Source organism: Vombatus ursinus, unplaced genomic scaffold, assembly GCF_900497805.2.
Source record: "Vombatus ursinus unplaced genomic scaffold, bare-nosed wombat genome assembly UNPS02014179.1, whole genome shotgun sequence".
Classification (NCBI taxonomy): Eukaryota; Metazoa; Chordata; class Mammalia; order Diprotodontia; family Vombatidae; genus Vombatus; species Vombatus ursinus.
The window spans coordinates 788,081-932,259 of NW_020953957.1; the positions used below are offsets into that span (position 1 = coordinate 788,081).

Here is a 144,179-nt window from a genome sequence, read left to right on the forward strand (position 1 = left end):
CCCATTCCGCCAGCCAGCCCAAGCCCAGCCCCGGCCCAGCCCCGCCAGGCCGGAACTACTCGCTGAGAGCCCGCCCCTCGCCGCCATGACACCTACAGAGGCGGAAGTGCCCGCCGGCGTCGGCGCCGCCATGATGCAGCCGTCTGTGTCTGTGGGCATCCTGCGATGGCGATCGTGTGGGCCTCCGTGGGGAGCCAGCGTGGATCGAGTTAGGTGTCTAGGGCGTGGGGCCGGCCTGCCTGCGCCTTCTCACCGCAGAGCCCGCGGTGGTCACTCTGACGGGACTCGCCTTCTGAAGGGGGGAGGGGGCCGATCCGGAAACTGCCCGAGCTGTGTGACGTCACGTCACCGAGGCTCAGTGTGACATCATCGGGCCTGACTAGGCCCACTCCCGCCACCACGCCCGTCACCAGGGAAGCCGGCCGGCTTGGGCTATTAAGCGCCGGGGTGTGATATCACGTCGGACCGGTGTGACGTCACTGATGTCTTAGAAAGGTGTCCAGGCGTTATTGAAGGCCATTGACCCCTCTGCGCCTTGTCCACCCCCTCCCCCTGGACACTTTCTCCTCCCGTGTCTTTTGACCGCCAGCTCCTATCCCACTGCTTCCCAGGTCTCCTGTGTAGGCTATCGTCCGTGTCCCATCTTCCTATTTTCGCTCGGGCTCCTGGGTGTTGGCTGTGGATTCTCCAAGAACAACCAACCCCTTGTTGTCCATGTCCACTGGCATCACTTGGACCGTGGCCATAGCTTCAGGTTGTTCTCCCAGCCTCAAGTGTCTCCCCAACTCAGCTGCCAAAGTGATCTTTCTAAAGGGCAGGTCTGACCCCACGCCCTCCATGCTTACTAACAGTGGCACCCCACGATCAAATATAAAATCCTGTTTGGCTTTTTAAGCCCTTCACAAAAGAGGGATTCAAGTCAAAAACATTTTAAGAACCAGCTATGTACCAGGCACAAAGACAAAGACTAGCAAAAGGCCATCCCCTGTCCTCAAAAACTTTACGTTCTAATGGCCGAAGGGAGCCCGGAAGTGGGAGCTGAGGAGAAGGGAGGGTAGAGACAAAGGCATGGAGGGAATCAAGAGTTCAGGCTGGAAAGGAATGAAGAAATAGTTGTCTTGGGCCACCTCTGTAAAATGGAAGCTCTGGGAGAAGCCACTGGGAATGAGAGTGTTTGCAACGCCAGAAGTAATCCAGGGGTGAAGTAAGCTTTCAGAATGAAGAGCTTCCATAGCATGCTAGACAAACTCCTCTGGACCTGAGTCAAGAGTGCACCCTGGAAAAGTTTTATCACTTTAAGAGTTTATACTCTGTTAGAAGGAAATAACATTTTAAAGTAAGTGCATACTTGAGGAAAAATTGAGAAAGGAAAGAATATGAACAACTGAGGGGATGCTTCGCAGAGGAAGGGGTACCCAAGATGAGACTAGAAAAGAAGGATTCTGAGAGGTAGAAATAAGAAGAGTGCAAACCAGGCATGGGATTATGGGGATGACTTTTGAATACAGGACCGAGATGGAGCAAGGGAGTTCAAGGAATATATAATTTGGCTAGAAGGCAGCACAAAATCAGTTGTGTGTAGGGAGGAGAGAGAAGGCCTTAAATGCCAGGCAAAGGAATTTGTATTTTAACCTGTGGGCAACAGGGAGCCACAGATTTTTAAGAAGGTTATCTTAGCAATTAGGTGGAGGATCAGTTGGGAGATGGGAGAACCTGGGAACACAGACATAAATTAGAAGGCTGGAATTGTAGTCCAGGCTAGAAGTGATGAAGATTTGTACTAGGATAGTGACTGTTAAAAATATTACTGGACAGTTTTTGACTTGAGGAAAAACATTTGGGAGAAGCAGTTGGGGAGCGGCAGCAGAGATGACAGTTGAGGGTGAGTAGTGGCAAAGACGCACAGAAGACACTCAAGATAGAAGAGATTGTCCAGCCTTCTTACTTCTGGTCTCAGCTGGCCCCAAACCCCACTCCTTCACCCTCCCTTTGGGGCCCACCTCCTCCAGTCTTCCTTTAGGTGCCTGCTGGAAGATGATGTTGTGGTAGCTGCATATTGACTTAGAAAGACATATTAACATTATTTCTGTTTTTACTATGTTTTTATCTTGTTAAGTTGCATGTTAATCTGTTTAATCTGTTGGCGTGTGCCCAAGGGCAGTGTATTAGATACCTCTACTCTTAAACCACCAGAGGAAAATGTATGCCCCTCCTGGATGTCAGTTCCTAGGGCCAAAATCCCAGCTGTCCCATCCTAGTTATAACTCATTGCTAAGTAAGTGCAGAGAAGGGTACTTATTCAAGAGACATAAAGACAGAATCAGCAAATCAGTGTAACTAAATGAATGAGGGATGAGGAAGAGGGAAGAGTCAAGGATGACTTTTTTCCATCACAGAAACTATGGAAACATAAAGAAAAGCATTTGACAGTAACAACAACATTGTGCGATGACTAACGTTGATAGACTTAGCCCTTCTCAGCAATGCAAGGATCTAAGACATCTCCAAAGGTCTCATGATGGAAGATACTATCCACATCCATAGAAAGAACTATGGAATTTAAATGCAAATTGAAGCATACTATTTGCTCTTTTTTTTCTTCTGTTTTGTTTCCTCTTTCTTGTGGTTCCTTCTATTGGTTCTAATTCTTCCTTACAATGTGACTAATGTGAAAATATGTTTAATAGGAATGTATATGTGTAGCCTATATCAGATTTCATGCTGTCTTAGGGAGGAAGGGGGAGAGGGAGGGGGAGAAAAATTTAAAACTCAAATGCTTATGTAAGTGATTGTTGATAAATCAAAATAAATTAATAAAAAATGTCAAAAAAAAAAAAAGCATTTGAGGTGATTCAGAAGAAGGAAATTGAAAAAATGATTCAGAGGACTTTGGACTTGCCAGAAAGGCCAGAGATTGAATTTAGAAGGGAGAAATTTGGAGGAACTTGAGAAAAGGTTGAAGGAGAATGAGTCGAGCTAAAAGAGAGAAAGTCACAGATTTAGAGTTAGAAGGGACCTCAAAGGAAATCCAATCCAATGGCCTCATTTTATAGATGAGGAACTGAGGCCCAGAGAAGCTGTGTGACTTGTCTGCCATCAGACAGCTAGTTGGTAGACTGGACCCCAGATAACCTGACTCTGATGCTTGTGTTCTTTCTATATATTTTTACATATATATATATATATATATATATATATATGTATATGTATATATATATGTATGTATGCATGTATGTATGTATTCTATAACTTTGTTTTTGTTTTTATTTTTTTTTACTATTAAAAACTCTCCAAAAAGCAACCTGGTCCAGAGGAAAGAGCATTGACCTGGAATAAGGAGGAACTGGAAGTTGAGCTTTGGCTCTGACACTTAGAACCAAAGTGTGAAACTAACAGTTCTCACCACAGAGAAACATGCTTGAGGTGAAGATAAATTCTTCTGGGGGAAGGAACCTTGGAACAAAAGACCCCATAGGAGGAGAGACCCTGAACGTTGCCTTATGGGGGGAAGAACACAGTGAAGCTGCTTCCAGGGCAGAGAGGAGCTCATCTGGGTCGTGGCCATTTAATTTTTTTTGGGCCGGCCCCACAATTTCAACAGTCTAGGAACTTTCAGTGAGGAAACTTCTCTAGCAATGCAAATCAGCACCTGCACTACAGATTAACAGTCTTAGAGAGAGCTGCCTGAGGGGGGGGGACCTTGAGGTAAGTGACCTGACCAAGGTCACACACAGCCAACTTGGGTCAGAGGTCAGACTATTCTGCAGCTATTTCTTTTGCTAAATAGATGCCGAACTTTGTTTTTACCAGATGAAGAGTATGGGCGCTGTCGCCATCTTTTCATTTTAACACACTGAGGTGAAGTCCCTGTTCGCCTAGCCTAGTCACAGCGCCGCTGACACTCATTGTATGACCCTAAGAAGTTACTTGGTCCCCCTGAGCCTCACTTTCCTCAGCTGTGAAATAGGTATGCACATATATATTACCTATTTCACAAAATTATTGAGTCAAATGCTTTATAGATTATAAAGCACCATGAGTTATATTACCTCCTTTTATATTTTAATCCCCTTAGAAAGCAGACAAGCTATCTGTGAAGATACTTTGAAATGGTTCCATTGCCTTTTGCAGGAAAAAATCTTTTGCCTTGCACTGTACAGGGAACAGGGAAGTGCATTCCCCTAGAGGACCGGGATTAGCCAGAATACCCAGTCCCATGAGGCATTTGTGTTTATTGATTTTTGCAAGAACTTCCTCCTTTCTGTTTGAGAAACAACACAGGAAAGAACACAGTGCACCAGCCTTGATCACTGAGGTGACAGGCCAGAGGAAGGGGGGAAGGAGAGAGGAAGTGAGAAATCGGAGATGTCCCCATATTTCCCCATGTTCCACTGTCCTAAGAAATTACAAGACATCTGAGAATAAGTCTAAGTATTACAGCTTGGTAACCCACAGGAAAAGGGCAGAAAAGCTAGTCCTGGCCTTTAGCAGTTGAAATATACTTCAGACGATGTACTCTGTTTGCCATAATTATAGGGACCATATTTTCTGAGCATCAGACTGGCAGACGTGGTCTGAGCAAAGGATATTCCTTTTACAAAACCTTCTTTTCTTGTTATCGGGATCATTCTGAAAAATCCAAGGCACCTTTGCCACATCCCTCCCAGCTAATGTGATGTTTTTGTGTGCTTTTGACCCTCCCCCATCTCCCCCACCCTAGCAATTTATGTCCTTTCCTTCCTCTCTAAACTTATTTCCAAGAAGTCTTCTCTAACCACCCTATTCAAGCCTTTCAGTTCTTCATCACTCTCTCCCACTCTTTCAGAATATACCATACCCCTGTGCACCACTTTTACATGTGTCCATAGATTGTTTTATAAATGACCTTAAATTCTTTTGTAAACCTTCTTCATTAAACTGGTAGCTTCTAAAGTACAGGAGCAATGTCCCTCCTCCTGTCCATCCCCAGACAGCCTGTCCAAGACTATGTGCACAGGGTGATCAATACTGTACATGGGATTCATGCATCAAGGGAACTGGGGGACATTGTGTGGTCTGACTACAGAAAAAAGACAAAACCAAACCAGTTGAGTTCTCTAAGGCTGGCAAAGCATTTTATTTACCTTATTCCATTAGATCCCCTTGTAGGTCCAACAAATAAGATAATTGTAAAGCACTTAGCACGGGTCCTGGCACATATGATTATTATCTTCCTGCTTCAGTGTCTAGTACTTTACTACATCATGCTGCCTCTCAAGAGATTGGTGGAATCACAGACCTGGAGCTAGAAGGTAGTTAAGTTCACAGGTCATCTAGCCACAGGTTGAGGAAATAGGCCTATCTAGGTTGAATGACTTTTTCAGTCACACAAGCTAATAAGAAGCAGAGCCAGGATTTGAACCAAGGTCATCTGAAGACAGGGATCTTTTCACTGCCACCACCACATTACATTCACTGCACTGAGGAATTATTGTGGGCCTTATTAAATCAATTGGAAAAATGACAAGGAGAGGAAAAGAAAACTTCTGAACTGTCTGCCATATGGATTTTTCCCAGGTTCTTGCATGGGAGATCCAGACAAGTAAGCAGGAAAAAAAATTACAAAGGACAACTCACCACAGCGGTTTTTCCAAATCTTTTCATCCCTCCTCAAATCTGTGACACTCCCCACCCCTCACCCTCTCAGCTGAGAACCTTGCCTCATGTTTTATTGAAAAAAAATAAAGGCTGTGTGCCTATGGCTTCCTCTTCTCAACCTCTTCAACTAAAATCTCCCTGACCCCCTCTGCCACTATCTCCGTCTTCATCCCTACCTCATATAATGAAGTGCCTCACCAAAGCAAAGGTTCCCTATTACTGTTGAGAGCATCACCATCCTCCCTGTTACTCAGGCTCCAAACCAAGATGTCATTCCTCCTCATTCTCACCCCCATTTTTAATCTGTTGCCAAAGTCTATTAGCTTTACCTTTCTAACCTCCCTCAAACAAGTCCCTCCTCCACCCCTATGTTGCTACCACCCTAGTGCAAGCCTTCATCACCTTACCCTTGAATTATTGAATAGTCTGCTGGTTGGTTTGTTTACCACATCTCTCTACTCCTTCCTAAAAGATAGTTCTGACCATGTCACCCTTCTCCCTGCCTCTCCCCCATCCCCTTCCCCAATAAACTCCAATGGCTCTTTATCACTTTCAGCTTCAAATGCTAATAGCCTCTGGCATTCAAAGCCCTTTATAACCTGCCTCCCTCCACCTTACCTTTCTGATCTAACATCTCCCTTCTCTCCACCTACTCTAAGATCCAGTGACATTGGCCTCCTTGCTGTTCCGCAAACAAAATACTCTGCGCATTTTTGCTGGCTGTCCCCTATGTCTGGAATTCTCTTCCTCATCTCTGCCTCTCGAGTTCCCCTGATTCCTTTAAATCCCAGCTAAAATTCTGTCTCCTACAGGAAAACTTGCCTGATACCACTTAAATCTAGGGCCCTCTGTTGATTATTTCCAATTAATCCTACGCATAGCTTGTTTGTACATAGTTTGCATGCTGTCTCTGCCTTTAAACCATGAAGTCTTTGAAAACAGATATAGTCTTTTACCTTTCACATCCTCGATGTTTAGTATAGTTCCTGGAATGTAGCAGGGCTTAATAAATGTTTACTGACTACCCTGGCCCTTCATGCTCCTAGAAATCTAGCACAAGAGTGCCACAGATTTTAGGCAATAAGGGACTGGCATAGGATGGTGGCTGTGAAATTGGAAACAATGAGTCAGTCCAAGTTAAGTGCTATAGAAGCACAGAACAGCAGAGCTAGAAGAGAGTTGAGCATCCAGTCCAATCCTGTGTTTGTTGGATTGAAGCCCATCCCTTGACAGATGAGGACAGCAGTGCCCAGAGAGGTCAAACAATTTTCCCTGAATCATGAAGCAAGTCAGTGGTAGGGCCCAAACTAGAATCCAAGTCTCTACTCCCAGACCAATGTTCTTTCCACCGTACTACCTGACCTTCAGCTAAGATGGGGCACCCAAGAGTTGATGGACTAGAATCCATATGGCATGGTGGATCAGGTATTGGACTTGTAATCAAAAAGACATGGAAACAAATCACATCTCAGATACTTATTAATTTTGTGAACTGTCACTTAATCCATCTGGGCCCCAGTTTCCTCATCTGTACAATGAGAGACTTGGATTCTGTGATCTCTAATATCCTTTCCATGTCTAAATCTAAGATCCTGTGATAACAGATTGGATACAAGAGGAAAGTATTTTAAAGAGGTAGGAAATTTTGCCCCTCTCCAAGGTTAACACATCTATTCTGCTTGCTGGTCATTGTTTAACAATGGACTGAGGGAAGGAGATATGTACTCACCATGCACTTTTACATCTAATCTGTATTATTACCATTTCCTCCATCACTTAAGTCTAGAAAGTCAACCATGCATCAAGCCCTGATTTGTTGCTAGTGGTTTGCCCATTTCCAAGTCATAAATGCTCACATTGAAAATTTAACAATGGCCAAGCCAATTCAATAGGGCAGCTAGGTGGTACAGTGGACGGGGACTGGGCTTGGAATCAGGAAGAGTCATCTTCATAGTGAAAATCCAGCCTCAGACACTGGCTGTGTGACCCTGAGCAAATCACTTAACCCTGTTTGCCTCAGTTTCTTCATCTGTAAAATGAACTGGAAAAAGAAATGGCAAACAGTCACTCCAGTATCTTTGCCAAGAAAATCCCAAATGGGGTCATGGAGAGTTGGACACAATTGAAAACCAACTGAACTGGAACTGAAGACAGTTCAAGCTGAAGCCACCACACCCCTGTCTGGATGTATTCTATTTTTGTTTTTGTTTTTTTGTATCTAGTATCTCCTCTATTAGAATGTAAGCTTCTTGAGGCAGGGACTATTTTTGCTTTTTTCCCCAGGGCTTAGCATAGCACCTGACACATGATAACCACTTAATAAATGTGCACTGAGATTGTTAGTCATGTGACCCAGTGCCTGAGCAATAATGGTTTTCTCTTCTTCCCTGTTAGGACTATCAGGACCAGAGAGGAAAGTTTCTCCAGATGAACCAAACCTAGAGAGATCGCTAAACTTCTGACCCTTTGGGATGTGGGGACAAGTCTTAGACTGTGGTTCAGTTCTTTACTGTCCTTTGGACTCCTGTTTGAAAAGTTTTTCTGGGAATAGAAAGGAGGGAGGGAAGGTGTATGAGGAAAAGGAATAGCCCAGGGGTGGGGAACATGCGGCCTCAAGGCCACATGTAGCCCTCTAGATCCTTAAGTGCAGTCCTTTGACAAAAGGGCCATAAGTGGCCTTGAGGCTGCAGGTTCCCCACCCCTGGAATAGCCACTTTCCTTTTCTACTGCATTGGGCACTACTGATCACCCCCCATCATTGTGAAAACTCTTTCTTCCCTGGGTTTTCCTAATACTGTACTGTCATTGCTCTCCTCCTAAAGTGCAGGTCTTTTCAATTTCTTTAACATGATCATCCTGTCCCCTCTGGGTAAGTGTTCTCCTGGTATATGTCCTGCACCCTCTTCTCTTGGTGAGTTCATCAGTTCCCAAGGTTTTAACACAGATTAACAGATAACTCCCCAAATCTATGTGTTCAGCTCTCCTCTCTCTTCCTTTATCACCAGCTGCCAATGGACATCTCCACCCAGATGTCTCTAGACATCTCAAATTCAATATATCCAAAATGAATATTTTTATATTTCCCCTCTAAACATACCATCTTAACTTCCCTATTTCTGTTTGGTTTAACAGTATCCTTCCAGTTACCAAGTCTCACAACCTTATAGTCATCCTCAACTCTTCTTTCTCCCTCAACCCACATATCCAAACAGTTGCAAAGTCTTGTTAATTCTATTAGAATATTATTAGAATAATTATATTTAGAATATTGACTACTAAATGCAAGTTAGAATGCTGCATAGAAACAACTGAGTTAAGCAATAAATAGTTCAAATGGGAGGCTACTAGATGATCATATTTCTTCTCCATCCATTCTCATTCCACACCTGAATTGAGGATTTTTCCTTGTTCTCAAGGATGTAAGGACATTAACTGGGTTATTCCACACAAAATGCAGATCCCAACCCATTCACTCCTCATTCTCCTATGGCCCTGTCCTCCCATAAATCCCTCCTCCCCGACAGAGGATCTAATCAACATGTTGAGGGGTGGGTGGACTAGAGCTTTTAATGTCATGAGGGCACCAACACAGCCCTCAATTAGTTCACCTGTTATCCTTTGCTCTTGTCATGATAGATAATCCAACTCCTTTTCTTGTCATACATCAAGGAATTCATGAAATTTGTGTGTTACTTTGTCTTGTATTTGTTTTTCAGTGTGTGATAGTTTATTTTTCTCATTAGATTGTAAGCTCTCTCAATGTAGGGACCATACTTTCTATCTACTCCTCAACCCCTATGACCTAATGCAGGAGATTAAACAGGAGTTGTGTGCAATAAATGGTGCTGATTAACTGTCTATTTGTTCTGAATAATAACGATAATAATTACTATTATAGCTAGCATTTATATAATACTTTAAGGTTTGCAAAGCACTTTACAAATATTATCTCATTTGATCCTCGTAAATGAGATAATATTTGTAAAGCACATAGCACTGTGCCTGACACACAGTAGGTGCTTAGTAAATGCTTATTCTCCTCCCCTTCTCCCATTTACAACAACCCTGGGAAATACTATTCCTGTTTTACAGATGAGGAAACTGAGGCAAATAGGGGTTAAGTGACTTGCCCAGAGTCACATAGTAAGTATCTAAGGCTGGATTTGAATTCAGGTCTTCCTGGCTCCAGGTCCAGTGTTCCATACACTGAACCAACTAGCATTCTTGAAGTCTAGGAATAATCAGAACTCATTTCACCTAATTCCATGCACTTCCCCTCACATTGCGCATCCCACAGTCCCAAAAAAGAATTTTCACTCATCTTAGGACTCTAACTTGGGGGGAGAGGAGAAGAATGCTTGCATCCAATAAGGGAAGTATCTTCCTTAATAAAGGAAAGGGGAAAGATTTTTCATTAGACCAGCATTTTCCAAATTGGCTTAACCATGGGATGCCTTAAGCCTTATAACATACTAACAGACTCCATAAATTCTAGTCCCAGTGTATGGTGTATGGAACATGTCTAGGAATAAAGTGAAGCTGGAAAATTTGAAAGAAATTATGGTATATGAATGTTACTATCAATCAATTAACATTTATTAAGTGCCTACTATTGCCAGGCACTGTGCTAAGCACTAGGGAAACCAAAAAGAAGCAAAAGGCAATCCCTGCCCTCAAGCAGTTAAATCTAACAATATTATTGTATAGAAAGAAACAGAGACTGAGAATTTCAGAGAAACTTGGTAAGACTTGTACAAGCTCATATAGAGTGAATAAAGCAAGACTGAGAACAATTTCTGATGACAACTATAACAAAAAGGAAAATCCTAAAAGTCATCAGAATTCATATTTCTACAATAACTGATCTTGTATTCCAAAGGATTGACCCTCCTCTCAGTAGAGGAGGTGGGCTATTGGTGTGGAATACTGCCACACATGATAATGTGTCAGTTAGGTTTTTACAGCTGTTTTTCTTTGTTACAAAGGATGGTTCTATGAAGTGCTTATTGGGGAAAGACAATGTAAAATAACAAAAAGCTTTTTAAAGTTTAGTGCATAATTGAGGGAATTGAATCTATATTATATTGAAATATTGCCACATGAAGTATTTTAGAAAAAGAATTTAACACTGTAGAAGGGAAATATTGCCAACATTTACATTTTCTCATTTAACCCCTATTCATATTGCATGGACCATCAGAGCTCCATAGCACATAGCTGGGAAATTGCTGCCTTAGACCCCTTAGTGGAAAGCAGATGGAAAGCAGACGACAACAACCTAGGAGCAGAGATTGGATGAGATCCTTTCTAGTTCTCAAATTCTGATTCTGTGAGTTGGATGTGAATATGTTAGTACTGACTGATTCAAAGACTCCCTCCTGTCCCCACAGAAGGTCTAACCCAAACCTGCTATCTCTATGATTCACTTAGCAGTGGGAGTCTGGCTTCACCTTCATGCTGTTGTCCCTGCAAAGCCTGAAGTTCCATCCCAAGCAATTTGGAAAAGAGATCTTTCACTGCCCACCCAAATTTTTATAATTATCCTAATGACCTCATTGATTGGCAGAAATACTAGCCAGCTGGTAACAGTCTCCTATGTGCCTAATAGCATATCATCCTACAAATATTAACATGTATTTGGTACATAGCACCACATAAATGCTTTTTCATTCATTCATTTATTCATTCAGTCAGTAAGCTTTTATGAAATCTTCCAGATTATATGGCAAGAGGATGTCATCCTCTAGGAGTTTAAAGATGCCTCCATTATCCATCTCTGTAAAGGAAAAGGAAACAGGCTATCCTATGACAATCACAGGGGGATCTCTCTCCTAGTCACTGCTGGCAAGATCCTTGCCAGAGTTCTCCTTAATTGGCTGATCCTTCATCTGGAAGGTCAGTATTCAGAAAGGGCTTCAGAAAGGGCTAAAGAACAGTTGACACAAAATGTTTGCTGTCCAACAACTCCAGGAGAAATGCCAGAAGTCTGTATATCACGTTCATCTACCTGACCAAGGCCTTTGATACTGTTATGTCAAAAGGGCCTGCAGAAGATTATGGTGAAATTTGGTTGCCCAGAGAAATTCATCAGCATTATATACCATTTTCATGATGACATGCTCATATAGGTTCTGGATGAAGGACCATGCTCTCTCATGCTTTCCCAGTCATCAACAGAGTGAATTAGGGTTGGGTACTTGTTCTCATGCTTTTCAGCCTGATGTTTTCTGAGATGTTGTCAGATGCCTTCAATGAGGAGGAAAATGGCATTAAGATCAGTTTCCACAATGATGGTAAACTATTTAACCTGAAGAGGCTACAAGCCAAGACTAAAGTGAAGGGAGAGTTGGTACACAAGATTTTGTTCAGATGATTGTGCCCTCAGTCCAGCCTCTGAGGCCATGATGTAACAGAGTATGGATCATTTCTCTGCTGCCTGTGCTAATTTTGGCTTGACAATCAACATGAAGAGAAAAAGAGATCATCCACCAACTAGCACATCATCCATAAAACGTGGTACCATTGGTCACAGTAAATGGAGAAATTTTGAATGATGTGGATAAGTTCATTTACCATGGCAGTATACTTCACAGGGCTATCCACATAGATGGATGACGTTGCTATATGTATTACCAGAACCAGCTTAGTGTTTGGGAGCCTCCAAAAGTGTGGGAGAGAAGAGATATTAGGCAACATACAAAACTGAAGGTGTATAGAGCTGTTGTGCTAACCTCATCGTTGTATGCTTGTGAAACCTGGACAGTCTTACCAGCACCATGCCAGGAAACTGAATTGTTTTCATTTGAATCGTCTCAGAAAGATTCTTAAGATTGCATGACAAGATAAGGTACCAGACACTGAGGTCCTCTCTAGAACTGAAATGCCAACTACTCAAACTTTATTGAAGAGAGCACAACTTGATGGCCATGTAGCCCAAATGCCAAATACATGCTTACCCAAAAGACTTTTTACAGCATTCATATGGTGGTCAGAAGAAGTGGTATAAAGATACTCTCAAGGTGTCTCTAAAGAACTTTAGTATTGACTTCGAGATGTGGGAAACACTGGCACAGGAACACCTGGCATGGAGTACCCATATCAAAAAAAGTAGGTGCTCTACTCTATGAGCAAAGCAGAATTATAGAAGTAGAAAGGAAACGTGAGCTGTGCCAATCCATAGTCCCCACTACCCTAAATGTTCTAATGGACCACTTGTGCCCAATTTGTAGTAGTGCCTTCTAGACTTGTATTGGACTAATCAGCAATAGCTGAATATGTGGTACCTTGACTCCAACATAATGATGTCATTGGTCTTCTTCAAAAAAAAAAATCATAAAGGACAAACAAACAACAAGCTTTCCTGAAGTGTTTACAACTTGGGGCCAAGCACTAGGAATAACAAGAAAGGCAAAAAAAAATTTTAAATCCCTGCCTTCAGAGAGCTTATGTTCTGATGGGAGAGCCCACATTGAAACTATTATGTACATAAAAGCTATAAAGTATAAAGGGAAGGTAATCCCTGAGGAAAGGTACTAGCGGTGAGTGTGACCAGGGAAGGCTTCTTGTAGAAGGTGGGATTTTACCTGAGATAAGGATCTAGGAGGCAGAGATAAGGAGAGAGAGCATTCCAGGAGTGGGGAGATAGAGGGCTTTGGAGGCCAGTGTGCTTAGAACCTAGAGTACGTGAGGAGAACAAGAATGGAAAGGGTGGGAAAGGACCAGGTTGTGAAGGACTTTAAAAGCCAAACAGAGGATTTTTTATTTGACCCTGGAGGTAAGAGGGAGCCACTGGATTTGATTAGGGGGGAGAGATGTGCAACATTCATTCATTCAAGGAAACAGATGAGGATTGAACTTGTAGTCGACCCTAAAAGTAATTGTGTGAATATAAATGAGAAGACGTTAGACTGATAAAACAGTTATGATAAAAATACTTTTTTTTAAAATAGCGAGATTCTAAAAAGTAATGAACAATCGTAAGACAACCAGTCTAGCTCGTCACCTCTTACTCAGTATGAGTCAACAGTGTGATTTGGCAGCCAAAAAAGCAGCAGAGGCAAAATATTCTGAATGAGGAAGGTCATTGGATCTTAGATAAGAGCATAGATTTGGGGACCTTAAAGTCATTCCCTCATTTTATATATGAGGAAATTGAGGCACAGAGTTAGATCTGGTCAGATCATACCTGGAATTTTGTGTTCAGCTCTGGGCATTCCATTTTAGGAAGGATGTTTCATTGAATGGAGTTTTATGTTATGTGCCTGAGAAGTGAGCTAAGGGATAGAGTGAACCAGGCTGGGAAGTGGAAGATTGTTAAAGAAACTAAAAGTACTGGGCAAGTCCCAATTAATCCCAATTACTTTTAAAAAAAAAAACTAAAAGTAAAAAAAAAATAAATCAACATATTAAAAAAAAAACACTGTAAACTAGATGCTTTCAGAGAAGAGAATAAGAGGAAAGAAATAGGACCAACCCAAGAATGGACTGATCAGTATGGAAGTTCAGCTCATCCCCATACAGATGTGCTAGCTGGGTCTCGGTCTTTGACATGATGGACCAGGCTAACTTTGAGGGCCTCTCTCCATGACTACTCCAGAGCTTATGCCTCAATCCAGATTGAATATCAGAATTTGGCTCATGTCTTTCTAAGAGCTCTTAGATTCCCTTCATACAGACCAACTAGATATCAGGTACAAGATAGAATATATTTAATAATCTATTAGGAATACTAGATAATTACAAAAAGCTCAGAACAGGCTTGTACCAAAGTTGCTGGACAGTTAGAAAAACTCTCCTCCTCTTCCCCAGAAGAAATCAAGCAACCCTCCGGGTCTGGCAGGTCCCGCTTTTCCTCTCAACATATAAATCCATATGACTTACCCCACAAGTAACTCATGTCCGACATCTTTTTGTGTGTTCTTGTATCTTCTGTTTGTTTTAGCCAGCAGAAACTTTGGAAGCTTCTGACATTCTCTCTCTTAGGAAGAACTTTCCTCTTTCTTTGATCCTCTCCTTGTCTTTCCATCTCCCTTCTGTATCTATCTTTCTCCACCACTCCCTTTTAAAGTAGAGTCAGCTCAAATGTGTGAACTCTCTCATTGGAGGAGCAAACTCAATCAATGATCTTGCTATTAAGATGCTATAAACTTATGTCAGTAATAGATCAATCAGCTTCATCAATGAGCAAGGGACATTTAACCTTGCCTACGGAATTCACTTCCTATTCAGGAGATATATAAGGTAAGGGTATAAAGGTATAAGGTAAGGTATAAATAGACCTCTGCAAAAAGACTTTGATGTGTTTAGCTGTGAGTAGAAATTATAATCTGAACCTATAGGAGCTAATAAGATCACTAAGAGGGTGTAGAGAAGATAAAAGGGCTTAGGCTAGAACACGAGGTCCACCCACAAACAAAGGAGGTGGAGCTTGATTGATGATACAGCAAAGGAGACTGAAAAGAAACAGCCTTTTGAGGTCCACAAGTACAATACATTGCACATATTGGCAGATTTTGTCAGTGTATTAATCAGCTTTGCTGATTTCCTCTTCCCCCTTTTTTTCTCCTTTTTTTGTCTTTAAAAATATTATTTGTTATATGGGATGGTTCTCCAAGAGGGGGAGTGACAAAGAAGGAAGTTATGGTGATGTAAAAAAAGATACCCAAAAAGTCATGTCACAGGCAATGCTCAAGTCCAAGTTGCATAACCATTTGGAAACAATTAGGATATCTAAATACAACATCAATTTTAAAAGGTAAAAAAGAGATGGGACTTGAGTTGGGCTTTAGAATAGGGCTAGGAATTCAACTGGCAGAGCAGGTAAGAAGGTAATTTCAAGAACTGGGAACAAACAAAGCAACCACCTCAGGCCTTCTAAACCCTCAAGTTACAGTACACTAGGCTTCTTGCCACCGACACCAGGGCCAAGCAGGAACTTCAAGTGTAGAGTTGTCATTAGGGAAGGCAGGGCAAGAAATTTAAAATCCTATTGAGAGCTATTGTCTTTAGTGGTTGTGCAAAGGTGGGGAAGAATAGGGAAGCCAGTGACAGAATGAGTCAACTGGAAGTTAAGGTGGAAGCCCACTTAGGGAATATTAGGCAGTGGTTTGGAGGACCCAAGTTCTTTCCTGGTCTAGGGTTTGGCAGAGAGGTCCTGCTTTCATACAGCGAGCCAGAAGCCTTCAGGGGCAACATAACACAACTAGATGAAATGAATGGGGACTGGGCCTGGAGTCAGGAAGCCTTGAGTTTAAATATGGCCTCAGACACATTTGCTGTGTGTTGTTGGTGGTGTTCAGTCATGTCTTTGTGACCCCATTTCGGAGTGGTTTGCCATTTCCTTCCCCAGCTCATTGTATAGATGAGGAAACTGAGGCAAACAGGGTTAAGCGACTTGCCCAGGATCACAAGCTAGTACATACCTGAGGCCAGATTTGAACTCAGGAAGATGATTCTTTCTGACTTCAGGCCTAATAGCACTCTATTGCACCACCTAGCTGCCCTAGCTAGCTGTGCGGCCTTGGGTAAATCACTTAACTTCTGTTTACCTCAGTTTCCTCATCTCTCAAATAAGGATAATTATAGTACCTACTTCCCAGGGTTGTTGTGAGGATCAAATGAGAAAACATACATAAAGTGCTCTGAAAACCTTAACGTGCTAAATAAGAGCTATTACTACTTAGTACAACTGCTACAACTGCTGCTGCTGCTGCTAATACTACTACTACTATTACTACTAGTATTACTATCTTAATGCCTAGAGAGAAGAGGCCATCCAGGTATTGGTGTCAGTCCAGGAAATGTCCCAGCTCCCTTGTCTATGATCTACCTCCAGAGAAGTAAGGGAGGATGTTGGGAGGATATGTTGGAAGGTGGTTTTACGGATATCGTATCTTTCTCTTGAAGTCTTGCTTTTCCCAGTTCCTCAATATTCTCCAGACCTAGAGCTCCAGGGCTTGGACGGGAGGACCAGGTGGATTGTTCTAGGAGAGCAGCTGTGGGGGTTGGGGGTGGCCAGCGAGCACCCAATAAGCTTTGAACCAGAGTGCCCTTCCAGGGACTGAGGAATCCCCTCCCTGCTTAGCTGTTTGCCCTGAGTCATGGCACCAGGGGCCACGGCTCTGCAAGACCCAGTGGGAAAATAAACACAGATGACCTTAACAACTAGCTCCTGACAATTCTCCTGACTGGTGATTTCACTGATGTAGGGAACTCCTGGCAAGGAAATGCCATCTCTCACGCAGATTAGCAAATGGTTTTACAGCTTGGTCTTGAGAGTTGCCTAAAGCATGGTGGCCTCCCTATTTAGAGGAAACCCTTCTTTGAGGAAAGAGACTGGGTTTTTTGTTTTTGTTTTTTGTTTTTGCATTTTTCTTTGTTTCCCCGGGGCTCATCACAGTACTTAGTACAAAGACACCACTTAAAAAAACGCTTATTGATGAATTGATTACCCACTAATTCTGCTGGCATTTTTTACTTCTCATCCTATTTAATCTCTGACCTTTTGACAATGTTGATTATTCATTCCCTCCTGAATATTCTTCTCCCATGACTTCTATGATGTGGGTTCTCTCCTGCTTCTCCTATATTCCTGGCTATTCCTTTTTTTTTTTTTTAAGTATATAGTTTTTGGGGGGATTTTTTTTTTTGGTCTACTACCATTATACCTTCCCTGTAAAAAAGTAAAAGTTTAACAAAACTAACTCAACTGACCAACCAATTACATCTTTGAATACTTCCAGCTTTCCCTATCTATTATCCCCCACATCTCTACTGAGAGGAGAGTTATGTGCTTTGTTTATTCTCTGGAACCAAGATTTTCAGCGCAATTAATCTGAGTTCAGTGGCTTTTCAGTGTTGTTTTAATGCACATTATTTTAATTGTGTACATTATTTTTTTCATTCTTTTTTATTCTGCATCCCTTCAAATGATTCTTTCCATATTCTTCTGAATTCCTCATATTCACCACTTCCTACAGTTCAATAATATTCATATACCACAATTTGTTCAGACACTCCCCCAATCAACAAGCACCTCGTCTTGTTGCCACTTTGTTGCTACTATAGAAGGCTGTTGTATTTTGTTATAGATAAGAACTTTCTTTCTGTCACTGACCTTCTCAGTGACATCTGCCCAAAATTTAGGATCCCAGGGTCAAAGGATACAAACAATTGAGTTCTTCTTTTTGTAACGGGGATGGACTTTCCTTGGGAGAACCTAGTCCCCTTCACCAGTCCTTAAAATATATGCAGCTATTTCATGCCTAGTTCCAGTCCAAAGGACCATGTGAAAACTAGGAGAGCTGGCCATGATTGAATGACTGAATAGCTAGGTGGTTCACTGGGTAGAGTACTAGGCCCGGAGTCATGATCACTCAAGTTCAAATACCGCCTCAGACATTTAACTAGCTCTGTGACTCTGGGAAAGCAACTTTAACCTGTTTGCCTTGGTTTCCTTGACCATAAAATGAGGATAGTAACAGTGCTGTTGTGAGGATCAAATGAGATACTTGCAAAGACCTTAGTACAGTATCTGGCATACAGTATGCACTTAATAAATGCTTGCTCCCCTCCCTTCCCCGAGACAAAGCTTTCTAATTGGCTGTGGAAAACAAAGAGCTGATGACTCAGGAATTGCTCAGTTGGTCCTTAGCATGCTTACATAAGGGACCCTCCCTCTGGCCATCTCTCTTTGCCTCCTAAATGTGAAGTGGTAGGGCTACTTTGAGCTGCCTCCCTGAGAGCCAGGCTGAGGACCTACAGCTCCATGTCTCCTGGCCGTCCTGAATGTCTTTTTGGTGTTTATTTCCCCTAAACATCAATCATGAAGAAGCTCTGCCCAGACATGGATCTTGGGAGTCTGGGAGATCCAGAAGTGGCCATTGCCAGATGCAGTAGCAGCCACAGAGATCAAGTCACTGGAGGATGGGAGGCTTTGGGGGGAATGACTTCTCACCAGGGAAAGGTGTTGCCTTTGGATCCCGGGAGCCTAGCTGAGATCATTCCTCCCTTCTCACTTCCCAGAACCTTCATGAGGATTCCACAAAAGCAGAAAAGGATTTCTCAGTCAAGGAGATGCAAAGTACCCCTTTCTCTTCATATGTGCACCACCATTATTGCACTTATTTAAGCACTCTCTACATTAACTCTGCGTATTTGTCAGAAAATGTGACCCCATGGTTTATTTGGGTTTTTTTTTTTTACCTTTTTTGTACCTTTTGTTCCACCTTAGTAAATACCTTTTCTAAAAACCGAGTGTGTGCTAGTCAAAACTGATCATGGGGAAGCACGCCAGTGAGGGCCAGTACTAGACGTCTAGCCCTCAAGGCTTGTGTTCCTAATACATTTGATAGTGAATGGTTTTTTTGTTTTTTATTTTTTTGGGGGGGGGGAGACTAGGTAATACGGTTAAGTGACTTGCCCAGGGTCACACAGCTAGTAAGTATTATGTGTCTAAGACCAGATTTAAACTCAGGTCCTCCTGACGCCAAAGCCACTGCACCACCTAGCTGCCCCTCCTAATACATCTGAGGAATAAGTAGCAACTAGTCTTCTATGAACCTCCAACCAAGACTGCAAGTTTCATTCCTCTCCAGGCTGCACTAAGGGTTTCCTCTACCATTCCCCCGAATCCTTTTCATCCAGGAAGCTCACTCTATTTTTATTTATTTATTTATTTATTTGGCTAGTCAATGGGGTTAAGCGACTTGCCCAGGGTCACACAACTAGTAAGTGTTATGTGTCTGAGATTGGATTTGAACTCAGGTCTTCCTGAATCCAGGGCCAGTGCTCTATCCACTGTGCCACCCAGCTGCCCCTTGGAAGCGCACTCTAGTTCTGGAATTCACACATCAGAAGGACCCTCTGCTGGTGCCATCTCAACCTTTGCTTCTTCCCAGAACCTCCATTTAAGGGCTTTTGGGTCAGCCATGTTTCATCCCTCTCCAAGCTGTACTTCAGACTTTTTCTACCATATCCTTTCCCCGCACTGGGAGAATTCACGGGAAACCAGTCCTTGAAACATATGCAGATGTTTCCTGCCTTAGTTCAGTCCCCTCCCCTTTCAGCATCATACGCATTTAACAGTTCTTAATTGTGGTACGTTTATATACCTAAATGTGTTTGGCCCAGTCAAGGAGCATCCTGACCTTTTTAGAATGGTTAGACAAATTCACAGGTCCATCACAAATCTATTAGTGGGTGTATTGCCTTCCAGCCCCTTCAGTGGATTATTTCCATCTTTTATCATCTTTGCCTCTTAGCTGGTCAAGGTAAAACCATGGTGGTGTTTTCATTTTCTTCCTGTAGTGATTTAGAACCATTTTTTCTTATGGTTCTTGGTCACTTAGCAAATCCCACTTCTTCCAGGAGTCATGCTTGCTTCCCCTCAGGTCTCAAAGAAATTTGCTTTGCACATAACGCACTTATGTACATCTGAATATGGAGATGTGTTCTTGTTGTATTCTCCTGATAGTTTTAAAACTAGGAGAGGGTAGACAGTCTCATCCAAAGTGCTTATACAGTAGGTGCTTAATAAATTCTCCCAGGCTTATGCAGTAGGTGCTTAATAAATGCTTACTGAATCAAATCAGGTAGTTCTATTTTCCTGGGCGCCTCCTGGAGTGTCTTACACAGTGAGGGAACACAGTAAATACAGCACTGTGCTTGTAGTCAGCAAGACCCGAGTTCAAATTGTTTCTGACACTTACTAATTTTATGACCCCACACAAGTCACTTAACCTATCTCAACCTCAGTTCCTCATCTATAAAATGGTACCTTTCTCACAGTTACTGAGCTATGCAAAGTACTTGGTAAATCCTAAAGTTCTATATAAATGTTAGCTATTATTACACATAGCAAGCATTTAATAAGCATTATTTATCAAATTTAACTTTGCATGATAGCGCATTTCCAATTATCTCAAGCAGTTAAAGTCTAACAATGAAATCTTAACTCACTTTAGACAAAGGATTCTTAACCTAGTGTCTCTGAGTTTGATTTTTATTAACATTTTGATAACTATTCCAGCATCATTGGTTTCCTTTGTAATCTTATGTATTTAATTTTATACATTTAAAAACACTTTTCTGAGAAAGGTACATCTATAGGCTTCAACAGACTCCCAAAGGAGTGAATTAAGGTTAGGAATTCTGGCTAGAGGGGGGCAGCTACGGGGGGTAGTGGATTGAGCTCAGGCCTTGGAGTCCGGAGGACGTGAGTTCAAATCTGACCTCAGATACTTGACATTTACTAGCTGTGTGACCACAGGCAAGTCACTTAACCCCCGACTGCCTCACCAAAAAAAAAAAAAAAGAAAGAAAAAAAGAATCCTGGCTAGAGGCATATGTGATAATAGAACTTTGGGAAGAATAGAGAAGCATCTGTGCTGTGATTCTGGTGGGGGAAGAGAGTGTGGGGTGGAGATGTTCTGTAAGCCAACTAAATGAAGTATCACAATGGGAATCATTTTTTAATGGTTTGGGCAGACTTACTCAAAGCCTGGAGAAGACTCAGGTGGGACGTGATGGCTGCATTTGTTTTTGAAGGGCCATACCACAGAAAGGAGATTAACTTGTCCTGTTTGGCTCCAAGAACCAAGAGCAAGGGTTGGGAGTTCAAAATGCCAAATTTAGATATGAGGTCAGGATAAACCTGAAAACCATTAAAGCTATCCAGAGCTTTAATGGGATCTCTCCATAGATGACAGGTACCCACTCCTTGGAAATTTTCAAGACCACACTGGAAATGACAACTTGCTAGGTGTGGTATAGGGCAGAACTTTTTTTTTGGGGGGGGAGGTACATTAGATGGCTGATTAATTACCCTCCAACACTATGATTCTGTGGAGTCATACTGTGGCATTTGCACCATCATTGCAAAAGAACAATGAAACAATCCCCTAAACCTTCTGGAATCATCATTTTTAATCTTTCTTTCTTCCTGGGGATCCTTCTAGAGGGAATATGGTGTGACATCACATGAATCAGCACTACAAGGTACTGGTATCAACTGACGCCATTTTAAGTAAGTGAAATCAGAACAATCAACACAGAGGCAAAGGAGAAGAGAAAAGAAAAGAACATTAAAATGAAACCAAATGCTGAGTAACAGTAAGAACCAATACTCATCTGAAAGAAAAGATGTGATACTATTTGCTTCTTTTCAGAGAAAGATAGGAAAATGACGGTCCACAATTTTGTATACCCACCAGATAGGGCTACTGTGTTAGTGTCTTTTAACTCTTTTTTTTTTTCTTTATTGAAAAAGAAGACTTGTGAGCTGGGAGAATACCCAGAAATGATTGAGGTAAAAATAAAATGCACCAATGACATTTACATGTATGTTTTTAGATTACCAAATACTGAAGAGAAAAAAAAACCACCCAACCACAACACTGCAGTCCATGAGGCCCTTCTTAGTGCCAGGAGATAAGCTTCCTTGCCTGAGCCCTACGTAGAAGGGACATCCTTATCATCCCAGCCACCTTGAATCCCACAGTGCAGCAACTTAGGGTGCCTAGAGAAGTCACACAAGACTCTGTCCACATGGGCCTTCCATGGACAGTTATTTATTTCATCTATCCCTCCCTTTGGTGTTTATACAATTATTCTCATTATATACATTTGCACTTGTTGCTCTCTTGTTATTTTTCGGTGTCTAATCTTCACAATTAGATTGGGAACTTCAGAATAAGGACCACCTTTGTAGCCCTCAGTTTAAGAAGGCTCTGTACAATGAAGAAATGTAATAAATATCATAAAAGCTACATATGTCTTTCAGAGGCAAATTACTATTTCAAATTCTAAACTCATTACATCTTCCTCTAGGGAAGTGGGAAAGTTTCTTCTGTCCTCTATGCAGCAGGAGCTATGACTCCGCCCAGCCCCCACCCGTACCCCCATGGCAGTTTCCATGTACTCTGTAGCACTATCCTGCACTGTTTGGTCTATTCTGCCCATCAAGCTGGTTGGTCTGGCATTCAGTCAAGGTGTTAGCAGAAGGCCAGGGTAGAACCGCACACCCCCCTCACATCCAGCCAGCTGGCTCCATGGTTTCTTCCTTGGAAACTAAAACAAACAGGCTGTGTGCTTGGCCTCCTTGCTCAACCCAAGAGGCTGGGGGGGGGGGGGGCAGCAAACATCCCAGCTATGCAAACTGGAGGAACATCTGGCAGGACATTTGGTCTCTTGCAACTCTGTGCCTGCCAAATGGCCAGGGGCTTCAGCAGCATGGGGCAGCCCCCAAAGGCAGGCAAATTTCTACACCGCACCCCCAATCCCAATAGTTAGCTGACTGCAAGTGCTAATTATGGTATAGGACTACAGCCTTAGAGTTGACTGAGCTCCAAGATATAGGTCAGCAATAAGCTGATGAAATCCCAGGAGGAGGAGGAGGAAAGAGTGGAATTCCCATCAAGTTGGTTCCTGGACTCTCCCTTATTTCCTGCTCTCTCCCAGAGGTCCCAAGATGGGAAGCTGGCTGAAGTCACAGCATGGAAGTGATTGTCAGTGTTACTATTTGTGCCACACCTCCCCCCCCATCACACTGATCCTTTGGGGATATGGTTGCTGATGCTCATGGCACAAAAACAAAATAAGGGGAATGAGGAGAGGGGAGCAGTGGAGGGAGACAAGCAGGAAGGAGATGGCATCTCTTGACTCAGATCAATCCTGTGGGTACCCTGGTGAGCCAGACCACTGCAGACCTACAGCAGTCTGGGGAAAGGCAGAGCAGGTAGATATGCCCCAGAATCAGGCCTCTTCACTCCATCAGCCATCAGACACTCTGAGATGCCACAAAAACCAAAGGAAACACACAATGTCTATTTTCATTTCTCATTTATACTATGAGAAAAGCTCCAAATGGGTACCCCTACCCATACTCCTCAGATATTTTTCCACTTGGTGATCAAAGTTCCTTGAGGAATATCCCATCTGAAGGAAGCTCAGAGGTGTTAGGAGGTATTCTAGTGCCAGGATCCAGGGCTCAGTTGCCTGCACCCTCAAGGCTTTGCTGGTGCTGGTTGTGGGCCCACTCTCTCCTCTCCAACAAACATGCCGAGGTCCTGAATTTCTCTGCTCCCCCAGTCCTTTAGGGCTGTCTCCTTCCCTGGCAGGCCTCAGGTTCCCTGTGAATTCTGTGAGGGCAGCCTTCACCGTCTGCATTGCCTTGTCTGATGAGAACGGTACCGGCCAATCCCCTCCATCCTCACTGTTAGAGTCTGCTAGATGGACAGACAGCTGTTCCTCAGCACATGAAACAAGCAGGCTGGGCTGTTTCTGACTGTCCCTCCGCTGGGGGAAAAGGTTCTCCCTCTTAGGTCTCTTGAGATTCCTCAGAGTTTGAGGTGGATCAGATTCTCTCTCAGGTGACTCAAAGACAACACCCTGGGTCTTTGGCCTCTTGGGTCCTCTTTCTAGTAGCCAGACATGGCCCCATTCTTTTGGGGGATTCCAAGAGGTCCCCATGTATTGCTGCACAGAAAAAGGCACCTGGGGCTCAATGAGTAGCTGGGGACTCAGGCTTTCCTGAAAATAATCCTGACAAGATCCTCCCTGGACAATGGGCACTATCCGGCAGGGCCTCAGTGCAGCCACAAAGTCACACAACTCAGAGAAGGAGGAGTGGTCAGAATAAGGAATCACATGAATCCCAGGGTGGGAGACACGGATTCTCCGGCTCGTGGGCAGGATGGCAATAGTGGGATTAGCGCGATTCCACTGCAGCATGGCACTACAGCAAACCTCAGCACAACTCACAGCATGGATGCGGCCAGCCCCCTCCTCCACAGTGAACACCTCTGCTAGCTCCATTAGCCGGACCACCTCCATCCGCCGAGGACTCAGCACTACCCAGGTCTGGAACTCCAGGGCCAGCTGTTCCAGAAGGGACTCTTTGCCCAAGCTGTAGAGACCTAAGACAAAGATAAAATGGGAAAGAGAGGGAGGGAATGAAGCCTCAGAGGTCACTAAGACAAAAAGAAATTGTAACAATATCAGAAGAACCTGAGGATGAGAGAACAGCTAGGCTTACCAGCTAAAGGCCCAGTTTTCTCTGTTATCTCTGTTTCCACCTTCAAAACCCATCCCTCCTAGCAAGACTTCCTTGACAACCCTACCCCGCTTAGAACCCTTCTCTACTCCTGTGAGGACTGCTATACTATGTTCTCTCTGGGTTCATCTATGTTTACATTCACCTACCCATTTAAAGTTCTATCCTGCGCTAGGTTTTACAAGAGATCAAGAGAAGAGCACATCCTCGTCCCCTCTGAGAACTTACAGTTTAGCAGATGAGATGGCATGTGGACAAATAAATGGCAAAAACTGCCACTTGTGACATGGGATTAAGTACAAACAAAGGCGGCAGGAGTGGAGAAGGGTGACAGCTCTTCCAGGTGGGAAGTTCAAGGAAGAATTCAAGGAAGAGGTGGCACTTGAGCAAGGCCTTTGACCAGTATTGATAGGATTTCAACAGCACATTTAGGACTGAGGAGAAGCAATTCAGGTGACAGGAAGAGTATGAAAGCCTAAGTCATATCTGGGGAACAGTTGAAGGTTTTGTGTAAAGGAATATAAGAGGAGAGGGAGGGCTTGGGGCAAAGAAAATGTTACATTTTGTACATGCTGAGTTTGAATTGCCCACAGGACACGCATATTTGAGATATCCAAAGGCCAGATGGTGATGTGGGACTCGAGCATAGGAGAGAGATTAGAACTAAGTGTATAGACCTTGAAATCATCTATATAGTGATAATAATTGAACCTGTGGGAGCTAATGAAATCACCAGGTTAGGTAGGATAGAGCCAGAAAAGAAGAAGGCTCAAGATACAGTCTCTGGGGGAAACCTAGAGTTGATGGGTATAACTTAAACAATAATAATAGCTAGCATTTATACAGTGCTTTAAGGGTTATAAAGCACTGAACAAATTTATCTCATTTGCTCCTTACAACACCTGTAAGGTAGGTGCTATTATTATCTTCATTTTATAGATGAGGAAATTGAGGCTAAGAGAGGTTGAGAGACTTGTCCAGGGTCACACAACTGGTATCTGAGGCAGGATTTAAGCCCACAACTTCCTGACTCCAAGTCCAGCAGTCTATCTGCTTTGCTTTCTAACTGTATGGATGAAGATCCAAGCCAAGGAGACTTAGGAGGAGAGGTCAGACAGATTGGAAGAGAACCAGGAGAGAGTGGGGTCATGAAAACCCACAGAGGAAAGAGTATGGGGGGGGACGTAGAATAACACTGTCAAATGCTGATGAGTGGTCAAGAAGGGTGGTGAGAGAGTGTGAAAAGTGCATTGGTAACACCTGAGAGAGAGCAGCTTCAGTTGAATGAATAGGTCAGAAGCAAGATGGCACAGGGTTTAGAACTGAGTGATAGGAAGAAGTGAAGGCACCCAGCGTAGGTGGCTTTCTCCAAGACTTTTGTCTTTGAAGATGAAAAGAAGTGGAAGATGATAACTAGCAGGATTGGTAGGACCAAGTGAGGTATTTTTAAGGATGGGGGACATGGACACACTTGCAGGCAGCTGGGAAGAAGCCAGCACTTAAGGAGAGATTGCAAGTAAGAAAGAGGAGGGGGAGAGAGGGGACACTCTGCTGGAGAAGGCAGGTTGCAAGGGGATCAACGTTTCTGTAGAGGGGTTAGCTTTGACAAAGAGAAGGACAAGAGTGAAGGAAGACATGGCGGGAAAAGGTGTCTGAGTGATGTGAGATAAGTGGGAGGAGGGGAAAAAGGAGCTCATGGCAAAAGGTCTCTCCCTTTTTTTTTTGTTGGTCAAGTATAAATCAAGGTCCACAACTGTGAGGGTGAAAAGAGCTGATGCCTTGGGAGGTCCAGGAGGAAGGAGGTTTAGAACAGCCTCAGTGGAGAGTGGGATATCAAACTGATTAGAGAGGAGTAGGATGACTACCTAGTTACAGGGAGGGTCCAGATGAGATTAGATAGCAAATTTGTAGTGGATCCAGTCAGCACAGTTTCATCACTTACTCCAGCTCCACTTAGCAGCATATGAATAGGAACAAAGGAGGTGGGTGTTGGGAATGGTCTAGGATTGGGGGATTTGAGATTTGAGAGTAGAGGATAGTGTAGAGTTGAGCTGGCTCACAAGAGGTCAATATATGGAATAATAATAGTAATAATAACTAGCATTTACACAGTGCATCAAGATCTGCCCAGGGTTTTACATGTGTCATCTCATTTGATTCTCACAACAACCCTAGGAGTTAGGTGCCAGGTTATTATTCCCATTTTAAAGATGAGGAAACCAAGGCTTACAGAAGTTAAATGACTTGTCCAGGATCACACAATTAGTAAGCATCTGAGGCAGGATTTGAACTCAGATCTTTCTGGCTCCAAGTACTACACTCCATCCCTTATAACACTTTGTTGCCTCTAAAAGAAGGCAGGAGAGTACATCTAGTGTAGGGGCAATGGGAAAGAGATGAGGGGTGGAGATGATGGAAAGGACAAAGAACAGGGGTAGGGGTCTCAAGGCATGAGGAAAAAATGGAATGATAAAAGCTCATGACCCAATATCAGATAAAGGATTGTCAGAGTCTGTGAATATGGAAGTGGAATATTCTGGGTGATGGTAGGATCAAGGGTATGACCATCTGAGGTGTAGCTGAGGGAGAGGTGATGGAAATTGAGTTGACTGAGAAACTAAGAAGTTAGGGTATCTGAGTGAGTTTCACTATGTCAGTCAATAAACGTGCTCAGCACCTACTGTGTGCCGAGCACTGCACTGAGGATACAAAGAAAGGCAAAAGACAGTCCCTACTCTCACACGGCTTACAATCTACCAGGGGAAGACAACACATAAAGAAGCTGAAAGGGCAAGGAGGGATGGGGGTCGTCCCAATTGTGTTCTTTCCACTATGCACATACCATTATAGTATCTTATCTACTCTATCTATGCTGGAATCATGAGGGGATGGGAGACTGGACCAAACCAGAATTGTTTTGAACCAGGGATACTTAGCTTGAAGAAGAGGCATGGGGGCCATGACTCAAAGCTGTCTTTAGACACTTTGAAGAGCTATCATGGACAAGAGGGTTTAAACCTGCTCTGCCTGGCATCTGAGGGCAGAAGGAGAAGCGGTGGGTGGAAGCAGCAGAGGGAGATTTTGTGCCTTTGTCCCTAGGTGGAATGGGCTATGTCGGGAGGCAGTGGAGTCTCCCTGGGGAGAAGTCTTGCGGAAGATTCAGGGTCAGACTAAGGACTGACTCAGGGGCCCCTGAGGTCCTTCTGACATTTCCCAGACTCCTGAGTTCTACTTCCCATCTGCCTGTGTATCCCAGGTGGGCCCCTCACCACACCAGAGACAGGCCCTGAGGGGAGTGAACTTTGAAAAGCGCAAGACTCTCCTCCTTGATCTCCAGGGGTCTCCAGCCTAGCCCTCTCAGGGGCATGGAGAGTGAGTTCTGGCCCATTTTTCTTGACGCTTTCTTTTCCCTCTTCCATGTATTCTGCTGGAGAATCAAACGAAGGGGCAGCTAGGTGGTACAGTGGATAAAGTACCCACCCTGGAGTCAGGAGGACCTGAGTGCAAATCTGGCATCAGACACTAGCTCCACGACCCTGGAAAACTCACTTAACCCCAACTGCCTCCAAAATCAAACCAAAACAAAAAGAATCAAATAAGGTGTTACTGAGAGAGAAGTCCCACTGCATGAAGCACACATCAAAGAAGAGAGCTATTAAGGTCAGCTATGCCAGGCATTCACCATTCGGTCAGGCTATGGTGGGATGGGGGAAGAAACCAGGTAACAGAACAGGCAGCAATCCCAAAACCATGCATTTTACTCCGAAGATACTCCCGAGGCTTGCCAGCTATTCTTCCCACCCCATGAGTCCAGTTTGGGTAAACAAGGGTCAGCTTCTACTGTGGCACTCCCCGTCACTGAAGACCAAAGACTGGCTCCCAAGAAGCTCAGATACTCAAACCGATCTGTGATCTTATTAGCTCAGGAGGCCACTCCAGCGATGAAGACCACAGCCCATCCAGGCCTGCCCCTTCTACGTGACAGATATCCAGGTCCTCAAAGTTTCTAACAGGGGCCTGCCTTGCTTTCTTTCCAATGTTGGGAGTTCCAGTGAAGTCCTCTGGCCTCATACCTCCCCCGCCCCCCAAACTCCTGCCACATGCCTCGCCCATCTTCTGTTTCCGTCACACAGGTCCTTGATGGCCTCCTTCATCCCTGTTTCTCTTTCCAATTCCTCACTGGCTGTCTGCTGCAGCCTCTTAGCCCCTATCAAGAGAGCTCCCACTGCTCATCTTTGAGTTCTTCAGCAGCAATGGTGTTCCAGGTGGTGTTGCCACACAGCAACACTGGTATCATGTTTATATTGAAAAGATGGGCCTTTGTTAGTATGGGGAGCTCAGGGTCCATAAAAGTGCTTTCTAATTTCCTGTAAGTGGTACAACCCACCCTTCTCTTTTTCAGTTCCAGACCTAGGTCACTGTTTACCTGTACCCTGTGTCAGATATGTATACTGTTAGACGAGCTTCATAAGACGCATGTTGAAATCTAGGCAATAGATGTGCATTATCCATTTGGTCTTTCCTCTGTGAATGGACAAGTGAAATGCCTCTGGGTGGTTACAGAGTCTCTTCCAGGAGGTTCTGCTTGGTACTGGATGCAATCATTACAATGTCATCCATAAACAGGAGGATCTGGAAGACCTCATCGTCCACTAGGAATACTTTTGTTGAGCATACCTCTCCCTGGTTTCCGCCTCGCTTGATGGTTACTTCAGAGGGTCACTGAATAAGGATTTATTTTGGTTTTTTTTGGAGACTGGTCTCCCTACCTCATCTAAGCTGGAAGTGCATTGGCCACTCCTGGACACAACCCCACGGCTGACTGATAGAGAACCTCTGACCTCATCCATTTCTGATGTGAGTTGTTTCACCCTGTGGAAGCAGCTGGGAGTCCCTCTACCTGAGGGTTCACCATAGTGGTGCTAGACTTGGTTTGATCATTCAATCAGTCTTAGTCCTGCTATAGCATCTGATAGACATCAGCCCCAATGTAGCTCAGTACTCATGAGCTCAAGCAATTCATTAGTCTATGCTTCTCCAGCATTGAAGCTTGTACTGCCATGCCTGGCCACCAGGATTATTTCCATTGTCCCATCTTCAAAGGAATTCTAAATTATCTTCATATATATGTATGAGATACCTGGGAACAGAGCCTGTACAGCAGCCATTTGTTTGGAATCAATAAACAATAAGCACAATGGGATCTTATAGTGTCTACATCTTTGAGTGAACTGTGAGTGAGGAAAGAAGTATTTTTAAAATCTAGCTCTGCCTTGGTGATCTTTCCTAAAAGTACTGAATTAAGCAAAGTTAAGATCAAGACCCTCCCCTCAAAACATGGGTTGTTGGGCTCACCATTCATAGTATCTTGCTTCCTTAAAGGGGAGTCCTCAGGAGGAAAACTGTCCCCATATGGTACCTGAGAGTTGGTTTCACCAAAAACTGGAGAACTAAGACTGGGATGGTCTGGTGGGTTGTGCAACTGGTACCATTATTGTTGCTGCATTGGTCAATGAGGATTAATCTGTCAGTGGTGAATCAGAGCTGGGAGAGGCTAGAGACAAAGGACTAGGAGGCTTAGCTAGGATGGTGATCACAGGTGATGGAAAAGAAGTGAGGAAGATTTGAGAGATAATTCAGAATAGAATGATGGAACTTGGTAACTACTGATTTGGCATTTGATGTAAGGAAGAAAGGATGGATCAAGGATGACTGAACCTTTTTAGAATGCCTGTGCTAATGCCCTTAAAGAGGGGGAGGAGGAAGGGCTGGTGTGAGGTAATGGGGGTTGAAACAGATGATGAGTTTGGTTTTGGACATGCTGGTTTGAAGGACCAGAAAGCTATCCAGCAGACAGAAAATGGAGAAGAGGTGCTCAAGAGAAGAGGTCAAAGCTAGATATTTTTGTCTTTGTTTCTCTACTACCCAGAGATTTTTTTTTTCTTTTTGGGATGGATCTGTGATTTCATTGATATGGAAAGTTTCCATTGAGGAAATTCCCTCTATCAATGCTGATCTCTGCACTGCAGCAATGGTCCTGCAACTTAAAGTCTTAGAGAGTTGTCTGGAGCACAGAAAGGTTCAATAACTTGCTTACTGTGTGTCACAGGCAGGACTTGAACCCAAGACTTCCTCCCCCTTTAGAAGAGACTTCCTTTAGGACAGGGTCTATCTCACTTTTGTATTTGTAGCCCCAGGGCTTAGCACAGTAAGGGCTTAATTATAAATGTTCTTCAGTCATTCATTTCTGCCTTTGAGGCCAGCTCACTGTCTACTACGCCACGCTGCCTCACATATACTGAGCCTAATAAAATACTTGCTGGGAGTTTACAGAATTGATGGTTGGAAGAGTGCAGATGAGACTCCTACAAGAGAGCATGTAGAGAAAAAAAGAGGGCCTACAACAGAACTTTGGGAAACGTCTCCATTAGGGAAATAGGAGAGAGGAGAGGAGCATTATACAGGGAGGAAAAGCACCAGAAGCCAAGAGAAGGGAGCAAGTGGCCAAGAATGCTGAAAACTCCGGAGGTCAAGTGGAGTGTGACTGAGAAGAGGCCCTTAGATCAGGAGGGCTCGGTGGAGAAAGCAGTTTCGGGAGAGTAGGTGTGGAAGCCAAGGCTAAGAAGGAAGGACATCCGGACATCAGAGATAAAGGCTTTAATAGGGTGGAGGGGGGCAAAGAGAACAGGGAGGAGTCCATTAAGAGGTGGGCTTTAAAAGATGGGTTTTTTGATTACTGTTCCCAGAGAGATAGGTAGAAAACTGTATGGCATATGGAGAGCCTGAGTGCCTCCCACTTTGCCTGAAAAAGGACTAGTCAATCAACTTCCCTATGACTTTCCAGACCAAAGCAAGCCTCTTCAGAGGCAGCTGATGGCTCAGTGCACAGAACGCTGGGCCTGGAGTCAAGGAGACCTGAGTTCAAATCTGACTTCAGATTATTTCCTCGCTGTGTGACTCTGAGTAAATCACTGAACTGCCGTCTGCCTCAGTTTCCTCATCTGTAAAACGGGGGAAATTAATAGCACCTACCTCTCAGAGTTGTTGTGGGGAGTAAATAAGAGAGTAATAGTAAAGTACTTAGCCTGGTATGTAGGAGGCATGCTATAAATGTTTATTTCCTTCCTTCCTCCCAGATCACTACTATATATAATCTACCCCAATTAGAATTTAAATTTCTTGAGGGAAAGCCTATTGCTTTTTGTATTTGTATATTCAATGCTCGGCACAGTGCCTGGCCCTTACATGCCATACCCTTACATGTGGGTGCTCAGCCCAAATGAATACTAATTTTGATTGCTGAAACCTCGTAAGGTATCTTGGGGAGGAATGACACGACTGTTTAAGAAAGACATTTGGAGGGGCAGCTAGGTGGCACAGTGGATAGAGCTCCAGCCTTGGAGTGAGGAGGACCTGAGTTCAAAACCGGGTTCAAACACCTGATACTTACTAGCTGTGTGACCCTGAGCAAGTCATTTAACCCCAACTGCCTCACCAAAAAGCAAAAACAAAACAAGAAAGACACTTGGACACAACAATGAAGGGGGAAGGCATGTTGGAGGCTCTTGCAACAAGCTTTGCAACAATAGAAATTTATGCCCATGTATGTGGTGACCGTGGAACCAGAGAGAACAGAAGGGAGGGATGTTTCCAGGTTAGAAACAACAGGACTTAGTAACAGATGAGATATTAGAGGAGCACCAAAGAAGAACAGGAGTGAAGAACATGGTTGAAGAATTGTGTGACAGGAAGAGAAGATGGGCGGGTCAAGTGGCAGAAGCAAAGGAGGACAGATGGATAGCCAGAGGGTTCCACTGCTAACTAAGCACTGCCCAGAGAAACAAGGAAGACCTCCAGCATGTTCCATGGACCACCAGGGCAAACGTTCGGGAAGGACATGGACAAGAGTCTCATGTGATGGGCAAGCAAAGATGGTGTACAATCTGAATCAATGGAGGTAATGCCTAAATTGATAAGATCATAGATCCATTTTCATTGGTGAGAGTGTAAATGTACTTCTGTACTATAACATATTGTATCCATTATAAAAGTAAACAAATAGAAATTATAAAAGGATGAGCTGAGTGAAAAACAGTATTTCTAATATGATGCAGAAAACCTTTTTGCTCACCAAAAATATTGCTAATAATTTTTAGTAAGAGCAGTGCTTCATTACTTTAAAAAAAAAAGTCTGTCTTGGGGAATATAATAAATAAGTTTGTTAGTAATTGCTTATTCAGTTAATTTGAGCAATGTAGCTAGCCAAGCAGGTGAACTTTTTCAATGGAAAACTACACAAAACCACAATCAAATTATAGGTCACAACATCTTTTTAGCATGAAATGTTTCCATATGTAAATACTCACCATACACAATGTAGTCAGTAAATCAATAAACACTAAGTACTTGCTAAGCACCAGGCACTAAGTACTAAGCCCTAGGATTATAAAGAAAAATAAAAGAGTCCCTGTTCTCTCTCTTTTTTTTTAATTTTTAGGCAATTGGGGTTAAGTGACTTGCCCAGGATCACAAAGCTAGTAAGTGTCAAGTGTTTGGTCTGAGGGCGGATTTGAACTCAGGTCCTCCTGACTTCAGGGCTGGTGCTCTATCCATTGCACCAGCTAGCCACCCCTAAAGACTCCCTGTTCTCAAGGAGCTCACAGTCTAATGGAGGAACAACATGCAAACTACTACGTATGAACATGACACAGGATTAATTGGAAATAATCAACAGGGGGAAGGCATTAACATTAAGGAGGACTAGGAAAGGATTCCAGTAGAAGGTGGGATTTTAGCTGGGACTTAAAGGCAGCAAAGAGGCAGTAGATGAGGTAGTGAAAATGCCCAGTCAGAAGATGGAGTGTTTAAAAGAGCAACAGCAAGGGAACTGGGGGTAACCAGATCAAAGAGTACATACATGGTGGCGTGTTAAGATTAGAAAGTTTGGGGCGAGAAGCAGGTTATGAAAGGCCGTGAAGGCCAAACAGGATTTTATATTTCATCCTGGAGGTGTTAGGGGGTCTATAGGGTTTACCGAGTAGAGGAAGTGACATGGCCAGATCTGTGCTTTTGGATCGTCACATTGATAGCTTAGTGGAGAACAGACTAGAATAGGGAGAGAGACTTTAGGCAGGGAAGCCAGTGCAATAGGCCAAGCTTGAGGTGATGAGGGCCTACACCAGGGTAGAGGAAAGCAAGAAGCATGCACGTACAAGAGATGCTTCAAAGTTAAGACCAACTGGCTTTGAAAACAGATGGGATACCGGGTATGAGAGAGTGAGGAATCAAAGATGGTACCACACAGGTTGTGAACTTGAGTGACTGAGGGGATGGTGGTACCCTCAACAGTAACTGGGAAATTTGGAAGAGGGGAAAAGATAATGAACTCAGTTTTGATCACATTGAGTAACAATAAGTAAAAGTGAATTGTCTGTTTTCAATAGAACGTTTTCAATATAGATACACTCCTTTCTTTATGTGGTTTTGCTTAATGGATGACATCATTCCTTAATTCCCTGTTTGGACATTCTAGTTGTGTTTTTGTAAAAGTGTGAGGAACAGCAAGAAAGCCAATTTGGCTGAACCACTGAGAGCAGGAAGGGGGAGTACTCTGTTCCAAGGCTGGTAAAATTGGACGGGCCAGGTTGTGAAGAGCATTAAATGTCATACAAAGGAGTTTATGTTTGATGTTGGGGTCATGTGGGAGCCATCAGACTCTGAGTAGGAGGGTAACATGGTCAGACCTGCCCTTTGGGATATTACACTGGTCCAAGCAAGAGGTAATGAGGGTGTGAACTAGGAGAAGAGAAGGGCAAAGAGGAGAGATGCTGTGGAGACAGAAATAAGATCTGGCCACTGTGTAAATCTATGAGGTAAGTGAATATGTTGAGAAGAGTGTAGCACTAAGCAGAGGATGACCCTGGGAGACTAGAATCCTTGACAGAAATATAAGAGTTTGGCATAGAGGTGGATTTGGTGGGAAGGATAATGTAATGACATCTGCAATGCTAACCAGGCTCCATTTATGCCTTCTCAACAGATGTAGCTTACTTTGTCCTACTCAAGATGATCAATGGGAGTTAGGTGGGGGAAGGAGAACTCTTGCTCACTAATCACTACCCTGCTAAAGCTATAAAAATGCAAGGGGAAAAGGGTAGGTATTCTGGGAGGATTCCTTCTCCTGTCCAGCTGCTGACGTTAGTGCCTGGGTCCAAATCAGGTTATAACTACCCTCACAGGTCAGTGATAGTGCAGAAACGGGTAGGTTTGGAGTTTGCCCAATCCCGGTGGGCTGGTGTAAGTGGAGGAATATATGACGATAATGGGAGACAGGAAAAATGTGGTTGTGGTAGAGACAAGCCCCAACTTGGCTACTATAGAGAGGCTGGTATCTGACCCATTTTCCTAACCCCTCCTCCCCACTGGCTCATTACACACCTCTTCTCGGAGTTTTGCCATGACCCCTGAGGAGGCCCAGTCCCACTTTCAAGACAGTCGGTCTTGGTGAAAAGAGCAGTGGGAGGAGAGTAACAAGGAGGGGTCAGATTTAAGAGGGATCACTGAGGCAGAACAACAAAAATTATTAACTGAGTGGCTATGCAGGGTAAGTGAGAAGGCTAAATCAAGAACGATTCCAAGGTTATGTGTCTTGGTGACTGGAAAGGCAGTGGTCTCGCTGGATCAAGAAAACAGGTTATTCTTGTCCAGAAAGAAAGACATACCTCTTAAAGACACAGAGAAGTTTTGGGGTGAAGAAGAAAAGAAAAGAAAAGAAAATGAATGTTAGACGGTGCAGGTCTTTTCAGTTCATTGTTGGTCATCTGCTGAGCCTGAGAAAGATAGCATTAGGGCAGAAATTTTGAAGCAGGTGAAAAAGGAAACCACCACAGGGAATGTGATAGAAGTCTTTGCTCAGAATACGCCTTGCTCTCCATCCCCACAGTGCCTCTTCTAGATCCTCCATCTAGCACCACCACTCTACAACCTCTCCTTCCTCTAAGGATCATATCATCCAGTCCTGCCTTACCAAGCTCCAATCCTGGACCCTTCCCAACACCCACCTTTTTTGTTTCTATTCATGTGCTACCTCATGGAGCTGGAGGAAATGATGAAATTGTGCTGACTGGATCCACTGCAAATTTGTCATCTAATCTCATCTGGACCCTCCCTGTAATAAGGCAATCACTCTACCCCTCTCTAATCAGTTTGATATCCCACTCTCCACAGAGGCTGTTCTAAACCTCCTCCTGGACCTCCCAAGGCATCAGCTCAGTTGTGGACCTTGATTCACATGAGAGAGAGAGAAAGTGAGCCAGAGCGAGAGCACCAGCGAGTTTTTGCCATGAGCTCCTCTCCTCCCACTTCTATCACATCACTCAGACACCTGCCCCCACCATCTCTTCCTTCACTCTTGTCCTTCTCCTCAACAAGGCCAACTCCTCTACAGATACGTTGATCCCCTTGCAACCTGCCTTCTCCAGCAGAGTGTCCCCTCTCTCCCCCTCCTCTTTCTTACTTGCACTCTCTCCTTAAGTGCTGGCTTCTTTCCAGCTGCCTGCGAATGTGTCCATGTCCCCCATCCTTAAAAATCCCTCACTGGGTCCTATCAATCCTGCTAGTTATCATCCTCCACTTCTCTTCACCTTCAAAGACAAAAGTCTTGGAGAAAGCCACCTACGCTGGGTGCCTTCACTTCTTCCTATCACTCAGTTCTAAACCCTATGCCATATTGCTTCTGACCTCATCGTTCAAGTAAAGCTGCTCTTTCCAACACTTACCAACACTTAATTGCCAAATCCAATGGCTTTTTCTCTTTTAAAATTTAAAATCATTTTTTATTTTAATTCAATTTTGCTTTATTTTCAGTTCTATTCATTTCCATCCGCTGAGAAGGCAAGAAAAACAAAACCCATTACAAATTAGTATAGTCATGTAATGTATTGTATGTAAACATACAACAAATTTCCACATTAGCCATGTCCAACACAAACAGAATAGAAAGAGAAAACAATAGGCTTCAACGTGCACTCTGAGTGCACTCTGGGAGGAGGGCAGCATGTTTCATCATGAGTCCTTTGGAATTGTGGTTGGTCATTGTGTTGATCAGTTACTAAATATTTCAAAGCTGATTATCTTTACAATATTGCAGTTACTATACCGATTGTTCATCTGGTTCTGCTCACATCACTGCATCAGCTGATACAATTCTTCCCAGGTTTCTCTGAAACCATCTCCCTCACCATTTCTTATAACACAAGAATATTCCATTGCATTCATACAGCTAACTTGTTGAGCCATTCTGTAACTAATGGGCACCCTAATGGGCAGTTTCTAATAGATACGAATGGTCTTTTCTCAATCCTCTCATTCTTTTTTGATCTCTCTGAAGGCTTTGACATTGTGGATCTCCTCATCCCCCTTGACACTCTTTCCTCTCTGGGTTTTCATGACCCCAATCTCTCCTAGTTCTCCTATCAGACCGCTCCTTCTCAGTTTCCTTTACTGGATCTTCATCCATATCATGCCCACTAAGTGTAGGTATCCCCCAGATGCTCTGTCCTGGGTCTGTTTTTCCTTTGGCTTTATCCTACCTTCCCTGATAATCTCCTCAGCTCCCAAGGGTTCAATGATCATCTTTATGAAGATGATTCTAAGAACTATATATGTATCTAGTTCTAACCTCTCTCCTATGCTCCAGTCCCACATCACCAACTGCCCTTTTGATATCGTACGCAACTCAAGCTCAACATGTCAAAATAAAACACATTCCCTTTACCCCAAGCCTTCCCCTCCTTCAATCTTCCCTCTCACTGTCAAAGGCACCATCCTCCTCCCAGTCGCCCAGGCTTACAAGATCCACATCATTTTCAGCTCCCCACAAATCCAGCTTGTTGCTATGCAGATCTTGCCCTTTCTAGGTGTATAACATCTCCCATATATACATACATATACATATATATATATATATATCCCCTCTTCTTCACTCAAACAGGGAACACCCTAGTAGGGGCCCTCATCATTCCTCACTTGGGCTTCTGTCTCTCCCCATTCTAAACCCTCGTCCACTCAGTTGTCCAAGTGACTTTTCCAAATTGGAGACACTAACCTACCCCTACTGACTAAACTCTGGTGGTTTCTCATCATTTCCAGGATGAAATGTAAACTCTTATTTTTAGCATCTAAAGATCTTCATAATCTGACTCCCTCCTACCTTTCCATTCTTCTTGCATGTTCATGTTCTCTACTCACTCAATTACACAGGATACTCCGCATCTCCCTGTTCCACATCTTTGCCCTGGGTGAGCCCCCTGCCTGCTATGCCCGTCCTCTCTCTTCACCTCTGCCTCTCAGTTTCCCTGGCTTCCTTCAAAACTCAGCTCAAATCCTACCCTCTGCACAAGGTCTTTCTGGTCTCCCCAGCTTCCAGTGCCTTCCACACTGGGATCACCTTCTGTCTACTCTGCATATATCTTATATACCCCTGGTGATTTTTATATTGTCTCCATGCTAAAGAGTGAGCTCCTTGAAGACAAGGGCTGTTTTATCTTTTCCTGACTCCCTACTTCTTAGTATGATGCCTGGTACATGAGAAGAACCCAATAAATTATTCTTCACTTGCAGATCAGTGGCAGAGATAACTTTAAAGCAACTGAAAGTCAAAGGCCATGGATACTTGGCTTAGGAACGTTTTGTGGGGATGATACATATACTGCCTTTCATATAAGAAAGATGCTCAATATAGTGAATGTCTAGTAAGGGCTTACCATGTGTAAAGTACAACAAAAAGACAAAACAAGAAATGGTTCCTGCCCCGAAGGAGCTGACATTCTTCTAGAAAAGATGGCACAAACAGATAAATAAATGCAAGATAATTTGAGGGGAAAACAAACACTAACAACCAGGGGTGGGAATCTGGAAAGGTATCACAAAGAACACCATTGAATGAATCTTAAAGAAGCCAGGGATTCAAATATTCACATATGAGGAAAGCAATACATTCCAGGCCTGAGGCACAGCCTGTGGGAAGGCTTGGAGATGGCAGACCATAGGATTACAGACCTAGAAGTAGTATGGAACTCAGAGGGCATAGAGGCCAACCTCCTTATTTTACAGATGAAGAAACTGAGGCCCAGGGACCATAAGTGCCTTGCCCAAGGTCACACAGGTAGTAATAAGATCTGAGATTTGGATTAAGCCTCCTGCCTGAGAAGCCGGCGCTCTTTTGGCTACCAAGTTGAAGGAGCAGCTTCCAGTGTGCGTGTGAGGGGAGCAGTATGAAATGTGTCTGGAGAGGTAGGTGGCAGCCAGGGTAACGAAACAAGAGTTGATATTTTATTCTAGAGGCAACAGATGAAGACTTTGCTTGAGATGTTGTTTGACTCACCATCAGTGTTGCTGTTGCTCGTGTTGATACATTCACATTCTCTCACTGAGTCCCCAACAACACACGTGCCAAACCCGCTCGTCAGAGTTTGGGTCACAAATGAGAACAAAGTCCAGCAGGCTCCTGAGGAACTGCTCCTCGGCCTACCTTGTCATGCTAGAACAGCACGCCCGACAGTCTGAGATTGCAAGTTCATACTTATGTTTTGCTAAGAGGGCATGTGAGATGCTGCATAATGGAACCAAGCCACACACTGGACACTTGGCTCAGGAGGGGTCAGAAATCTATCCGATTTTCCCACCCTACTTCCAGCTGAACTTCTTTCTGTACTCCACTAAGAAGAATTCTCTAAATTTGAGGTCTCAAAGCAGCATCGGGAAAAGACAATGTCAAGAATTAAAGAAGTTAAGTGCTTTTGTTTAAAAGACTTTGAGTAGTAGCTGAGCTGAATTCGGGAAAGAAATCTCAAACCTCCTTCTCTGCCAGTTCTCGATACTCTAGAGGCTGTTTTGGGAAAAAGAATAAACAAAAGATGACACCCACTAAAAAGCTGAGTAAGCAAGGGAAGTAAGACTCTCAGAAAGAAACTAAAACAAAAATTTATTCCAGTGTGGAATACGGATGATCAAGATGACTGTACCCTTGTGGTAGGATCAACATGTAGCTGAGTTAAATCAAAACTTTAAAGAATCTCAGCGATTTGGCCAAAGGTAGAAATAAGAAGGAGAATCACTCACCAATTTTGACATCATGCTGTGGGTGCTGGCGGATAAGCTCAGCAATCTGATGGGTGGCCTCCTGGCGGGAGGGGAGGACCAGGGCAGGGTCACAGTTGGTATTGTCCAGGTAAAGGGTATGGATCTGCTTCCCAAGCCTTAGGGCAGGCTCCTGCAGCATGGATGGTGTATAACGGAAGTCCCCTTGAAGGACAGTATGTGGGAGTGAGAACACTGAGACAAGGAAAATAGGACCAGCATCCTTCTCCATCCGCAGCCTGAGCTCAAATTCCCTCAGAGGAAAATGGATATTTATTTGTTCAGGTGTTTTAGAGGAAACTCAAACTTTCTAAAGTTCGCTAGTGGGAGAGGGATCCTTAATGGTTCATTTCTCCTTGGAAATCATGGCTAGTGGCCTGACACTGGAGAAATCTGTTGAGCCTTCCTTGTGAAGCTTTTTCCTATCACTACCTTTAATGTTGCTACGTACTGGGACCTCTAAAGAGAAGGAAATAAAGGTCAAGGCAGGCCTTGGCCTGGCTGGGTGACAAAGCAAAACAGTCTGGGGGCTTGGAGGATCCTGTTGGTTATTCTACCTGTCCAAACCCTGCTGTCAGGGAAAGAGAAAGAGTCCTTATGGGAGACCTACCTGTGTACAGGATTGTCCCAAAATATCCTTCAAAAAGGAACATGACAGAGCCTGGGCAGTGGTTGGCATCAATCAGGGTCACAGTCATGGTCTCTTGTCCAATCTCATCTAAAGGCAGCATGTGACTCTCACCAACCTCCAGGGCCCGGATCCATTTCTTGGACACCTGAGTACGGAGAGGAAAAGCAGTTCATTGAGAAATCAGGAATCACTCTCCTTCAGCAACACTCCTCCAGGTAATGAAGCACAGAAAAGCCAATTTCTGAGTAGTATTCAATTGGAACTTCTTTGCAAATTCCCAATCTGCCCTTCCCTTAAGCCTTAGTCACTAAGATACAGAGTAACTTGGGTTATTTAAAATGCATTTTAGTTAAAGACTCAGGACACTGGAAAAGTTCCAAAATTCCCTGCAGTTAGCCCTCAACCTCCCTGTTGAGGGTCTCTGGTCCTAAAATCATAGCTCATATTTATGTGCAATTTTACAAAGTACTTTCCTCAAAGTTACCACATTCGGTACATCACATTATTTAGACAGAGCAGCCAGGCCAATAAAGTAAGGAAGCTGTGGGTTCAAGTCTCCCGGACTCTGACATATACTGACTCTTCCTCCCCTGGTCAAGTTATTTAACCTCACCCAACTCTAAGACTGAGAATATACAGATCTGCACAAAGGAGGATGTAGATGCGATTAACAGGTGAAACTGGGAAGCGACTCCCCTTCTCATTCCAATCTTGGCCAGAGGAGATTCCTAATTGTTCTCCCTATTCATCTGACCCTCCTGGCTTCCTTTCAAGTCTAAGCTAAAATCCCACCTGCTGCAAAAAGCCTTTCCCAATCCTAATCAACGCCAGCGCCTTGGATTTGGGATTACCTCCAACTTATCCCATCTACACACAGATATATATTATGTGTATACACATATGTGTAGGAATAGCTACAGCTCCATTTATCAATAAGTGTTACATAGTTATCTGCATGTTTTCTTCCCCATTGGACTGTGAGCTCCTTACGGGAAGGGGCTGTTTTTCCCTTTTTCTGTATCGCCAGCGTTTAACACAGCGCCTGGCACATAGCTGGTGCTTAACAAATGCTTGTTGCGTTCTGATTGGATCTTTGGACTCTAAAGAGCTGCCGCCACACAAGATGACAGCTAGGTGGCGCAGTGGGGCACTTGGCCTCTTCTTGCAACCCCAGCACTTAGCCCAGGGACAGCACACAGTAGGTGCTACATAAACGTTTGATGATGATGACGAGGACGAGGACGGTCTCCCCTAAGGAGGGTAAGCCCCTCGAGGGCAGGGGCTGTCTTTCGCGTCTTTCCTAGTTCGCAGAAGGCAGGCCGGAGCGGGGCCTGACCCTCCCCCTGCCCCGCCTCAGTTTCCCCTGGCGCCCTGGGGCTCCGCCCGCCCCTACCTGCAGGCGGCAGTGCACGAGGCGCGCCGTGAGCGGGGAGCAGTAGAGGGGCCGCGCCCAGGTGCTGGTCAGGCCCTCCGTGTGGTCCGCGTGCAGGTGGGTCAGGAAGAAGAGGCGCGCGGGGCCCGCCCGGCGCAGGTTCCACAAGTCCACGGCGATGGGCGTGTGCGGGATCACGGTCCCATTCATCGTGGGCAGAGTCACGCGCGGAGCGAGAGCGCGGGACTGGACCCCGTTACTTGGGGGAGGGTTGGCCGCGCGTCACGGACGGGGGGGGGCGGGAGCGGAAAATCCGGGAGGGCATCCCACGCCCCTCCCCCACCACGCCCGCGGCACGGCGCGACAGGGCGGGGCCCGGCGGGAACATAGACTGTACTAGTCGATCTCGGATCGCCAAGATCCGCCTCTGCCGGATCTGGCGGCTGGGAGAGCCTGAGGGTTCCCGCGGCTTCGGCTGCGCAGTGGGCGGTGATAGGGACGGTTCTAGTAGGACTGGAGGGGGCTGGGCTCCGATGAGTGGCAGGGGCAGCGGCGCCTCCATGGTCTCGAGAAGGAAAAGAGGCGGGACTTCCGGAGGGCGGGCGGAAACATCCGGACGCGGGGCGCGAGGGGCTTCAGGCCGGAGAGGGCGGGGACTCCTGGTGACTGGGAGGTCGTGGGCCAAGGTGGGGGCCAACTATGGGGGAGGGGGCCTGTGTAGGGAAGACCTTGGGGGGAGGTCTGGCCCTGCAGCCCGTACCAGACCGAGTGACCCTACGCAAGCCATGCCTCTCCTCCGGGCCTCAGTTTCTTCATGTGTAAGATGAGATTGGCACTTTTTCGTTGGAGGATGAGACTTTGGCCAAGTCATAGGGTCACAGAACGTAGATTTAGCGCCGAAAGGACCTTGAAGGCCTTCAGGGGTCAACTCAAGCGCCACCTGATAGCCCCAGATGCAAATTATTTTGTCTCTATTTTACATTTAGTTACACACGTACATGTTTTCTTCTTTAGAATGTAAGCTCCTTGAGGGCAGGGACTGTTTCATTTCTGTCTTTAATCTCCAGCACCTGGCACAGAGTAGGCATTTAGTAAATACTTGTTGAATGAATGAACTGCTTATTTTACAGATGAGGAAACTGAGGCTCACTCCACAAAAGTAACTTGTCATTTCCGTGATCACATGAATAGTAAGTGGCAGAGCCAGGATTTAAATCCCAGTCTTCAACTCCAACTTGTTGTTTTTAACAATACTATGCTGCGGTTTTTCACATCTGTAAAATGAGTTCATTCAACAAAAATTTAAGTGCTTACTCTGCCAGGTGAGGAAGTTGGTCTAGATTATTTCCAAGACCTCTTGTAGCTCTGACATTTATGATTCAATAATTGATATTAGCATTAGCAGTCTGATAACCAGGGTGCCCCAGTCCTTGGGGAAAGCAAGGGCCTGAGTCTCCCAGCTTATTTACGTCCTGTCACCTAAAGACATTTCTTTTCTACTGCAGGTTTGTCCCTCAGCACAGCCTAGGTAAAGGATTGTAGGAACTGCCTCAGAGATAGCCTGGAGAAATGCCGTACCTAGGCTCAGAGGACATAGTAAAGGAGCTGAAGAAAGCTCTGTGTAACCCCCATATTCAAGCTGATAGACCTCGTTACCGGAATGTCATCCAGAGGGTTATTAGGTACCAGTCTAATTTCTTGTGCTTTTCTACCTGCCTGCTCTTGCCCACTCCTCTCACACCCCCCACCCCCCCCCCCCCCCCCCCCCCCCCCCCCCCCCCGCCCCATACCTATCTCCATTTGAGTAGTCCTGCCTAATCCTGAAGAAATTCACTTCCTGATCTGGCCCTTAAGTAAGTAAAGGTTATGGAGCCCACTCAGTTGGGATAACAAAAAACGCTGAAAACCCAGTCAATACCTTTTAAGAATATAATTGGGGCAGCTAGGTGGCACAGTGGATAGTGCACCAGCACAGAAGTCAGGAGGACCTGAGTTCAAATCTAGTCTCAGACCAAACATTTGACACTTACTAGCTGTGTGACCCTGGGCAAGTCACTTAACCTCAATTGCCTTAAAAAAAAAAATCTAATTGGGAAAATAATACATACATACACTCATGAAAACAAACCTTAAAATCCCTATTGTTGGAACTTTGGGAATGTTGTTTTTGATATCTTGATTTTAGGCATATGACTCAGGGTGTGGATGTGTCCAGTGTCTTCATGGATATGGTGAAAGCCAGTGCTACTGTGGACATTGTACAGAAGAAGCTAGTGTATCTGTACATGTGCACATATGCCCCACTAAAACCAGACCTTGCTCTCCTGGCCATCAATACACTATGCAAGGACTGCTCAGACCCCAACCCCATGGTCCGAGGATTGGCACTCAGGAGCATGTGCAGCCTTAGGTAAGTAAGTGTTCTCCCTGTCTTCTCCCCAACTACTCAAGTCATTCTCCCAGCTCTAGTTTTCTGCTAGTATAATTAGGGAATCAAGGAGTGTGAGGATCAACTTATTTGTAATCTTATAGCACTGGGGAAAATCTTGTGGTCCCTCAAATCTGCCAATGGTTTGATTTAGAAAACTCATATTATTTCAATGTGAAATTTTCTTCTTTCATCCTTGAAATCTGATTCTTTTGTTTTTGTTGACTTCTAAGCATTTGTAAATAGGACCTTTTTTATGCTTCTCCCATAGAATTCCATGCAAAAATCAGATAATGATGGCATTCAGAGTTAGAAAGAGATCTTCTTTATTTCCTGATTAGATGCACATTACCAGGTTTTGCTGTGGAAAGCATTCCCTCAGGCTGCTGTGACCCAAGTGTTGTAGGTACTAAATCAAGTCAGAATTGGCTCTTCAAAGCCTGGCTGACTCCAGAGTGTTTTGCATAGGATGCCTGGAGTACAAGAATATATCCAGCAACCTATTTTGAATGGCCTTCGGGATAAAGCTTCCTATGTCAGGAGGGTGGCAGTTCTTGGCTGTGCAAAAATGTATAATCTCCACGGAGACTCTGAAGTGGGTAAGTGGCAGTCCTTCTTATCATCGTGAGTATTTACTGAGTATCCATAGTGTTTAGGACAGTAAGTAGTTGTGTTTTCACTAGAAAGAAATATTGAAAACTTTCCTTATGAAATACCATGAATTGTTGAATGAGATTTGCTTCTGTGCACTGAGGTCTTCAAGTAGATTACAGTTCTTGGTGTTTTATGAGGTTAGAACCATCATGTGTTTGAAGCCCAAGTGAGATCCTTAGCATTATCTACTTAGACTGACCTGGAGGTCAGGATTTGTTGCTTTAGATTCTGTGGTTGCCACTTTCATTTTTGTAATAGAGATTTTTCTGCTGGGTACCTATTTTCATTCCTGTGACTGAAGATTTTCTTCTTTGCTGGAAATTTTTGCTCTTCTGTGTTTCATTGTAGATGGCACCCTGGTGAATGAATTGTACAGTCTCCTTCGAGACCAGGATCCCATTGTAGTGGTGAATTGCCTAAGAGCTCTGGAGGAGATCTTGAAGCATGAGGGAGGCGTTGTTATCAATAAACCCATTGCCCACCACCTCTTAAATCGGTTTGTATGTTGAGCTGGGAGATTCCTTTTGGTGGTTGTGCTGTATTAAGGAGAGTTCTTGAACAGTTTTCCCTAGGGGGGTGAAAAGGACCACAGTTATCAACTTCTCCACAATTCACTGAACAAAAAACAATTCTTTTCTTTGAGTTTTTCTGTCCACATACAGAGTATTAAGCAGGAGTGTACCCTGTGAGATTAGATCCCATCTTGTTTTAAAGCCATTGTACTGCTGAGGGCCCCTTTCCCGCACATACTGCTCAGTTACATTCGTTGTGCTACCTTAAGATGTGGAGAATCTGAATCCAAGGCCAAAGATTAAGCCCTTGATCTTAGATTAGTAAGCATTATGCAGTTGCTTGTGATTTTAAAGGCAATTTTGCACAAACGTTAAGGTTTATGCAGGATAGCATCTCTTTTGAAGAAGAGCCTGTGACCTTGTTTAAGAGGGATGCTATACTGTATAAACTTGTTTAAAGCTCTTTGTTCTTCCATCAGAACTTACTTTAAATGTTCTTCCCCGTTTTAAGCAGCTGATAAGACGTGATTGGAAAGAAGGAATTGTGTTTTGCTGTCAAAACAGTAACTTCCTTTTCTCTCTGGGGCAGAATGCCAGACCTGGACCACTGGGGCCAGGCTGAGGTGCTGGGCTTCCTGTTACGCTACCAACCCCGAAGTGAGGAGGAACTCTTTGCCATCCTCAATTTGTTGGACAGTTCTCTTCAGAGCAGCAGCCCAGCTGTGGTGATGGCAGCCACCAAACTCTTTCTTGTTTTGGCAAAAGAATTCCCCCACGTGCAGACAGATGTTCTCGTTAGAGTCAAGGGTCCCTTGTTGACCGCCTGTTCCTCAGAGAGCCGGGAGCTCTGTTTTGCTGCTCTCTGCCATGTGCGACGGATCCTACGTAGTCTGCCTGGCCACTTCAGTAGCCACTACAAAAAATTCTTCTGCTCTTACTCAGAACCACACTACATCAAACTGCAGAAAGTGGAAGTTCTGTGTGAGCTGGTGAATGATGAGAATGTCCAGCAGGTGCTAGACGAGCTCCGGGATTACTGCACTGATGTATCAGCTGACCTAGCACAGGCTGCCATCTTTGCCATAGGTAAAGTGTCTGCTGCTTCTCCCTCCTCTGGGGCCAGATGGGCAAGCTGGAAAGCTATGCCCAGAGGAACATCAGAGACTCAAGGGCAAACTTCAGAGGTAAAAGGCTTTCAATCAAGAACTGGGCAAATGACTCACAATCGCAGATAATCACATTAGCAAAGTAGGGCCTGTTCAGGACCAAACTCACCATCTCTCTAAGGATAGGGATTTTAGATCGTCCTTATTTTAAATGAACTCAAGATAAAGCATTTAGAGTTTATAACATCTTGCATTTGAATAAAGTTGTATACTTTTCAAATTACTATACTCATATTATTCTCAAAAATCCTTAAAAGGCAGGTAGAATAGGTATTATAATTCCCATTTTCTAGATGGAGAACCTGAGGAACAGAAAGTTTAGGGATTTGCCTAAATAAACAAGCTGGTACTAGATATAAGTTCTCCTGACCCCTATCTTATCTTGTTTCCAAACTCCCTAGAATTTTAAGGCAGTAGTATCTTCCAATAAATGGTGGCACCTTTTGACAAGGCCTAGAACTACAGTTCTAGTTGAAGTCTTGCAAATATCTGGACAGAAAGGAGAGGAGCTAAATTTTTAAAGCTTTAGGCATAGCATTAGGGGAATCCTCTGACAGGAAAAGAAAATCTCTTGGTTTTTTGTAGGGCAAAGGAGAGATTGGTAATGGTGGAGAGTAGGACCTGGAGCTAGGAAATTGCTACAGAGCACTATTAACAGGTACATTTCTAAGCTCTGCTGATCTGTGACGTCCAGAATGCCTCCAAGCTGCCACCTTAAAATGCTTTTTTTGGGGGGCTAAAGTTTGCAACTCATTTTTATTGAGATTTTTGCCCCTAAGAATCCCCAAGGTTATAGTGGGAATCAATGAAAAAATAGGATTTTTTTTAACCAAAGTTCACTTTACAGTCAACTTTGCTGGAATGCATCTGTAAGTCTATCGCTCTAGCCCACTTGGTCTTTGGTCCGGTGTTCAGATTCTCAGTCACTTAGTTGTATTTGGTAATCATTTCTTATTTTACAACTGCTTTTGCCTTCCCTTCCTTGATAGGTGGCATTGCCAGGACCTACACAGATCAGTGTGTTCAAATCCTAACAGAGCTGCTGGTGCTCAGGCAGGAGCACATCACTTCAGGTAATTGCTGTCTAGCTACATTCTTTGCCAACAGTGTGGTTTTAGCTTTTCTAAAGAAAGGTGTGCCTGGGTGGAGATTCTGCTGTCCAGAACCTGCAGATTGCAGGCCTTTTGCTCCAGATTGATGTAGGGAAAGCTTCAGGCCGTTCCCTTCCTTCCTCTGCCCTCTATTCCATTCACAGAGGCTTCTTTCACTCTTCCAGGCATCTTTCAACAAGTATTTCATAAACACTTCATCCAGCCACTGCACAGACTCATTGAGGTGTGTCTGTGAATCCAGGAGCCCAGCTCAACAGCTGTAGCAACTGTAGCAGATAAGGGAGGAGCCAAGCCCAGAATCTTAGTGTTTCTCAAATGGAGGCCACACTGTGCAGCCTTTTTTTCTTGGCTGTTATTCACCTTTAGATGAGGGTATTGCTCTCCTGTTTATTTTTTTTACTCATCTCCTTAATTTAAATCATGATTTTTAGACCAGTGATGTTCCATAAAATTGCTCAGAGATTCTCTAATTTGCTCTCTGTGTTTCCCTTGGGCACTGTATCAGAGGTGCATGGAGCTCTGTGTCTCTTTTGAGTTCTTTATATCTCTTAAAGTATCAAAGAAGTCTTAGCACAGGTTCCTAGTGTGAATTTGCCATAGATGGCCCTGCTTGATCCTGTGCTAATGTTTGGATTTCATACCAGCCATCTTCTTGAAATGAGATAATATATGTAAATGAAATCAAATGAAGTAATATATAAAGCATTTTGCAAACATCAAAGCGCTATATAAATGGTAGCTATTAGCTATCATTACTTCTTGGAACTGTGACCAAAATGAAGAGTTATAATAGGACCCATTATTTCTTCTGCTTTGCCACTGGATTAGAATTGGCAATATTGTAGTCCAAAGAAGAAACCTATTTTCTCTGACCTAATAGTAAAAATAAAAAGACTAATGTTGGGAAATGTTTGCCTGGCAGATGCTTCACAGACACATCATCCCAGTAAAAATTCTTTTTCTTATTTTTTTAAGTCCCAGGAAATTTTACAGAGACCCCTATGGAGCTTGGATGTGAATGAATGCCTGATTCTGGTTTGCTTTTTTACATGTGAGACTTAGGACTTTTGTGGTGTTCTGTGTTCTGTGTTTTACTGTAGCTGTGGTACAGACTTTCCGAAACCTGGTCTGGCTTTGTCCTCAGTGCACGGAGGCTGTGTGTCAGGCCCTGCCTGGCTGTGAGGAGAACATTCAGGATAGCGAGGTATAGGCTCAGCCTTGGTTTCTTCGAGGAGGAGGGTGGGATGCTTGCAACTGTGCTCACTGAGCTTGTTTTACAGCCCCTTCCCAACTAGGGTCTAAAATGGGATCTTTTAGAATGAATTTGTATGTTTGAATCACAAATAACTTGCTATAATTGTGCTCCGGAGCAGTTTGGGGCCATATGTTTTTGAGAATTCCACTGTCTTCCTCTAGCCTTTGGAGTAATTTTAGTAAGGTAATTTAGTGAGGGAGCTGTGTGGCATAGTGGATAGAATACAGGATGTGAAGTCAGGAAGATGTGGGCTCGAATTCTTCCTCAGATAGTTACTAGCTGTTCCATCCTGGGCAAGTCATACCTTTGGCAGCCTCAGTTTCCTTATCTGTAAAATGGGATAATTATGGTACCTACCTTCCAGGTTGTTGGGAAGATCAAATGAGATATATGTAAAACAGTTTGCAAACCTTAAAGCACTATATAAACATTAGCGATTGTTGTTACTGTTGTTAGTAAAGTTCATTTGGCAGTCATTAGGCACACGGGCCTCAAAGCTTAGGAAACCATCCTGCCAAATAAACCCAGGCCCTGGGAGCCTTAAGCAGCACTCTCCTACTTAGTCGCTTCTGCATGGTGGCATATCTGCCTCCTTTATGGCAGGCTCTGGTGGAGAGAATCAGCAGCCATAGCCAAACTAGAAGATTATACATTTTCCCCTGTGCTGGAAGAGGCAGAGCTGATGGTCATCTGTCGCTTCATGTCCTGCACTTTACCGGCCTCTTCTTACTTCCTTGACTCCCTAGGGAAAGCAGGCGCTGATCTGGCTCCTTGGCGTCCATGGGGAAATAATCCCGAATGCTCCATATGTGTTGGAGGACTTTGTGGAAAACGTGAAGGCAGAGACATTTCCAGCAGTTAAGATGGAGTTATTGACAGCACTGCTGCGCCTCTTTCTCTCCCGGCCTGCCGAGTGCCAAGATATGCTGGGACGTCTGCTATATTACTGCCTAGGTGGGTCCCTTGAGAGGAGCAGCCCCCGCCTTGAACCCGCAGTGACAGGCTCTCTGGCCTGGGCTTATTGGCTCTGAGGAGAACCTGATTATTCAGCCTTCCTGGCTCTTCTTCCCTTTCTTGCTTTCAGTTTTTTCTCCCCCTTCTGTTTTCCTTTTTTCATGTTTACATTAGAATGGAATATGTTGGCATGAGGATGGTGAGAGAATGTTAAAGTCATCTGTATCTCTTTGATTTTCTCTCCTAGAGGAGGAAAAGGATATGGCAGTAAGGGACCGAGGGCTCTTCTACTATCGCCTTCTCTTAACTGGCATTGATGAAGTGAAGCGAATCCTGTGTAGCCCCAAGTCTGACCCTTCTCTTGGGCTCCTGGAAGACCAAGCAGAAAGACCTGTGAATAGCTGGGTCTCTGAGTTCAACACATTAGTGCCAATGTATAGCAAAGCATGCTGGGCAGCTATCTCTTCATCTCAGGTGTCAGAGCCTCATGGCCCTGAACCTTCTGGAAATGGAGTCCTTTCTGCATCAGGTAAAAACTTTTAGGGGGTCTTAGTACCTATATTATTACCCTACCGTGATATGTTAAATATGGGACAGCTTTTATTATTTTTCTGATTGAGAAAAGTTCATGTAAGTGAAGCCACCAGTATACTTCAGAGTACTGGTTATTAAACATATTTCCAAGGATGAAAAATGCCTTATACTTTTAGAGATTTGGGCATTTGAACATGTCTGTTAGAGAAGATTCTGTTTCTTTTCATTTTAGGATCCTTGGTTTTGGAGAACAAAGAGGAGCTGCAACCTCTGTGTGACTCTGGATCTTTCCTTCTGGTCCCTAATGGCCAACTAACTGCTGAGCAGTTTGAGAAAACTTGGCTAAGCCTGGAAGTGGCCCACCAAGAAGTTTTACCCTGGCAAGGAGTAGCCCATCCTGACACCATCCAGACAGCTCTGCAAGTGGTGAACATCCAGGCCATTGCCCTGAGCAAGGCCGGTGTCCAGCCCTGGAAGGCCTACTTTAGTGCCCAGGATGGTGCAGGCTGCCTCTTTCTAACAGAACTGCTATTAGATCCTGAGCCATCACAAGTGCATCTCTCAGTGAAGCAAAGCCAGGCCAAGGCAGAGGCCCTAAACAGCTTTATTTCTGTATTAAAAACTGTGATTGGGACAATCGTGGGCATAAAATCTTGATAGATTCTTGCTGCCTTTTGTAAGGAGGCATAAATAATGATCCGAGTTTGCCATTTGTTCTCTGATTCCTTAAGTTTGAATAATATTAGAGGAAAGAGAAGGTAGAAATCCAAGAATCAGGATTCTTGGGTGGGTTTTAAGGTCATTCCTTCTATGGTCAGAAGACTTCACATCTCTACATTGGTGTCATGAAGCTTCATTCAAGATAGTAAGAGATGTAGGCAGAGATGTAGAAGTAATTCAAGTGTTTTGCTGTTTAGGATCATGAAATCTTAGTGCTGGAAGGATCTTCATCATTATCTCTCCAGCTGCCTCATGTCATAGATGAGAAAGACCCAGGGGGAGGGTCTGATTGGCCCTAAAGCACATGTCTAGCAAGTGTCCGAGCCAGGCCTGGAACCCAGGTTCTTGACCTGATCCAATTCTCTTTCATGCCACAAAGCTGTTCCCTTGTATCAGGTGCTTGAGGCAGGTGGTGCAAGCACACTGCCCCATCTTATTGATGAGGGATCTTGCTGCTCAGAAAGGTGAAGTCACCTATCAGGTTCACACAGTGAGTCATCAGGCTTTTTGAGCCTTCCACTACACAAAGGAGAGCATAAAGTCATTCTGGTGGAGGCTTGAGCATTGTTTCTAATTAGACATGAGGGTCTATCTAGATCCAGGCCTGCATCATTTCCTAATATTAATGGACACTGATCTCCTTGAAAGTATCTAAGTATTTAGATGCTAGTAACTAGTTTTTCCCCCCACTGTGTTTTTCATTATCTAATCAATTGTATGGAAAACATTAGAAATCCACTTGGATCATGGGTTCCGTAGGTTAAAGGTATAGAGATCAGCCCTAGGGCTGCTTCTTTCATGTTTTGAATTGCTCAGAAAACAAAATAAAACCAATGCCTAAATGTTAATCTAAAGTATGAAGAGAATGAGGTTATGCCAACAGAGTACTGCTCTAGCAGCTTCTCCCAAGCTGAAAGGACCTTAAGCCTATGCTAAGCCTAGGACCTGAGCCTTGATGCTTTCAGCTGGTGAAGACCAGTCTGTCCAAGTGCCCTAGAGGCCCAGCACCTCTCAAGACGGAGACAGCCTAATGTGGGAAGTGCTAGATGGGAGAGGTGGCATGAATCAACCAGAAGTTATTAAATCCACGTCTGTTTTTGTGCCAGGATCTTGGGTCCTGGGGACATGCAAATAAAATTAAACCACCCTTGCCCCCAAGGAGTTTATATTCTGTTAGGGGAGACAGCATGCACACATATAAGTATATACAAAGTAAATACAAGGTAATTTGGTGGGGAAAAGGCATTAGCAACTCAGGATTGTGCTTGAGCTTAGTTCTGAAGGAAATTCAGTGGTGAAGAGGGAATGCATCCCTGGCATTGAGAATAACCCATGCAAGAGACAGAGTATTGTTTGTGAGGAACAGTAAGAACCAGTTTGGCTAGGCTGGTAAGTGCATGAAGGGAGCATTATATAATGGGCTGTAACCAGGTCATAAAGGCCTTTAAATGGGTTCCTTTTCACTCTGGAGGTAATGAGGAGCCAGAAGAGTTAATTGAGCGAGTGAGTGACTTGGCCAGAACCGTGCTTTAGGAAAACAAGTTTGCCCACTATGTGGAGGACGGATTGGAAAGAAAAGAATCTTGAGGCAGGGAGATAAATTAGAAGGTGACTGGATAGTCTTGGAGAGGTAATGAGGGCTTAAACCAAGGTGTTGGCCTGTGAGTGGAGGAGAGGCAACTGATGCAAGAGACATTGTAGAGCAAGACTTGGCAACTAATTGGATATGTGCCAGGAAAGAGTGCGGAGTCCAGGATGACTCCTGGGTTGTGAACCTGGGTGATCAGGAGAATGGCAGTGTCCAGAGTGGAAATAGGAAAGTTTAGAGGGAGGGGTGGAGCTGAGGGAAAAGAAGAGTTCCATTTCAGACTTGGAGTGTTTGATTTAACAGCTAGTATTTTATATATCCACTTTAAAACATGCATCTGGGACCAGAGCTAGGGGAAGAGGCTAGGGCTGAATAGATTTGGGAGACAACCACATAGAGATGATAATTGAAGCCAAGAGAGTCGATGAGATCACCCAGAGCATTTAGAGAGGAGAGGGCCTTGGAGTATACTTCCAGGGGTGGGGATGGGTTATACTTGATCATCCAGCAAAACAGACTAAGAGCTCAGACAGGCCAAAGTAGACAGTGTCACAAACACTGGAGAAGGAGAGAGACTAGGAGGAGAGGGTGTTGGGCAGTGTGGAAATACTTCTCAGAGAGGTCAAGAAAGATTAGGATTAAGAAAAAGTCATCAGATTTTTTTTTTATTTTTTTATTTTTTGGTGAGGCAATCAAGGTTAAGTGATTTGCCCAGAGTCACACAACTAGTAAGTGTGAAGTGTCTGAGGCTGGATTTGAACTCAGGTCCTCTTGACTCCAAGGCCTCTGTCCACTGGACCACCTAGCTGCCCCTTGGATTTCGTAACTAAGGTTTCACTGGCATTTTTGAAGAGATCAGTTTCAGCTGAGAGATGAAATTAGAAGCCAGGCTGCCAAAGGTTGAAAAGTGAGAAGAGCTGGGTGTGGTGGCATCTAATCTTTGCTCCTGGGGAGGCTGAGGCTCTGGATTTCTGAGTTGCAGTTGGCCTAAAGCCCATTGGGTGTCTGCACTCAATATGGTAAACCTCCAGGAATGGGGACAGGGGCACCAGGCTGCCTAAGGAGGGGTCAGGTGACCCATGGAGGGAACAGGAGGTCAAAGCTTTCATGCTGTTCAATAATGGAATGCAGTTTGTGAGTAGCTGCTTCATTTCTAGCGAGGTAAGCTAGGAAGACCTACTCTCAGAAGTGGGGGCGAGGTGGGGGGAGGGGAGGAAAGATAGTGGAGGCAAGGAGAGTTTTTAGGACCTTGGATGTGAAAGGGAGGAAAGATATCGGGGAAAAAGTCTAGTGTTAGTGAATTGATGGATAAAAATTAAAAGTCGTAATTAATGTCGAACTGAAGAAACTATAGCTCAGCTGTTGAATAATGATGAATCAACATTAATTATGTAAGCTTTTGGGAAGATAAAGCCCTTTTTGGTTACTTCTAGATATTAGAAGAGGAGGGCAACTAGGTGGTGCAGTGGATAGAGCACTGGCACTGAAGTCAGGAGGACCTGAGTTCAAATCTGCCCTCAGACCAAACACTTGACACTTACTAGCTGTGTGACCCTGGGCAAGTCACTTAACTCCAATTGTCTTAAAAGAAATAAAAATAGATATTAGAAGAGGCACAGAAGATAAGTTACATTTAAATATGTATGAATATATATATACATATATATATAATCTACATACATACACACTGTACTATGTGTATATATTAAATAGAAAAGTTATCCAGAATAAGGACTGATTTCTATTCACCTCTACTACTTTATACTAATTTATAAGGAAAGTAATCAAGACTTAAATAACCTTTAGAGTTAATTCTTTAGTACTCCCCCATAGGAATACATTTGTTTGTTTATGGCTTTACTGTTGTAAGTAAATTAATATTAACCTTTTTTTAATCTCTGAGGTTAGCTTATACTGTGAGAATACAAAGTTTCTTTTCATATCTACATCACTGAGTCAGTAAGCACCGTTTAGTAAACATCTACAATGGGCAGAAACACTGGGAAGTTGTAGAGGTAATTAAGTGTAGTCCCTGACTTTGAGGAAGTTAAAATCTTTTTTATTTAAATAGCCATATGTCATTTTATTAATTAACCTCTTCCACCCAGCATATCACTGGAGATAATCTGCATATGGAATTGCATTTTTTTCTTTTTTAAGAATTTTTATTAGGGGAAGCTAGGTGGCACAGTGGATAGAGCACTGGCCCTTAAGTCAGGAAGACCTAAGTTCAAATCTGGCCTCAGACCAAACACTTGACACTTAATAAGCTCTGTGACCCTGGGCAAGTCACTTAACCCCAATTGCCTAAAAAAAAAGAATTTTTATTTTATTTTTTTCTCAATTACATGTAAAAACAATTTTTTAACATTTTTTTTAATATTTTTGAGTTCCAAATTCCCTCCCTCATTCCCTTTCCCCTCCTTGAGAAGGCAAGCACTTTGATATAGATTATACATGTGTAGTCATATAAAACATTTCCATATTAGGCATGTTACAAAAGAGAAGGCAGACAAAAAACAAGAAAAAGAAAAAGTGAAAAACAGTATGCTTTGATCTCTATTCAGACTTATCAATTCTTCCTCTGGAGGTGAATAGCATTTTTCATCATAAGTCCTTCAGAGTTATCTTGTATCATTATATCGATAAGAATAGCTAAGTCATTCACAGTTGATCGTACAATATTGCTTTTACTGTAGACAACGTTTGGTCCTCACTTCACTTTGCATCAGTTCATATAAGTCTTCCCAGATTTTCCTGAAACCATTCTGCTCATCAATTATAGCACAATAGTATTCCATCACAATCAAATATCACAGTTTGTTCAGGCATTCCCCAACTGATGGACATCCTCTCACTTTTTAATTCTTTGCCACCACAAAAAGAGCTGCTATAAATATTTTTGTACTATAGGAACTTCTTTTCCTTTGATCTCTTTGGGATACAGGCCTAGTAGTAGTATTACTTGGTCAAAGGGTATGCACAGTTTGATAGCCCTTTGGGTATAGTTCCAAATTGTTCGCCAGAATGGTGGTATCAGTTTACAACTTCACCAATAGTGGATTAGTGTCCCAATTTTCCCACATTCCTTCCAACATTTTCTGTCATATTAGCCAGTCTGATAGGTGTGAGGTGGCACCTCAGAGTTGTTTTAATTTGCATTTCTCTAATCAATAGTGATTTAGAGCATTTTTTCATATAACTATAGACAGCTTTGATTTCTTCTGAAAACTTCCTATTCATATCCTTTGACCATTTATCAATTGGGAATGACTCATATTCTTGTAAATTTGACTTAGTTCTCTATGTATTTGAGAAATGAGGCCTTTATCAGAAAGATTTGCTGTAAAAATTTTTTCCCCAGTTTTTTGCTTTCTTTCTAAACTTGGTTGCACTGGCTTTATGTAAAAAATTTTTTATTTAATGTAATCATAATTATCCATTTTACATCCTGTAATGCTATCTATTTCTTGTTTGATCATAAATTCTTCCTTTATACGTAGATCTGACAGGTAAACTATTCCATTCTCCCCTAATTTGCTTATGGTATTCCCCTTTATGTCTGTGTCCTTCTGTCTAAATCATGTACCCATTTTAACTTTATCTTGGTATATGGTGTGAGATGTTGGTCTATACCTAGTTTCTGCCAATCTGAATATGTGCTTGGCTCTCTGTTCCTGTAACCTTCTAACCTTTGTAGCTGAAGCTGCTCTATATGAATAACAATAATAATAGCTAGCATGTATATATAGTGCTTTAAGGTTTCCAAAATGCTTTACATGTTATTTCATTTGATCCTTATAACAACCATGGGAAGTAGGTTCTATTACTATCTCCATTTTGCAACTGAGGCAGCCAGATGTTAGGTGATTTGCCCAGGATCACGTAGCTGGTAAATGTCTGAGGCCAGGTTTGAACTCCAGTCTTCCTGACTCCAGGGCCATCACTTTATGCACTGGGCCACCTAGCTTCCTAGTTTCAGCCCTGTCCCAGACTATGGGACCAATCCTACCACTGGATGGGAAAATGGCATCTTAGACTAATAGATAAGGGCTTCAGCCTTGCTATTTACTGCTCCTTCTCTGGCTTGGTTCTAGTAAACACTGGTTTTTGCCTTACTCTTTGGAATCAACTTCTGCCTCTTACCCCTGAGTTCCAGTAACTGCCCCTACCTCGTTTCTCTCCTTTATATACCAATTCCTCTAAGACTAAAGCCATGCCTCTCCCCTACCCCTGACCTTAGAAAGTATTAGGATACAGTCTCTAAACTCCTGCTACCTGCTGCTGGGTCTTCTTAGTCCAACAGAGGATCTTTTGTCTCCTTACTGTTGACAAGCCTAGACACCCTCCTACTTCCTGATACTGCTTTGATGCCCCACCTCCTCCCCTCATGTCCTCTCTGCCACTATACATCTGTCAGACCTCTAGGTCCTGCCCATCCCATTTGACCTATATGTCCTCTCATTAAATGCTGCTTTTGTGCCAGGGTGACCCCAAAAGTCCAGGTGAAAAAATGGATTCAACAGAACCATAAGGAGGTAATTTTCCTGCTTTATGCTATTGTATCTTTCTTCACCATAACTAACCTTTACCTTAGGTGTTTGTAATTTGGCAGTTCATGGATCCCTGAGAGTGTGATGAAAACCTTTTCTTCCTGGGTATGGTAACAGGTGTTGAGCTAAGAAGACTTACTAATTATTTGCTACTTCCATGCCATGACAATTTCTGTGTTTAAATACATTGTGTTCACATTCATCAAGAGTTGTTACTGTGTGTCTCTTAGGATTATATGATTTAGAGCTGGAAGAGGCCTTAGACATCATCTACTTTCATCCTCTCATTTTACAGATGAGTAAACTGAGGTTCAGAGAGATGAAAAGACTTGTCCCAAGGTCCAACAAATGGTGCAGCAGCAGAGTCAGGATATAAACCCATGCCTTCTGTCTTTAAATCCAGCAGGCTTTCCCACTACATCAGGGTACCACCACCTTATATTTCAATAATGTTTTACCAATTTTCACTGTTTCCCCATACATTAGCTCATTTAGTCATTCATAGGATCATACATTTACAGGTGGAAGAAGACTCAGAAAAAATTAGTACAAGCCCCTCATTTTACAAAGGAGGAAACTGAGGTCCACCAGAGGTCAAGTGACTAGTCATATGGGTGATATGTGTCAGATTTTTTGTTGGGTCATTTTTCAGTCATGTCCAACTCTCCATGACTCCATTTGGGGTTTTCTTGGCAAAGATACTGGAGTGGTTTACCATTTCCTTCTCCATCTTATTTTACAGATGAAGAAACTGAGGCAAACAGGGTTAAGTGACTTACCCAAGGTCACACAGCTAGTTAGTGTCTTATGTCAGATTTGAACTCAGGAAGACTCATCTTCCTGATTCCAAACCAGGCACTTTATCCACTGGGCCACCTAAATGGCCCAGAGATCCTACTGCTATATATATACCAAAATATTCATAGCACCGCTTTCTGCGGGGACAAAGAACTGGAAACAAAGTAGTTGGACTTGCAAACTTGGATTTGGTTGATGTGTTACTTAGTTTTTCTGAACTGGTTTTTTTCTCTTTCTTTTTTTTGTTCTTTTTTTCTCCTTCCTTCCTTCCTTTCTTTTTCTTTCATTCTTTCTTTCCTTCTTTCCTTCTTTCTTTGTCATAAGAGATGGCTTTCTGGGAATGGAATGGATATGAGAAATAAGGGTGATGTAAAAACAAAATATATCAAAATAATTTAAAAAAAATAGATGCTCGTTATTGGGAAATGGCTAAACAAATTATTGCATGTGAATGCAATGGAATATCATACCATAAGAAATATATTGAAAGAAAAATTTAAAGAATTCAGAAATTTGGGAAGACATGAAATGATTCAGAATAAAATAACCAGAGTCAGGAAAACAATATACATAGTAACTAGAACAGTGTAAACAGCAGGGCAGCTGGGTGGCATGGTGGATAGAGCACTGGCCCTGTAGTCGGGAGGACCTGGGTTCGGATCCAGCCTCAGACACATGGCACTTACTGGCTGTGTGACCCTGGGCAGGTCACTTAACCCCAATTGCCTCACCAAAAAACAAAATAAGAACAGTATAAACAGAAAGTATTAAAAAATGAAACTGAGTGTTATAAAATTATAATAACCAATCTTGGCCCCTGAGAAGAACCAAGCAAAGTCTGGTCCTTTCCTTCTTTGGAGAGGTGGAGGACCATGGATGTGGAATATATCATACACTATCAGATTTGGCTAATGTATTGGTTGATTTTATTGAAGTGCTTCACTCTCCCGCCCCCCCTTTCCTTTAAGTGATATAAAAAACAGAAAGCATCAATGAAATTAATTTTTAAAAATTCTTAAAGATTAAAAAGATAAAATGTTTACCCTTAAAACATGGGTACTGATAGCAAAAGTATACATGCTACAGAAAATGCCACATTATGGAATACTATTGTGCTATAAGAAATGATGAACAGGCTGACTTCAGAAAAACCTGGAAAGACTTGTATGGACTGACGGCTGAGTAAAGTGAGCAGAACCAAGAGAACGTTGTACAGAATGACAGCCACGTTGCGTGATGACTAATATTGATAAACTTAACCCTTCCTGGCAATACAAGGGTCTAAGACATCTCCAGAGGCCATGTGATGGAAAATGCTATCCACACCCAAAGAAAGAACTATGAAAGCCAAATTGCTAATTTTTTTCTCTTCTGTTGAGTTTTGTTTCCTCTTTCTGATAGTTCCTCCTATTGGTTTTAATTTCTACTTACAACATCACTAATGTGAAAATATGTTTAATATGAATGTAAATGTATAGCCTATATCAGATTGTGTGCCATCTTGGGGAGGGTGGTGGGGAGGAAGGGGGAGAAAAATTTTAAACTCAAAAGCATATGGAAGTGATTATTGATAAATCAAAATAAATTAATAAAAAAATGCCACACTATAGTTGTGGAAGTATATGAAGCACCTCTTTTTTAGTTCAAATGAAGATATTAAGAATTTAATATTTCTCTAGTCTAAAAGTTTTTTCAAGACTTTTCCTTGTTTGAAAGTGTAGAAGTCCAAGAAGAGAAGGCCTTTCTTAGAGAAATAGCTTAAGGTCCATAATCTGTGTTAATTCTTATCTAGTTGGGATCATTGCCTCCCTACAACCATGAAGTGATTGGCCCATCTAAGAGCAGTATCCTTTTTTGCATTCAAGGTTATGATATGGATCAGAAGAAAGAAGCCCTTTCAGCCCTCGAGGGGAGTGGTCAAGGGTGAAATTGAGTAGTGACTGTTCTAGAATGTTAACCCCAAACTGTATTTTAACATTGTATTATGATTTCCTTGTTTAAGATTTTTATCAATGTTACCTCAAATCATCTCAGGGTAGAGACAGAGGGGAGTTTCTAAACTCGAAATTGCTTGGCTATAGAATAATGATAAATAAGACTGTTTCTTGTATCAAAAATGAGAAATGCGGTAATTATATATCTACATCTCTCTATCTATATGCATATAATATATTTTTCTTTGATATAGTCTAACTGTCTGGAGGACGTCACATTATTGGAACAATGGCTAAGAAGGAATAGAGAGATGGTATGATATTGTGGAAACAGCACTAGCTTTGTAGTCAAAGGACACGGACTTAAATACCAGCTTTGCTACTTATTACCCATGTGACATTGGACAGGTTATCTAAAATCTCTGATTTTACACAGTTTCTTAATCTGTAAAATGAAGGTTGTGTCCCAGATGATCTCTTTCCAATCCCTGTAGACAATCCAAGGGGTCCCAAGAGCCATTCGTTCAACCAACATGCTAGTACAAGTACAGTACAACGCACTGAGGAAAGACCATTCTTCCTGACATCAAGGATCTGTAAATTTGTTGGTCTGGCCTTCCCTTCACAGATTCAGATTGCAACCTTTGTACCGTATTTGAGAGTTGCCACACTGAAGATTTGTTCCCCTGTAGCCAGCTTGGCAATGAGTCTCTCTGGCACATCACTAGCGAAGTTGTTCTTCAGATGACTAGTATAAAGCTGATCATGGGTTATGTTTTTCCAGCCTCATAGGAAGTGCTAGAGTTTTCTCTAAGCTGTCATAACCTGCAAGAACCCAGGGATCCCTCCTGGCCATGATTAAGCACTAAAAACTGGAAGAGATACAAATATCAATAACATAGAGATATGGACCCTCAAAGTCCACCACAGAGTAGTTGGATAGTCCTTATACCAGAAGAGCCATCCATGAGATTTCTCAACTGGCTGCTGTCCTTTTACCAACATTTCAGGCATGAAGTATAGCCCATACAAAGGTCTAGAGATGGGAGGTGGAGTCTTGTGTATATAGAACAGCCAGAAGGCTGGTTTGCCTGGACCATAGAGTGCACTCTATGAGGAGGAATGAAGGGGAGTAATTACATAATAAGGCTGGAAAGGTAGATCAGAGTCAAGGTTGTTTAAAGACCAAACGGAGGAGTTTGTATTTGACCCTAGAAGAAACAGAGATATTAGCGAGGGAGTCTCACTTACAGAAAACAAACAATTTTTCCTATCGCATAGGCAGAGTCCAAAAGTACGAAGTATTCAGTCCTAGTATAGCACGAAGGACTTTGTAGACAACATTTCAGATAAGTCATTTCTTCCGGGAAACATTGCCAAATATAGTTATTTATTAATTTTTGTGCAGTTAACCACAGTGGAGATCAATGATGAACAACTGGGGAGTTTTTGTCAAGACTTCCGGGTGTTACGGCAGCTTGGAAGGGAAGGTCTCAATTCTGTTGCCAGGAAGCTCTTTTTGATGGGCAGGGCTCCAAGAACATCCAACCAATTATAACTAGGAATTACCTAAAAAAGGCCAAAGACTCACTTCCTGTTGAAGTGAATGAACGTCACTTCTTCAGGGGAAAGGCTGCTGCTCAGCAAACAGCTCTAAGATGAAGACTCCCCAGAGCTTTGAGGAGCAAACCGAACGCATTGTAGAATCACTGCTCTTTGAATTCTTGGGTCCACCAGTGGTGAGACAAGGCCGCAGCTTCCATGGTAATGATGTCCTATTTGAGTTCCAAGGACCCAGCTTCCAAAATGTTGACGTCCCTGATTTTGGTAAGGCTTCCTGAGTGAGTAAGTAATGGCTATGGCTCTACACTATAGGAACTGGACCTACTCCGTAAGGAAACTTTCTACTAAAGCAGACCAGCACCACATCAGCAATTTACAGCCTTAGAGAATGGCCTGGGGCACTGAGAGATTAACTGACTCACCCTGGGTTGCACAGCCACTATGTGCCAGGGGTGGGACAGGGATGGCAATGGTCTTCCTTTCTCCAAAGACAGCTCTCTGTCCACTAGACACATCCCTCTTGGTTATCTCCTTTTAGGTCTTCAGCATTGTCTTTTTTCCCCTTTTTATTAGGAAGTTTTGTTGTTTAGTTATGTCCAACTCTTTGTGACCCCGTTTGTGGTTTTCTTAGTAAAGATACTGGAGTGGTTTCCCAATTCCTTCTCCAGCTTCTTTTACAGATAAGGAAACTAGGCAAACTAGGTTAAGTGACTTACCCAGGGTCACAGGGCTAGTAAGTAATTGAGGCCAGATTTGAACTTGAATGATTCTCCCTGACTCCAGGCCTGGTACTATATCCATTGCACCACCTAGCTGTCCTATTAGGCAACAGAAAATTCTGGCTGGTGGCCTATTTTTACTTTTTTTTTTTTTTCACATTAGGCAGTTTACAAAAAGGAAAAATAGGCCACCAGCCAGCCAGCATTTTCTTTTTGTCGTTGGCCAAAGTTTAGGTGGGTTTTGCAAATTAAGAGGGTTAAATTTGTTTCTCCTTTGTGATAGGAGACACACCATGGTAATTCAGTGAAGAGATTCTCTGTTGGTGGTGACAGACCACGCCAGTGAAATTATGAGGGGGAATCCATGAGGGAAGAGTACTGAAATTATTTAAAACTATGAGGGTACTTACCCATTCCCTTTGGGCACTCCCTGAAGGATGATTGTGTTTCCTTTGTCTTAGGTGAGCCAAGCTCTTTTGATGCGACAATCATTGCTGCCCGTCTTAGAATGCTAGGTGATCAGTTCAATGGAGAAATGGAACAATCTGCCAACAGAGTCATCGAAGAAGTTACTAAGGGACAGGTTAGGTTTCTAATCCTTGCCTACTATTCACCCCTTTGTTTTATTATAGCAATTCAAGGGAGAAAAAGTGAGGCCCCAAACCCAGTCAATCCCTGCTCTAAAAGCTCTGAAGCTGGGAATATGCTTAAATTAGCCCAAAGCATTATAAGATTTCAAAGCTGGAAAGGACCTCAGAGGCCATCTAAATCACCCCTCCGTGGGGTGATGTTATTCCCTCCTTGGTTCTTAAGTTCAAGTAATTCAAGGAGAATTTTCAGTTGTTGCCAGCCGTGTAGGGGCCAACCGCAGACTGAGCTGGAAGGACGGCGCTGCCCTGTCAAAGAACACTTCACAGACATGCTTTAGGATGCCCAATGTATACTATTTTGTTGTTCTTAGTGGCATGTTTGGTGGCTGGTGGCAGAGGGCATGGTGAAGTGACTAGAAATCTTGCCATGTGGGGATTAACTGAAGGAAGTGAGGATGAAAAGATGTAGTAGAGAAGAACTAGATGTTTGAAGGATTATTCTATGGAAGAGACTTGTTCTAATTGGCTAGAGAAGACTGAGCTAGGACCTGCAAGTAGAAGAGCTAACACTTATGACACCCCTTTTGGGTGCAAAGTGCTTTAAAAAAAACAGACCCAAACCTCTGTTTCAGAGGCATTCTGCGTGACAATTCAGTTTTGTTTTGTTTTGTTTCTTTAAAAGGAAGGATACCTTTTCTTTTCTCTATAGTTATGGAATCAGTACAAAAGGAGGATCAATTTCAGATAAACTAGTAATGTAGTAAAGATCCCTGAAGCCATATTCACTCATATATCAGTATACTAGTTGGAGTCAGGAGATGAGATTTCTCATACTATAACCATGCATTGTTTCTTGCCCAATAGGGCAATGTCAATATTTCCTTGAAGATGCTGAAGGCAGGGCTTGGAGAACCCAGCTACTATAGTCAATCTCTGCCCAACTCGGTATTGGAAGTATTGTCTCAGCCCCCTTCCAGAAGCAGCAGGTCCATTAATCTGGATGCCTGCCCTCTGTTCAATGGTCTCCTGGATTTTTCACTAACATATCCTGTGTCTTGACGACACCTTGCCTCTACAACTTAACTTTCTACCTCGCAGCCTCATCACTCAACTGAAAGTGGTTTCTCCAAAGTTACCAGTGACCTCTCAATTGCCAGATCTGATAGTGACTTTTTCTTAGTCCCCATTCTTGTTTATCTCTCTCTGGTATTAGACACTGCTGACCACTCTCTCCTCAACTTGGATATTTTCTCCTTTCTGGGTTTTTGTGACACCACTTTCTTTTGGTTTTCTTCAGTCTCCTTTGCTGGATCATCATTTGTATGCCTCTCCCTAACTGTGAATGTCTCCCACAGCACTGTCCTAGGACCTCTTCTCTTCTCTGCTCAGTTTTCTCTCTTTTGGTGACCTCATTAGCATCTCTATGCAGATGACTCCCACATCTCTGTATCCAACCCTACTTTCTCTCCCAAACTCCAATCCCACATTACCAACTGCCTGTTGGACACACCCAGCTTCATATCCTTTTGGCATCTTAAAATAGACATGTCCAAACCAGAATACATTATGTGAATTATTACTAAATTCACCCCTCTTCCAAACTTCCTTATTTCTGTCAAGAGCAACACTCACTTTCCAGTCACTTACATTTGAAACTGAGGGGTCATCTTTGACTCCTTCCTCTGTTTAAGTATCCAATCAAATGGTAAGTCTTGTTAATTGACCTCCACCAGATCTCTCCCATCTTCTTCTTTTCTCCACTTAAATGAAAGCAACCCTCATTTAAGCCCCTATCATCTCTCTCCTAGACTATTGCAATAACCTCTTAACTGGTCTCTCTGCCTTCAGGTTTTTGCCCCACTCTAATTCACCTTTCACACAGCTGCCAAAATGATTTTCCTAAAGCACAGATACTACAATATCACTCCCTTGCCGAATAGACTTTTTTAGCTCCCCAAACCACCTTTCCATCCTGAGCATACACTCCTCCTCACGCATTTACCAGTCTAGCCAAAGTGGCCTTCTTGTGGGATTCCTCACAATACTCCACCTCCCACCTCTGTACTTCGCACTGTCTCATGTGCCTCAGTGTTCTTCTTTGTTACCTCCATTTCTTAGAATGCCTAGTTTCATTCAAACCTCAGTTCTCACATGAAATGTTTCTTTCTTTTTTAAATTATTTTTTAGTTTTCAACATTCACTTCCACAAGATTTTGAGTTCCAAATTTTCTCCCCATCTCTTCCCTGTCCCACCCCAAGATGATGTGCATTCTAAATACCCCTTTCCTCAATCTGCCCTCCCTTCTATCACCACCCCCCCCTTCACTTATTCCCTTCCTTTTCTATTTTCCTGCAGGGCAGGATAGATTTCTATACCCCTTTGCCTGTATATCTTATTTCCCAGTTGCATGTGAAAACAATTTTAAACATTCATTTTCAAAACTTTGAGGTCCAAATTTTCTCCCTTCCTCCCTCTCCACACCCCCTCATTGAGAAGGTAAGCAATTTGATATAGATTATACATGTGTAGTCATGCAAAACACTTCCATAATAGTCATGTTATGAAAGACTAACTATATTTCTTTCTTTCTTTCTTTTTTTTTTTTTGCTTAGGCAGTTGGGGTTAAGTGACTTGCCCAGGGTCACATAGCTAGTAAGTGTCAAGTGTTTGGTCTGAGGCTGGATTTGAACTCAGGTACTCCTGACTTCAGGGCTGGTGCTCTATCTACTGCGCCACCTAGCTGCCCCAAGACTAACTATATTTCTCTTCATGCTACCTCGCCCCTCATTTATTCTATTCTCTCCTTTGACCCTGTCCCTTCCCAAAAGTGTTTGCTTTTGATTACTCCCTCCCTCAATCTGCCCTCCCTTCTATCACTCCCCCATTATCCCCTTCCCCCTATTTTCTTGTAGTATAAGATAGCTTTTCACACACAATTGAATATGTATGTTATTCCCTCCTTAAGCCAAATCCGATGAGAGTAAGATTCACTCATTCACTCTGACCTTCCCCCTCTTCCCCTCCACTGTAAAAGCTTTTTCTTCCCTCTTTTATGTGAGCTAATTTACCCCATTCTACCTCTCCCTTTCTTCTTCTCCCAGTATAATCCTCTTTCACCCCTTAATTTTATTTTTTAAACATTATCCCTTCATATTCAACTCACCCTGTTCTGTCTGTCTATATACATTCCCTCCAACTATCCTAGTGCTGAGAAAGGTTTCATGAGTTACAAATATCATCTTTCCATGTAGGAATGTAAACAGTTCAACTTTAATAAGTCCCTTATGATTTCTCTTTCCTGTTTACCTTTTCATGCTTCTCTTGAGTCTTGTATTTGAAAGTCAAATTTTCTATTCAGCTCTGGTCTTTTCATCAAGAATGCTTGAAAGTCTTCTATTTCACTGAATATACATTTTTCCCCCTGAAAGATTACACTCAGTTTTGCTGGATAGGTGATCTTGGTTTTAATCCTAGCTCCTTTGACCTCCGAAATATCATATTCCAAGACCTCTGATCCCTTAATGTAAAAGTTGCTAAATCTTATGTAATCTTGATTGTATTTCCATAATACTTGAATTGTTTCTTTCTGGCTGCTTGCAATATTTTCTCCTTGACCTGGGAACTCTGAAATGTGGCTATAATATTCCTAGGAATTTTCCTTTGGGGATCTCTTTCAGGAGGTGATCAGTAGATTCTTTCAATTTCTATTTTACCCTCTGTTCTAGAATATCAGGGCAGTTTTCCTTGATAATTTCTTGAAAGATGGTGTCTAGGCTCTTTTTTTGATCATGGCTTTCAGATAATCCAACAATTTCATCTCTCCTGGATCTATTTTCCAGATTAGTTGTTTTTTCAATGAAATATTTCACATTGTCTTCTATTTTTTCATTCTTTTGGTTTTGTTTATAGTTTCTTGATTTCTCACAGTCATTAGTTTCCATTTGCTTCATTTTAATTTTTAAGGAATTATTTTCAGGGCAGCTAGATGGTGCAGTGGATAGAGCACTGGCCCTAGAGTCAGGAGGACCTGAGTTCAAATCTGGCCTCAGATACATGATACTCACTAGCTGTGTAACCCTGGGCAAGTCACTTAACCCTGAATGCCTCACAAAAAAAAAGAAAAAGAAAAAAAGAAAGAAAAAAAGGAACTATTTTCTTCAGTGACCTTTTTGGACTTCCTTTTCCATTTGGCCAATTCTGCCTTTTTTTTTTTTTTTTAATTGGTGAGGCAATTGCCCAGAGTCACACAGCTAGTGAGTGTTATGTGTCTAAGGCTGGATTTGAACTCAGGTCCTCCTGATTAGGGCCAGTGCTCTATCCACTGTGCCACCTAACTGCCCCATAAATGCACTTTTTTTTTTTTTTTTTGGTGAGGGCAATTGAGGTTAAGTAACTTGCCTAGGTTCACAAAGCTAGTGTCAAGTGTCTGAGGCTGGATTTGAACCCAGGTCTTCTTGACTCCAGGGCCAGTGCTCTATCCACTGTGCCACCTAGCTGCCCCTCCCCCCCATTCTGCTTTTTAAGGCATTCTTCTCTTCATTGACTTTTTACACCTCTTTTGCCATTTGGGTTAGTCTATTTTTTAAGGTGTTATTTTCTTCAGTATTTTTTTGGGTCTCCTTTAGCAAGCCAGTGACTCATTTTTCATGATTTTCTTGTATCACTCTCATTTCTCTTTCCAATTTTTCCTCTACTTCTGTTTTTACTTTTTTTTTTTTTTTTTGCTGAGGCAATGGGGTGAAGTGACTTGCCCAGGGTCACACAGCTAGTGCGTATCATGTATCTGAGGCCAGATTTGAACTCAGGAATTCCTGAATCTGGGGCTGGTATTCTATCCACTGCACCACCTAGCTGGCCCTCCTCTACTTTTCTTATTTGATTTTCAAAATCCTTTTTGAGCTCTTCCATGGCCTGGGACCAAGTCAAATTTTTCTTGGAGGCCTTGGATGTAGGAGCTTTGGCTTTGTTGTCTTCTGGTTGTGTGTTTTGATATTCTTTGTCACCAAAGTAAGATTCTATGGTCTGAGTTTTTTGCCTCTGTTTGCTCTTGTTACCAGTCAATCACTTAATTTTTAACTCTTTGTTAAGGTAGGGGTTTGCTTCCAGTGTGGAGGGTGTACTGTTCCAAGCTTCAGGGGTTTTGTGCAACTGTTTTCAGAGATACTTCTAGGAACTTGTAAATTTTCTTTCTTCCAAGGTGGTGTGATCAAAGGAGAGGTGTTTACTCCTTTCCTGGCCTGTGCTCTGGTCTATGAGGGACTACAAGCACTCTTTTCTGCCTTGGAAATGTGAGGAGGATTCCCTCTCCACCACCCAAGTTCCACCACACCAGCACTCCTCCTTGCCCCAGGACCGCCACCTAGTACTGTGACTCAGATCCAAGCACAGGCAAAGCAAGAAAATTCTGCCTCAATGCCAGTAAAGAGATCCCTACAATCCTCCTTTGATCAGCCATTTGATATCCCCACCGTCTTGGGCTGAGAGCTCCCGAAGCAGCCGCTGCCCCAAGATACGCTAGACCAGGTCTGGACCATACTCCTCTCTTACTGACCTTTAGATAATCAACATGTAGAAAGGAAATTAAGAATTCACTATAGAGGTAGAAATAGGGAGCTGGCCTTGGAGAGCTGAATTCAGGCCTTTCCCACTGACCTTCTAAGTTGTCTTTGGTATTTGTGGGTTGAGAAATCTGGAAACCACCACAGCTCCCTGTGATTTAGTCCCCTGAGATTTGTTCCTCTGGCCCTGTCTTTGATTGCGTGACCCACACTGAACTGCACTCCTCTCCCAGCCTGGCACAACAGACCTTTCCTATCAACCTTCCAGGCTGTCTTTGGCTGGAAATTTGTTTCAGTCTGTCTTTTTGTGGGTTCTGCTGCTCCAGAATTTGTTTAGAATAATTTTTTACAGGTGTTTGGAGGAGTTTGGGGGAGAGCTCAAGCAAGTCACTGCCTTTACTCTGCCTTCTTGACTCCCCCCTCCCCCAATGAAACGTTTCTCGATCACCCCAGCTGCTAGTGCCTTGTTGCCTAATTAGTTTGTATTTATTTTCTTTATGTTATGTATGTACGCATGTATACACACACACACACACCCCTATGCTATCTTCCTATCAGCTGTAAACTTCTTGAGGGCAGGAGTTTAATGTCTGTTTTTGTATCCCTGGTGCCAGTATAGTGTCAGATGCATGGGAGACACCTGATACATACTTACTGATTTATATTTATTTCTTCAGGTAGCTGCTGTATTACAGGACACAGTGAAATCACTCAGTCAGACGTGGTGTGCCCAAGAGCCTAGCCTGGCCTATGAGAGGGCCTTTCTGGCTGTGTCTGTGAAGCTACTGGAGGTTGTCTCCCACAAGATACCTCAGAGGGCCAGGCAGTTAGCTGGACCCATGAGGGATATGATCAATGAGAACATAGCTGTTCGACAGTATATTGAAGGCCAAGGTGGTTGGGTAAGTGCTCTCTCTAACTCTGGTAGCTTTTGTCTTCTGTTTGTACTGATGGCCAGAGGTTCACAATTCTGTCCTCTACCTGGTCACTAATTTCCAGTTTGTGGGATTAGACAGGCCTACTGCTAGCAGCTTAGCCTCTATATGGTTGGCTCCAAATGTTGATGTTTATGACCAGTGGTATGCTAGCAAATGTTTAATGAATCAGCTTTTTGAAAAAAAAAAGTGCATACAGTATACTTTTAAGTTTAATTTGTACTACTAACATTTTCTCTGTTATTTCCTTAAGTCTAGAAATCAACAAACAATAAACTAAGCCCTGATTTATAATGTTTGCTGATTTCCAAGAAGTAAAAGCTCACACTGAAAATTTAATAGTCAGCTCTCTTGAGCTGGTTTGAGTGGCATCCCTATCTGTAAATACATATATACATACATACATACATACATACACACACACACATATGCATGTGCATATACACAGATATATGTCCATATACACATGCATATATACCTACATATATTTATTCATATGTGTATATATGTGTATGTGTATATGTATATATATCTGTATCTATATTTATCAATAACACTCAATTTCATTGGTGTAGAGAATTACTGGGTGAGGAAATGCCTACTATCAATGTAGGTCATCACCTCTGCAATTTATCATCATGGGAAACTGCTTAGAGCATTGAGAGATTACATGACCTGCCCAGAGTCACAGAGCAAGTATGTGTCAGGAGCGAGGCCTGAACTCAGCTCTCTAAGGCCAGCTCCCTATTTCTACCTCTATAGTGAATTCTTAATTTCCTTTCTACATGTGGATTATCTAATTTGTGAATTATGTGTAGCAAAATTTAAATTTCAAGGAGCAGCTAAGTGGCACAGTGGATAGAGCACCGACCCTGAAGTCAGGAGGACCTGAATTCAAATCCGGCCTCAAATCAAACACTTGACACTAGCTGTGTGACCCTGGGCAAGTCACTTAACCCCAATTACCTAAAATAAAATAAAATAAAATTTAAATTTCAGTTTAGTTTCCTCCTATCCTCTAACAAATTCCCTAATCATCTTCCTCCACCAATTGATGTGCTGTTAGGAAGCGCAAACTAATTTGAAGGTAAACCTAAGCAAAACAAAATCCAACACATTTGAAAGGCTAAAAAAGTAATCAGACAGTGCGTAATCCAGCCAAATCTAAAATATTTTTGCATGGTCTTTTCTTTGGGATGACGTGATGCACTGCTCTCCTCTATTAACATAACTTATCAAAGGACCCTTTAAGAGGTATACTTTCCAGAGTTGATCCTAAGCCACTGTGGTGATGGGGCAGGGTGAGATTCCTAAATTTCTCCTTTAACTTTTTCAGGAATGAGATTGTCTGACTTCAGGGTTTTTATTTCCTTTGCAGGAGAATCTGAGACCAGCTCCCAATTAACCATTACCTAAACCTTGACTGGCTGATTGAACATCCTCTGTTTATTAAAAAACAAACAAAAAAATAAAACCAAAAAAAACAAGAAGGAAAGAAAGAAAGAAAAAGTTTATTCGTTCAAGATTCCTGCAGCTATGGAGTTCCTGATACCCGCAGGCATTTTGCAGTCTTTGTTTTTATTTACAAACAGACAAAAATAGATCTTCAAGACTGAAAGGAAGTAATTCCCTTTGGGGCACTGTGCCAACTTGTCAGAGAGACTTTGGGGTAGGGTGATTCTCATATCACACCCTATAGCTAAATGGCTATTTATAAAATCAGCCTTGCCCCTTGATTTGAGCGTGTACACTATTCCACTGGTTATGCATCCAAAAGAACTTCTGGGAAATCTATGGGATGGTACTGCCCCCATTTTAAAAAATTAATTTAGGGTTGGGACTTGCAATTTCATTGATGTGTAGAACTCAAACTGTAACTCTGCCCTCCGTGTACTTTGTGATCCAATGATAGTCATCTCCTTGCTTTTCCTTGAACAAAATATTACATCTCCTGACTTTGTGTATTTTCTTTTTTTAATTAATTTTTCTTTTTTCCAATTAATCTGTCATCACTCCTTCTCTCTCTTCTACCTCCACTGGAAAAAAAAAACAAAAACAAAAAACAAACAATAAATACACATAGCCAAACAAAATATATTTCCACATTGGCCATGCCCCTAAATGAGTGTCTCATTCCATATATCTAGCCCATTATCTTTGTCGGGAGGTAGGTAGCATTCTAAATCACTGGGTCCTCTAGAATTCTGTTTGATATTTGTCATTTATTAAGTCTTTCAAAACTATTCACTTTTACAATAGTGTTCTTATAGTAAAAATTATTCTACTGGTTCCGCTCATTTCATTCTGTGTAAATTCAAAGTGAGGTACAGATGACACCTGTTCTCCTTACCTTTTGGTTGTTTATATAGACTTTTACTTGTGCTACCACCACCCCCCAATTATGGGAGATAATAAGTTTTCCTTTGTTGAATGCAGCTGATTTTGCTCGACTCCAGAGAAGCAAATTGCCTGAGAGCAATCAAAACCAGTTAAAGGTGGACAAGAAGATGAAAACCCGTTTAAAAAAAAAAGAATGTTAAATGCAGACATCAGAAGGGGCTACCTGACTTTGCCCCAACTGACCCCACGATTGGAGCAGGTCCAAATAGGTTTCCTTGCTGCTGCAGCTAGAGCCCAAGTCTGCTGTTGTGACCAGACATCACCCCCTTTTCCCCCCAACCTCCTCCATGCTTCTCTATGGACTTTCAGTTTTTATGCAAACCAACTCATGTAACAGTTTCTCCAGGCTGTGCCTCCTATGAGACGCTCTCCCTGTTGAAATGTGTATTTAACCCTGTCCCACTCTGCTTCTCTTGGGTATTCCAGTACCTGGTGCTGTCTGGTGACCCCAAATTGCAATTCCCTTGCCTCTGTTAATGACCCTAGTTTTTGCAATTTTGGTAGGCTTCTTTAATTTCAGGTTGATGCTCTCATTCCTCTGCTTTTCTTGCCTAGTATATCTTTTTTTTTTTGGCCCTTCCTTTCTTTTTTTTCTTTTAACACCAACCAAACAAGAAGAACCACTTCCAGGCTCTTTGTATTTGACTCTCTCTGTGACCCCTGATGACAACACTGTTGTTAGGAGACACCTGTATCACCTTCCTCCACTGTTACAGTGCAAAGATTTTGTCCTCATTAAGTCTTTTCCAATTGTTCAATTGCATTACCTTTTTGTGTTTCTTTAGTCTTTTCATTGGAAATGCTTAGAAGTTCTCCATTTGATTAAAGGTTCATTTTTTTTTCCTTTTTAGGATTATACTTAATTTTCTTGGCAAGTTATTCTTAGTCATAAGCCTTTATCTTTATTGCCCTTTGGAATATTGCATTTTGTGTTCCTCACTCCTTTATAATCAATGTGATACTGATTATGGTTCCTTGGTCACTATAATTCCTTGAATTCTTTCTTTCTGGCTGCTTGAGGTATTTGTCCTTTGGTCTGGAAACTCTGGATTCTGATCATGATGTTCCTGGGAGTTTTTGAGGTTTCTTTCAGGAAGTGATCCATGGCTTCTTTCTATTTTCACCTTGCCTTCTTATTCTAATTATATCAGGGCACTTTTCTTCCATCATTTCTTGATGGTAAGATGATAAGATATTCATATTCTGTTTTTGGTCATAGCTTTCCAGTAGTCAGATAATTCTTGGACAAATAAGTCCTTCTGTTCTTAATATTATCAGATAGAGACTTCAAACAGGGAAAATAATTTCACTTTCTCTACAATTATCAGTGCAATTTTATATGTAAACCCTAATCCAATTTTTAGAATTTGTTACTTAAATATACTCAAATTCTGTATATCCCATTAGAAACATTTGGAAACCATGTGTGTGTGTGTGTGTGTGTGTGTGTGTGTGTGTGTGTGTGTGTGTACATACAGATATATAGATATCCTAGTTCTTAGAGAAAACAGTCTGATCCTGTGGCTCTCTCAAAATTTACTCCATTTAATTAGAAAACTTTTATATCTTTGTCTTGTTCCCTCGTTTTGAGGATATTGTTCCCCTATCACCCTGAAAGAATGAGACACTTCAAGGATACTTATATATGCATATGCAACTATTAACAAGTGGATGACAAACCCAAGAACTCATTTACTTGGCTGCTTATGATATGGTATCGACTAAAAATTCAGATTAAAAGCAGTAAGATCTCTCGTACTTGCATCCTATTATAGCAACTCAGAGATGTTCACCTACCCTGATTATAGAAATTTGCTATGAAAGAAAAAGGAGGGATGTGGTTATGATGCGATCAAGACTGTCCCCTTAAGGGTACAGACTAACCTGACATTAAGCCATAATAGGGGAAAACCTCCTTTAGCTCTGTTTGTTTTAGGCATGACTCATATTTGCTGCCAATCATGTAGCAAAATTTCACATTATTCACAGGGTTTTGAAAGTCAGTCTCAGAATTAACCAGGTGGGAAAATTTCATGTTCAGAAAGGAAATAGCACAATGGGGAAACTGAGTCAAGAGGATCTTATCTTACTATGCAAAGTTGTCCCCTCAACTTTCCCAGACACAGACACTCACCTATAGCAGTTCTCAGACTTCACTCCCTTTTCGGCAACACAAGGCATTCCCTTTGAATAGTGAATGATTGGCTTTATGACAATTGAGGCAACCCTACCTGAAACAAAAACCTCAAAATAACATCAAATTATAGTCCCAAGAGATTTTATTTCAAATAGCAAAATTTCATTAATCACCACTAGGGCTAGGTTATTATTATTTTTCTCATGTATGCAATAATAGTTAACAATAAGTGAATATAAGGACATTTCATTTATCCTTCATTTGTAAATTAAGAATAATCACATTCTGAAGTTCCACATATACAATAAATCAATGACAGTTGACTTAAAACCCCCAGAAAAATACTGGTTATAGTAAGCCTCCAATCTGTATTGCCTATTCACCCCCAAGTAAGACTGAAATCTTTGAATCTAAGGTCTACTGTTACTAAGTTGGCTCAAAGATGAAACTTCATATATATTTTTACTAATAGATGCAAGTTCATTATTTTCATAAGTGATGGTCAAATAATCTCAGATGAAACTCACTTTTTACTATAAGCAAATTTGTAAGCCTCTGCACTTTGACTGGGAGTGGTCCTAGTTTCTCAAAACTTCAGTACTTCAGAATATTACATCATGTGGTCAGCAGGGATAATAAGGTCTTATGATCCTACCTGAGCAGAAAGTTCCAAGGAACTTCACTGATAAAGATAACTTGAAGAGTACTTTGCTACTCTTTCTCCTAACAGTTATCATTATTGTTATTCAGTTTAAAGCAAAATAAACCCCATTATATATTTAACAGTTTTTCAAACATTTTTAATTCTTTTAACAGCTCAATTCATAATCCAACAGCATCTGGATTAATAAAGAAGTTACTTTTCTTTTTTTTTTTTTTTTTTTTTTGCTTTTTGGTGAGGCAATTGGGGTTAAGTGACTTGCCCAGGGTCACATAGCTAGTAAGTGTCAAGTGTTTGCTCTGAGGCCGAATTTGAACTCAGGTCCTCCTGACTTCAGGGCCAGTGCTCTATCCATTGCACCACCTAGCTGCCCCCTATAATATACCTTTTTTTTTGTTTGTTTTTTGGGTTGGGCAATGGGGGTTAAGTGACTTGTCCAGGGTCACACAGCTAGTAAGTGTTATGTGTCTGAGGCCGGATTTGAACTCAGGTCCTCCTGAATCCAGGGCCACGAAGTTACTTTTCTAACAGTATTTCTGATATAATGTTTCTCAGTTTTCACAATATATGGAAAATTTTAGAAACACAGTAACATCATACATAATGCTATGTATTTAAAACATGAAACAAAACTTATTACCAGTCAAGTGACTTTTGTTTTCTCAACCTAACCTAATCCCATGTATATACTTAAGGGCGGGGGGGGGGGGGGAGAGGGGGAAATAAGGCTTTTTCAGTTGTAACTCTGGGAAGGTCAAAAAGGCCAAGGGCTAGTAGTCAGGAAAAGCTATTTAGTAAAAAAGAAAGAAGATGCTGAAAAATTGAATGCTGCAAACATATTTCTATATTTTCGATATCATAAAGAATAGCCAAATAGTTTCTACAATCCTTATCTGAATGAAATCTAAACCCTCCCTCAAACTTCTTTCCAAAATTTCCAAACCCTTTACTTTCAAGGCTTCTACTTGCAGTCAATGCAGAGTATAACTTTCTTAATGTTCTACCCATTTCCTCTTATCTTTACTTGCTAAAACTTTCTCTTTTTCTTTCTTTATTAAAGCCTTTCAAAACTGCATCTGTCCAGTTTGTTTCATATTCTGATTCAACACTTCTCTTTCTTCTGTTTGCTTAATTCCTCTAGTCTTTATTTCCCAATCATACCCCAGATTATTTATAGAACCTATATATTAGCACATGGTTTTATTATACAAAGCCAGAGACTATTTTTCTAAAGATTTTGAGAGTTCCTCAGAAAAATTTTCTCTCTTTCAACTCTTTTTCCTTTGGCTGATCAGGCCATAGGAAGATGTTAGTTTGATTTACCAAAACACAAAACACAGACAATGTGACAAGACAGACACACAGAAGTTTTTCCTTCTTATCTCCTACTGAAAGTATAATCAAAAAGTCCATGAGAGTAAGTCCCTGCTAGAGATTATTAATAGCTATTACCAATATTATCAATAGCTGTTTTAAAACTCTACCCTTCTTTTCTGATTTTTCCCTAAAAAGTGGTTTCTTAAGAGTGCCATGATTTTTTTTTTTTTTACATTATGCCTCTGTCAAGGCTTTCTTAGAGGTCTATCTTTAGTCATTCCCTTCTGAATGGGAAAGTTTTAAAGTCTTGATTCCATCATGATCACCATAACTGTTATACTGGATTAAAGAAACCAAGTTTTATTAAGACAAATGATTCATGTAGCAAGGCATGCAGTTGCAAAAACAAATTGAGTCTAAGGCTGTCAGTAGCCAAGGACCCAAAACCTGGGTTTCTACAGTTAATATACAATTTGGAGGGAGTAAAAAAACAAATATACAGGAAAAACAGGATTGAGGGATTGAGACATCTGGTTTCTTATTGGTGGAGGGGATCTGAGAGGGAGAGGAGTAGTCTTGTGATTGGTAGAGGTGAGAGGAGAGGGGCATTTTTGTGACATTCCTTAAGTCAGGTGACAGTTGGGAGAGAGAATAATCTTGTGACTTCTCCAAAGTCAAGTGACTTTCAGAACTTGAAACAACTTCACAAAATGATGGATAAAGGAAAAATGGAGACGCTAATGCTATTTTAATGCAACAATCTTGCGTTTTCTTCTATTTTTTAAAAAAATCTTTTGACTTGGCTCTAATATTTCTTCTTGTCTTATGGAATCATTAGCCTCTGTATGGTCCATTCCAAATTTCAAGAAATCTGTAACTTGGGCAATGTTTTGTCCTTCTTGCAATAAGTTATCAATTCTCTCTCTGTCTTTTTTTTTTTTTTTCGCTAGGCAATGGGGTTAAGTGACTTGCCCAGGGTCACACAGCTAGTAAGTGTTGTGTCTGAGGCTGGATTTGAACTCAGGTCCTCCTGAATCCAGGGCTGGTGCTCTATCCACTGTGCCACCTAGCTGCCCCCTCAATTCTCTTTTTAAGTCTTACAAATCTCTCATTTCATTTATGGTACCATTTAAAAACTCTTGCATCATTTCTTCTAGGACTACTAATTGATCTTGTGGTTAAGTAGTGGTGTTTTTGGTTTGTTATTTTTTTTGAGACTTTGCATGTAGAAGTTTTGGAGTTATTCTCTTCTTCTAGGTTTGTGTCTTGGGCATCCATGCCTTATAATAGCTATTTGCCATTTTTAAAAGTCATTTTTCCAGTTATATACTCTGGGCAACTCCCAGTTCTGGGGCCTGAGTCTGGGATCATAGCTCCTCCTCCTCCACGATCTATTGTCCTGGGCAGGGGAATGAATCCATGATCAATCTGGGCAAGGCTAAGGAACAGAATGTGGGCAGTGAGTCTATGCTCGGCTATCTACAATAGGTACTGCTACTTGTTTTCCTCTCATTCTTCTTAACTCTCTATAGCCTAGCTTCCAGCCTCATCATTCGACTGAAACTGCTGTCTCCAAAGTTACCAATGACCTTTTTAAAAAAATTTTTTTTATTAATTTATTTTGATTTATCAACAATCACTTCCATATGCTTTTGAGTTTAAAATTTTTCTCCCCCTTCCTCCCCACCACCCTCCCCAAGATGGCACACAATCTGATATAGGCTATACATATACATTCCTATTAAATATATTTTCACATTAGTGATGTTGTAAGTAAAAATTAGAACCAATAGGAAGAACCACCAGAAAGAGGAAACAAAACTCAACAGAAAAGAAAAAAAAATAGCAATTCAACTTCTATAGTTCTCTCTTTGGATGTGGATAACATTTTCCATCACAAGGCCTTTGGAGATGTCTTAGATCCTTGCACTGCTGGGAAGGGTTAAGTTTATCAATATTAGTCATCGCACAACATGGCTGTCACTGTGTACATTGTTCTCTTGGCTCTGCTCACTTCACTCAGCATCAGACCATACAAGTCTTTCCAGGTTTTTCTGAAGTCAGCCTGTTAATTCTTTCTTTCTTTCTTTTTTAGGCAATTGGGGTTAAGTGACTTGCCCAGAGTCACACAGCTAGCACGTGTCAAGTGTTTGGTCTGAGGCAGGATTTGAACTCAGGTTCTCCTGACTTCAGGGCCAGTGCTCTATCCACTGCACCACCTAGGTGCCCCCCTGTTCATCATTTCTTATGGCACAATAGTGTTCCATTACATTCATATATCACAACTTGTTCAGCCATTCCCCAATTGATGGGCATCCTCTCAATTTCCAATTCTTTGCCACCACAAAAAGCTGCTATGAATATTTTTGTACATGTGGGTCCTTTTCCCTTTTGTATGATCTCTTTGGGATATAGCCCTAAAAGTGCTATTGCTAGGTCAAAGGGTATGCACAGTTTTATAGTCCTTTGGACATGGTTCCAAATTGGTTGGATCATTTCACAACTCCACCAACAATGCATTAGTGTTCCAATTTTCCCACATCTTCTCCAACATTTATCATTTTCCTGTTTTGTCATGTTGGCCAATCTGATAGGTGTGATGTGGTACCTCAGAATTGTTTTGATATGCATTTCTCTAAGTAATAGTGATGTAGAGCATTTTTTCATATGACTAAAGATGGCTTTAATTTCTTCATCTGAGAACTGTCTGTTCATATCCTTTGACAATTTATCAATTGGGGAATGACTTGTATTCTTATAGATTTGACTTAATTTTTTATATATTTTAGAAATGAGGCCTTTATCAGAGAGACTGGTTGTAAAAATTCTTTCCCAATTTTCTACCTTCCTTCTAATCTTAGTTGCATTGGCTTTGTGCAAAAACTTTTCAATTTAATGTAATCAAAGTTATCCATTTTGCTTTTCGTAATGTTCTCTATCTCCTGTTTAGTTATGAATTCTTCTGTTCTCCATAGATCTGATAAGCAAACTATTCCTTGCTCTCTCAGTTTGCTTATAGTATCAGCCTTTATATCTAAATCATGAACCCATTTTGACTTTATTTTGGCATATGGTGTGAGATTTTGGTCTATGCCTAGTTCCAATGACCTTTTTAATTGTCAAAATTAATGGCCATTTCTCAATCTTCATCCTTCTTGAACTCTTTGCAGTCTTTGACATTGTATTCATCTTCTTTAACTTGATACTCTCTTCACTCTATGTTTTCATGACATTACTCTCTCTTGCTTCTCCTCCTACTTGTTTAATCACTTCTCAGTCTTTTTTGTTGGATCTTCCAACAAGTTATATACAGTGTTACCCAGGGCCTTGTCCTATGACCTTTTCTCTCCTCCTTCAATACTATTTTGCTTGGTGACCTCATCAGTGCCAATGGACTTAATTAACACTTCCATGCTGATAATTCTCAGGTCTTCTTATCCTAACCTCTCTCCTATCCTCCAGTCTTGCATGGATAACTAACATTGGACATCCTGAACTAGATGCCCCATGCACATCTTAAACTCAGCATGTTCAAAACTGAACTCATTATCTTTCTCCCCAAGCTCTTCCTTCTTCCCATCTTTCCTATTACTGTCAAGGGCACCACCAATGTCCCAGTTGCTGGGTTCACAACTTGAGTTATCTTCACCTTCTTACATCCCCCATATCCAATATATTGCCAAGTCCTCTTGATTCTATCATCATAACTTCTCTTGTATATATCACCTTCTCTCCTTTGACACTACTACCACCCTGGTGCAGGCACTTATTACCTTATGCTTGGATTATTATTTTTTTTGTAATAGTGTCTTTATTGGTCTCCCTGCTTCAAGTCTTTCCCTACTACAGTCTATATTCAACTCAGCTGTCACACTGGACTTTCTAAATCTCAGGTGTGACCATGCCATTCCCACTATTCAATAAACTCCAGTGGCTCCCTATTACCTCCAGGATCAAATATAAAATCTTGTGTGCATTTTAAAGCTCTCGATAACCTGGCTCTCTTCTTTGTTTCTAATGTTTTTACCCCTTACTCCCTACCCAGTAACTCTGGTTTCCTTACTGTTCCTTACCTAAGTCATTCCATCTCCTTACTTTGCGCATTTTCCCTGGCTATTCCCCATGCCTGGAAATCTCTCCTTCTTAATTTCCTGGCTTTCCTAGCTTCCTTCAAGTACCAGTTAAAATTCCCCCTTCATGCTTGTGCCTTTCCCTTGTTATCTACAATTTATCCTGGATACAGCTTGTCTGTGTACAGTTGTTTACATGTTGTCCCCCTCAATAGACTATTAAATTCTTTCAGATGAGAGACTATTTTTTGTCTTTCTATCCCCAAAGCTTATCATGGTGACTGGGACATAGTAGGTACTTAATAAATATTTGCTGACTCTGGGAATGCCCATACTGGCATAGCTGTGAGCTGAGTCCTTGCTCCTGGCCTACCTGTATTCCATAATTCCTGCCTGGGTCACTTGCTTACAGGCTGAATTTGTGATCTTGGGATAGGAAGATAAGTCACTTTAGTTTCCACTTTGATTTCCTAATCATTACTCATTCCATTGTTCTTCTTAAATTGTTGTTAGAATAACTGTGAGGGAGATGGCCTACAATGTTTCTCCTACTCCACCATTTTGGCTGGTTCTGGACTTCATGCATTTTTACTGTTGTTCATGCCTAGAATGCCTTCTCTCTTCACTTCCATCTTCTGGCTTATCCAGCTTCCTTTAAGTCTCAAGTAAGATTCCAACTTCTCCAAGAAGTCTCTCTTGGTTTCCCTTAATATTAGTGCCTTCTCCCTGAGATTACCTTTCATCTAATATATGTGTGTACAACATTAAATAATAATGGTGACAATGGGCATCCTCATTTCCCCGTGATCTTATTGGGAAGGCTCTAGCTTATCCCTATTACAGAATGGTTTTAGATAGATTCTACTTATCCTTTTAAGGAATGATCCATTTATTCTTGTGCTTTCTAGTGTTTTTTTTTATATTAATTAATTTATTTTCAGTTTTCAACATTCATTTCCATTTCAACAACAAAACAAAAAAAGAGAGAGCAAATAGTATCCTTTGATCTGCATTCAGACTCCATAGTTCTTTTTCTGGATGTGGATAGCATTTTCCATCATCAGTCTTTTGGAGTTGTCTTAGATCCTTGTATTGCTGAGAAAAGCTAAGTCTATCAAAGTCAGTCAATTCTAGTGTTTTTAATAGGAATTAGTATTGTATTTGGTCAAAAGTTTTTTCTGCATCTATTGAGATCATCATATGATTTATATGTTTTTATTATTGGTGTGGTCAATTATGCTGATAGTTTTCCTAATATTGAATCAGCCCTGCATTCCTGGTATAAATCTTAGCTGGTCATAGTATACAATCTTTGTGAGATATTGCTATAATAATTTTTTTTACATCAATACTCATTAGGGAAATTGGTCTATAATTTTCTTTCTCTGTTTTTGCTCTTCCTGGTTTAAGTGTCAGCACCATATTTGTATCAGAAGGAATGTGGCAGGACTCTTTTGCCTATTTTTCCAAATAGTTTATAAGTATTGGAATTAATTATTCTTTAAATGTTTGGTAGAATCCACTGGGTCCTGGTGATTTTTTCTTAGGGAGTTCACTGATGGCTTGCTCAATTTCTTTTTCTAAGATAGGGTTATGTAAGTGTTCTATTTCCTCTTCTGTTAATTTGGCCAATTTATATTTTTGTAAATATTCATACATTTCACTTAGATTGTTAGATTCATAGCCATATAATTGGTCAAAATAGCTTCTAAAATTGCTTTACTTTCATCTTCATTGGTGGTGAATTTGCCCTTCTCGTTTTTGATACTGATGATTTGGTTTTCTTTCTTTTTTGTTTAAATCAAATTAACTGATATATAGAAATGCTGATGGTTTATGTGGGTTTCTTTTAAATATCCTGCAACTTGCTGAAGTTGTTAATTATTTCAACTAGTTTTTCAGTTGGTTCTCCAGGGTTCTCCATTCAATTTTCTCCAGAGGTCTATCATAGTTAACTTTTCTAAAATTCTATTCATCTCCTTAACTTCTTTCTTGTTTATTTCGTGGTTAGATTTATCTAGTTCTGACAGGGGAAAGTTGTGGTCCCTCACTAGTATGGTTTTACTGACTATTTCCTCCTGTAATTCATTTAACTGTTCCTTTAAGATTTTGGATGCTGTACCATTTGGTGCATATATGTTTAGTATTGATATTATTTCATTGTCTATGGTACTTTTCAGCAAAATGTAGTTACCCTGCTCATCTCTTTTAATTAGATCTATTTTTGCATTTGTTTTGTCTGAGATCATGATTGCTACTCTTGCTTTTTTTACTTCAGCATAATAGATTCTGTTCCAGCCCCTTACCTTTACTCTGCGTGTCTCTCTCTGCTTCAAATGTGTTTCTTGTAAACAACATATTGTAAGATTCCAGTTTTTGATCCACTCTTCTACCTGCTTCTGTTTTGTGGTAGAGTTCAGCCCACTTACATTCATAGTTGTGATTGTGAAATATGATGTTGTGATATTGTGAAATACACAATAACTGTGTATTTCTCTCCATTCTGCTTTTTACCCCTTATTTGTTTTCCTCTCTGTCCTTTCATCCTGTTGCTCCTCAAAAGTGTTTTGCTTTTGACCATTGCCTCCCCCAGTCTGCTCTCTCTTCTGTCAGCCTTCCCTTCTCCTATCTCTCTCCCCTCCTACTTCCTTGTAGGTAAGATAGATTTCTATACCCAACTGAGTGTGTATGTTATTTCTTCTTTGAGCCAATCCTGATGAGAGTAAGGTTCAAGAATGGCCTACTACCATCACTCCCATTTCCCCCTCTACTTTTTTTTTAGAGTTTATTTTAAAATTTTTTAAAATTTATTTTTAGTTTTCAACATTCACTTTTATAAGATTTTGAGTTCCAAAATTTCCCTCTTCTTCCCTTCCACCCTCCCCAAGAAGGCATGCAATCTGATATAGGCTGTACATGTACAATCATATTAAACATATTTCCACATTAGTCATTTTGTGAAAGAAGGATCAGAATAAAAGGGGGAAACCATGAGAAAGAGGGAAAAAAGGGATAAAATAGTATGCTTCAATCTGCATTCAGACTTCAAAGTTCTTCCTCTGGATGTGGACAGTATTTCCCATGATGAGTCTTTTGGAATTGTTTTAGATCATTGTATTGCTGAGAAGAGCTGTCTGTCAAAGTTGATCATCTCACAATGTGGCTGTTACTTCCTATGATGCTTTCCTGGTTTTGCTCACTTCACTCAGCATCATTTCATGTAACTTTTTCCAGGTTTTTTTGAAATCTGCCTGCTCATCATTTCTTATAGCAGAATAGTATTCCATTACATTCATATACCACAACTTGTTCAGCTATTTCCCAATTGATGGGCATCCTCTCAACTTCCAGTTCTTTGCCACCACAAAAAGAGCCACTATAAATATTTTTGTACACGTGGGTTCTTTTCCTTTTTTATTATCTCTTTAGGATACAGATCTACTAGTAGTGGTGTTGCCGGATCAAAGGGTATACAGAGTTTTATATAAAAGCCCTTTGGGTATAGTTCCAAATTGCTCTCCAGAATGGTTGGATAAGTTCACAACTCCACCAATAATGCATTAGTGTTCCAATTTTCCCTGTAAAAGCTCTTTCATGACTCTTTTATGTGAGATAATTTACCCCATAATACCTCTCTCTCATCCCCCCCCACCCCACCCTCCCTGTCTCTGATGTTGTGAAGTTTAACCTGTGGTATTTTAGGCATGTGCCTCCATCATCACCACTTTCTTTTAATTAATTAATTAATGTTTAGTTTTCAACATTCGCTTTTATAAGATTTTGAGTTCTAAATGTCCCCCCTCTCCTCAAGATGGCATGTAATCTGATATAGCCTATACATGCAAATCATATTAAACATATTTCCACATTAATCATGTTGTGAAAGAAGAATCAGAACAAAGGGAAAAACCATAAGAAAGAAAAAAACAAACAAAAAAAAAACAACAAAAGAAAGAGAAAATAGTATGCTACAACCTGCACTCAGACTCCATAGTTCTTTCTCTGGATGTGGATAGTATTTTCCATCATGAGTCTTTTGGAATTGTCTTGGATCGTTGTACTGCTGAGAAGAGCTAAGTCTATCAAAGTTGGTCATTGCACAGTGTTGCTGTTACTATCTCATCCCCCTTCTCACAGTGTATCCCTTTTTCTTACCCCTTAATTTTTTTTTTGATACCATCCCATCAAAGTCAACTCATATCCATGCCTTCTATGTACACTCCTTCTAATTGCCCTAATAATGATAAGGTTCTTAGAAGTTATGAATATTATCTTCCCATGTAGGAATGTAAACAATTTAATCTTATTGAATTCCTTATGATTTCTCTTTCCTGTTTACCTTTTTATGTTTCTCTTGAGTCTTGTCAAAGTCAAATTTTCTATTCAGCTCTGGACTTTTCATTAGGAGCGTTTGAAAGTTCTCTATTTCATTAAATATCGATTTTTCTCCTGAAGAATTATACTCAGTTTTGCTGGGTAGGTGATTCTTGATTATAATCCTAGCTTCTTTGCCCTCTGGAATATGATTTTTCTAAGACCTCTGATCCTTTAATGTGGAAGCTGCTAAATCTGTTGTTATCCTGACTGTGGCTCCATGATATTTGAATTGTTTTGTTTTGTTTTGTTTTTGGCTGCTTGCAATATTTTCTCCTTGACCTGGGAGCTCTGGAATTTGGTTATAATATTTCTGGGAGTTTTTATTTTGGGATCTCTTTCAGGAGTTGATCAGTGGAGTTCTTGAATTTCTATTTTACTTTCTGGTTCTAGGATATCAGGGCAGTCTTCCTTGATAACTGCTTGAAATATGATGTCTATGCTCTTTCATTGATCATGGCTTTCAGATAGTCCAATAATTCTTAAATTATCTCTCCTCAATCTATCTTCCTGGATAGTTGTTTTTCTGATGACATATTTAATATTTTCTTCTTCTTTTTCATTCTTTTGACCTTTTTATTGTTTGTTGATGTCTCATTTTCTTCAGTGAGCTTTTGCACTCCCCTTTCTATTTGATCAATTTTATTTTTTAAGGAATTCTTTTCTTCGGTGAGCATTTGTACCTCTTTTCCCATTTGGCCAATTCTGTTTTTTGAGGAGTTTTTCTCTTCAGTGAATTTTTGTACATCTTTTCCCATTTAGCCTATTCTGTTTTTTGAGGTGTTACTTTATTATTTTTTGTGCTTCCTTTACCAAGCTGTTGACTCTTTTTTCTTGATTTTATTGCATCACTTTCTTTTCCCAATTTTCCCTCTACCTCCCTTATTTGATGTTTAAAATCCTTTTTGAGCTCTTTCAGGGTCTGAGACCAATTCACTTTTTTTTGAGACCTCACATGTAGCTGCTTTGATTTCATTGTCTTTTTATGAGTTTGTGTTTTGTTCTTCCCTATCACCATAGTAACTTTCTACAATCAGCTTCTCTTTTTTTTTGTAGTTTGCTCATTTTCCCAGACTATTTTTGATGTTTAACTTCACATTAAAGCTGGGTTCTGTTCCTGGGGTGGAAGGGGCACTGTCCTCAGCTTCAGATTTTTTTTTTTTTTTGGCAATTGGGGTTAAATGACTTACTTGCCCAGGGTCACACAACTAGCGTTAAGTGTTTTGGTTTTAAGTGTTAAGTGTTTGGTCTGAGGCCGGATTTGAACTCAGGGCTGGTGCTCTACCCATTGTGCCACCTAGCTGCCCCCAGAGCTACTTCTGGGGCTATGTGGGTTTTCAGTTCTTTCGAGGCATTGTGATCTAAGGAGAGGTGTGGTACTGCTCTCTTGGTCTCTGAGTGACCACAAGTGCTCTTTTTGCCCTGAAACTGTGACCAGGGACCTCACCTCTATTGTTGCTCCTCCTTGCCCTGGGGCTGCGACCTGGAACTTGGTATGGGCAATGCCATAGAGTCCTGCTCCCAGTGCCAGCAAAGGATCCCCTGGAATCTCCTTCTGATTAGTTGTCCAACCCCCTTACTATCTATGGGTTGAGAGCTCCAGAAGCTGCCGCCCGGCCAATTCAGTTATCCCGCAGGCCCGCTGCTGGCTTGCCTGGGGTTCTGCTCTCATCCCAGTGAGACAGACCTCTCCTACTGACCTTCTAAGTTGTCTTGGGTTAGAAAATTGCTTCACCCCATCCTTTTGTTGGTTCAGCCACTCCAGAATTCATTTGGAGGTGTTATTTTAATTGTTGTTTGGAGGGACATTGGGAAGAGCTCAGGCGAGTCCCTGCCTGTACTCTGTCATTGTGGCTCCATCCTCTATCTACTTCTTGATCCAAAAATGCTTTTAAATGCCTAGGGGCATCAGTGGTTCAGCAGATAGAGTATGCTTGGCTTGGAGCTGGGAAGACCTAAGTTCAAATTCAGTTTCAGAGCTTTACTAGCTCTGTGACTTTGAGCAAGTCACTTAACCTCTGTCTGTTGTTTTCCTAAAGTTCAGGTCCAAGTATATTACCCCGTGACTCAATAAATTCCAGTGGCTCCCTGTCACTTCCAGTATCAACTATAAAATCCTGCAATAACCTAGCACTCGGATGCTTAGTGGTATCATCCATTCCCTCTACTTAGTAATGACACATTTATATAGCACTTCAAGAATTGCAGTTTTTACATGCAGTATCTCATTTAATCCTCACAATAATCCTGTGAAGTGATACTATTATTATCCTCATTTTACAGAAGAAGACATTGCAACTCAGAGAGTTTAAGTGAGATCCTCAGGTTCACACAGGATTGTATGCTCTATTGCCTTTCTCCCACACACCCATCACCATCACTTGACTGTGGAATACTTCCAATGTACCTTGTAGGCCAGTTCTTCATTGAGGCCACATGGCTGAAGGTTCCCCACCCCTTTGGTGTAGTCCTTCCTCTCTAACTGCTCACTTGGCATTTTGCCCTGCATATCTTACCAGCATCTGAAAGACATCTTCCTATGTTCTGTGAACTATTTTCCTGGACATGAAACTGAAGACTTTAGTCAGGCACAGCAGCTCAGTCATTTAAGTAGACGGTGTTTGACAAGGGGATTTGAATTTCTGGACCATATCTAAAAATATAAGAATGACAGACTCTTAGCCAGGAATTAAGAACACTAACAAGGGCTGGCAAAGAAAAAGAATATTTGTTTGGAGTCTTGTAACTCTAACTAAAATAACCTTAAATTGAAAAGGAAGGGGGTGGGGGAATGGACTTCCGGGTCACATGATCAATAGGATTGAAGACTAGCCATTTTCTCGCACTCTCATGTACCTCTCAAAACTCCCCAAAGCAAGAGTTATGCATAAGAAGTAAGGTAATTGTTGCTGTCTCCATAAGCTAAGACACCAAGAACCCTAATGAAGTAATAACCTCACAAATTAACAGCAAAGAAGGCTAATCTCCAATGTCATGGGAATTTTTGATTCCCTTTTATTAATTTTAATTACTCAGGGCCCAGGTCCATTCCTCCTGCAACTTTTGGTTCATTAAAAGTTTGTTTTCTATTAATATTAACTTCACCTGACAAAAACCTGGAATAATAATGTTAAGGGAAGAGGGTTTGACATTTCCTCATAAAAACCAAGAGGGAATTTGAGCTCCTCCAAGTGATTTAGTTATTGGATTGGTCCCCTAGCTAACTGTATAAGGAAGGAAGGATTTCCCTGATGCCCGTGTTCTTGGCTATCTTGTGACATGCAAATCATCTCCTTCAATCAGCTCATTGGGAACCCTCTAAATGTAGTTTAATCTGTAGCCTCACTCAGTTTACCTATAAAGTCTATCGAACAAGTTTGTTTCTGTATAAGATTATGACTGTTTAAGTTTGTTCAACTTCTATGACATTGAAGGAAGCATGGGATTATGAATCTGTCTTTTCTTTAGCTTTTATGGCCTAAGGGCAATGTACAAGATCGCAATATGTAAAAGAATTATTTCTCTGTCACTCTGATATAATTTTGTCTATAAGAGGCCTTTCTGGAATCACAATCTTGGTTCTGGTTTATTTATTTTTTTTGTCTGAGATTTGAGCCTATGCTTAAAGCATAATAAATCCTAGGTTTTTTACCTCTATAATTTCAGCTTTGTGGTAGATAAATTTCAGCAGCAATTACCTACCACATGAACTCAAAGAGGAGATATTTTCCCCATAAACTAACCTGTGCTCGCTCAGCACTCCTTTCCTGACCTGCTGACATACTCTGGAAAAGGACAGCACCAGCAAAGGCAAGGGCTTGTGCCCTAGGATCCGCTCAGCAAGACACTAGTAAAGAAATAAATTATCCCTGGAAAAAAGGAGGGGGAAACTAGAAAGAGAATGTCACCTTTGGCATTAAAAACAGCAACAATGACAAGATAACAACAGAGGGATCATAGAGAAATTTCTTTCTAAAAGCACACAAAGGGACAAGAGTAAACTAGAAGGGTTAGCCAGAAGAGGTGACGGCGGAGGAAGAGGTCTAAGACATCATGGACCAGACCTCACATCCTTTCCCATCTACAGGCAAATCAGCTGGCTTTGTGGAACAAAACAGCAGAATGGGGGAATGCATGAAAGGAAAGAGGGGAGCAGAAAGGTAGAAAGAAATGTGGGATGCATGCTAAGCAAGCTCATGAAGGGAAAATAACTCTTGAAGAGCCTCAGAAAGTTGAGGGGATGTGGAAGAGAATGGGGGACTTAACAAAGAGCCAGACTGAAATAGAGGGGAAGAAAGAGGGAAATCTGGATTCTGTGGTGGGAGGGGATAGTCCTAATAAAGAAAATCCCCATGGAGGTAGAAAAAGATTCGGTAATGGGAAATGAGGAACTTTAAATGGAAAGAATACGTAGGAATGTGACTCTCAGAGAGGCTATTACCTCTGATAAAGCATTACACCCTCATGGACACTATCCTGCCTCACGAGAAGAATTATCCAAAAACGTGGGGTGCAACTGACATCCAGCAGAGTGGAAGAACATTGATCCAGATCAAAGATTTCATGGCAAATGGGGAAAAGATGATCATGGGGAAAGCAGGGAGCTAGTAATGAACTGCACAATTAGGGACACAGGAAAATATCTACCATGGGGTGATATTTTTGCCCTCTCTATCTCCTGTAGGAATTGATACTTCTAAGAATGAAGCACGACAGAAAACGGGGGGGAAGGGGCAAGCCCTACAAAGCAATAATACAGAAACTTTTAGAAGAGGGTACTTTAGAAGCTTTAATTGCACGAGGAGTACAGAGACTAAAGAAGGAATAAATAAGTATAAGGACCATGATTTAGAGAAAAAAGTCTAGAACAGAAAGAAAAGGAAGAGAATTAATGAAGAGAAGGAAGGAAAGAATTCCTTTATGTAAAAAGGGGAAGGGGATTTATATAGCACCTATTGCATGCCAGGTACTTTGGTTAAGTACTTTATAAATAGTATCTCATTTGATCCTCACAACAACCCTGGAACATAGGTGCTATTATTGTTCCCATTTTATACTTGGGCAAAATGAGACAAACATAGGTCAAGTGATTTGCTCAGGGTGACACACCTAATAAGTGTCTGAGGTAGGATTTGAACTTAGGTCTGAATCTGACTGCAGACCCAGTACTCTATCCACTCTGTTGCCTAGCTACCTTAAGATAAGGCAAAGAAAACAAAAAATAAACCTAACAGACAAAAAATGTTGAAGGGGGAAGACAGTAAGGGGAATTTTATTTTGCTTTACTGAGGGACAAAAAGGAGGAAGAATTAGATAACTTGATAAAAGGAAGAAAGGAAAAGGAACTAACAGGTTAAGCAAAACTCCAAAAGCAAGAAAAAGGACGACAAACGGGATATCGGGGGTTTGAGGTTGAAGAAAAGAGAGCCTGTGAAAAGAGAGTTGCCTTAAAATAGATGAAGCAAAAATAACTGGGAACAAAATATATTATCTTAACAGAGTACGAGAAACCAAAAAAATCCTAACTAATATGATACAAATGGAGAGAAATATAAAACTAATTTTCATAACTTTTAATAACCAAGGTATTAAACAATCCAATACAATGAAAGAGAACGACAGATTGGAAAAGAAAACAAAACCTCATAATCTGCTGCTTACTAGAAACATACCTAAAATGTAAAAATATACACAGAATTAAAATGAGTGGCTGGGACAAAATTTACTGTGCATTAGGGGAATCCAAAAAGGAAGAGTGGCAGTCATGCTATGAGATAAATCAAAAATGAAAATTCACAACTTAAAAAGATATAAACAAGAAAAGTACATGATGCTGAAAGGAACCATAGACAACAAACAAATATCTATTTAAACTTGCATGCTCCAAATATCTTAATATGTAAACTCATAAAGGAAAAATTAAATGAATTATAAGCAGACATAGGCAATAACACAATAATAGCAGCAGACTTCAATGTCTCTCTATCATTTTTAGACAAATTTAACAAAAAGGAAAACAGAGAATTGAGCAAACTGCTGGAAAAACTAGAGTTAAAAGACTCATAACATCTTCTAATGGGCGTGCTAAAAATATATATGAATTTCTTAGTACCAGGTGAAACTTTTATAAAAATTGACCATTAGGGCACAAAGATATTATAAATATATATAAAAGGTAGTAATATTAAATACATCATTTATAGGCAAAACACAATAAACATAATTTAAAATAGAAAAGGAGAGGATTAATGAACTAAATATGCATTTAAAAATTAGAAAGTCAACAAATACATAAGCCCAACATAAGCACAAAGAGGAGATATTAAAAATTAGAGGAGAAACAGTTACACTGGAAACTGAAAAGGCTATTGAAATAACAAATAAAACTAAAAGCTGGTTTATTAAAAAAAGACTGACAAAACTGACAGACTTTTAGCCAATCTTATTTAAAAGAAGAGGGCTGAAAACCAAATTAACAAAATAGCAAACAAGGTGACATTACAACAAATCTAGAGGAAATAAAAAGAATGATCAGAACCTAGCAAAACTGAGAGCACAAAATCAGTAGCATTTCTGTATAAAAGCAACAAAATTCAAGAGGAAGTAATAGAAAGGGAAATTCCATTCAAAATAACTACAAAATTAATAAAATAACTGGAGATCAATCTATCAAAGCACACAAAATATTTGTATAGATTCAATTACAAAGTACTCTTTGAAGAAATAAAGGATAGCTTAAATAGCTGGAGAAATATTCAGTGCTCATGGCTAGGCTCTGCCAATATAATAGAAATTATAATATCACCAAAGTTTAATTTACAGTTTTTGTTCTATAACCAATCAAACTATCAGAGATATACTTTACAGAACTCTATAAAATAATAAGAAAATTATTTGGAAAAAGAAAAGATCTAGAATATCAAGGGAAATCATGAAAAAAGGTAGAAATGAGGGGGAATAGCATTTCTAATGGCAGTAATAAAAACCGTTTGGTAATGATTAAAAAATAAAGAAGTAGAACAATGGAAAAAGATTAACAAGGAAGGGTCAGGAACAATGAAATGCAATAAACCAGTGCTCTGTAAAGTAGAAAATATAAATTACTTGGAAAATAATTCTCTAGATAATAAAAAATGCTGGAAAAAAATGGAAAGCAGACTTAGACCAACATCTTATGCTTTATTCCACAATAAAGTCTAAATGGGTATGTGACCTTAATATTAAGGACCATACCATAAAGGAATTAGAAGAGAAGTAGATTATATATCTTTCTTATGTAAAATATATATATATGTATATATTTTTATTTATTTTTATCACAGATCACCTCCTGAAAGAAACTCCAAAATGAAAACTTCCAGGAACATTCTAGCCAAAATCCAGAGATTCTTGGTTAAAGAAAAAAAAAATGTGGCAAGAAGCCAGAAGGAAAACATTCTATTCTGAAGAACCACAATCAGAATCACAAATGATTTAGCAGCCACCACTATAAAGCAGCAGAGAACTTTGAATATGACATTCCAGAGAGCAAAGGATATGAGCTTATGATCAAGAATAACTTTACCTAACAAAACAGGCTTCAGCATAATGCCACAGGGCAAAAATTGGATCTTTAATGAAACAGAGGACTTCCAAGCATTTCTGATTAAAAACAAAACAAAACAAAACAAAACAAAACAAAAACCAGAGAAAAATAAAACAGTGAACATGAATTAACAATCACAAATACTAAACAATGATAAACTGTTTATATTCAAATATGGGGAGATGATGCCTGTGTCCTCTCTGACCCCTATCATCATCAGTGATCATAGAGGGAGTCCAATTAGATAAGGCCTGTAAGTGGTAATGGAGGCAGTGTACTAAGCTCTGATGAAACAAAAAGAAGGCAAAAGACAATCTCTACCCTCAAGAAGCTTACAGGCTAATGGAGAGACCACATGCAAACTACGATGTACAAACAAGATACGTAACAGGACAAATTGGTGATAACTAACAGAGGAAAGGCACTAGAATTAAGATTAGGAAAGGCTTCTTGTAGATGGTGGGATTTGAAGGAAATCAGGAAAACCAGGAGGCAGAAATGAAGAGGGACAGAATTCCAGGACTGGAGGAACAGCCTGAGAAAATGCTCTGAGTCAAGAAATTGAGGGTCTTGTTCAAGAAAAGACAAGAAAGCTAGTGACGCTAGATGGCAGATTATGAGGTGTGGGCAGGGGAGGGTAAAAGGGAATAAGAAGACTTGAAAAACGTAAGGGGGCCAGATCAAGAATAGCATTAAAAGGTTAAAAGAGGATTTTATTGACCTAGAGATAAAAGAGAGCCAATGGACTTTTTTTTTTTTTTTTTTGCAATTGGGGTTAAGTGACTTGCCCAGGGTCACATAGCTAGTAAGTGTCAAGTGTTTGGTCTGAGGCTGGATTTGAACTCAGGTCCTCCCGACTTCAAGGCCGGTGCTCTATCCACTGTGCCACCTAGCTGCTCCTCCAATGGATTTTATTGAAGGGGAGGTTGGGGAGGGGTTGTGGTGAGGGTGATGTGGTCAGACTAGGGCTTCAATAATATTGTTTTGGCAGCTGAGTGGAGAATGGAAAGATCCAGACCATAGCACAGTGCTTGGCACAAAATGGATGCTTAGTTGATTGATTAATACACAATGAAATTAGATTTTAAAAAGACATGCATAGGAAATGGAAATAAGGGCAGGTAACAAAGGGTTAATGCAAAAGTATGGTCTAAAAGTTCTATAACACTAACATTAGGAATGCTTAAAGTCAGAACACACTGAGTCTGGTAAGGAATGATAATGACAACCAAAAGGGTTTTGTGGGATTTTTAAAAGCGATCTTGTGCAAGAGGTGAATCAAGGAAGGGATAGGGCCATTGCTCATATAGATGGAATGGTGGTAATGGACAAAAGACAACACTCTCTTATTTTGATTGCTTTTTTTTTCTGCTGAAGAGCATCATTTTTTTTTTTTTGTACTGGCAGGGACAGAAATGGCTAATAGGAAATTGAAACTCAAGTAAAGTGAGGCAATAGTATGAAAGAATCCAGCTACCTTTCATGAGTTCCAGTTAGCTCATCCAAAATAACAACATCCTAGAATGTTGCAAAATGATGGGCTGCTGACTCATTGTCAATGATGTTTGATAAGACTAAGGAGAGCATGAGAGATTCCAATGAACTGGAAAAAGGTAAATTACTTTTGTCCCAATTAAAAAAAATGATGTGAATAGAGACTCCAAATTATATACTGTGAATTTTATTTCAATTTCTGAAAAAATCCTGGGACATGTTATAAAAGATGATAGTTAACATCGATAAAAAGAAGTAAGCAAAGATCTGGCTTCATCAGAAACAGGTCAAACTATACTAGCTTTTTAAAAAAGGTTTTAGGATGGATGTCCCATTAGGATCTCATTCTCAAACACATCCCAAATGGATCACATTGTTTTCCATTCTTGTATCATTTGCCCGTCTTCCAAACTCCCATTTCTTCAAAGGACATCATTATCTTTTGAGTAAAAAAAAAGGTTCTAAGCTTCAGAATCATCACTGAATCTTCCCTTTCCCTCACCCCTGTTCCATATCTAATCAGTTCTACATTTATTTGAGCTCTCATATCTATTCCCCACTCATTTGGTTACCCTCCTAGGTTAGGCTCTGATCATTTTTGCCTCAACTATTGTAGTAGTCTTCTAATTGGTTTTCCTACTTCCAATATCTACCACCTCCAATCCACTCTCCAAACAGCTGCCAAAGTAATCTTTCTAAGGCACATTATGAACCTGTTACTCCACTCATGAAAATCTTTCGGTGATACCCCAATTCTCCTAGGATAAAATACAAATTTTTTAGCCTGGCATTCAATATCCTTGACAATCTGAATCTAATCTAGCTTTCTGGGTTGATTTCATAGTACTCCCATTCATAAACTCTGTTTTTCATTCCTCAAACTCCCCATTCCATTTTTTGCCACTGAGGAACTGAAATGCTGTCCTCCATACTGGTGTAAGGGTGGTCTGGCACATAGGCAGACTCCATCAGCTTTCTTGGCAGATGCAACTTATCCATATGAAGGATGCTAAAGAGCTTGTTTCTAATATTGTGATGTCTTCAAAGGGAAATGCCTTAGAGAGACTATGGAACATATGTAGAAATTCTGTAACTGATTCCAGTTGGCTAACTACTTGGTGAAGAGGAGGTTCTTTGATTGACTTTGAAGGAATGCAAAATGGCCTGTCAGCATCAGCCACTTCATTTGCCTCTGTTGCTCATAGGGGAGGTTGGTGACTTTTTCACTTGTGGTATCTGGTCAGAGAACATGCTATAAAGGGAAAAGTCCATATGGTTCCAAGAAACAGACCTCAGCCCTTGACCTTTTTGTTTGTACTTTCCTGTTCTGCATGTAAGGAGTGGAGCCTCTGCTACATTTTGAGTTCAAGGGGTACATATATGCAGAAGGTACGGAGGTCAAGCTGGGTTTTGCAGCCAGCTCATCACCAATGCCCTGAGGAACAAGGAGCAACCTTCTACCACCACTGGTCATGCCAGTGAAGGCTGAGATGAGGACTCATCTAGCACTCATGCTGCATCTGGACAAGAAACGTGGTGGGACTAATGGTGTACAGGAACTGAGCTAAATTTTGAGCCTAATCCCCTAGAGTTGTTCATCCTTCGTACTTGAAGAGGACCAGTGTATTTGACTGTATCTGCTCATTCCAATACAAGCTCAGAAGGCTCTACCATAGGTCAGGCACAAAGAGTCCATTTGAACATTTGGGATAGAGATGTCTCTAGATTCGCCCATTTCACGTTTCCTTTGTGCTACTGTGATTCTGCTTTGCTCATAGAGAGAGCACAGCACTTTCTCTGACTCGGGCAAGCCATTTTGGGTGATCCTGTGCCAGTGAATCCTATGTCCCACAATTCCCTAGAGACTGAGACAGTAGATGAAAGGTTTGCACTTCCGTATTTGAGCATCTAGGTGGCGCTGCAGTGGATAGAGCTCTGGGCCTGAAGTCAGGAAGACTCCACTTCAGGAGTTCAAATTCAGCCTCAGACACTTCCTAGCTGTGCGACCCTGGGCAAGTCACCGAACCCTGTGTGCCTCAGTTTCCTCATCTGTTAAATGAGCTGGGGAAGGAAATGGCAAACCACTCTAGTATCTTTGCTGAGAAAACCCCAAATGGGTCATGAAGAGTCAGACATGACTGAAAACTCAATACAAGATGAATTTTGAAAATCTTTCCAAGATTCTCTGATTCTGCAATTTCATTAGAAGAGTAACAGGTCAAATTTGGATTGCCTTACTGGAACTGGTGGTTCTGAAGCACAAAGATCACAGATACTCCCCTGTGCCATCTGTGAGCGGCTGGTCATAAAGCCTATGGCATGCATTCCAGATTGGTAGGCAAGGTCCCAGGGCACAAAAGTGATCAAATAGGGCCTGCTGGAAATGATGGTGTGATGAAAGCCCACAAGGCATAAAGTCAACTGGGTTAAAAAGATGGTTTAGCCCATCTGTGGGGTCAGCTAATAGAGAGGCTGTATTGGACTGACCTATGAGGTAAAATTAAGAAAGTCATGGCCATCTGACTGGACCTAGAAAATGCAGCACTTCCACAGTGACATAACTCTGGTTCATTCCTTTGTAGTAGAATCACAGAATTTCAGTGCTGGAAAGCATCTCAGTGGTCTAACAATCTAGGTAGTACAGTGGACAGAGGACCAAGGCCTGGGGTCAGGAAGACCTGAGTTCAAATTCAGCCTCAAACACTTACTAGTTGTATGACTCTGGGAGAGTCACTTTACCTTTGCCTCACTTTCTTTATGTATAAAATGGGGATAATAATAGCACCTACCTCTCAGGGTTGTTGTGAGGATCAAATGAAATAATATTTGTAAAGCACTTAGCACAGTGCCTGATGCATAGTATGTGCTATATAAATGTTAGCTATTATTGTTATCCTTTATACAAAATTCCTGGTAAGTGATCATACAGCTTCTGTTTTAAGACCTCTAGCAACAGGGAACTCAACAGGCAGCCAATTCCACTTTTGGATAGCTCTAATTATTGTGAAAATTTTCCTCATATTTAGCTGAATCTGCCTCTTATTTCTTCCCATTGCTCCTGATTTTGCCCTCTGGCACCACGCAGAACAAGCCTGACTTATCTTGTAAATATCAATCCTTTGAATATTTGCAGACTGCTTGGGGCCCTGGCTATGATCTTCCTTCCTTCCATCTTTTTCATTTGCAAACTGGATAAGCATGCCATCATTGCATTCATCCAAATCACTGACAAAGCATGCTAAACAAACCAGGGCCAAAGACAGAGAACTGTGGTATTTCACTAGAGATCTCCCTTTACACTGACATTTATCCGTGAATAAACATTCTTCAAGTCCAGGCAGTCAACCAGATCCTAATCTTCCTAATTATACTATCATCCCATCCCTATCTCTCCCATCATTTTGTCCACAAGGATATCCAGAGAGACTTTGCTAAATGCTTTGCTGAAATCCAAATATACTGTATCTATACCATTTCCCTGATGTACTACTTTAGTAACCCTGTTAAAAAAGGAAATGAGTTTAGTCTGGTATGACTTGTTCTTAATCACCACTTCCCATTGTGAGTGCTCATAAACCATTCCTTTAATAATCCGTTCTAGAATTTACTAGGAATCATTATCATCATCCTCACCAGTTTATAGTATTTAGTTATTTCCTCTTTTTTGAAAACTGGGATGTTTGCTTATCTCTTGTCCTGGGGCACATTTCCTCTTTGCCATTTTATTAAAATTACCCATAGTGTTTTGGCAGTTACAACCACACAGTCTTTCAGTACCATGGGATTTAGTTCATCTAGATCAGGTGACTTGAATTTATTTATTTATATTAATACAGTTTTATTTTACTTTCAGCTAAATTCTTTCCTTTTTCCCTCCCCCACTAATTGAGAAAGCAAGAAAAATAAAACCCATTACAAGTATGTATAATTAAGCAAAACAAATTCCTCTATTAGCCATGACACTCTTCCCTGCTGTGTGTGTGTGTGTGTGTGTGTTTCGGTCTGCCCTCTGAGTCCATCACCTCTGTATCTGGAGGTGACTAGCATGTTTTTTCATGAGTCCTCTGGAACTGTGACAGTTGGTTTCATTCTGACAGGGATTTATTGAGAGCAGCTGGGTACTTTCTTACCACCTCCTCCCTTATCTTGGGTTTTTATTCTATGTCAGTCATTTTTGTTTTATCTTTCCCAATCTGAAAGTCATTTTCCTTCATAAAGAAAACAAACAAATGCAGAGTTGAGTAGTTTTGCTTTCACGATCTCATCTGCTATTATCTTCCCATTAGTAGCTGCAGCTACTGAAGACCCCTAGAAGAACATCTCACCACCAAAGCCCTTGGTACCATCAAATGCTTCAACATCAGAAACAGATACAGTTTTATTAGTGGAAATCACAGTAAAGTAGATGCATAACTACCCGCCTTGCAGCTCTACACTAAGAACCACTGGGCTGTGATACCTCACTTACAGCTCAAGTTTTCTAGATATTGTTTCTCCCTTCTACAATATGAGTCCTTGAAAATAGGGAACGTCTCACTTTAATATTCGTATCCTCAGGGTTTGGCACAGTGCTTTGTGTGTATTAAACAATTATTAAATACTTTTTCATTCATGACTTTTTCATTTCCATCCATACCAAGCAGTAGAACCATATCCAGGACAAGGTGACTGGATCATTGTCCTGGGTGCTGAAATTTAGAGGGTCTCTGAGAGTACTTTCAGCACAGGGAAGATGAGTTAATTAGTTAAAATAGGAAGCTACCAGCTAGTGGTTTCCTCCCTGGCCAGGTAGTTCCTCCCTGTCCCCCTTCCATCTTACTGGAGGCTGAGGCTCTCCTGCTAACAGCCTCATGTGGTAGCCTGGAGTCTTAACATTTTCTCCAACCTCTAATATGCATTGAAGATGTATTTAATCTTGCTTTTCTGAAGAACATTTCAGGTCAGTTGCTTCAGGTGCAAAAATTGCTCCTTCTTCCCTGTACTGAGTAGTTCAGTTACCTCCTTGCTCTTCTCACCCCCATAGGGAACCCGCTTGTTGTTGTCTTGGTATTTATCACTTCTCTGCTCACGCTGGGGTTTACCTTGCCAGGCATTCATCAGGTAATCACCCTCACTTTCCCCTCTAGTACAAGATCTGAGTTCACAGAAGAGCTCCCCAAGTTCAATGAAGAGTCTTTTCAAGGCTCTTAAGCTACCTAAAGAGCTTTCTTTGGCTTCATTTTCTTCACTGGAATAAATTGAGAATAACGTAGCAAAACCTGGCACTTGACTATATCCTTCTCATATAGATTTCTTTCTCTGAGTCTTGGGCCACAGAATCTTGCCTGTGCTGGATTTAATTGTGGGTTAAACACTTTGAAATCTTTTCTCTTAAAGTCTAGGGAGTTCATCAGATGCTGCCCAATATTCTCTTTCTTATCTATCACAAACTCCAAGATGGAATGGCCACTGACCTCTCTAAGGTTCCTAACATTTCTACTTCTCCCACTTTATTGATCAGAATCAAGACCAAGAGAGCAGCTCCTCTCACCATTTCTTCTGCCTATTCAAGAATGTATCAATTGCTCTTTCAGCAAAGAACTCAGACAGAAGTTTGGATACCTGGTGTTTCTCATCAAAACTGTATCTTGCCTTCTTTCCTGATCTGGGACCTGTATCAGGAACTATCGTCTAATTCCTCTGACCCGGTGGCCTATAGTTGGGGTGGCTCCACGGAGCCAATTGTTAAATTTTCAGCGGGAACATTTACACTTCTAGAAAAGGCTACAAATCCCAGCTTGATTTATTGTTCTGTTGCTAGACTTAAGGAAGTGGTGGCAAAATGTTAATAATGCAGATTAAACTGAAGTGAGCTGTGCATACACTTTCTTTTTTTTCCTGGAGAGCGGATTGTTAAGCATTTACCAGCACATCACTTCCCACAGTAAACTCCTACTGCTCTGTAACATTTGTTTCTCCCTCCTTCAGTCCTATGTTGAACATTCATCATCACGCTTCACTTTTAGTTGAGTGCCTTCTTAGGGTGCTGTGATATGCGGACTCACCTCCCACCTAATCTTCCATTTTGATTGTCTAGTCAGGAGAAGCATTCCGTCAAGTCTCAGGGATGTTGATGAAGTCATATCACCTTTTTTCCTTACTATCTTTCACTGACTTTAGTACCCCTATTCTGTGTACTGGTACATAGGCATCAGAGCCCATGAGTGTCATTGCTATCCCTTCTCCCCGTCACTCTCTCCTCTGGATTACTGCATACTTCTGTTTCTGCTCTTCCTCTGCCATACCTTCTGTCTTCTACTGCCTCTGCTTTAGAAGATGCATCTGGGCATTATTCTCTCTTCTCTTCTCTTACTAATTCAAAACACTTGTATTCAGATCAACTGTTCTCTAAAAACATTCACCCCGGTCTTTACTAGAGGTGCTGCTTCCCTGACGCCACCAGCTGTCCATTTCTGCAGCTTCAGACATTCAGAGTTTTTTTTCCCTCTTGGTTCCTTCTTGGTATCACCTTCTTCTGCCTTCCAACCTCTTGTTCCTCATGCCCCTGGCTGACATCTTCTTGTTTTTGTAGCACTTTTCTCTTCCTTGTTTTCCTTTGGAGTCTCTTCGTCCACACCTCTGGGAGATCAGATTTAGAGATGGCCGCAGTCTTGGAGGTTATCTAGTCCGATTCCCTTGATTTTACAGAAAAGGAAACCGAGGCCCGGAATAGTTATCGTCTTAGAGTTGTCTGGAGCATTAAGAGACTGAGGGATTCACACCCAAGTCCTCTCACCCAAATCCAGGGCCCTTTCCACAGTGCAGCACACTTCCTCCCTTTGCTTTTGATCATTCCACTAGTGTTCATTCCACTAGTGTTCATTCATGTGAATCTCACAGATCATTTGGAGAGCAGGAAAGCATTCATCCAGCCCTTCAACCTTTCTCTCTAGCAGGGAGAATGATTTGCTCTTAATGCACGTTTACCATCTTTTGGTTGTCTGTGGCAGAAGGACAAAGGCAACACGGTCTCTGTGAGTGGCAGCTTGGCAGGAAGGGTCACAGCCCTCAGTCCAGCACTCCTTGCCAGAATCCAGGACCTCACTATAGGAAGGGCCCATCTGCTCCTGGCACAGACACTGGCATTCAGGGAGACAGGCAGCATAGTCTGTCCCAGGCCGGAGATGGAAGTGTATTGATGTGAGAAGTAATTAGATCAGAAAGTGACTCCGATTAAATCATAGCAACTTTTTTAAAAAAATTATCTTTTATTTATTTTTAACATTCACAAAAATGAGAGGAAAGTTTTCACTTTGGGACTTTAATCATCCCTTTTGCCCTCCCAGGGCTTGGGCTAAAATCCTGCCTCTGATGCTTACTACCTGTATGGCCCTGGGCAAGTCCCTGATCTGGGCCTTAGTTTCCTCATTTGTAAAATGAGGGTTTAGGATTCGATGTCCAGAAAGTAAGGAATATTGCCATACCCTGACTATGGTCCCCTATGGAAATAAAGTCCACTGGCAGTTCACCTACCTTGTGGCACCAGTACATTTCTTCAAACCTTTGGTTAGCAGTTGTTACTTTGGATGCAAATATTCCAGGTTATTTATCTGACCTAAGAGTCTCTAATGATACTGCAACTTACTCCAAGTGTTCATAGCACCCTTTACCACCTCCATAGGACTCTCTCTCAGAACACATTATGGGAATTTTTAATTTCCTTTTTTATTAGGACTCAGGGCCATTCCTACTGCAGTTTTTAGTTAACTAAAAGTCTGTTTTTTAACAAAAATTGTCCCATGGGATGTAAAAATTTTACTTAAGAGACTTAAAGCATTCCTAAGAGAAGAAGCCAGAGGAAGAATCTGTCTGAACTGTCCCTGACTCCTTGGTGACGTACAAATCCTCCTCCTCAATCAGCCTATTTATGAGCCCTCTAACTATAGTTTAATCTGTACCCTGACTTAGTTTACCTGTAGTTTGTTTTTTTTTAAAACAAGGTTTGTTTCCTTAGGGGATGTATGAATTTATGACTCTGTTTAACTAAATTTGTTCAACTTTTATGACGTTGGAGGAAGTATGGGGTTATGGATCTATCTTCTCCTTAACTTTTATGGCCTAAGAGAAATGTACAAGATAGGAATATGTAAAAGAATTATTTGTCTATCACTCTGATATAATTTTGCTCACAAGAAGCCTTGTCAGAATCCTCATGACGGCTGGTTCAAATTTTCTCTGAGGCCCGAACCTATGCTTGAGCATAACAATAAAGCCTCGGTTTTCACCTCTGTATTTTTCGCATTGTGGTAATTATGTATTTGGCAGCAGTTACCCAGCGTCTGAACTCAGAAAGGAGATATTTCTCCCATAACACACGCATAGACCACCTCCAGGCCTCTCTCCATGGTCAATGTTTTTGGTAAAACCGGAGCGTCTGCTGTTGCTGCCCCCACCCTACACACAGGGAGAGGCACACACACAATCCATCACTGAACACAATATCTCATATACAGTAAGTGCTTAATAAATGCTCATGCACGCGCGCGCACACACACACACACACACACACACGTGCATGCACTGGCCAGAACAAATAATTGAGTGACTCCTTCCCCCACTGTTTTCTTCCTTCTGACTAGAGACACCTGGAGTGAGCCCACATGGCTCACAAAAGCATAATTCTTTCTGCAGCTCACAATAGGTGAGCTCCAGTTTAGGTGCTCACAATAGGCTCACAATGGGAGGTTGTAGAAAGGCGTTTGACCATTCTTGAGGCCCACAGTAGTTGTGTGTGCTTAGGACACGTGGCCAGCCCTACTTAGATGTTTCCTTACCAATTCTAAGCTTCTTTTAGGTCTGTTTCCACCTTCTTTGCATGTATTTTCTCTTAGCTGTTCTTGATCACTGCACAGGATGCAAATGAGTCAACATCATCCCCACCATAAGGCACTGTCATTCAGGAGAGTTTGAGAGAAACTTGCAAGACTGAATGTCAATTTGACTTTGGTTTGTTACAAATAAAAGTTTCAAAAAAGAAGAGGAGAGTGTTTTTTCCATTTCCTTCGGGCTCACTTGAATGGTCGGCTCAGAAGATAGCCATATACACATTTGTGGTTAGGTTTGTTGTTTTTTTTTTTTTAAATGAGGTTTCTAATACCTTTCAGTTTTAGAGCAGAACAAACTTCTTAGAACTGCAACTTAACAGAGGAGGAAGAGTTATAGTTCTCCTAAGACTTTGTTTTCAGATCTTTGTATTTGGAATAGGAAATTTATAAAGCACTCATATCTTCTCTCTTCCTTCCCCACCCTCCAACCATTTACACACATGGTAATTATGAGGCAAAAGAAATATAGTGAGAAATTGAGCTTCAACAGGAGTTCAGGCTGAATAAAAAAATCCTAGCAGATAGCAGAGTCAAAGGCTAGAAGAAACCTTCGTGGTTACTGAGTCCAATACCTTTCTTTTTACAGATGAGAAAACTGAGGCCCAGGGAGGTTAAGTAGGTTATTCAAAGTCAGAGAGAAAAAGAGCAAGGGTTCAAATCTAGGTCTAGAGTTTCTTTCATTTCATCCTGCCCCAGGTATGTTTGCTTAGATTATTTATTAAAGCTCTGGTTCTAACAGAAGCTGAGCTCTGCTGAGGGTCCTCATGAATGTGACATGGCATTAGCATTCTCCTTGTCTGCCCAACTTCCTGTATTCTCTTGGTTAAATTTAGAGAAATTATCATCTTTTGGAACTGTATCTTACAATTCTGAAGAGAAGGAATTTCATTTGGAAACTCTCTGTCTCTAGATATAGAAATGTAGCATGGATATTTTGTTTTCTCTCTCTCTTGAGATTTCTGGGCATTACTGTGGAGTGTGGTGTGGCCTGGTGCAGCATAACTTCCCCCTTGATCATTCAATGGGGCTCATTTGAGAAGTACCAACCTTTCCTGCTTCAACACTGGTGCTACAGATTTAGACAGGTCCTCTTATCTTATCTTATTGGGGTTAGCATTGTGCATTCAGAAGGGAAGTTTTAAATTATGTGGATGTATTTTCTTAAATTATGTTTTCCCTATAGGTGCATCTCAGGGGACAGGGCTTCCTTTCTGCAGCTCAGTAGCTGAAAGTGACCTAAGAAACCTACAGTGATGGTTTTCTGAAGGGAGCTGGAGCCTGCACTACAAAATAGATGGTGTTACCAAAACCTAAAATAACAGAAGTTATTGCCATGTGAAGTTTCTAAGCTTATTCATAATCTTTCCTGAGAGCTGTTCATGATCTTTTATGAATTTTTATGAAGTGTCTGCAGTGGACTAGGGATTCAAAACTGAGATGCTTCTGTTCCTGTGATGTACCGAGGTGAATGAGGTAGATTTAAGGAATTTACTGGAATTTAATCCTGGCTTGCTGTAGTTGACCTGGAAGCCACTTCTGCAGGATAGCCATGCAAAATGGTATGTTTCACCTGGGAAGATTTGTATGAACTGATGCAAAGTGAAGTGAGCAGAACAAGAACCATTTATACAGCAACAGCAATATGGTAAAGACGATCAACTCCGAAAGACTTAGTGACTGATAACACAACAACCAACAACAATTCCAAAGGACTTGTGATAAAATATGCTGCTCAACTCCAGATAAGAGAGCTGATGGACTCAGAGGGCAAACCGAAGCCCATTTTCTTCTCTTTCTTTTTTCTTTTTGTTTTAGACATGACTAATGAGGAAGTTTGTTTTGCATAACTTTTCATATTTGTAATAGGTTTTGTTTTTCTTAATGAGTAGGGAAGAAGAGAGGAAAGGGAGGTAATTTGGAATTGGAAATAAAATAAAATTAAATTAAAAACTCCTTGAGGTGAGGATCCAGTTTTATATAAACTATGTATCTGGCTCCACACCCCCAACCCCAGCAGGGGCTCTGCACACAGCAGGCACTTAATAAATATTTGTTGAATGAGCTGACTTAAAAGAAATGCTTGTTTGTGTTTTTTCTATTTTATTGGTAGGTGTTCCAGGTGGCCATTTCACCCATCTAGCATGTGGGGGCTGGGCTGGATGAGGGGACAAGACCATCACTCTCCATCTTTGTGACCAGGACCCTCCAGTAGACCAGAAAAGGCCATCGGATTGGAGCCCAGCAAGTCTTCCTTTAGTGTATGGCATCATTTCCTCAATATGGCGGGAGGTAGAGAAGGTCCTTAGACATAAGTTTCTTAAAACAGGAGAGACCAGGACATCAGTGCTTCAGGCTATGCATGGTAAGTGAGAACTTTGAATAAAAAAAGGCCCACTCAGGTCTGTAGGACAGAGGGGTATTTTATACCAGTCACTAATGGCAGGAAGCAAATGGTAGGACTGTCCTTGCTGCTGGTCTTTGATCGACTCTAATGGTGTCTAGCTACATTCGTAGGCCTAAATTGAACTTTTTCAGAGTTCATTTCAGGGTGGGAGAAAACAATAGGCTTATTAAGAGCTTTCTAAATTTGGGGCAATGAAGGGAAGGATCAGCACTCATATCTAGATGCAGTTTAAGCCTCTCCCTGGGAAATAGGAAGATCAAAGGTATACTTGGCTTAAAGGGTGGTGTGGTGAAGGCATCTGGAGCAGAGGGGTAAGCCAGACCACAGGTTGTATTCTGGTTAGTCTCCTGTTTGTCAAAAACTCTAATCATATAACCAGGTTCCCTTGTTGGGAAGGGAGGTGCTAGGGCCTGGGTGGGAGGGGATGGCTTTGTTGTGTGACCACAGAAGCTGTTACGCGCTAATTTCCTCTAGGGCTTGTGATGAAGTCAGTAAACCACAGTGTTCAGCAGGCACCGCTCTTGCAGTGGTTCCTCTGTGGTGTCTCGACCATGACACACATTTGACATGCCCTTTCCTAGCCCCCTGACAGATTGGGGTGCTCCTGCTTTGCACCATGGACCAAAGAGAAATCCTACAGAAGTACCTGGACGAGGCCACAAACAAGAAACTCATTCGGGAGGAACGTGCTAGCGAGTTTTTGGTGAGTCTAATGTAGACACCTCTGTGTGCATGGGGTCTCGTGGTCAAATCACAAGATAGCTCAACTGTCTAAGAATTATGGGATCACAGATTTAGAGCTGGAAGAGACTTTAGTGGTCATCTAGTCTAACTGTGGGGTCCAGGCATTAAATGAAGGTAGACTCTCAAGAAAGAGCAAGTTAAAAATTTAGCTCCTTTGGGTTGCTTGTATGTTCTTTAGGTATTTCCTCCAGGATTCTTGCTTCTTGAGTTTTCCTTGCTGTTTCTTTGGACTAAACAGAGGAAATCAACCATTACAGTCTTGTAAATAATAAAGTGACTTGGATAGACAGAGTTCTCTGGACAGAGAACTAAGCTGGGGCTTACATCTTTTGAGTCTCAGAGGTAGTTGATGTTACAGGGTCAGGGGCCAGAACTAATTCCTGTAAGTATCAACACTGATGACTTGGCCACTTCTTTGCTCTTGGAATGCCATCAATGGCTACTGGACATCAGAAAAATTACCTATAGCAACATTTTCTTCCATGTACATAGACATTTTATTTTAAAATGGTTGAAAATTCATTTGTGCTGACCTAAAAGGTCAGCGTCTTGGATTTCTTTTGCTTGGGGGCAGTTAGGGCTTTGGGTGTCAGAGAAAAGACTGAGGTTGGACAGCAGGACCAAGTCAGTTATGTTAACCTAGAGTTGTGAGGCATCTCATCCGTGAGAGCTGTGAATGTTGACTTGGTATCTGAGCCCTTTATCTACTCACTTGATGCTTGGCATGTACTGGGATGAGGGAGAGAATAGGTGCTTTGCTTTAAAAGCCCAAACCTTCTAGGCTTAGCTCCTCAGTCTGTGAGATAGCGATTCCACCCTACAAGCTCAGTAAAAATTGTAGATGCTGTGGTAGCTTTAAGGGAAATGACCTGACTTTGTGGGTTCCTTTGGGATGGAGCTGCTGGAGGAAGGAGGCAATGGGGAAGTTCGGGAACATGTGTCTTTTAGACATGTGCTTTCTCACCCTGTGTCTCCTAAGAGGAATAAACCCCCTGACACGAAGGAAAAACTGAGCTTGGAGGCAATGCCACCCCCTGGTTTTAAGGCCTTGTTTTTGGGTGGTGATTAAGTGGAACCCCACTGTTGACTGACTCATCTCCTCCAGTGGAAAAACAGAGCAGCCAACCTTATCCTGGGCTGTACCATCTGAAGGTGGTGGGCATGGGGAGTGGGGGATAGTGTAGAGGTGCCAAGGGGGAAAGTGGATCATTTCTAAGAAGTGATGTCCTTTCCACAGGGGCACATTCTGCCCTTCTCGGTGGCATTTATTTTCTTAAGGGTGACTGATCTGATAGTTGTGAAGTTCAGCACTCCTGTCATATGCCTTTCTTTATAACTTCACTTTAGTACAGGGCTTGGCACACAGTAAGCACTTGATAATTGCTTGAATACCAGCTAGGGTTCTCCCTAGAAATTCTTGAACTGGTTGTAGGATTGTTTTTATTAACCATATCCTCTAGCTCCCAAACACCCATACACACACACACACACACACACACACACACACGCACATGCACACACACACATACAAAATCATACCCATACACACCCATGCACATGCATGTGCAGGCACACACTCACCCCCCCCACATGCACATGTATACACATGTGCACATGTGTGTACACATACATACTCTTCACCTGTAGCCATTATTGAATCTCACTTCAGCTAACAGCAGCACCGAGGACATCAGGGGACTTAATCTGTGGCATAGTCCACGCTTGGTACTGTCTCTACACAGCCCTTGCTGCAGTACCAAGTGGGGCTGACTGCTCAAGTCATTCCAAATGCAGCCTTCATTATATCATAGAGAGTGTCTAGGGTCAGATGTCTTAGTGGTCAGTTGAGTCAGGTATAGAACAATGATTCTCAAGCTTTTGCGCCTGAGTATTATTTGTCAGGGCAAGGTGTCCTAGGGACTACCTTTCTCACCTGTTCATGCCTACCACCATCAGTAATTCCTCTAAGGCTGGGGTGGGGGAACCTGTGGCCCTTGAAGGGCCGCACTTGAGGATCTAGAGGGCCAGATGTGGCTTCAAGGGTACAGGTTTCCCACCCCTGCCCTAAGGAAACACCTTTTGTTCCTTTCCACTCTTGATTCCTTGACTTGCCCTATTATATTACAGGGAGAGAGGGTCAATGGAGAGATATCAAGAGTAGGAGATGGGATACAGTTGGAGTGGCCCAGAAAAGAGGAATGAAGACTAAGGGACATGTAGCCTATTAGATCTGCATACCCCATGCGATATCTTTCAGAAGCTGTCACGTAACAGAAAGTCTCAGAGCACATCAAATGGCTCCGGCGGCCAGTCCTACAGCATTAAAGACAAATCCTATGCCTCCCATTTCCTGGAACTGCCCCCTTTAAGAAGAACCTGGAGGTAGCTTCCTCACCTTATTCCAGGGCAGAAAAATAACAGGATTCAACTGTGTCATTTCTGTTCAAGGCTAGCGTTTGCATTAGAATGAAAACTCAGCCCAGGGCTTTCACATTCTAGTGAGTAAGATTCTATCCACAAAGCTTGGGTTGCATCCTAATGTACAGTGACCACCTTTACTATTTTCTCCTTGAACCAGTTGAGAAACTCAGGTGAAGACTAGCACATTTGGCTGTAAAAAGCTTTCTCAGCATTTCCAGAGATGAATACTAAATCGATATAACAGGAACTTGGGGAACAAAATCAGCTTCTCCTCTACTCGGTCTACTTGGGTCAAAGAAAGAAAGAAATATATCTAAAGAAACAAAAGAACAGATCTAGAGAAAGGGACAAAGAGGGCAAGAAATGTAGATAGAAACAGGAAGAAAAAGATTTGGAGAGAGTGAGGGGAAGAGATAAAAAGAAAGGAAGAAGAGTGGGGTAGGGGAAGAGTGGAAGTGAGGTAGACTACCCCTCTGAATTCCAGGAGCGTTTGTTCGGTGTTCCTATGGGCCTGATCACATTCTATCTGGCATTATAATATTTGCCAATGTCTTCCTCTCTTCATGCCTGCCACCATCAACAATTTCCCTGTGGAAACATCTTTTAGTCCTTCCACTCCTGATTCTTTGACTTGCCTTTTGATATTATAGGGAGAGAGTCAATGGAAAGACAGCAAGAGTAGCCAACATCTTTCCTTCTCTACCCCACCTTAGTAGAATGTAAGCTCATTGAAAACTGGGACTATTGTGTGTGTGTGTGTGTGTGTGTGTGTGTGTCTTTATATCCTTAGCATCTAGCACAGGGCATAGCACATAGTAGGCACTTTAAAAAAAGCTTGCTGAATTGGATAAACAATTGATTATTCTGTTTTTCTTGTCAACACTTAACCATTCAATGACTCCATGATCACATTTGCTCTAAGAATCCACATCCACAGCTCCTGTAGAGGCTACCATGATATAATGTTCTCATATTAAAGTTCTGAAGGTTGCATACAATGCAAGGACCCCACTCTGAGCATTACTGATTTGGGCTTCGAGTCGTTTTACTTTTTTTTTTTTTCTTTTAAAGCTTAATACTTTACTCGTTTTTTCTCCCCTTTTCTGTATCACTGGTCTTTAGTACTTGGTATCTTTGGGTACTGCTCCATATTCCCCCATTAAGGCAGCATTGACAAACCGGCAGAATAGGACTGAAATTATTAATAACCAATGATTTGGGGAGATTCAGATTTCCCCCTTTTTCTTTTATCCTTCATTTCAGGACCTTAGTCTTTGAAGGTTGAGCTAACCTTCTCCTCTATCCAGACCTCATCTAGATAGGGAAGCCACTGTGCTCTACTCAGGTTTGGGTGGGGATAAATTCTTTGATTAGATTGCTGGGGGTAACTTTGAAGTAAATGGCATAATCAAAGTTCATTTAAATAGGTTCAGCTCCTCATTATAATATTCATTCTCTCATTAATTATTAACTCATCAGAGTTGATTGCCAATGTCAGGAACACTTCTCTTCCAATAGACATGTAAGCCATAAGCTAGCAGCCATGATTATGAGAGAGACGGCCAAATGATCATCCTTTTATTGAAATGCGGGCATTATTAATAAAATGATTAAATTACCCAGAAATTATGTCTCTTGAACCTTTTTAAGCACCACAGGACATTTGGGCCTACCCGCAATTGTGGAAGGTGAGGGAATGATAGCTAGGGAGCACCAAGCAAATCACATGACAACGCAAGATCCCATCATCCCATACCGTTACAGCGACAGCTGTCTACTCCTCCTTGAAACAGGTTCAATCAGCCAATAAATACTGATGGAGCACATATGGCTAACACTATGCTAAGTTCTAGTTGAGGGGGAGGGGGAGAAGATGCAGAATACAAAAGCAAAAGCTTTATCCTTGCCCACAGGCAACCTGCAATGTCGTTGAGAAGACAAGACCAAACGATTTAGATCTGAAAGGGACCAACTAGTCTAACACCCTTCCTCATTTTATAAAATAGAAAACTTAGACTGAGAGAGGGTGAGTGACTTGCCAAGGTCACTCAAGTATAAATAGCTGAGATCCAGGACCATTAATCTTTCTACAACACCACCCTGCTTCTCAACATGTATACATATATACATATACATATATATATACACATATGTATATATATATGTATGGGTGAAATAATTAGAGAACAATATAGTTTGTCATGTAGTGTTAAATGATGGGGATAATTAGGAAATAAAATGGCATATAATTAAGTGGTAATTGTGTAGTATGGACAATAAATATAATAGTTGTTAAAGAAGAGAGGCATTAATGCGGGATAAAGTCTTCCAGGAAAATTTCACAGAGCAGAAAGATTGAGTAGAAACTAAAAAACTGGGTGGGCATCATATGGAAAGGAACAATATGAACACAGGTTTCCAGATAGATCTGTGCATGGCACCTGAGCAGAATAATGAGGAGACTGCTCTGATTGGAGCAGGTTTGTGTGTGGAAATAGAGATTAGGGCTAAATGTTAGACTGTTTGGACTTGATCTAGTGGGTAGGAAGTGGGCATTATTATTTTTTTTAAATAACAAAATAACATGGGTAATATGGAAAATTTTGCATGACTGCATATGTATAATCTATATCAAATTGCTTGCCTTCTCAAGGAAGTGGGGAGGAGACAGAGGTGGGAGAGAATTTAGAGCTCAAAATTTTAAAAAACAAACGTTAAACTTTTTTGTTTACACGTAATTGAGAAAAAAATAAAATAAAAATTAAATGAAAAAATAGCAATCATCTCAGCAGCTGCAGGACATGGCTCTAGCACATCTCAGTACCAGCTACCTCACAGAATTACTGTGAGGAAAGCACGTGCAAACCTTAAAGTGAATGTGAGTTCGCTATCATTGTCTTATCTCTTAAGAGATAGGAAGCTGGCCTTGAAATCAGAAGACCTAGGGTCAGATCCCACCTATGGTACACATTTACTCTATGGTCCTGGCCAAATCATGTAACCTCTGGTGCTCTCCAGATAACTCTCTCAAGCTATAAATTGCAGAGCCATGGGACCTGCAATGGTAAATGGAATTTCCTATATAGGTGTTTCCTATGCCAATGAAATCACACAGTGCTTGGCATGTAATGTAGTAGACACTTAATAAATGTTTCTTGATTGATTATTGATTGATGTGTCTGAAGAAAATTTTTAAAAAATAAATTGGAATAAAAAATAGCAAAGCAACCTAATAACCATCAGTGAAAAGCATCAAATAATCATACAAAATAAAGAATATTCATTAAACCAGGAGCACGTTAGATATACCATTTATTTTATTTGAAATCAATGCCTTTTTAAGCCTTTTTTTGTATTATACTCTCCCTTTTAACAAAGAAAAATGGTTAAATAAAACTGATCCCAAAAGTAACCACTTCAGTGTACATCATAAAGCATGCATTTAAAAATGGAATCAGAGAATTTAAAATGCAAGCTACCAAAAAAATGTACAGAAGTTGATTGTGCTATGTCTGGCAAATCCATTTGAAGAAGCTTTCTTTTAAAAGTGTAGTTGTATTGAATACATATGTATAGATGCTATTCTGAGTTCATTAATCTTGTGGGGTTTTTTCTTATCATTTCACGTTAGTGCATATTTGTCTGTATTCTTCACAAATTACCATTTCTGCACTTAAACTATAATATGCCAGTCCTTTAATATGTCATGGCTTATTCAGTCATTCCCCAAGCATCAGACATCTAAATTGTTTCCAGCTCCGTGCTGCTACAAATAAAGAAGCTATAAATAGCTAGGTCTTTTTTTTTTTTCTTTGCATGATATATTTAAGATAAAAGCCTCACAACTGGGTCCTTGGGACAAAAGGTACAAACAATTTTGTAACTTTTATTTTGCTATCAGATTACTTTCTAAAGAGTTAGCACTAGTTGAAAGTCCTACACAATGAAACTATTTCTCAGCAGCCCTGCTGACATTGATTTTCATCACTTTTTTTGTCATTTAAAAACATTTAGTGACTGTTAAGATTGTCTAGATTTACATTTTTCTAATTATAGGAGAATTTGAAGATCTCCCCAAATGGAACAATTAATATTTCCTTTCAGAAACAGTTCATTCATTTCTCCATTGGATAACATGTAGGATAGATGATAACTAGAGTTCAGTTCCCAAATCTGTTATCTCTAGTTGATCTCTAGTTATCTGGTTCCCAGATAACAGCCTGGCTTTATTGTACAATCTGAAATTCAGTAAGACAAATCCCTTTCTACTTTTCAGTGCATATTTTGATGTGTTATCTAATTGTCTACAAAGTAGCTTATTGGTATTTTGATTAATACCACAGTAAATCTGTAGATTAATTTGGAATGTTTTCATATTTTTATATTTTTACTCCATTTACTCCACCTAACCATAAGTATACTTTGATTCTTTCATGAACATTTGATTTTATTAATGTGAGTATTCCCTCCAATGGTGCAGAAGTTGAACCATCCAAGCCTTCACATATTGTACAATTTATTCACATACACCCATAAGTTCTTCACAGGTGTCCACCCGATACAGTATGGATTTTACATGGATAAAAATGGACCATGCATGCTATCCATTAGGTAAACCTCCCTCTTGCTACATGACCATCCTGCTTCCTTTTCTGGTCATATATCTCTTTGAAGATATTCTGGTTTATCCTGTGTTGTTCTTCTTTGGTAGCTGATGGCAGCCTTCTCACACTCACCGTGCATGTTTCTATTGTTCTTTCAGTAACTTATGACTAAGTCTTTGGAGGTTATGGTATTCCATGACTCACAGACATACAGCCACTTAGCAGCATTAGAAATATAATGATGTTAAAAAGATGGCCCTTTGTTTCAAGGAGAAATTTGGAGTCACTTAAAGAAAGACACAATTTCCCAAAGACAAAGCAGCCCATTTTATTCCTATTCAATTCTCAGACCAGGGTCTGTCAAGATATATTGGAAGACCAGTCAGTTCTAATGACTGAGTATCCAATTGTGGCATTGATGGTAAAGGCATTCTTCACTAGGCTATCCACTATCCACTATCCACCAGGCTTTTCTTGTGTGGACTGTTAGGCTGACCTCTTTGAGTGATTATGAATCTCATTTCAGAGGCTCAATAATATCTTATACATTTATTGCAAATCATTTTATTTCTTTGAGATGCAGTGTTGTAGAATACAGAGGCAACCTCAGAGTCAGGAATACCTAGATTGAAGTCCTATCTCTGACACATACTGGCTGTGTGACATTGGATATATATTTTTTTATTTTTAGTTTTCAACATTCACTTCCACAAGATTCTGAGTTCCAAATTTCCTCCCCATCTCGTCCCTCCTCCCACCCCAAGATGGCGTGCATTCTACATACCCCTTCCCCTAATTTGCCCTCCCTTCTATCTCTCCCTGCCTTCTTTTATCCCCTTCCCCTTCTATTTTCCTGTAGGGCAGGATACATTTCTATACCCCATTTCCTGTATTTCTTATTTCCCAGTTGCATGTGAAAACAATTTTTTTTAACATGTGTTTTTAAAACTTTGTGTTCCAAATTTTCTCCCTTCCTCCCTCCCCACCCACCCTCATTGAAAAGGCAAGCAACTCAATACAGGTTATACATGTTTAGTCATGCAAAACACTTCCATAGTAGGCATGTTGTGAAAAACTAACTACATTTCCCTTAATCCTACCCCACCCCCTATTTATTCTATTCTTTTTTTTGACCCTGTCCCTCTTTGCTTCTGATTACCCCCTCCCCCAATCTGCCCTCCCCTCTATCATCCTCCACTTTCTTGTCCCTTCCCCCCCCATTTTCCTGTAGGGTAAGACAGATTTCCATACCCAATTAAGTGTATATGTTATTCCCTCCTTAAGCCAAATCTGATGAGAATAAGATTCACTCATTCCCTCTCACCTTCCCCCTTTTCCCCTCCACTGTAAATGCCTTTTCTTGTTTGTTTCATGTGAGATAATTGACCCCATTTTACCTCTCCCTTTCTCTTTCTCCTAGTATAATCTTCTCTCACCCCTTAATTTTGTTCTCCAGATATCACTGACATTGGGTATATTTCTTGACCCCTCAGTGCCCCCACAAGTTTCTAAGCAGATGATGGTCTTTGTTGTTAGCGGGATTTTCCACATTTAAAAAAACCTAAGTGCTTTTTGTTGTGAAAAATCAATCAAACCCATGAATTTTGCCTCTAATAATTTCTTACATTTGTTTCAGAACAATGTTCTTCATACATAACATTCTATTTCTGGACTCCATGCTTTTGGCCTGGCTGTCCTCCATTTTTGGAAGGCTCTCCCTCCTTTATTGCTGCCTCTTAGGTTCCTTGGCTTTCTTCAAGATTCAGCTCAAATTCCACTTCTTGGTGGAGCCCTTTCAAGGTCCCTTTTTCTCTTCTCCTCCAGGCCTTCCCTCTGAAATTACCTCCCACCTAGTCTGTATGTATTTGGTATGCACCTAAGCTATTATACTGTCTAGAATATAAAGACCTTGAGAGCAAGGATGGTATTTTCTGCTTTACCTGTATCCTTAGCACTTAGCATAGAACCTAGCACATAGTAAGTGCTTAATAAATGCTTGTTGCCTGACGACTCTCCATAACTGAGACAGCTCATCATTCTTTTTCAAGTTTTAAAATTATTTTTTTAAAAATTTATGTAACTGATCTAGAGTTTAATGAATTATATAGTGTGAGATATGGATTAAACTCATTTTTTCAACAATCTCCCCACAGTTTTTATTCAATTATGATGCTATTCTTCAGTGTTTTTTAGATATGAATTTATCGAATACTAATATCTTCCATACATAGGTTTCAGTTTTGAGAGTCTCTCATCTGTTTCATTCATCTATTTTCTCTATTTCTCCAGTACCAGATGGAAGTAAAAATAATTATTGCTTTATTGTACATTTTTATATCTAATATGACAATTCTTTTTCTGCTTTCCCATATGTATTTTGATATGATGTTATCTATTGTCTGTGAAGTAGCTTATTGGTATTTTGATTAGTATTGCAGTAAATCTGTAAATTATGTTGGGAAGTATTAGTATTTTTACTATATTTGCTCCACCTAACCACGAGCAAGGGATATCCCTCCATTTCACCTTAGGTTTTTTATTAGAAGAGTGATGTGATGCAAAGAAGGCTTTAGAAAAATTAATCCAATAGCGGTGTGTAGCACGTTTTGAGAAGGGGAGTGATCAGAGGTAAGAAGACCAGTGGAAAGGATCACGTGCCAATTAAGTGATAAATGATAAGGACCAGGACTAGGGTGATGACAAGGGAAATGGGGAGAAGGGGAACAGGTCAGGTTTTTAAGGATTTAAGGATTGATGGACCTGGAGTAAAGGCAGTTAGGAGGAAGCAAAGTTCAAAGCTGACTCCTGATTTTCAAGTAGGGGTTGGGAAAGAGGGAGGGTAATGCAAACATGGTTATTTGGATCAGGGGTGAATTTGGGCAAAAAAGTGAGTTTAATTCTAGATGTGTCAAAATTGAGTTAAAGACATTTAAATGGAAATGTGTTCTAAGCAGTTGGAAACATGAGCTTGAGGTTTCCATGAGAATCTGGGGCTGGAGTATAGAATTCTGACTAATTAGCTTCTAGGATATGTTAGGCACTCATCTGCCTTTCTGGTGGCATCCATTTCTATACCTCATCATGTTTAAAAACCAAGAAAGTGCATGTTATAAGCATCTATGCCAATTCAAGGGACTATCGAGTTCACTGAATGGCTAGGTAGTATAGTTACCGTAAGTATAAGTGTCTAAAGCCAGGCTGTGCAGGGGCCTGTGGCAGGTTTCTGTGTAGCCTAAAAATGCTAGTCCAACCTAAAGCTAGGCACATTTATTATTAGTATTCAGTCCTAAATAGATAGATAGATAGATAGACAGACAGACAGATAGAACGAACGTTTATTAAGCTCATACTACAGGCCAGGCATTGTGCTAAGGGCTGGTGATATAAAAATAAGAAAGCAAAATATTTCCAATTCTTGAGGTGTTTACATTCTAATAAGAGAAGACAAAATACAATGAGGAGCCAGAAGGGCATGGAGAAGGAGGGAGAGAAGGAAGAAGGGGATACTGGGGGGACTGGGCAGCTGATATGGCAGTTGAGCAGATCAGATGCTGAGCCAGAAGTAGAAAGCCTTGGCTGTGGACCTTCAATTCTATCAGCTCTCTCTTAAAATGATAACAGCACCTTTTATTTGTTTTTTTTTTTTCGGTACATACATAATGGAAAACTTTCAGAAGCCTGAGTGTCTTGGGTGTCTAGGAGTTGGGGGGTTGGCATTTGTATTTTCTTCTCTTTGTGGCTGTGTCCACCCTTCAGCATTGCCCTTTTGACTTTTAAGGCCTTTGACTTGATTTCTATCTTTGGCTGGGAGGATGGAAAATAACCATTTCCTTCTTTGCCTTCAGCATCATCTTGTGGGGGGGGAGCCCCCATTAACACTTGTACGACTCTGTATGGTTAGGTTATTTGAGGCTCAGATTGGTTAAAAGATGTGAGGCAACATCATAAATGCAAAGAAGCATTTGGATCTTAGCTTTGCTACTTACTAACTGCATGGCCTTCGGCAAATAATTTAACTTTTCTAGTCTTCAATTTTCTTATTTGTATGTAGAAATGCTGTGAAGAGTCTTAGAGTAGCAGGGGGTGGTGCTGTTACACGTAAAGTGAAAGGGTTGCATCAGGGATGGGGAATCTGTGGCCTTGGATATTGCCGATAACATTCTAAATCCTATTAAGCTATAGTTTAGCAAAGATCATACAGCTAGTAATTGACAGTCAGGACTAGAACCCAAGTTTCCAGAATTCAAGTCCAGGAATCTTTCCCCTACATCATCTGCATCTTATAGTCTATCTGGAAGTCTTCCCTGTTCAGTAGGCACATATTCAGGAAACTCAGTCTGTGGCAAGATTCACACTTGATATACTCTTTAGTGTACCTTGACTCAGTTGTAGAAAAGAAACAGAATCAGAACAACATGCAAATTATTGGTTCTTAAAATGAGATTCTAGATTACATGATACAGAACGGTTTTTTCTTCAAACGAAGAAGTCCAGTGACCTTCCTCAACTGTAGTGACTGCCATTACTACTTAACCTCAACTACCACTAAGGGCAGCCATACCTAAAATCACCACATTTCCATAGTCTTGAACTGAAATTCTACTCTTTAACCACAACCTGCTGTCCTTCTACCTCTTTCCACTCTCTCATTCCTATTGATCTTGTTTTCCCTAATCCCGCCCCCTAGTTCTCTGACTCCTCCCTATTCTATTACTCCATCAAGGCCCATTCTGATCTAATTTGCCTCTCTATCCAGTCTGGACCCCACCTATGGTCATTTACTTCAACAGTGCATTCCAACCATACCAGTTGTAGTCCCTTTGGCATATTACTATTTTCATCTGGTAATTTCCAACCTGGGGAACTCTAATCATCTACTTTCTGCATTCCTGTTTCTGGGCACTACTAGAAAAACTCATGAAATGCTCTATAAATTTATGGCACTTAATCTCATGTGGGCCCTCACTGCTGTGTAGCAATACTTTTATTCATCTCTTATCAACTCATGATAGAACCCATAGCAACTGTAATAAACTTTCAGCTCTTCAAATTCCCAACTCCATTTGCACCTCCCCCAACTTCATTGAATGGTGACACTTCCTACTTAACTGAGTAATTCGTAACAACAACAAAAATAACTAACATTTATATAGTACTTTAAGACTTACAGAATACTTCTATATGTTATCTCATTTGATCCTCATAAGAACCCTGAGAGGTAGGCCCTATTATTACCCCAGTTTTGCAAATGAAAGTCACACAGATAATTGGTATTTGAACTGTCTTCCTGACTCCAGGTACAACACAATATTCACTGTATCACTTAGTTGCCCAGGGTCTTATTTCTTCAACTTCCATCTTTAACACTTCACATTTTCATTATGTCTTTGCTCATCTGTTTTTCTTTCCCTCCTCTCTCAGAGAATATGATGAGTGTCCTTATCAAATTCCCTGTGCCCCTCTCAGCTCTCTCAGGACCCTGCCTCAGCCATTAGCCCTTCTCTCTTGCATTTTCAATCTTTCCCTTTCTGTTCCTTTTCCATAGCTTACAAATATGCTTAGAATGCCTCAACCCTAAAGAAGTTTTCCCTTGATGTTGGCATTTGTTGTAACTCTTGTTCTAACTCTCCTTCCCTTTCCTGCCTAACTTAGAAAAAGTTATCTATAGTCATTGCTTCTACTTACTCTCTAGCTTTTTTCTCCACACTGTACAATCTGGTTTCCGTTCTCAACACTGTCCTCTCTACCAAATGACCTCTTTAGACCTCATCCTTTTCATCTTTTTTTTAGCCTTCAGCATTGCTAACCACCCCCTTCCTCCTTGACACCCTTTCTTCCTTTGGCTACTGTGACACTGTGCTCCCTCGATTGTTCGGCCTTCCTTGTATCATTTGCAGCTTCTCTTCCTTCTCTCACTCCCCAGATCTGGTATTGCCCAAGGCCCTGTACTCAACCTCTTTCTCTACAGATCTTATCTTCCGTAATCATCAACCCTTGTGGCTTCAATTATTATCTTTATGCAGCCTATATCCAAATCTGAATCTTTAGCCTTCACTTCTCCAGGGCTTGAGATCTGCATTACCATTGCAATGTCTCTTCAAAACCTCTATCAAGATTTCCCATTAGTATCTCAAACTCAAAACTGAAATCTCTCCATCAAAACTTGCTTCTTCTTCAAACTTTCTTATTTCTGTCAATGGAATTGCCATCCTCCTAGTCACATAGGGTTGAAACTTTGGAGTCATTTTTGAATCATTCTCCTACTCCTACTTCAATCTGTTGAGAAATCCTTTTGATTTTACCTCTTTAATATCACTTACATTTATTCTCTCCTTCCCATCCTCTAAGCCACCACTCCAATTCAGGCATTCATAATATCTTGCCTAGTCTAGTGTAACAGCCACTTAACTAGTTCTCTTCTTCCAGGATCTTTCCGATTCATCCTTCACAAACTTGCCATATTAATCTTTTTAGTGCACAAGGATGAATCTCTCATCTTCCTGAACACCTTCAATGACTACCAACTGTTTACTGAATCAAGGCTAAACTCCTAAGATTGACATTTCTGGTCTTCTATGATCTGGTTCCAGCCTACCTTTCCAGGTTTGTCTTTTACTACCTCCTTCACTGTTCCTTTAACCTGAACTACCTGCTGTTCCCTAAATATGTACCTCATTTTACAACCTGTTGACATTTGCTCATGTTTTTCCCTTTGATCGACTAATCAGTCAACCAACAAGCATTTATTAAATATCTATCATGTGCCAGGTATTAGGTTCTGGGGATACAAAAACAAAACTAAAACAGTTCCTTCCCTCAAAGAGTTTGTGTTCTTACAGTGGGGATGACATGAACATATAGACGTAGAGTTAGGTCCCATTTAGAGCAAATAATGAATCCTGTGAAGTAGTTGCAAGTATTTCAATTCACACTATTCAGAGTCATAATTATGTAAACTGTGATAATTGGTTCTAGCCCAGTGGAAATATATGGATAAATGCAAATAATGTGACCACTTCAGGGGCTTCACCATATGCCCTAATCAGGAACTAGCCATATATGCAAAACACATACAAAATAGATTTAAGGTAACCTTGGGAGAAGGTAGATGGTAGGACAGGAACACTAGCACCCAGGGGAACCAAGAAAGTCCTCCTTCAGAAGATGGTCCTTTAGTTAAGACCTGAAGTAAACCAAAGATTCCAACAGATAGAGATGATGAGGGAGGGCATTTCAGGCATGGGAACCAGCCAGTGCATAGGCACAGAGACTAGAGTTAGAGTGTCATGTGTGAGGAATGCAAGATGACCAGTTTGGTGATGCTGCAGAGTGTATGGAGGGGAATAATGTATGTATATATACTAAAGCTAAAAAGTAGGAGAGAGCCATGTTGTGAAAAGTTTTAAATACTAGATGTCTAAAATGCTCTCCAATACAGCTTACCTGTTGACATATCACCTGACCTTTTAAAACAGTTCAAACACTACCTTCTCCTCTATGCTGCCTTTGATTTCCTGAGAAGAAATCTCTGCCTCAGATTTATTCTCATGATGCTTCGTTTTATACCTCTCTTATGAACCTATCAAACTGGCGTAATGTAGACTGAGCAGTGGATCTGGAGTCAGAGGACAGGACCGGGGTAGGGACTGGACCTATGATTTTATTGGTATAGGGAACACCATATTCCAATGAAAGCTGGCATCTTCTCTGTAACTTATAGAGTACAGCCTTGGGCACAGTGCCTGGCACATAGCAGACACTTAATATATGTTTATTGACTGACTAACTTTTCAAGTTGACATCAAACCAATAATGACTAATTAAAGCCCAGTCTGTCCACCAGTACTGAATCCACTTAACTATGCTATCATCCACCCCGTATCTCTCCATCTTATCCACAAGTAGAACATGAAAGACTCTGTCAAATGTTTTGCTGAAATCTAAGCATAATAGGTCAACCACATTTTCCTGATCTGCCAGGCTAGTTACCCTGTCAGAAGGCAAATGAGGGTAGTCAAACATGACCTGCTCTTGATGAAGCCACGTTGGCTTTTAGTGATCTCTGCTTCCTACTCGTGGAACACATTGGGCAGCAGATTGGAAGCTCCTAGTTGTTCACTTCTTCAGTGGAAGGAGGAAGGCTTGTTTTCTTATTTCCCCTCTGGGGTAAGCTTTGGTTATTACCCCTCCTCAGCAGTTCAGTTTGGTTTCGTAGTTCTTTCTGCCTACTTCACTATAGTCGTTCTATGTTGTTTTCCTGGTTCTGCCTATTTTATTACATCCATTCATCTATCTTTCCATGTTTCTCTGAATTTCTATTTGCGATTTCTTAGGATGCAATGAAATTTTATTGCCTTTATTTACCACCATCCATTTTAGCTATTCCCTAATCAATGGTAAAGTACTCTATTTCTAGCATTTTGCTTCCATAACAATAATGCTATGAATATTTTAGTATATATAAGACCTTCCTTTTTGTCTTTGATCTCCTTGGTCAGCCCAGGGGTCTTTCTAAAATCTGAGTTTGTTAAGAAGCTTCTTGTATTTTCACATTAGTCTCTTTGTGGAGTCCCTTTTTCCTTGTCATTGGAATTATTTCTCTTATTGTCTTCAGAATTTCTTTCTTTTGAGCTTCCAATCCCTCCTGGGTTGACTCTACCTATGGAATTTAGCCCATGAGATAAGAAGATTTGAAAAGCACTTTATATCCTTACAATAGCCCTGTGGGGTAGGTGCTATTATTATCCCCTTTTTACAGATGAAAAAACTGAGGCTGAGAAGTTAAGTGGTTTTACCAGAATTACATAGCTAGTTAGCTTCTGAAGTTGCATGTGAACTCAGCTCTTCCTGCTTTAAGTCCAATAATCTATGTACTATACCATCTGACTGTCTCATTATCCTGTTGAGTATCCTTTCTTTAAACTCTTTGAAATCTGCTCTCCTTAAAGCAAAGATACATATAAGACAGTGGAAGTAGAGTTCTGAAGGATTAATCTGGCATCGTTGTATAGAATGGATTGGAAAGGGACTAGCCGAGGAGTAGGAAGAACAGTCAGGTGGCTATTAAACTAACCCAGGGGAACCAAACAAGACCCATATTGTTAGCTTCTTTCAGACTGACCTCAGTGGCTACCTTCCCCACATTGGGATAGACTCCTTCCCTCACAGCGCGGCTGAATTTTTACAGTAATCTTGAAAAAATCGTGAAAAAACTCTAAACCTGACACTACTTTTTTCTGGAAAAAAAAAATCTCGCCTAAGCCATCAAAAATCAGAGCTGCTGAGACATAAGAGGGGGGTGCAAAGGCAAAAACCCTGGTGTATTTTGGAGATTTTGAAAATGGTGGACAGAGCACTGGGCCAAGAATCAAGAAGACCTGAGTTTAACTTTGACCTCAGACACTTACGAGCTGTGCCACCCTAGGCAAGTCACTTAACATCAGGTTCCTCAACTGTAAAATGGGGATAATTATAGCATCTACTCCTCGGGTTGCTGTGTAATAGCTGTAAAGTGCTTAGCGTATAGTAAGTGCGGAACAAATAATTATTTCCTTGAGTCCTTTGTTAACACAAGCCACTGACATGTTTCCCTTTCTCTGCTCTCTAGACCTCATGCCCCTCAGGAAAGAAAACAAAGAGCAAAAAACCAAACATGAGATTCTGAAAGCTCTTGATTGAAGAATTCTTGTCTTTGACGACATTAATGTTTGTGAGTGGTACCTGGATGGTGTAGTAGAAAGAGTTCTGGATTCGGAATCACAGGACTTGGTTTTAAATCCTGACCTTGCCAGTGACTACTGGAGCTAACAGAGCAAGTCATTTAACATGTTCAGGATGATCCTTTCATTTGGCAAATTAGGGGGATGGATTCGATGACTTCTTTAAGTGGAAAATGGCCTACATTTGCTCTGCTTGGACTGAGAGGCGTCCAGAGAACCACAGATTTAGAGTTGGAAGGGACTCTGTAGGCCATCGAGTTCATCTCATTTTGCAAATGGGAAAATTGAGGCTAAGCGAGATGAAGTGACTGCCCAGGATCACCCAGCTAATGAGTATCTGAAGAGGGAATTGAACCCAGGTCTTGCTGACCCTGCGTTTCAGTGCCCGATCTGTACGTGCTGCCTCAAAGAACCAGGCACAATGGTAGGAGGTTGCAGAGACAAATTTAGGCTTGGCATGATAGCGTCTGTTAGGCTCGTAACCATCAATTCTGGTGTGTTTCATTTGTGTCCAACTCTTCATGATCCCATTTGGGTTTTTTTTGGCAAAGATAATGGAGTGGCTTATTGTTTCCTTTTCCAGCTCATTTTACAGATGAGGAAACCGAGGCAAACAGAGTTAAGTGACTTGCCCAGGGACACACAGCTAATAAATGTCTGGAGGCTAGATTTGAACTCAGGAAGATGAGTCTTCCTGACTCCAGGCCCAGCACTCTATCCACTGTACCACCTAGCTGCCCCCATCAGAGCGGCCCCAAAATGGAATATGCTACCTTGAGGGAGTGGTGGATTCTCCCTCATTGAAGGCCTTCCAACAGAGACTGGATGACCACTTGTCAAGCAAGTTCTAGCAAGGATTACTTTTCTTGTATAGTTTGCACTAGACAGCCACTGAGGTCTCTTTCAACAATAAATTCTGTGATCCCAGAATTAAATCCATGATTGTATAATGCTCTGACCTGCACGGGCTTGGGCTGGGAGAGTGGCAGTGAGAATGGAAAGGAAGGGACTGAGATGTGGGCCATGACAAAGACCTTGGAGGCTGAATTCATATGGGAGTTGAAAGACTAGGAGTTAAATATGAACGATTCTGAACCTGAGTTACCAGGAAAAAGATAGTACAATGGACCGAAATAGGAAACTGAAGAGGGTGAACCAACATGAGGAAATAGGAAGATGATGAAGTTTGGTTTTCAACATGTTGAGTTTGAGGTAATGCCAGTATATCAAAGGGAGAATGTGTAATTGCTATTTGGACATACACAGTAAAAGCTTGGAAGACAGGTTAGGACCAGAGGTACAGATTTGGTAGTTTTCTGTGTAGAGGTAATGAAATTACTATGCTAGAGAGTAAATGAAATCTCTAAGAGAAAGAGTATATACAGGGAAGGGAGTAAGCACTTATAGAGTACCTACTACAGACCAGGCTCTGAGCTAAGCCCTTTACATGTATCTCATCTGATCCTTACAACAACCCTGTGAGGTAGTGCTATTATTATCTCTATCTTACAGCTGATGAAACTGAGGCAGGCAAAGGTTAAGTGACTTGCCTAGGGTCACAAAGCTAGTGAGTGTCTGGGGCTAGATTTGTCCTCCAATCTTCCTGACTTCAGGCTCAGCATTCTGCCCATTGCACCAACTAGCTTCTCTCTATAGAGAGAAGAGTAGAAGGTTAAAGACTAAACTTTGGGAAATGTGCAAAATCAGGAGAATTGAAGAGAAAAAAGAGACTGAGAAGAAACTGTTAGAGGCACAGGAGAAGGCTGAGGATAATACGTTGCAAAGGCTGAGAGAAGGATGAACTTTGAGGCCGACGGAGAGTTAAATCATTGAGAACTGTAAAATGTACAGCCCAATAGACCTCATTAGATAACACTTCATATTTTAATTTAGTTCAATAATTATTTATTGAGTTCCAATTATCTTTCTCCTTCTCAAACTGAGTGGGGTGTCAAGAAAGTCACGTCTTGACTTGATGGGGATTCTTGAATGATACATGACATCGAAATGAGTAAAAATTTGGGTAAGGTCATTTCTTAACGAGTTGCCAAAGTTATTTGCTGGCATTTCCTCTGACCTGTAATTTTGGAGGGCAGGCTAGTACTAGTAAATGGAAATCGTTCCAAGGGGATGCTTTGCTTTCTAGTAAAAGCTCATTTAACTATTTTTACAAACGCTTGCCTGAATATTTCCAATAGATTATGATGCTACATTGTAAGGGATGGGCTCTAGGACTGAGTCACCTAAGCTTCCTTGTTTCACTAACAGACTTTGCTTATAGTTTAGATCCAAAATGATAAAAGTAACTTTTCCCAAAGCATATCCATTCATTAGTTCACCGTGTATCTATTAAGCCTCTGCTATGTTAAAGGTACTTGGAGACCAGGTAGTTCAGATTCAAAAATGGAATGAACCGAACATAGACCATCTAATAGTTAACAAGAGGAAGTTTATTTAGCTATAGCACGGACAGAACACTCAGCAAGGATACAGCATGAATACAGGGAGACTCAGCCCCACTCATCTCCACACAGAAAAGTGTCTGGTCAGCAGGGTGTGGTGACTTTCAAGGAAACAGGATATCTGACAAATATGAGAAGCCCTGACTGCTCCTGGGCCAGTCTTTCTTCTACCTTAGGTGACTGGGAGCCTGGTAAATGGATGGAGCCTCAGTCTTTGGGACCAATTAAGATGAGGAGAGTTTCAATCCCTTTTAAGGAAATACCAGCCTAGCCTACATGGCTTAGAGTCCTAGGAAAAGATAGCTCAGTCCATGTGATAGGGGCTAAGAAAATGTTTCTACCCCAGTAGTGCACTAGGTGCTAGATATACAAGGTCAAACCAGAAAACTGTCAATGACTTTAAGGTGCTCACATTCTACTTACAGCACTTTTTGGCAGGAAACACAGGGAGGCTGTATTTAGTTTGTGTTTTATCTTCTAGCTGAAAAAGAGTGATCTCTACAAGAAAAATATTATTCTGTCTCTCTCTCTCTATCCCTCCCCTCCCTTCCCCTAGATACACTGTCTTGAGAGGAATTTTATTTTCTGAATATGCTTAGGCCTTCAAGTATTCACCACAGCCTCACCGCTGACTTACAGGTGTTGATGGCTCAGCTGTAGCAAGTGTGATGTTTCCATTCTTTAAACACCAGACCTGACACATTTCTTTTCCCACAGATGAGCTGTGGAGCTGTCTAGAATACAGGCAGCTACAGAGTGAAAAGGGAGCCTCTCTAGGGATAGTCATGAAGCTCTTTGCTCTCCATTTATTTTCTCTTCTCTTCATTATTTCACTACAGAAGCTGAAAAGGCAATCGACCAAGTATAAGATGGATAAAACATACCCTACAACTGTGGCTGAGAGGCCAGAAAATATCAAGAAAAACAGATATAAGGACATCTTGCCTTGTAAGTCTAGGATATTTTTACTTCTCTTTACAAATTTGTTTGTCCTCCTAAATTTACTCACTGACTTACTGCCTTTCCCATGCCCTTTCCTACATCTTCTATCCACTACTGTCTCTAATCTTGGAACACAACTATGACTTTTGGCTTTTAACATGTATACCTGAGGATAACAAGCTATTCCTTCAGTCAACAAATATTTGTCAATCAACAAGCATTTTTCCATATAGATTTTAGTTGATTTATATTTACATTGCCTAGATTTCTCTTTGTAACTCATTTTCTCAAAGGGCCATCCCTTATAACAAAGAATTTTTTAAAATAAAAAAGAGAAAAAAAATCTAACATATACGATGGGCAGTTTGGAGGTGCAGTGGATAGAGTGCCAGGTCTGGAGTCAGGAAGACGCATCTTCCTAAGTTCAAATCTGGCCTCAGACATCGACTAGTTGTGTGACCCTGGGCAAGTCACTTAACCCTGTTTGTCTCAGTTTCTCATCTGTAAAATGAGTCGAAGAAGGAAATGGCAAACCACTCTAGTATCTTTGCCAAAACACCTCAAACGGGGTATGAAGAGTCAGACATGGATGAAAAACAATGGTGCCCTTCTCCCTAAACCCTGGCAAACGTGGTGCGGGAGGTGTTTTCTTACCTTTTTTGGGACCAAGCTCAAAAAGCTTTTATTAAGTACTTAACTGCCAGACATGATGATAAAAATGCAAAAACTGAAACCAACCCTGCCTTCAGGGAGCTTCCTTTTCAAGGGGAGAGACAGGTTGAACATATATAAGCATACACAGCCCTGAGATTGTGGGTAAGGTATCTAGAAGAAACATAAGCACTCAGAGGATCATGAGTCAGACAGTTCACTATGTACGGGTGCCTATGCAAGGGTGTCTCCCCTGCCCAACAGCCCTATAGGCACATGACAGAGGCTCAGGCATAGAGTCCAAATCTCTGGGTGTCTGCCCCTATGGCTGATTGTTGCTACTTGGCAGATTTCCAGGAAATAGGTAGAACAAGGACCTTAGGGGCAGTGAATCAGTAGGTAGTCTGGCCTGACCCCCTTTTTTTGACCATAAGGGCATTGTGATTAGGAAAGTTTGCTAACCTTGCATACCTGAACTACACGAAGTTTGCTAAGATGATTAAAATCAGGAGAGTCGCCTCAATGAAATTGACTGAAGTCAATATTTGGTACATAGGAAGTTCCTGGTACATAGGTGAGTCAATCAGTGGTCAAACATGGGTTGCTCCCATCAGCTTGGGTCTTAGCTGTCCTTAGCCAGTCCTCACATAGCATATATATAATGCATACCTTATACACAAAATGAATACCAGAGTTATACTAGCAAGTTGGGGGGCTGAGGAAGGCTTCATGTCGAGGGGGGTGCTAGAGCTAAGCCTTGAAGCAAACAAGGAATTCTAAGAGGTGGGGGTGACAAGGAAATGCATTTCAGGTATAAAAACACAAAGACCAATTCCTGGCCCAAGGAGGTCTAGGATGCATGCTCTCCCTCTTCCACTAAGCCCCTAGCTCTGGACCCACTTCTGTAGACAAGGCTCAGTCCTAGAGGAGCCTGGCCTCTAAAAAGAGGTGTCAAGGACATTTTTCTCACGTTAGCTGCCTTTCCCCCCACATCTACCCTGGAGCTCTCAAAATTTAGTTTGGGTTCATTTCTAGTGTGGTGGTTTCTAGTGTGGCCCAGTGGATACAGCATTGGGACTGGAGTCAGGAAGACCTAAGCTCAAATCTAGCCTCAGATACTTACTAGTTGTGTGATCTTGGGCAAGTCACTTAATTGTATTTTCTCAACTGTGAAGTAAGGATACCAAGAACACCTAACTCCCAAGGTTATTGGGAGGCTCAAACGAGATAATATTTTTAAAGCAATTAGTGTAGTACTTGGCACATAGTAGGTACTCTCTAAATGCTAATTATTATTATTATTATTAGAGGATCTGGCAAATCTTCAAGCACCACGTTAAGGTCAGCAATTATTGTGTCCTCAAAAAGAAGAAGTAGAAAGGTACTCAATGTACAGGTTAATTAGGCATTTTTTCCCGAGTAAAAGAAACGCTCATCACAAAAGACTCAAGTGCCCAAATGACAAAAACTTAAACAAGCAGCAGTAACTTAAAACTAGAATTATACTCTCCCAGGAGGCTGATACTTAAAGCACCTAATGAATCTGTAATATAGGTGATGACTATGTTACAGTGCACTGAAGGCCTGTCTAGGAATCAGGATGACACAGGTTCAAATCCTATCTCTGACACATACTAGCTGTTTGACAAAGAACGCTGGGCATCACTACCTCAACTCTCTAAAATCTATACAATACAGACCAACTGCCAATCTGCAGAAATAGAAGGTGTTTCCTCTCCAGGAGTTCCCTGAGTGTATGAAATCACAGGTCCAGACCAAAGAGAAAGGTTGAAAGCACTGTGCAAGGGACAGACATATCCAAAGACCCCTGGCTCTAACCCTCTTTCATTTCACTGTACCTTCTTTCTCTTGTAGTTGATCATAGCAGGGTAAAGCTGTCCCTGGTAACTTCTGATGAGGATTCCCACTATATCAATGCCAACTTCATCAAGGTACCATAAAAGACAACATTCTGTATTTTATGAGTAGCAGCAAAGGGAGGGGAGGGTGCCAGATAGGACTCTTGGGAGCTAATGGTATATTTATACTCTACAATCTGGGTCTCACTTTAGGGTGTATATGGCCCCAGGGCATACATCGCCACCCAGGGGCCTCTGGCTACCACTCTTCTGGACTTCTGGAGGATGATATGGGAATACAGTGTTCTGGTAGGTTCTAACGCATCTTCCTCTGGTTTCCTTCTTACGGTTTGAAGTAGAGTTAGGAGTAACTGTGACAACCTGTCAGTTAGGTTGTCAGTTAATACTTTTTGGCCCCAAGGCTTTGCATGCTAAATGCAGAATTTAACTGGACAGGCATTCATGTCTCTCTATCTTTCATCCTCATAGATCATTGTTATGGCATGCATGGAGTTTGAAATGGGAAAGGTGAGTATCCTGGCCTGGGAAAGACTTTTTACTTAGAGGGGGAGGACCTGGAGGGAAGAGAGAAAAACTGAAGGTGAAACCACAGTGGGCATCTTAGGGAAGTTAAATGTTTGATACCATGCATTGTATTTAGTGAGCATGTTCATCCTTTAGCTTAGTGCTCAATTTAGGAATTATAAGAGATCCCTTCATGTGCTACAAATTAAGCCAGAGAATTTCAGAGTTCCTTTCTACTCGAAGACCTACAATGAAGGGGGACTCCCCACCTTCTGGGGCAGCCCATTTCACTTGATTGTTAGGAACGTGTTCATTAAATCTGCCTCTCTGTGACTTCTACCACTGTCCTTCTGAGGCCAAGTAGAACAAGTCAAACACCACCCGTGGTTCCTTCTGTTGGTTCTAACTCTTCTTTACAACATGACTAACGCGAAAATATGTTTAATATGAATGTACATGTAGAGCCTATATCAGATTGCATGCCCTCTTGGGGAGGGGAGAGGGAGGGAGGGGGAGAAAATTTAAAACTCAAAAGCTTATGGAAGTGAATGTTAAAAACTGAAAACAAATAAATAAATTTTTTTTAAAATCCTCTAGTTCTCCTCCCTTTCATAGCCAAACTCCAAGAAAAACAAATCTGTCTACATGCTCTCTTCATTTTCTCATCTCTCACTTATTTCTAGATGTCCTGCTATCTGGTTTTCTCTCATCAATCATCTGAAGTCAGTCTCTTCAAGTTTACTAGTGGTTTTTTAATTTCCAAACCTAATTACCTTTCTCAATCCTTATCTTTCTTGATCTCTCTTCAGGACGTGACCTTCTGAACTTCCTACTAAACAGTCTCTCCCCACCTGGGTTTTTATGCTGATATTCTTCTGTGGCTCCTACCTCTTTGGCTGTTCCTCTCTCAAAGGAGATCTCAGTCCCCTTTGCCGGATCATCATTAATGTCCTGGGTCCTCTTCTCTCTCTACCGTCTCTCTCAGTGATCCCATCAGCTTCCCTCAGCTTTAATGACCATCTTGATGCAGATTTTAATAGCCAGCTCATCTCTTCCTTGAATTTCCTTGCTGCATTACCAACTGCTTATTAGGGATCTCCAATAAAATGTCCTGTAGGCGTCTTAGACGTCGTATCCAAGACACAAATCATCGTCTCCCCAAACCCGCCTCTCTTCCTAGGTCTGCTGAGGACATCACCATCCTTTGAGTGTCTCAGGTTCACAACCCTGGAGTCATCCTCAATTCCTCACTCACCCTCACTCTACATATTCAGTCTATGGCCAAGGCTGGTTGGTTCTACTTCTATGATATATATCCACCTATCCCCTTCTCTTCTCTCACACAGCCACCATGATAGTTCAGGCCCAATCAGCCTCTATCACAACAGCCTCCTGGTTAGCCTTCTAGTCTCTGGTCTCTTCAGCTGTCAAGTTGACATTCTTAAAGAACAGGTCTACGCGTGTCATTTCCCTGCTAAGGAAGCCCTAGCAGCTTCCTCTTTTCTCTCTCTATTTGGCATTTAGAGCACTTCACAATCCGGCACCCGCTCGTCTTTCCAAGTTCTACATGCTAGCCGAACCGGCCTTCTTACTGCTCCCTGTACACAACCTCTGTGCCTTTGGTTCCAGGAGAAATAATCTCCTGAGTTTGTGTAGTAGGTTACTGCTGCCAAAACGAATCTACCACCACACAGCAATTACAGCGGTAAAAACCTAGGTTTTATTATGGTTAAGCACAGGGGCAGGATTCAGAAGAATAACCCTGAACTAAGATTAGGATTCTAATGAGGCTTTTCATAGACAAAATTGTGTCAGAGAAATAACATTTTAATATATAACAACCTTTATGGTCTCAAGTCATAAAGGTCACACAGGTCTAGTCAAACATTAATTATCGCATGCTTCCTTCAATTAAGGTGGAAAAAACTAAGTTAGAACAAATTAGTAAATGGACTAAGTTATAGGTTTAAATACTGAGTCTGTAAAATCCTACATTTATAAAACTCCATTTTAAAGAAGTCCCAATGATTACACTAATTGAGAGGGGAGAAAGGATTTACACGTCATCAAGATAACCAAGGAGTTGATGCCATTTAGGATTTTTCCTCAAATAAGGCAAGTCAAATTATTTTAGGAAACCTCAACTCCCTTTTTGGCTTATCTGAGGAATATATGAGGCCTAATGTATAGTTTCATATCCCATGGGACAGGTTTCAACCAGCTTAGTAACCTAACTCCCTGCCCTCCTTCCCCTTAGAAACAAAATAAAATAAAAAAACAAAAATTCTCATAGCAACATTTTCCATTGGCCATTTCCCATGACTGGAAAGCATTCCCTCCTCACCTTCATCTTATCAACTCACTAGCTTTCTTCAAGACTCAACTCAGGTGCCGCCTTCTAAAGCAAGCCTAGTCTGGTTCTCCCAGTTGTTAGAACTCTTCCCCCAGAAACAAATATGTATCTACTTTGCATTTAATTTTCTGTGTATATGTTGTTTTCCCCCAACAGGGGGAAACTGAGGGCAGTGATTATTATTAATTTTGTTTTTTGGCCTTTGAATCCATACTGAATCCTTCCTGGCATAGAGCAGGTACTTAACAAGTGTTTATTGAATGAATAAATGTTGGAATATCCTACACTGGGGACTCAGGAGTCCTTTAAAATCTCTCCCTAACCAGACTGTAAAATTGAGCAAAGAAGCAGTGTTTCCCACTTCTCTTGTATCTCTGGCAGATTCTAGCACAGTCCCAGGCACATATCAGACACTCATTTAATGGAATCACAGGATCTCAGGGGCTAGCTAGTATAACCCACACCTGAATAAGAATCCTCTGTATGTCACACCTGAAAAATGTTCACTGTTGTCTTTGCTTCTCGAAGTGGACCAAAAGGACATCACTATGGGTCAACGTACAGTGTGTCCGACTGTGGCTGATCAAGTCAATACAAGCTCAGAAGGTTCTACCACATGTCGGGCACAGATAATCCACACGAACATTTGCGGAAGAAACGTCTAAATTTTTGCTTCACATGTTTCTTTTGAGCTACTGCAATTCTGTTTTGCTCACTGAGCAAAAAACTTCTATATATCATAACTGAAAAGTGATTATAGCTTTTGTTTGAAGACCTCTCTAGTCATATGGAAAATGCTACTTCCCAAAACAATCCATTCCACTTTTGGCTGGTTTTGTCAGGAATTTTTCCTTGAGTTAAACCCAAATTTTCCTCTTTCCATCTTTCATCCATTGCTCCTAGTTTGGCCCTCAGAGGCAAAGCTGATCCCACTTCTAGGGGAAAAGCTTTTCAAATGCTTTCAAATACTTGAAAACAGCTTTCCTGTCTTCAGGAACTCTCGTGCAGGCTAAATATCCCTAGTGATACCTATTTATATGAACTTTAGGCCATTCATTGTCCTGGCTCTGAATCTAATCGTTTTGGAATATAATACCCTTGAGTAGCCAGGATGAGACTGGGGTTAATGCCCAAGTATATTAGAAGTTATAAGACAAAAGATAGGAAATAGCTTGGGCTACCCAGAAGAAGTTGAAAGGAGAGGAAATCATGACATCTTGTTTTGTGCCACAGAAAAAGTGTGAGCGCTACTGGACTGAGCCAGGAGAGACTGTTCTACAGTGTGGCCCCTTCTCCATCTCCTGTGTGAGTATATCAGATCTCCCCATTACTGGACAAAGATCCTGGTGTTCCACATTACTATACAGAACAACTTGTCTATAGATCTTACTGATCTCCCCTAATGTATCTTCTTTAGGAATCTGAAAACAAGAAATCAGATTTTGTTATCAGGACGCTAAAAGCCAAACTGAACAGTGTAAGTCTGAAGCATCTTCCTTTCACTTACTTAATAGTGATGATGCCAAACTGGTTAGGGGATTTCAAGAAATATTAAAATGACCTAACTGTGAGTTTATTAATAATAACATGTAAAAAGGCTCTAGGAATGGACATAGGTTTGCTGGATCTCATCTCTGGGCCTTGGTCTGATTCTGGTCCTGAGAACTGAAGCCACACACATCAAAACCCAGGAAATCAACTCTACCCAGAACTTAACGCTAGTTCTGAGTGGCTGGTGGTGGTTCTGGCTAATGATTTAATATTCAGTATTTAGTAGGACAAAGTCCAGGTCCCTTAGATTCACTCATTCTGAGTAAGTTTGATAAGGGCAAATTAGGAATTGGTAGAATTCCTTTGGTATCTGTGGTTTTACTGATAGACTTATCAGTCAGTCATTTGGGCAACTTCTGTTAACATATTCCCACTTCTTTCCTCTGTGGGAATGGACCTAGCCCAAACAGTTTATATCAGGGAAATAGATCATGACAAATAATTGGTATAATCTACCTAGATGACTTGTGAGTGGGTTGTTACACTCAGAAGAAAATGCATCGATGGCAAAGGGAACCGATCTTGTAGATAGGAGTTTTGTGGGAGCTGTTGGCTTTTCATGGGAGAAGCACCTCCCAGTTTCCAACTTGGAACTCCCTCTCCTATTTTATTCTGGCCATTCTCCCATAGGAAACTCGAACCATCTATCAGTTTCATTACAAGAACTGGCCAGATCACGATGTACCCTCATCTATAGATCCCATCCTTGAGCTCATTTGGGAGATGCGATGTTACCAAGTGGATGACAGTGTTCCTATTTGTATTCACTGCAGGTATGGTGCTGCCTGGGAGGGGATGAGGATTGCTTTCAGAATAAACCATAGGCCACAGCTTCTTCTATAATTGAAGCATCACTAGTTTTTCCTAGCATTCAGAGCAGTCTAAGCCCTGTATCTCCCAGTTGGTTGGTGAGTAATGGAGCTTAGAAATATGAGTCAATGAAGGGGTCAGTATTTTTCCAACTTTGGTATTTTCAAAATATCTGTGATTTCAGAGAGGTAGTTACTTCCTCCACTGACACAAATAACAACCCCACTTACACCCTCCTACTCTCCATCTCCCCAACCCCTGCACCTTAGTTGCTGGTGTACATGCCTTACTCTGGCCCAAAAAATTCACCCCCTGGTGGTCAACCTTCTGGTGGTGAGCCTCCCTGCATTTAGCTAGGCTTGTCCTTGTAATAAAAGGCATGTGGTCTGTTTCCAGGCCCATAGTTGAAGCTTTTCCAGGTTGGCAGGGCCTTGCCAGAGCCTATGTTCTGTTGGCAAAATCTTTAAGAACCCAGGGTCACCTTCACACCATGATGAAACATCAGATTAGGATTTTAGTGTATGGTGCAGGGCAAGAACATACTGGTTCAAAAAGTAACTAGAATCTTGAGATGTTATTTTTCTGATAAACCACTTAGTGAGAGAGGGGATTGCTAGGACAGATAATCCAGGTTAGGTGAGGAAGCTCAGCTGGTCTAGGAGGAAAGCATTTGGCAGCTGGTGAATGTGCTCTGGGAAGTATTTATATGGATGGCAAGCTTCATCGCCTCCATGAACTTGCCTGGTCACATTGCTTATGAAATTTCCCAAATGTCTTGCAGATGACAGGTTTTCAGTAATTCTGCCACTCTCCCCAGTACTATGATCTTTCATTTCAGTGCTGGCTGTGGGAGGACTGGTGTTCTTTGTGCTGTTGATTATACCTGGAAACTGCTTAAAGATGGGGTGAGTATCTCTCAGCAGGCACTTCCTATTTGCCCTGCCCAGGAGCAGGGATACTCAGAAATTGCTTCATTCTGACAAACACCTGTTCCTCAATTCAGGCTTTCCCAAATTTATTTTCAGTTTTTCTTCCTGTGTTCCAGTAAGTCAGTTTTACACACAATTACCCAAGCTGTTTTCCCAGCTGCTCCTGTTCTACACTGATCCTTGACCAGAACTACTATAGGTTATAAAATGTTTTGTTATTATACCAATGTTCCCCAAATAAATTTTGTTACAGAACATTTCTCGACTTGAAATATATTGATGGAACCTATAAATACTAGGCTACAGGGTATGGGGGTTGTGGACTGTTTCTGGCATAAAGAGGTGGGGGGAATTTCAGAGCAATACTAAAGGAATTAAATTTACTTTTGCAATGAAAAACTGGTATGCATGTTTTTGATGCATACATACTATATTACTAAGTATGTTAGAGTGGATTTTAGAAGAGGATTGATGTTGCAAGAAGACCATTGGTTTTTAGAGTTTGAGAACCTGAGTTCAAATTCTGTCTCTGTTACTTGCTTATCATGTCATTGAGTTTAACATGTCTGGGTTACCATTTCCTTATATGTAAACAAGGTGGGGTGGGAGTTATTCTATACAATCTCTAAGGTTCCTTCGAGTAAAATCTGTGATTTTACTGTTTGATTTAAATTTTCTCATAGAGTACCTACCTGTTCACATGATAAGCCACGCCAGGGTTGCATGCAAGATAATTTTCAGTTGTTTCCAACTGTTCATGACCCCATTTGAAGTTTTCTTGGTAAAAGTTCTGGAGAGGTTTACCATTTCCTTTTCCAGCACATTTTATAGATGAGAAACTGAGGCAAATAGGGTTAATTCAATGACTTGCCCAGGGTAACACAGCTAGTAAATATCTAAGGCCAGATTTGAACTCATGAAAATGAGTCTTCCTGACTCCAGGCCTTTCACTCTATCCACCATATCACTTAGCTGCCTGAAAGATAATTTGGGAAATGCTACATTATGTGGATCCAGACACTTAGATCATTACGGCTTCCCAAAAAACAAAACTAAACTAAACACATTAGAAGTAAAAACTTGGTAAGATAACTTCTGTCCTATAAAATTATACATTCTACTGCATGTCATATGAATTCCCATGCTTCTCCGCTACACATTTTCTCTAATCATGTTTTTGGTTTCAGTAATTCAGTCTCTTCCCCCAAAAACAGGGAATTAAAAACTGTTAAAAAAAAAAACAAAACAAAACATGTAAAATCACTTTACAGGAGTTTTGTAGATGTACTCCAGGGTAAGACATTAAGCGTTCAAAAGCACCAATCTCTTTGTTTTTCTTTTCCTTTGTTCTCTCCTTCTCCTTCCTCCTCTTCCTCTTCCCTCCCCTTCCCTTCCCTTCATGTAGGAAGACATATCAGCAATGACAGCAGTCACTTGTTTTTTGCCTTAATTTAGCACAGATGTTGAGAGGTGAAATGGAAAGAAAAGAGAGGACAAGGGAACAATTTATTAATGATGTTTGGGTCGAAAGCAATAAGATTTTATTCCTTTCATTTGGCAGATAATTCCTGTGAACTTCAGTATTTTTAGTTTAATTCAGGACATGCGGACACAGAGACCTTCCTTAGTGCAAACTCAGGTATGAATAATTTATTGCAAACAGACCAGGACATATGTCTGAGTCTTCCTTCCTTCTTCCTATGTTAAAGGTTAAGACCACCACCCTAAAGAGCTTTTTCTTAAATTGTCATAATAGTTGTTGCTTAAGTCACTTTTTGTGAGTGACAACTAGTAGAAACTGGTAGAGGGGTCATTGCAAATGAGATGTCATTCAATAAACATTTATGAAGAATCTACTATGTGCGACCATATGCTACATAAGCACTGGTGTAATGATAATAGACCAGGGGTGGGGAACTTTCGGCCTTGAGGCAACATATGGCCCTCTAGGTCCTCAAATGCAGCCTTTTGACTGAATCCAAACTTCTCAGAACAAATCCCCTTAATTAAAGGATTTGTTCTGTAAAACTTGAACTCAGTCAAAAGGCAGCACCCAAGGACCTAGAAGGCCACATGTGGCCTTGGGGTTGAAGGTTCTTCACCCCTGTAATAGACTCATCAAGAATCATATAATCAACAAGCATTTATTAAGCACCTACTATGTGCAAGGCACTGTATTAGGAATTGGAAGTCATAGCAATAGATTGACTATTAAGAGAATAGGCCATCAAAGACCTTGGACTTCCCTTTCATAGGTGACTGAAAGAGTTATTTTTCTTAGGGCTCCTAAAGAGATCTCTATCTCCCAGATGGACACTAGGCTCAAATGTCCTGGCAAGTAGGTGCAAATCAGTACATCTGGCCTTTATGATTTAAGCAGACAGGTCCACTTTGGTGTGATGTATAAGAGCTTAAAGTGGGAATTGTATGTAGGCTTGGAAAGAAAATGATTAGTACTATCTTACTCATATCTAAGATTAATGATGTTTCTAGTAGAATGTAATTTCCAGTTGTCTTGAGCTTGACAGACTTTAATACTTTGAAAGATTTGTGCATTCATCAATGCAGTCACACCCGCCACCAATGTGGCTTATGACCCCTATACATTTTATGAGCTTCTTTGGAAAAACATGAATTCCTTGGTGGCCACCACTTTGTTACTTAGGTGTGCCTCACACCACAGACACGTGGTCTTTGGCAGGGTCTTTCTTTAAAGACTTTCCAGTTTGGTAGGATCTGCCATAGCTTGTGGCTCTGCTAACTTAAAGTTCAAGAATTCAGGGTCACCATCATGCCACAATAAGGCAGTAAAATAGTGAGCCAAAGAGAAAACTTGACAGTTTTGTTCCTCTGTTTTGATAGTGACAAAACAAATATTTTAACTTAGAAATTATAAACAATTTGTTAAGATGAGTCAGGTCAAAGAAGAAGAAATAATTGTTGTAAAATAAACCAATCAATTTGCCCCACACCAAGAGAAGTTTGCCTTTTTCCATTAAGAGGCTGTGGGGGGAAAAGAAACCCAAACTTTTCTCATGTTGATTTTGGGTGTTTTCTTTCTCCTTCCTGTGAAGTAGGAACTTTTTTTTTTAATCAAATGTAGACATGGATTTAGTTCCACTGTTAGACTTAAAGGGAGGGTTAGTCCATGCAAATGGAATGAGATCTCATAATGTATACAACCTAGGAATGTTGTATAGAAGCACTTTTTAAAAGAAATATCCCCAAATGAGAGCTACTCTGAATGTTTTCCTCATTTAGTCAACTACAAGATGCCTGAAACATTTTGGAATTCACCCCCATATTGTGGCATTATCAAAGAGCGCTCAATTAAGACTCATTTTTTTTCATTTCTTCCACCCAGAAAATAAAGCATAATCGATGCTTAAACTTCCTGCTTCCTTTTCCTTCCCCCTTAACAAAAGTTACAGAGATTTTTGGCTGAAAATGAACAAGATGCCAATCCCTGAGATACTACAGATATACTCAACCGCTACAAGTAGCTTGCTTGTGGAAAATTTGTACTTAATTTGATTAAGACTATTTGAATTCAGAGTAAGGGAAAATCGCTAAACAATATCATTCAAATGAAAAGAGGATCTGAACTCCAATGCAATGCATACTTCTAAAACACCAGTTTGCTGCATCTAGAACTTTTTCTTGAAGAAAAATTGGGATAGCAGAAACAGGAATCCATCAGCATTATGAGAGGTAATAGAAGTTAAATCCCCTTACAATGAAAATCTGTAACTTTATCTAAGATCTAGAAACTCCAGTCAGCAGGCAATTTTTTTTAAACATTATGTGAGACATTTCAGTAACACAGTATAGTAGAAAGAACACTGGTCTAGGACTCAGAATGTGGTATATAGTCTGCTCTGCTTCTGATTATGTCATTTTGAAAAAGTATTTAGCCTTTCTGAGCCTCTTTCCTTACCTGTAAATCAGGTATAATTTTACAGACTTTCTCACTGACTCAGCACTTAGCATTTAGCCTGGCACATAGTAGGTGCTTAATAAGTGCTTGTTGACTTTTTGACCACATAGGGTTGTTGTAAGGATCAAATGAGATAATTACATAAAAGTGCTCTGAAAACTACAAAGCATTAAATATGCAAACAGAATTATAGGGTCTGGAAATGGAAGACATTTTAGAAATCATTTCATCCAACCCCTTCCTTTTATTTTATAGATGAGAAAATTCAGAGAGGTTGAATAATTCACTTACGCTCAAAGAAATAGCTGAGCCAGGAAGCAGCCTCCCTGACTTCTGACAACAAAATTCAGTGTGCTTTCCACCACACCAGTTTTCCAAAATTGTTACTCTCATTTACAAAAAGTGAGGCAGTTCCTCAGAATTTTCTCTAATGGGATCTGGCCCACTGAAACTTCTCCCATTTTCTACCTCTATCTTCACTTTTTTCTAATATAAGTGACATGTCTATAGCATTCTAAAGTTTGTAAAACATTTCACATGCATCCTCTTTGAGCTCTACCACAAGGCTGTACGGTGGATACTAGCAACATTAATATCATCATCTTACAGATCGGAAAAACTAAGTCGTGGAGAGGTTAAATGATGTGGCCACGATCACACAGCTAATAAATGTCCCAGGCAGGATTCAAAGGCAGGTTTCCTAACGGCAGGTCACAGGTTCCACTAGGCCACGTAGCCTCTAACCCAGCCCTACAATTCCGTGGCTTTTGATGCTTGGTTTGTGTTGTTCTTTAGGAGCAGTATGAGATGGTCTACAACGCTGTGCTAGAGCTGTTTAAGAGACAGGTGGAAATTCTCACAGATAACCGGAACACCGCTGGTCCAGAGGTAGTATTCAGATATTTTTACTTCCTTTGATGCTCAGAGTTGTCTTCTGTCCAAGGATCTCAAAATATATACAGGGCTTAATGTATCACCTGCCGCTGTCATTACTATTGAGTACCAGAGGTGCATGGGACTGTTCTATGAGTTTCCTGTGAGTAGAAAAGTGGTATTATTGTCACTCAATGAAGTAGTCCATGGAGAGAGGTTTTTAATCCAGAAAAATATTATTTTTGCTATTAATTAAGTATTACATATGATTTTTAGCTAAACACAAGTGATAACAAGCATGACTTGGGGTGCAACTAGAATGAATTATTATCTTGTGCTTCAGATACCTGAATAGTAGGGTGCAAGTGAGAGGTCAGAATTAGTCAAAGCATAGAAGCAACTGGTTTTGTAGCTACTGCCCGTGCCTTATTATCAAATACCAGCAAATGCCTGGTTAGTGTTTGCAAAGTTTTTTTTAAATTAATTTTTAGCTAAAGCATATAAATCACAAAAACCATTCTGATGGGCCTAAGCAAGGGTAAGAACAGAGAGTAAGAAAACTAAGGACCTTGGGATGCTAAATTGGTCACATCCCCATAGCTTGCTCAGATGGACAGACATAACACTTCTTACAGAATCATCAGTCTAAGGTTGTAAGGAATCTTAGTGGTTATCTTGTCCAACGCTCTTGTTTTACAGATTAGGACATTAAGGCCAAGAGATGTAACATCTGTATTAAAATTTAATTGTGATTTATCATGTTTCTTTTTAAATATTACAGGATAATCAATGCAATACCACTTCCTTAACCAATCAAAATTTAAATGAAGTTGTTTTCACTAGGAAATCAGATTGATTCTTTTTGTATTTAAACTCACATTACGTTTTGAAGCATGCTCTTTTCAAGAGGATGGTTTCCTTTCATTAAAAATGTAGGTTCCTCTACAGAATCACAGGTTTTGTTCTGAGGGCTGGAAGAGACTGGAGTAACCATCAAGTCTAACACATACCAAACATTTCCACTATCATATACCTAACACGTGGTCATCCAGTCTTTGTTTGAAGAATTACAATGAGAGGGAACTCACCATCTCTCAAGGCAGCCCACTCTCCTCTTGGACAGCTCAAATTGTTAGAAAGGTTTCTTTTCCCCCTGAAATTAAGCCTAAACTTCCCTTCTTACAACGCCACCATTGTACCCAGTTTTGTCGTCTGAGGCCAAACAGAATGAAGCCTTCTGCTTGGTCTCCCTGCCTCAAGTCTCTCCCCACTCCTGTCCATCTTCCACTCAGCGGATCTTCCTCAAGCACAGGCCTACCATGTCATCCCCCTACTCAGTAAACAACAGTGGTCCCCTATTGCCTCCAAGATCACATACAAAACCCTCTTTTAAAGCCTTTCACAACTTAGATCCCTCCTAAAATTTCTTGTCTTCCTACACTTCACTTCTATGTACTCTCTGATCCAGTGACATTGGTATCCTTGCTGTTCCTCCCACAAGATACTTCTCCCACTTCTTGCATTTTTATTGTCTGTCTCTCATGCCTGGAATGCTCTCCTTCCTCACTTCTGCCTTCTGTCTTCCTTCAAGTCTCGGTTAAAATCCTCCCTTCTGCAAGATGCCTTTCCTAGTACTCCTCCATCTTAGTTCCTTCCTTCTGAGATTATCTCCAGTTTATCCTGTATATATCTCATTAGTACATAATTATGTGCATTTTGTCTCCCGATCAGACTAGGAGGGTCTTGAGAGTAAAGATTATCTTTTGGTTTTCTTTGTAGCCCTAGCACTTAGCACAGTGCCTGACATGTATTAAGTGCTTAGTAAGTATTTGTTGACTTGACTCCCATATAATAGTCCTTCTGATACTTGGGGAAACCTAAATATACTCCTAGGTCTTTCAACTGACCTTCATATTACATGTACTCAAGGCTCTCCTTCATCTTTTATCCGTATCTTCCTTAAACTTTGTTGCCCAGAATGGAACAGAATACTCCACATATGATATGACTAAGGTAGACTCCAGAGGAACCATCACTTCCTTATTCTTGGAAATTATGGTTTTCTCAATGAAGCCCAAGTTTTCATTAGCTTTTTTTTTTGCTGCCTTATGGCTCTGCTAACTTACGTTGAATTTGTAGTTCACAAAATACGCGCAGATTTTTTTCAAACTGCTAACCATGTCTCCTCGAGCCTGTACTTGTGAATTTTATTTTATTTTTTTAATGCAAGTGTAAGACTTTACATTTCTATTGACATTCATAGTCCAACTTTCTCACCACAAAAGGTATTTTTGGATACTGACTTTGTCATGCAATATGTTAGCTATCCCTCTCAGCTTTGTGTTATAGTATTAACAACAATAATAATAAACTAGCATTTATATATGGCTTTAAAGTTTGCAAAGTACTTTATAAACATTATCTCATATTATTCTCATAACTACCTTGAGAGGTAGGTGCTATTATTTTAATTCCTATTTTATATAAGAGGAAATTGAGGGAGGCAGAGGTTAAGTGATTTACCCAGGTCACATGTCTAGTAAGTATCTGAGACAAGATTTGGAATCGGGTCTTCCTGACTCCAGGTCCAGCGTTCTCTCTACTGTGCCACATTACCATTTCCAGTTTTGGGTTTTTTTTTTAATTATCACAAGTAATACTGCCATGAATATTTTGTCATATAAAGTATAATCTGTCTTTCTGCCATTGACTTTCTTGGGGTTATATGCCCAACTGGATAGTGCTGTTTCCTACATAATTCCAAACTGTTTTACAGAATGGTTGGACCAATTCATAGTCCACCAGTAGTGGTTTGGTGTTTTTTTTGTTTTTTTGCTTTTTTATTGAGGCAGTTGGGGTTAAGTGACTTGCCCAGGGTCACAAAGCTAGGAAGCATCAAGTGTCTGAGGCCAGATTTGAACTCGGGTACTCCTGACTCCAAAGCTGGAGCTGTATCTATTGCACCACCTAGCTGCCCTCAATACTGTTTTAATTATGTGTGTATTTCCACAACTTCAGCATTGAATTGTTCCATTTTTTATCATCTTTGCCAATTTGATCTTGCTGTAACTTTCAATAGTTTGTCTTAGTCATGTCTTCTATAACGACAGAGAATGAGTCTACTTTTAGTTAGTATGTAGTTATTTGCATTTTTTTCTCCCCCATTAGAATGAGGTCCTTGAGAGCAACGGTATGTTTTTTACTTTGTTTGAATTCCCTGGGCTTAGCCCAATGCCTGGCACATTATATGTACTTAATGTTTGTTGATTGATTGATTGATTGATTACCCAACAGACTGTCCCAAAGTCACAGTAAATAGCAGAGCCAGAATTCAAACAGAGGTCTTGACTCGTCAGTCAACAAGCATTTATTAAGTATTTACTATTCACCAGGCACTGTGCTAAGTACTGAGATCCATTGTTCTTTCTACTGTACTCCATCATACTACCCTGACTACTCCATTTATTATTATTATTCACTCAGTGCTAGATGGTGTACCAAACTTTTAAAAAGGTATGATTCTATCCTTAGAATACCTATAATTACATAGCCTTTTCTTTTTAATTAAGAGTTTCTTTAATTAAGAGTTCATTAAGAAATACTTTTTATTAAGAATTAAAAACAATAGTAATAATTAACAATTTCATGTTTATTTACAGTCCAAAGAGTACAATATAGTTTCTGCTCTCAGGAGCTTACAGTGTGGTTGGGAAAACAAGATCAGCACACATGATATGTCTAGCAAATAATTCAAGTGGCATGGTGTTGTACAGTATAAAATACTACAGAAATCAGAAAAGGTAGATGTCTGTGTATGCTGTAGTAGGCAGGAAAGGCTACCTGAAAGAGATGGGATATGAAGGGAGAAGTTGGGGAGACAGAGGAGCATTATTAACAAAGATGCAAGGAAAGTGTCAGCTCTGAGGACAGTGAGGTAATTAGAATGACAGGACAAAAGGAAATGGTACCACATCACACTAGTACCCTTTCTCCCTAACTACCTTATAAGTTAACTACTTTTTATAGATTCACTTAATACTTATGCTGTGTGTGTGTGTATATATATATATGTATATATATGTGTGTGTATATATATATTTTTATATATATATATATATATATATATATACTTGTTGTACTCCCATTATAACGGCAGATCCTTTGAAATAGATTGTTTCATTATTCGTGCTTGTATATCCAGGGCCTAGTATAGTTTTTGGCACAGAGTTAGCACTTAAAAAATACTTGTGGATTGATTGATTGATTAGAAGCACCAAAGAATCAAATATTTAAATGTTATTGAGAAACAATACTAGCATCTACTTTATAGTCTAAATGTATAGTATCAGAGTTTTATTTGATACAGTGATCATGCTTTGGGGACATGAAGTGGATCTTAGTCATCCCAAACAATATAATCATACCCCATATTATAATTCAGTTCAACTAGTCAACATAAATTTATTTATTTATTTATTTTTAGTTTTCAACATTTAGTTCCACAAGATTTTGAGTTCCAAATTTCCACCCCATTTCGCCCCTCCCCCCACCCCAAGATAGCATGCATACTGAATACCCCTTCCCCAAGTCTGCCTTCCCTTCTATCTCTCCCCCCTTCTCTTAACCCCTTCCCCTTCTATTTTCCTGTAGGGCAGGATAGATTTTTGTACCCCATTTCCTGTATTTCTTATTTCCCAGTTGCATGTGAAAACATTTTTTTTAAACATGTGTTTTTAAAACTTTGGGTTCCAAATTTTCTCCCTTCCTCCCTCCCCACCCACCCTCATTGAAAAGGCAAACAACTCAATATAGGTTATACATGTGCAGTCATGCAAAACACTTCCATAGTAGACATGCTGTGAAAAACTAACTCTATTTCCCTTAATCCTATCCCGCCCCCCCATTTATTCTATTCTTTCTTTTGACCCTGTCCCTCCTCAGAAGTATTTACTTCTGATTACCCCCTTTCCCAATCTGCCCTCTCTCTATCAATCCCCTGCTCTCTTGTCCCCCTCTCCCCCTATTTTCCTGTAGGGTAAGACAGATTTCCATACCCAACTGAGTATGTATGTTATTCCCTCCTTAAGTCA

At 41.1% G+C, this 144,179-nt stretch overlaps 4 protein-coding genes across 12 annotated transcripts in view; 3 read left to right on the top strand and 1 right to left on the bottom strand.

Annotated features, from left to right (window-relative positions):
- Window positions 1-21,866: 21,866 nt before the first annotated feature.
- Window positions 21,867-42,094, bottom strand: DCLRE1B (DNA cross-link repair 1B). Its single transcript, XM_027860376.1, has 4 exons — window positions 41,851-42,094; window positions 40,437-40,602; window positions 39,809-39,991; window positions 21,867-24,551 (listed from the first exon to the last, which is right to left on the bottom strand). Exons 1-4 carry the CDS (start codon window positions 42,037-42,039, stop codon window positions 23,482-23,484), a joined length of 1,608 nt encoding a protein of 535 aa, XP_027716177.1. The 5' UTR covers window positions 42,040-42,094; the 3' UTR covers window positions 21,867-23,481.
- Window positions 41,648-51,106, top strand: AP4B1 (adaptor related protein complex 4 subunit beta 1). Of its 6 annotated transcripts, none has more exons than XM_027860374.1 (11): window positions 41,648-41,717; window positions 43,335-43,511; window positions 44,015-44,239; window positions 44,726-44,856; window positions 45,260-45,407; window positions 46,013-46,509; window positions 47,579-47,662; window positions 48,802-48,905; window positions 49,703-49,910; window positions 50,158-50,439; window positions 50,677-51,106. In XM_027860374.1, the coding sequence occupies exons 2-11, from the start codon at window positions 43,399-43,401 to the stop codon at window positions 51,099-51,101; spliced, it is 2,217 nt and encodes a 738-aa protein (XP_027716175.1). In that variant the 5' UTR covers window positions 41,648-41,717; window positions 43,335-43,398; the 3' UTR covers window positions 51,102-51,106. The 6 variants fall into 6 exon arrangements, with proteins under 6 accessions (XP_027716175.1, XP_027716174.1, XP_027716172.1 ...); XM_027860373.1 differs by lacking the exon at window positions 41,648-41,717 and adding an exon at window positions 41,881-41,946; XM_027860371.1 differs by lacking the exon at window positions 41,648-41,717 and adding an exon at window positions 42,429-42,502.
- Window positions 51,107-61,623: 10,517 nt separating this feature from the next.
- Window positions 61,624-71,358, top strand: BCL2L15 (BCL2 like 15). The gene is made up of 4 exons (XM_027860351.1): window positions 61,624-61,864; window positions 62,781-62,902; window positions 69,146-69,370; window positions 70,782-71,358. The coding sequence occupies exons 1-4, from the start codon at window positions 61,696-61,698 to the stop codon at window positions 70,806-70,808; spliced, it is 543 nt and encodes a 180-aa protein (XP_027716152.1). The 5' UTR covers window positions 61,624-61,695; the 3' UTR covers window positions 70,809-71,358.
- A 33,841-nt stretch (window positions 71,359-105,199) lies between these two features.
- Window positions 105,200-144,179, top strand: part of PTPN22 (protein tyrosine phosphatase, non-receptor type 22) — a 69,112-nt gene continuing 30,132 nt past the window's right edge. Inside the window, exons 1-12 of one of the 4 annotated variants that reach the window (XM_027860393.1) lie at window positions 105,334-105,412; window positions 118,953-119,081; window positions 125,499-125,607; window positions 128,128-128,204; window positions 128,325-128,420; window positions 128,601-128,639; window positions 132,223-132,294; window positions 132,407-132,466; window positions 133,171-133,313; window positions 134,189-134,255; window positions 135,841-135,918; window positions 139,012-139,104. In XM_027860393.1, coding sequence (XP_027716194.1) covers window positions 125,529-125,607; window positions 128,128-128,204; window positions 128,325-128,420; window positions 128,601-128,639; window positions 132,223-132,294; window positions 132,407-132,466; window positions 133,171-133,313; window positions 134,189-134,255; window positions 135,841-135,918; window positions 139,012-139,104 — 804 coding nt within the window. In that variant the 5' untranslated portion in view covers window positions 105,334-105,412; window positions 118,953-119,081; window positions 125,499-125,528. Of the gene's footprint in view, window positions 105,413-118,952; window positions 119,082-122,536; window positions 122,622-125,498; window positions 125,608-128,127; window positions 128,205-128,324; window positions 128,421-128,600; window positions 128,640-132,222; window positions 132,295-132,406; window positions 132,467-133,170; window positions 133,314-134,188; window positions 134,256-135,840; window positions 135,919-139,011; window positions 139,105-144,179 lie in introns of those variants that run through there. The other 3 variants (XM_027860390.1, XM_027860392.1, XM_027860391.1) reach the window with 3 other exon arrangements.

What these genes read in the sequence shown, in the direction of transcription:
- AP4B1 (XM_027860374.1), top strand. Translation starts at nt 43,399, where the DNA reads ATGCCGTACCTAGGCTCAGAGGACATAGTAAAGGAGCTGAAGAAAGCT. An exon ending in GTCATCCAGAGGGTTATTAG is followed by an intron (nt 43,512 to 44,014) that starts GTACCAGTCTAA and finishes TCTTGATTTTAG; the next exon opens with GCATATGACTCAGGGTGTGG. An exon ending in AGGAGCATGTGCAGCCTTAG is followed by an intron (nt 44,240 to 44,725) that starts GTAAGTAAGTGT and finishes TGTTTTGCATAG; the next exon opens with GATGCCTGGAGTACAAGAAT.
- DCLRE1B (XM_027860376.1), bottom strand. Translation starts at nt 42,039, where the DNA reads ATGAATGGGACCGTGATCCCGCACACGCCCATCGCCGTGGACTTGTGG. An exon ending in TGGGACAATCCTGTACACAG is followed by an intron (nt 39,992 to 40,436) that starts GTAGGTCTCCCA and finishes CTGTCCTTCAAG; the next exon opens with GGGACTTCCGTTATACACCA. An exon ending in ACAGCATGATGTCAAAATTG is followed by an intron (nt 24,552 to 39,808) that starts GTGAGTGATTCT and finishes TCTTTGTCTTAG; the next exon opens with GTCTCTACAGCTTGGGCAAA.
- BCL2L15 (XM_027860351.1), top strand. Translation starts at nt 61,696, where the DNA reads ATGAAGACTCCCCAGAGCTTTGAGGAGCAAACCGAACGCATTGTAGAA. An exon ending in TGTTGACGTCCCTGATTTTG is followed by an intron (nt 61,865 to 62,780) that starts GTAAGGCTTCCT and finishes CCTTTGTCTTAG; the next exon opens with GTGAGCCAAGCTCTTTTGAT. An exon ending in TTGAAGGCCAAGGTGGTTGG is followed by an intron (nt 69,371 to 70,781) that starts GTAAGTGCTCTC and finishes TTTCCTTTGCAG; the next exon opens with GAGAATCTGAGACCAGCTCC.